At 42.7% G+C, this 144,179-nt stretch overlaps 2 protein-coding genes across 3 annotated transcripts; one reads left to right on the plus strand and one right to left on the minus strand.

Annotated features, from left to right (window-relative positions):
* Positions 1–8,126: 8,126 nt before the first annotated feature.
* AP5M1 (adaptor related protein complex 5 subunit mu 1) lies at positions 8,127–17,929 on the minus strand. The gene is made up of 8 exons (XM_075427034.1): positions 17,844–17,929; positions 13,419–14,064; positions 11,602–11,829; positions 11,025–11,164; positions 10,190–10,275; positions 9,972–10,087; positions 9,606–9,702; positions 8,127–8,308 (listed from the first exon to the last, which is right to left on the minus strand). The coding sequence occupies exons 1-8, from the start codon at positions 17,909–17,911 to the stop codon at positions 8,226–8,228; spliced, it is 1,464 nt and encodes a 487-aa protein (XP_075283149.1). The 5' UTR covers positions 17,912–17,929; the 3' UTR covers positions 8,127–8,225.
* Positions 17,930–17,995: 66 nt separating this feature from the next.
* On the plus strand, positions 17,996–48,655 carry EXOC5 (exocyst complex component 5). Of its 2 annotated transcripts, XM_075427040.1 has the most exons (19): positions 17,996–18,133; positions 23,015–23,106; positions 26,733–26,880; positions 27,264–27,458; positions 31,698–31,762; positions 32,207–32,235; positions 32,388–32,497; positions 32,973–33,017; positions 33,117–33,257; positions 34,358–34,440; positions 34,897–35,106; positions 35,375–35,410; positions 36,305–36,452; positions 38,642–38,750; positions 39,451–39,571; positions 40,312–40,398; positions 44,461–44,569; positions 45,603–45,818; positions 46,259–48,655. In XM_075427040.1, exons 1-19 carry the CDS (start codon positions 18,107–18,109, stop codon positions 46,445–46,447), a joined length of 2,160 nt encoding a protein of 719 aa, XP_075283155.1. In that variant the 5' UTR covers positions 17,996–18,106; the 3' UTR covers positions 46,448–48,655. The 2 variants fall into 2 exon arrangements, with proteins under 2 accessions (XP_075283155.1, XP_075283156.1); XM_075427041.1 differs by lacking the exon at positions 35,375–35,410.
* The last annotated feature ends 95,524 nt before the right edge of the window (positions 48,656–144,179 follow it).

A 144,179-nucleotide genomic window follows, 5' to 3' on the forward strand; every position in this document is an offset into this window, starting at 1 on the left:
GTCTGTACTCACTGGAGAAGCAGAACAGGGATTTTTGGCAAATAAGCAAGGTGAATCCCAATATTGAACAGGTTAAAACTGGAAAATGCCGTGCCTTATCTGCTTTTTCAAAAGGAGAGGTCTTTTACACGCGCCGTGCCCTAATCTGAAATCAAGCGGCAGCTTTGTAAGAGTGAGGAAAAACCTGGCTCGAAAGAAGGTCTGGGTTAGGTCATAGCAAAAATCACAGTTAGTGGGAATATCTTGGGTTTGAAGGCGAGGTCTCAGCCGTTTGTCCAGTTCTGTCAGGACCGAACACCATTTGGTATTCAATTGACTTTCTAACTTAGGAGACAGGACTTTCCATCTTCAAATACTGAAAATAGATTGCATTCTTGGCCCTTCGCTTTGAACGGTTGGGGAGAATAAACGCACACCCTGGTCGTGTTCTAGTGATCTCCCTAATCTCGGTTGCACTTTGTCAGGACGAGGTAACTGGTAGTTAAGTGAAATACCTTAGATCAAAGGGGGATTAATCGCCAACTGAATCCTTGCTGAATAAACCTGTCATTCAAGAAAATTATTTCCACTGAACTTAGCAGAGGATTGAAGGTATTTGCATAACAGGGACCAACGTACTCCAGCCAGGTTAAAAGGTTCAGAATTCAGGCAGTGTTTAGCTTTTTGGCTCCTTTTCCTTTCAGCGGCCCTGTACAATGGTTTTTAATCTGATAATACAGCTAACTATCTAAATGATGTCAGAACAGGAAAGTATTGCAAAGTTTGGCTGAGGGATGGATCAATTTCACTTTCAGTAACTCCTAAATCTGATTTGTCGGAATTTAAGATGTAATCCTTAAAAAAAAAAGTCCCTTTAAACCGAAGGGCTGTTTATTAACATCCTTTTTTTATTTGACCTTTGTCTTAGAAACACCGGGTCTTGCCTGCTGCCTTACGCGGGGCTCTTTGGGAGCGTTTCGGACAGGTTTGTACCCGCGGCGGCAAGCGGTGCCCGCAGATCTCCATGCCCATGCCCGCCGCGCGTGTGGAGCTGGGCAAACGCACACACGCACAGACAGATTTTCAAGCTTCTTTTATTTTCTTTTTGAGCCCGTCTTTCGGAGGTCACGCTGAATTCGAATGTGAGACGGAGATAATTAAATAACAGGACCCAACAGGCTGCCATCATTTTCTGGGATCAGCCCTCGGAAGAGATTTAAGCACTGCAGCCTTGTTCAGGGTTTGTTGTGCGGTTGTGGCAATGCTTTTAAACCGTATGAATTATCCTTGTTTCATGGCAGTTGCTTTTTGCTGTGACTTTTCATGGAGAATTCATTTCTCGAAGAGAGAAGAAGGGCTCTTCCAGGGCTGGAAGGCAACGGCTTTTTAACCTGTGATAGAAAAAATGGGAAAAACAGTTAAAAACTAATTTTTTTCAGATTTCTGAAGAATGCTTTCTTGCTGTCTCCCTCCCCAGCCTTCCTGGGGTTCATTTTGGAAGTGCTTCCACCTCTCCTACCTTTTGGGCATATGGAAGAATGGCAAGCTACATGGCAGACGTCAGGTTTCATAATCAGATTTTGACAATAAATGGAATTTAGCCACTTCTGCATCTCGCCTGCGCCTGACACCATTCATTCTTTCGGTGGGTGCCGTTCATATTCATTGCAGACTCAAAGCATCTTTCAAGCTAAAAAAATCGCAAAGAATGGTTATCAAAGAAAATGAATAAAATCCATATTGAGATAATTTTTTAGAAAATGATTGAAGTTTTAACCCAAGAAAGGACTCTTAGAGTTTCTTATAGCTTAGAATAAGAACATGTCAATCACGATTAAGCTTCTGGAATTGGAATCCCTTTGAAATGCAGCTGTTTCTTCTTTAATTGTGGCAGCGGACTCAAAAGAAAAGAAAGGTCCAGCCTTAAAGATGAGTAAGGAATACAAAATAGCTCAGGATTAGTTGTGGAGTTCAAAGGTCGCTAATTACACTAAGGAGTTCCCAGACACAGGGAAAACATTAAACAGGTCACCTACCAAATGGGAAACAGACTTTGACTTAAAAAAAAAAAGGAAAGAAATAAAAAGATCCTGAAGAGATAGGTTTCTAGAGAAAATCAAAAGCGAGCAGCTGATCTCATTGGGAAGAAAATGGGTTGGGTTGAGTTCTCTGCTGTTACATGTCGCTACAGATGGCAGGCATCAGGCTTTCAAAAAATTATCTAGAGCTCAACCAGGTTTCCAGGAGCCTCCATGAAAGCAAGAAGGGGAAAAGGGGGCAGGCCTTTGCCTTCAAATGTCTGATTTTCAGTTGCATTGTGGGTTGTGAGTCCCTGAAAAAAACTTCCATGAGGGTTGAGACCTCCCCATCAGCATCTGGCTTGATTTGTGGAGGATGAGCCATCTTGGTGAACGGGCGCATCTTGAGTAGGAAGCCATTTGGGAGAGCCTGCAGCCCCTTTGCGAGCAGTGAGGTGAGGTTTGGGGCACAGTGGGCCATCCCTTACCCGGGGAGAAGCACAGCTCCTCTGTTTTCCAGCTCCCCTCTGGCCCCATTGACCTGGGATGGACTGGCGGGACTGCTGTCCTTCCAGACATCCTGCACATGCAGCTGCTCCTTGTGGACCAGCACTCCAAGTTCCAAGGGTACCGGTTTCTCCTGGATGGCCCCTGGGGACACGCTGCTACTTGTCCTGTCTCCTAGAAGGGCTGCAGTAAGCCATGAACCTCTGGTCCTTTGGATCTGGGTGTGGGTGGAGAGTGCCTGTGGCTTTGTTGCCAGTCTGCTCATAAGAGAGATCATTTTTAGGATAAAATTTTTAGGAGAACAGAGCCTGTTTTCTCTCAGATCCTGCTCCCCTGCATGAATCATCGTCTTATTCCTGAAAAATCATATTCCTGCAAAAAATGGCAGATTGGTGCATCAAAGGGAAAAATGAGATTTGTGGAAATAATGAAGGAAAATTTTAGATAATTGAGGAGATGCACCTATCCAAGTGGCCTATGCTGGGCCCGTACAGGGTCTGACTTGTGCCCAAGTAATTTTTAGTGTTGGTATCAACGGGAGTCAGACTGAGAGTTAAAACTCTATTCTGTTCCACACACCTGAATAACTTGGGGTGGCATGAAGGGAAGGGAGTGTACGAACAACTCCAGGGTGTCCCTGTGGGCTTCCCACTGACATCCGTACAGTGCCATGGCAGCTCTTCCAAGCAAGCTTGCACTTCCCAAAGTGGGATCCACAAACCTCTCGTCTAACGGCTCCTTTGGGATTGAGGGCTGCAGGGATTTCCTGCCATGGTGCTCTCAGGATGGACACAGCTTTGGGTGGGCTTGGTTTTCTCCACCCTAGAAGGTGCTGTTGGTAATACCTTGTATTTTGTCCACGCTGCCTACAGATACAACATGGTCCAGGTTCAGATCCCAGCCTGAGGACTGAGGAGCTAACGGACAATGGGACAGTGGGAGGCAATGTGGGCGATGGTGACAGTAAAATAAAGCTTGGAGAACTCCAGCCATGGGAAAGAGGGGGAATAGGACCAAATTTCAGTGTGGTCAGAAAGCTGGTAAGTGGGTGCCTATAGGCAATAAGTCAAAGAGAAAAGTCTGCCCGGGAGAGCAGGTATTCTCTGAACTGTGGCCATCCTCTACAGGATGAGAGAACAAGGTGGTGGTTATGGAGGCAGCAAAAATAGTGAAGGAGAAACATGGGCTTACTCACAAGCTCTGTTACGGCTTAAAACTCAGCAGGGCTTGCACAAATAGGGCAAAATATGACAAATTCCTAGGATAGCATGAATAAATAGAGAACAACTGCTGTTAAATGTTTAATGCCTCCTTGTTTCAATGTTTACTTGTTAACAAATGGCCAAAGTATTGGATACTGGTAAAAACAGGATAAAAATGCAGAGATGGGAAGCACTAAATTATGTAGGAAAGTAGCTGCTTACAAGTTATCAGAAGTAATAGGATTTACCCCAAAGTACTTGAGGAACTGGCATATACCATCTTGGAGCTGTCACCAAATACCTTGGGAGCCTGGTGGGAGGAAAGATCTTGCAGAAAACTAGAAAAGCACTAAAATACTGAGTAGTGATAAGTAACAGCCGGCATGGATTTGATGACATTGAACCATGGTAGGTGGACTAATTCCCTTCTGCGATGAGAGGAACAGGCCCTGGGAATGTTGGGGGGACACTCGCTGTCTCACAGTTGGACCCTGTTGATGCTTTTGACTCTGTCTCCCAATATGACTGGCAAGCTCAGGAGATGTGGTCGAGGTGGCTGTGGTGGGAGGGTGTTCCCCGGGGGGGCTGGGAAGCTGTTCTCCAGCAGTGGTTACCAGACAAGGGAACGTGGGCTTCCTGGTACTGTCTTGCTTCTGGTACAATTCAAGACTTGGAGTGTGAGGAATGAACATAAGACATACGAAGCAATCCCTCTCCTCACCATGGCACCTCGGTTACAACCCTTTGAACACACCACTTTGAGGGAGAGGCAGGCTACACCACAAGTAGCAAGGGGGCAGGGGTGAAGAACAAGGGAGATTTTGGTGTGAAGCTCAGGAGCTCTCAGAATCTTCAGAGTCGGGACATTTTTCTAGAAAAGGGCACCATGTGGGTTGGTGAGAATCACACCAGTGCCAGGTACTCCTGCATTTTTGCTCCTTGTGCATCCAGTGATTGCACTGGTTCTTCTGGCCCCAGCAACGCACACCTAAGCCGCAGACTAGGTCTTTTTGACACTCTTTGGCCCCCTTTTTCCTCTCACCCTATATTGATGGCATCTGTTCTCAGATCCACACCTTCGCACCTGCTTGTGCTGGAACATCTGCTTTTATTTTTCTCCCCTTGAGACATCCAGACCACCAGGGTTTGAACAAGAGCTTCAGCACCTGCAGTAACCGCTGCTTCTCGGCCATCGCACCCTCTGGGAACTTCATCAATGCAAATTCCCAGTTTCCTTCCGCACGGCGTTAAATAACCCAGGCGGGCTCCAAAACATGTTGGATGACGGCTCCCCATTGCCACTGCATTTGGAAATGTCAGTCAGCTTTTACTGTTTAGTGGGTTATACATGGATTTTTGCACTATTTTAATTTCTTAGCGGTCTGTTACATCAGTTCTCTTTGCCAACTAAATGTGCAGTCTCATCCAAGAAGTTTGACAGTGTGTATCTGCTTTAAATTCAGGCTAATTGGCATTACATTACCCCAAAATTTTAATGAAATGAAACAAATTCATTTTATTAATGAAGTGAGCTCTATATTAACTTCTTACTTATTTATATCCCTTATGTTGTTTGGGAAAAACGTCAGGCTGACAAGTCAATATTTATTTAAGTCCTTATGTTTATTCTTTTCAATTATTTGCATGTTAGTTTTCTTCTAGCCATCTGAAATGCAATAGTAAGCCTGGAGAACCCTTTGGCCACCTCTTTTGAAAGTCTTTGTGCAAAGCTATCTGCATACACCTCATACGGTCTATACCTGTGTTGAAATTATGAATATAAGCACTTCAAGCGGCAAGCACTCTTGTAGAAGAAACAGCTCTCTGTACCAAAAGAGAATTCTTTTTTCCCTTTAACACAGAGTATTTTTAAAGAAACTGTTGCATTAAATGCTTGCTGATTATTTTAAAGGGCTAAAGGAATATCGCTGACACAGGGCCTAATCACCTTTAGAGCCCACCAGAACTACTGTTAGATACCACCTCTGCCGCCGAGTCCTCAGGCTCACGTGAGCTGTCAATCGTATCTTCCTGATTTAGGTTTTTGAAGTGTTTTTTCTCCCTCTTAACACAGGAAAGATGGTCAGAGCACGTAGAGAAACAGTGAAATTGGCTGGGGAACTACCAGGGAACACACCGAGGTGCACTGAAAGGTTTAGTCATTTGTAACTCCTTGAATTTTGGCTTCCAGCGTCCTCCCCCCAGTGTCCCTCTGTGCTGCCCAGCCCTGGAGGCACCCGAAACCTCTACGCACATCACTCGTTTCTCTCCACGCCTTCTGTGCTGCAGGTCACGCCCAAAGGTACCTCAGTTGTGATGGACCCGAGTTGCTAGCCGTCTAGTTTACTAAGCTTAGTAAGTTTACTACTAACCTGACTTTATACTAGTTTAGCTTACGAAGATTTATGAAGCACCCATGAGAACGAGCCCTTCCCAAAGGCCAAGTGGAGCCATCATGCCAGGAGCAAGGCTTCATCTGACTCTCTCCGCCAGCACGGGGGTGTCTCCGTTATTGCACAAGACCGGTGGGTTAAGGTGTGTGCCAGTTTAACCTGATCCGCTTTGCTGGCTCTTTCATGGGTGCTTTCTGACTCCAGCCTGCCAGAGAGACCTCGGCCACGCTTTTAGAAAAAAGCAGACACAGCCTCCTTTCCCCACTTCTCTTCCTATAGAGCTGGCCCGCTGCAGCAAGGGCGTGCTAGGGTTATAATGCAGAGGTTTATAGCGAACCCTTATAATCAAACCAGGTGACAGCTTGCATGAAGTTGTAGAAAACTGCTCAGGGCTAGAAGAGAAACATCACCCACCGCCTCCCTCCCTCCGAACCTGCGCTGATACGTGTGCACAACGTCATCCACAGCACCATCCCTCTCCCATTCCCGAGTACTGCAGCTCTCCTAACCTTAGAGACACAGACAAAAGGGAAACAAAAAGAAACACGATTTGGGAAGGACACCCTGCTACTAAGTGCAAGGGGATTCTCTTCTAACATGCTGCGAATTTTGACAGTCCGACTGTTTCACAGCATTTCTTGGGGAAATGCTGTGAAGAAGAGCAGCCATTCCCCCACAGTGCTGCTGTGCAGAACAGACAGCTCCCATCCATCGCGTGGGCAGGCAGAAAGCAGGCGCCGCACATCGATCCCCTGCAGCAGGTGCCCAACATACAGAACATGATCTAAACCCTTCCAACAGAGAGCCCCTCTGCCCCCTCACAGCGTGGTGTCCAGGCTTGCGGACGACTTTTAACAGGTAGGGGCTGGATTCTGAGCAAAATCATTAATTCACCTTTTGCCTGCTCATCACAACGGACCTGTCTGAAACGGGTCGTGGCACAGCTGTTTTACAAGTTTGCATAGCAGTTTCAGTGGAATGGCATGTTTCCCATGAATTAATCCACCCTGTAGAACATTTAACCAACCAATTAGATTACTATCTCAATCTAAGCATTTTTTAAATTATAGCTTAAAACTTTTCTCCTTACGTAATCACTAATCTTATTTATCACACAGAGTACAGTTAAACAAGAGGTACGGCGGGAGCAGCCGGCATGCTCGGTTATTAGATGGCATTCTTCTCTTCTTTTGTGCTGCTCTCTGGGTTCTCTGTTTTTCACCAGCCTTGCAGAATTTGCTTATTTCCTGATAACTCTCTTAAAATCCATTTCCTGTGTTCCTGCAGATACCAATTTTCTCCTCAAAATTAGAGGTCCGCCTCTGTAAACTCAGTCCTTTTCTTTTCCGCCTGTTTTTCCAGGGAAAACAGCTCAGTGATGCTTTTTGGAACCTCCAGCAAACTTAGCTGGCTCTGCCTGCTCAGTACTAGTCTTGTGATTTGAACAACCAGGTTCACGCATCTGGATCCTCCCTAACATGAGCTTTCAGAGCAGTGCAGTCCACAGGTACGTACGAAAGGGAACTCACCACTTCTGCTGACAGAGGCAGTAAAGACTCCTGGACCGTCTCCACTTTCAGAAGCGCCGATCATGCCATACTCCCTCTCTTAAAATTCTTGTGAATTACTGAGTCGTACGTATTCTGTACGTATCTCGTGAAAATAACAGAACTCTTGCTTTTAATTGTCCTGTTAATCTGGGATCTAATCAGGTTCTTGTGACTTCAGGACAGCAATATGACACTGAAAGCTTTCATGTCCCATGAGCTCTCTGGTTTACAAAACCAGTGGAGTAACTGGGAGTTCTCCCAGCAGACTCGCCCAATCATACCAGCCTGTATCTGTATCACTGGGTACCTACTTTGTACCAGTTAATGTTTGAAGGGCAAGTAAAAATGGCCACGGCAACTACATTTCAAGTTGTCTTCTCTAAGCTGTGACCCAGGACTACACAATTTAAAACCAACTTCACTTTTTAAGAGAAGTGGCCTCTTTTGGTTCTCCTCAACAGAAATTTTTAAGCAAACATACAAAGTACAAGTGCTGGAGAATATTTATTTTCACTGTATCATGACATTACTCTCATCAGCTGTTTTGTTTAAATACAAAAATGATTCACAGGCAAATTAGTCAAATAAGGTTTTGTACACCATAGGTGCTGGTGCTTTGGAATTCCAGATGAAGTAATCAGAAGAAATCAGTTCCCGGGCTGAAAAAAAAAGAAAACAATCAAAAAACAGGCAAGAAAAATAAGCATTTCAGGGTGCCTTACAATCAGACATTCCTTCGTCCAAGTTAAGAGACTACTAATCCATCCTTACTAGTTTACAGAAAAGGTGTAATGGCCTCTTTAAACTGTAAGACTTATTATTATGTGAAAATCGTTTCTGATAATATGACATTTAAAGTCTCAGCTTCAATTACTTTTACTAATGTATCAGACATGAGCTTAAAATTCAAACAGAAGTTAAGTCAAAAGCAAGTGGATGGCTTGGATTTTGCTCAATGAATATAAATTGCATACTCGATATAAAACATGCAGTATGAAAATGTTGCTTTTTTGTGTTACAATTTAGGACTGAATGTGACCTGTTACAAAATTAACAGTGTAAATCACAGTTTTCAAAAGGCATTTAAAGACTTCTGCTAACATGACTGACACATAGACAACTACAAACAAAAATGCTTTCATTAGACAGGACTGCTCAGATTTAACGAGTGTCTGCTGTGTTCCAAATTAGTGTAGTTTTGGTGCAGGCCAGCACCTCAGTGTCTCTCTTCATAGAATCATCGAATGGTTTGGGTTGGAAGGAACCTTAAAGCTCATCCAGTTCCACCCCCCTGCCATGGGCAGGGACCCCTTCTACCAGAGCAGGGTGCTCAAAGCCCCGTCCAACCTGGCCTTGAGCACTGCCAGGGAGGGGGCAGCCACAGCTTCTCTGGACAACCTGGGCCAGGGCCTCTCCACTCTCACAGTGAAGAATTTCTTATAGCAGATTTGGTTTCTGCTCCACAGATTCAGTGTAGTACCAGATCCACCCAGGGACGCTGGTGTGACGACACTGCCAGCAACAGTTTCACCGTGCAGGCAGGAGCTGAGTTCTGTACCTGGGCATTGCCAATCCACATATCACGTCTCTGACCAACTGTCCTAAACAGGGGGCCAGACTACAGAGAGGTGTTCTCTGCCCTCCCAGTAAAAGTTCTGCCATTATGCAGAGCATAGTAAAACATCACAGGGCAAAGGGGAGAGAGCCCAAGAGACTTGGTAACTGAGTAATAAGAGCTTTCATCAGAAAGGGTGATGCCAGTCTCAGGGATGCTTTAAGCATCACAAAAAAACAAACAAACAAAAAACCCAAACAAAGTAGAGAACAAAATTTCTGGGATGTCCCAAGCAAGCCAAGAAAAAGCTTTGTCCAACTTCAGCTACATAATTTTAGTCATTGATACTTAGTTCATAACTTCAATACACAGTTACATAAGTGGCATTTTTAGCAACTCACATGCTGTAATTTTGGGTTTTCCTGGTACAAAGATCTGAATACAATGCTGGTCTACATAACATCCAGTAAGTGTAACATCTGGGATCCTAAAATACAGCTAGAGAAAGAGAGGGAAAACATGATCAGATGCATGTTGTCACGCTTGCTGCGCAAATACTGGCAATCTGTGTTACACGCTCTCGGTGTGCAAGCGTACTCTAAAATGACAGGATGTCAAATGCTGTAAGCAAGGAAACAGAAAACTCCACGCTGAGAACAAAGAGGCTAATAGTTATGTCTGATTTAAAATGACTGTATCTTCATAGCCAATTTAAGATTATCAAAAAATTACTATTAAGGCCTCTTTTCACAGCGCCTGCGACTTACTTTTACATAAGCAGTGTTCCCAGTGCAAACAGAATCAGTTGGGTGCTCTTTGCCAGCAGTGCCAAAAGATACAGTTCCAGACAGAGAAACTTCCAAAGATTTAGGGAACTTCTGTCCTAAAGCCAGAAACAGCATCTGTAAGAAACTATACAGCTGTTCCTACACTGCACAAAACTGACTGGGGAGGACACAAGAGTGCCCAGGGGTGTTCTGCTTACCGATGACCCAAACCAGGAGGCTCTTCTCTCGTGACAAATCCAGCTGGCCATAACTAACTTTGTACTCCAATTGAGCGATTGGGCCCCTACAGTACGACAGAGAAGAAATAAAGCCATTGGAATTCGTATCATTCAGTATTTGTTAACACCCGTTTCATTAAAGAAGGGAACAAAATGCTGAAAGGCATTATTTATCTGCACACCGACAAATCACACCTATCTGAGCACACCGCTAATTTATGTGAAGAAATTACAGAGCAGGAGAAAATCTCTGTGGTCTCAACCTAGTAATCACAGAAGAGCTGTTGATATTTTACTGTCTTTAGTTCACTGATAGCATTTTACTAATGCTATCATCAGCATCAGCAACTTCGTATCGTTTCATCTTTACATTTTCATGATAATTACGTGACAGCATAGTCACGGCAGTTGTCAGAGAGGCTTAAATGAAAACTATCGTTTTAATTTTAAATAACTGTATTTTGGATAAGCTGATCTGTGGCTAGGATTAGGAGTCTTAAGAAACAGGTAACCCTGGGCTGGAAGTGATCTCGAGACTTAATCCACCTGAAGGACTGTGGCAGTGTTTCATGTGAAAAAACACCACCAGGAAACTGGATGTGCAACAGTCTTCAGAACATTACCAATATTCTGGTGCAATTCTGTATTCTGCAAATTACACGAATTCCAAGGGGGCTTCCTGACTTTTGCAAGGTTGGTGTCCGCTGGTAGCACTTTGATGGAGCATAATCTGTTCTATTGACTCTTGACAGGTTAATTTCACAAAGAGCACAGAGAAATGGAAGAAATTTATTTAGGATTTTTTTACTCCTACCTGTTGAAAAAAGGTATACGAGCTTCACAGTACTCAAAAGAGTTCTTTATGCTTTCATGAAGCTTTAAATTAACTGTTATTTTTAACTGTGATCCCTCCTCAATGAGTTGATAACATCCCAAAATTGGTGGAACAGGAACCTGGAAAAAACTGTATTCATTCTCAAGATAAATTACCACCATCATCAGCTATACACTGCTGTAATTGCTAAAGTACTTTAAAAAATAACAAACATGTATTAATCGCTGACTGCGCCAAACTCTTCAGGCTGCCTGTGATGCACAGATTTGTGGTACGCCCACTCGATGTCTCAGCCTGGATTCATTTTGTCTAATTCAGGCCTCTAAGTGGTTCACTTAAAGCAAGCGCAGCCATGCCAAGCAGTCACAGGTACTGGCACCTCCTGAACGTCACTCAGATGACTCAAGTCCTGAAGTGCCTTCCAAGCAGTTTATTGTATAAAAAACATTTTACCCACCTGTATCAGACTGAAACTTATTCAGACACATTCAACAACACAGGTATTTCTATTCTCATTTAAAGACTGGAAAATAACGAGGGTCAGGGATGCTATTACCTGGGAAGTGTAGTAACACAAGTCGAATGAATCTGAAGGAGGAATGAAAGGAAATGTGTAAGGTCCATTATACACAGAATCATCCAGTGGCTCGGCACTGCTGGACATCAGCATGGCAGGGTCAACAGAAGTCACACAATGATGGACCACGATGTCTTGAAGTGGAGGACCATTAATCGGGAGATTCAAACTGAGGGTTACGTTTGGTGCAGATCCCTCTATGTCACACTGGAAAAAATCAAGTCAAGCAGTTATTCTAAAATATCTCCCTCATGTCAGAATTAGATGTTCAAAAATCAAATACAAGCATTTAAAAGAAAAAAAAAAAAAATCACACTAAAATTTTTCAGCTGGCTTCAAACATTAGCACTGACAAATATTTTCAAGACAAAGTCCCATTCCCATCTCTAGCCATTCCCACAGGGATGCTAGTGATCAGTCTTAGCTAGTAGGGCTAACGATGCAGTCTTAGCTAAATGCCTCTTAACTGACAAGTACTCTTTAACAAGAAAACAGCAGATAAGCAAGCCAAGGACTTACTGTACAGCTACATCATTATGAATGTTACATAAACACACTTGGTGATAGTCTAATTAATTCAGTTACTTTTACAACATCCGCTTAATGGATTCAAGCCTGCTATTAATGGCCACTGCGGTCCCATGTCAGCTTCCCCACGGCAACCACGTGCAGCGCATCCATTGTCTCATGCCTCCGTGTGCCAGCTCAGCAGGGCACGATTACACCAGGGCTTTCTTCTTACATCAGGCCATCCACTCTGCAAGACGAGCTAGAAACTTGTCCCTCGGAGAGCAGGAAGCTGTTCACCCACATAATCCCTGCCAGCATGGCTGGTGGGAAAGAACACGGTCTTCAGAAGTGCAGTGCTCAGGTTGGCTTCCTTCGGAGGTGAGCATCCCACCTCCTGCAAATAATTAAATTACCATGATCCACTTTATTAGAAGGTCTTTCTCCTCTTAAAACAAAGCTACAAAAACTTTGCATGCAACAGTATAACAAACAGTTACAGTGTCTTGTGATAATATAGTGTCTGTCCTAAGCATAATTCAGGACAAAGAATGTTAAATACATCAACTATAGAAAACATAAATTTTAATGTATTTCATAATTATTATTCATCTATGTAGTTAATATTCCCCACTTCTTGATATTAAACAATGAAAACCACTGTCATGTACAAAAACATTCAAAACAATTATACAACCAGTTTCTTTCTCCAGATTCTGTGTCAACTGTTCTTGTGTCAACCAAACAAACAGCATTTATGGATCCAAAATGTTTTTGTAATAGAATAAAGTAGGATAGAACACGAAACTTTTGTTTGGTAGGAAAATGAATTAAAAAAGCTCACATAAAGACACTTGTAGAAGACTCATTCAGAAATCCTGTTTCTAATCATTATTTAACACATTCCTTATTAGATAGCTAAAATGAACTTGGTGTTAGCGCTACCATTTCTTAGTCTCTATACACAAAGACTGTACGAAATGACTTCTCCCTACTTCATTTACAGTAAGAAAAATTTGGGAAAATACATGCAATGTAGTTACCGCTGGAAATTTAAGTCCCTTAAATAGTTACTGAAAAAATGAGTGAAGCACGCGGGAAAAACCCCAGTAAAGATCAAAATAAAAAAATGCACCAGTCTAATGTGCAATAGTTTGTTACACTTTGAAATATTACAGTATTAGAAATTCAATGATTACATACCAAACTAAAACGGCATGAGTATTTACTTTCCCAGCGTGCTTGCATGAAAAATACTTCGGTCAGATGTGCACATAAAATGCTCTCACCTTGCATTTGACAGCTCCATAAACTTGCCACGTGCCCACATCTCCTCTTATGTCGTGCTGCATACACTTGACTTTTTCAGTGATACAGACATTGACCTGAGGTTTGCCTTTGTATGTGTTGGATCTCCAGGCCGGCTGATTCTCATCTGCAGGCATTTCCTGAATGTCATCAAACGAGCTGTTTAAGCTGCGTATGTTTGTGTTTAAGGGGGTGCCAAGCGGACAGGCCTGTATAAGCAACATTCGAAGCTGGCCTATTTTCGCACTCATCTCAGCTTCATTTTTCCGACTTGGAGAGATGTAGTCCACAATGCCTAACAGAAGAGCCAGTCCTTGCGAGAGCCCGGTAACGGTGAGGAGGGGTGGCCGTGGCTCCAAGGTCTCCTCCACCAGTGGAAGGCACGCGTATATCAGACCGCTCTTCTGAAACGCAAGCACAGGCCAGAGCTCCCCTCCGTCGGTGCGAACTGAATATACCAATGAATGACTGATTTGAGTACAGGTACCTCCATGCTCCACAAAAACGTGGTCATCTTTGAGCCCCAGTTCATAAAGCAAGGCTTTAAGAAAAGCGCTGTCAGATGGCACAGGCACGTGTGTTGACCCGTTGAAGGTCTCGGCGCGTATTTCAACGGTAGGGTAACGTCTGCGACATGGAAGTAAGAGTGTCTTAGTGCTACTCATCTTTTCCCACACAAAATATCACACCGACAGAGTTCCTAGAAGCAGAACCACACAATTCCTTTTCTGGCTGTCAGAGAACGCAAAAGCACCATAAAAATCTTTGCAATATTGACATAATCAAGGACAGGTTTCTCTTAGGTATTCAAATAACTCCCAAAGGCCCCCCTGGTCCTAAAAGTAACCTTGTGCAAGTGGAAACCAGCACACATGGAAAGAGTAACAGGATCAGCATCTAAATCATTGTCAATAAACTATTTCACATGTATTGAGGATTAACATTCTAGCAGGTGGATTTTTACTGGGAATTTTGAGCAAATACATTCACTCATTTTTTTAATAAAATGTGAATCTGTCTGTCTACCCTTCCTGCTGCACAGAGGTACAGGATGTTTAAATGACACTAATGAACCCAAGCATGACTCACACCACTGCTGCAAAACTTTGACAGCGAAAAATTTCCAAGAGAAGCGATCACACTGAAGACAAGTTTTCAAACATTTAAGAAAATGGATGTCCCACATAATTAAATTCAACTACAACAACTTTTTGCCCAGATATAGTATGCTACTGCTACAGCTTTGCTACTCTACTAAGTACTATAATTACAAGACAGGATAATTGAAGTTACTTATACACAGGTTCTTCACTGCTGTTCTAAGCTTGCACAACGGGTCTACAGCAGTTGCTTTAATTGATTAACAAGATTAACTAGAATTCTTTACAATATTATAAATACAAAAAGATTTCTCTGTACATAAGCCCACAAATCCATTTTTTCCAGCAAGAGCTGCATGGTTTTTTTTGGGGGGAGCGAAATGGATCCCACACTGCAAATGCAATATCTGTGACTTAAAGCTGTTATGACTGCTTCATAACTTCATTTTTTTTACTTTTATTTAAAATGTAATCATGTTACAGAGGCACAAGGTTTCGTATATTTCAAAACTGCTATGTTGCATCAACATACAATCTTTCATGTCAAATTTCCTAGAGATAATGTTTGAGAAAAATCATACTAGCTGTTTAATGCTATGTCTGCGACTTTTTTTCTTCTGAAGCAGTATTTTTTTTTTAAAGGAGAGAGCGATGAATTTCAATTCAAGGTAACTTAAATCTATCAAGATGAACTGAAGAGTTGTCTTCTAATAAATAGCCAGGAAAAGAAAAATTATTACTTCCATTAATGCATTGGTTTTCATACTGTTTTGGAACTACAGACTCCCCTGAGTCTCCCTTACATTAAGTTTGATAACAGGCTAGCTTTTCTACATTCTCATTTGTGGATTCCCTTAGTAGTTATCCACGGACCCTCAAATTGCGTATCACAGGTTACATGCCAGGCAACTAGTTAAATCATTTTTTGAATCACCTGTAGCAGATCTGCTCTCAGGCTGCATGTTTGTTTGCACTAAGAGGCATGTTTACACGCAAACATGGGAGGAAAAAACCCACAGATACATAAATGCCTTAATTTATTCCCCTTTTTATACTATCTTTTTAAGGACACATTGACAGTCTGTTTCTTAAATTGCCATAGAACTTGTAATCCCAGCAATGTGGTACTTTGTTTTATCTATGACCTCCATATGCAGCGCTCCCCTTCTGCTCCTGAACACTTGCATGGTTCTTATCCTGCTGCCTCGTAAGTCCCACCTACACCATCTTTTCTTAACTGAGTAGCAGAGGCTCTTGCTGGAGGCAGCTACACTTCCTCGGGCTTATTTTCAGTGACTGTTCTTTTTGTTTGATTCTTAATCAGGCATCTACAGCTTCTATTTTTTTTTTTTTATTTTAGTAAGGAAAAAGCAAGCATAAGCAGAGAAGCCAGAGCTACGAGATCCGTAAACAGGATACAGATGACAGTAAAACACTTCCCTGCAGTCTCATGTCTATTTTGAAGAGAAAAGAACAGAGCAGTTCTGCAGCTTGAAAATTTATGAGGACTTCCAGAGCAAGGTTGTTGATAAGAGGCTACATGTAACCTTGGTGAGCATCTCTTATTTTCGGTCAATGTTTCCAAAACACAGGAAGAGGTGATATTTCAGTCTAGTTTTGTCTTACTTCTGTCCCAATCTGTCGGCTCCATTTGCTGAAGCTGCCCCCACACCACAGCAATCTTATCCTCCTCCCACTGAATCTTCCCAGCTTTAGCTGAGTCATTAGATTAGTTAGCCCTTCAGATCTCAGTTTTTCAGTATTCCCTTCTAGAAAGTGATGAAAACTTAAAAAGATGAAAGTTTCCAGGGATGAATGAGTTTTGGCGATTCAAGAGAGAGACCAGACTTGTTGCCCGAATTAAGTTATGATCAGCTCAGAAAAAGTGGAATGCTTTGATGTCCCAGATGTCTTCTCTGAGGTTAAAGATCAGGGCTCACGTATCTCCAGCTGAGTGCATAAGTCCCGAAACCAACAGTTTCCATGTGAGCCGGCATTCTTTATATTGTCTGTGTGCTTTGTTGAATTTAAGGTCAGTTAGGAGGATAAACTTGGGGTTTCCACAGCCCTATTATTCCCTCTGGGAACTTGAAAGATCTAAGTCTGGAAATCACGTGAAGTATCAAGTATAGTTTGCCCTTTTCAAAGCAGCGCTATTCCTTGTCTCTGCCGCTTACTGTGTGACAAGTCACTTCACATATCCCTGTCACTGGGCCCCCCCTTCCCCTTGGTGATTACACTCTCAGGTTTTTTGGGACAAGGCTTTCTCTTTCTCTGTGTTTGTAGAGGGGAGGCCTCATCTCTACTCTTCTAGGTAATACAAGGACCATAATACTAATCCTAAAACAATCAGAGGAGTGTCCAGTGTAGAGATCTGTCTGCACCTGAAGATGGAAGATAGCCTACTTGCTCTTTTCTTTCTTTTCTCCTCCTTCTAGGTTGTCTGATCAGTTTTCCTGAATTCAGACCGGGGCTGTAGGTCACGTCTCTTTCTCCAGGTCTCAGTCTTTTTCTTTTCCCTAGCCCCCAGTTATTTTTCCTCTCATTCTTTGGAACTGACTCCTCTGAAATCCCAGAGTGTGATGGAAATGGCAAAAAAAGTTTTGCCAGACCACCAAAAGCAGCCTGCCTAGCCCAAAATCTTACTCAAAACTCTGTAAGAGTTCTGAATAAAAAGTCCTTCTTTGGTTCGCTAACTTAAAAAAACCCGTCTTTGTGTGCAGAAAGGAAAATAAAACGGCAAGTTACATTTCTGCCTGAAAATACTGTGCTTTTCGTACAGCTACAGATCAACATGAAGAGAATATGAGCAAAATGCATGCTTTCTACTTGGCCCATTTTGTTCATCTGGCCGAATTTCACGATCACTGCCTTGCCATGTTGGGACAGGGAAGAGCTAGGTAAGATCTTCCCAGTAATTAACAGAAACAGGAACGGAGAATTATAAAAACCAGTCACGTGCAAAATGCAGAAGTTGTAAAAACCCCAGATTCAGGCTGTGGAGAAAAGCACCTTATCCGGACCTAGGCGTGCTCGAACTGGGGCTCGGAAGGCGCAGGGGCCGGCGAGGGGCTCTACGCGGCGCCGGGCTATTCCGGCACCTCTGCCCTCGGCTGGGGACCCCGAGGCAGCCCCGGCTGCCCCGAAGACCCCGGCGCCCTCCGCTGCGAATCTGCGGGCCCTCCCTCCCTCCGTCCCTCCTTCGCCCCTCACTGCGGCCCGCGGAGGGGCGGCCGCCACACCGCCCCCGCCGAGCCCCGTCCCCCCCGTCCCCCGCACGCCCCGGGCCCGCCGCGCCGCCGTTACCTGGCGAAGAGGACGTCGCCGCCAGCCCCGGGGCGGTGCCTGAGGAGCCAGAGGGCGCGCAGGGCCATGGCGGCGGCGCTGAGGGAGGCCGCGGCCCGGGGAGGAGCCGGCAGCTGCGCGCGGCCCGGCGCAGGCCCATTTCCGGCGGGCGGAGGCGGTGCCGCGGCGGCTGCTGCTGCTGCTGGGGGCGGCGGGACACAATGGGCGGCAGCGGCCGGGCGGCGGAGGGCAGCTGAGGGAGCCCCGCCGCCCTCCCCGCGGCCATGGCTACCACGGCCGAGCTCTTCGAGGTGGGTGCGGGCAGGCGCCGGGGCTCCCTGCGGGGTTCCCCCGGGTGGAGGGGGCCGCGCTGGGCCCGGGGGCGGTGGCGGGGCCGGCCGGCGCTCTGAGGGGATGCGGCTCCCCCACCCCCCTGTTCCCCGGCTGAGCTCCTGGGCCGCGGGGCGGGGAACGGGCCCTCCCGGCCAGGGCGGGGACGTGTGCGGAGGGCGAGCGGCGCGGTGCCGTGCCGGGGCCTGAGGAACGCGGGTGTCGGTGTGGGGGGGGCGAGGGGGGACGCAGCCCCTCGGCGTCCCTCAGGCCGGGGCCTGGCCGTGCCCCGGCCGCCCGGGCTGCCTCGCCGCGGGGCTCCCGGGTGGTGGCGGCAGGCGGGGTGCGGCTTGCAGCAGGGTGACAGACCCCGCCAGGCCCCGCCGTCCAGCACAGAGCCGGGCTTTTCTCCTCAGTCGACCCCAGCGCCGCGGTATCTCGGCGCGGCTTCTGCTTTTCTGAAATAAGGAAATAACTTTGCCCTCCCTTTAGCCCCCGTGGAACTGAAGCACAGGAAGGCGAGCGGCTTGCCCAAGGCTGTGAGTGAGCAGGGCAGGAACATGGCAGGAGTCTGGCAAATTGTTCTCTCCTGGCCTGGACCGCAGGCTGTCGTGGTGTGAGCTGTGGTTGACAGAAAGTGTTTGTCCCCGCTTGCTGGTGTGTGGGGATGTGGTGGTGTTGCCAGGTACCCTGTATCTGCGCTCCGAGTCACTCAGGAGCCGGTTGTTCGCTCGGTGTGTTAGCACTGGGACCTGCTTTGCCCACCCTTCAGGAAAGGTGTTCCTATTTCTCTGGAAGATCATTTATCTGTGGTTTATATAAATGCATTGTGTGCACTTGGATTTGTGAATCACTGTTATGGCACGAGTGTTATGACTCACATCTTTTGGCTTGCATGGTTTAAAAAAATAACAAGACCTTAGCAATATCATGTTCTCCATAGCTAGGTGCTAGGCTTTATACCCTCTGTACACCTCTCTGGCTGTCCTAGGAGTCCATTGATTTCTCAACGTGATGACAATGCGGCTCTGTTCTTTGTGGGATGTTGAATGTGAGACAACTTGGATGTGGAAAGAAAACTGTGTGTTTTGGCTGCTTTGGATCATGCAACAATTTGTTCCCTTCTGCAGTAGCAATAAAGATGAAATTACAAAGTAGGTGAGATCTTTGCCTAGAGATAGGGTTTGAAATTATGTTTTCTGGTATGGAAACCAGTATTTCTTCCTCACCTGCTCTCACTTCTCTTTCAGTCCGAAGGCAAGAGAGGTTTTATTGACATTCACTAAATTAGTGTTGTCTTCTGTGTTAGTTTGGAGTCACTGCTGTACAGGTTAGAGCACGAAAATGTGCTTATTGTGGGAGTAACCCTTAGCTGCATACTGAGGGTGGTAACTGCTTGCCATGTTTTCGTGAGTGTGGGTTCAAAAGTCAGTTTTGGTATAGGTATGTGACACTGTGCAGAAGGATTTGTGCTGAAAATGGACACAACATGGACTCAGTTCTCCCTCGTGTAACTCAGGGCGTAATTTAACAAAGATGAGTTCTAAACTGGTTTTTAATGTGTCTAGGTCCAGTTTAGTTTCATTTATACAGACCAGATCAAACCGGGTTATCATCCGCTTCAGGCATATCTTGTATTAAATCAGTAATATTGGCTGAATGGATAGGATCACGTTAATTCATCTAGAGCTAGGGGGAAGTTCAAAGCTGTGAAGAAATTGACCGTTGGAGCTCATCTGATAACAGGCAAAGGACTTGCAAATGACATTTGTCATAGCTGATTTTCAGCAGTTTCTGCAGAACTGGGTGGGAGACTTAAAACAGGAATTATGCTGTCGGATAGGTAACCCTATTATCAGGATAGCATTAAAAAGAGCAAATGTATATGGAAGATACAATATACGAATGAAACTAAAAAGTTTTGGATTTACAGTGGAACCTGTGAAATCATGTCTTAAAATGACACTGTTGAACTTCGTTTATTCTTTATACATCAAATATATTATTTTTAGCACACCCTTTGTGAAAATTTTGAAGAAAAAGCTCATTTTATTTCTCTGTTGGTCAGTCTTATGCACATAATAATATCCCCTATGGTTACTGTTGCTTAAGTAATACAGAGAAGGGTTTATATGATAAAACACTGAAGGACAAGTCTCCTACGTAAGTATTCTTGAAAAACAGATATTTTCCAGGTTATGACCCTTTAAAATGTTACTACACCTGCATATAGCAGTGATTCTGCCATCATTTAGGTCTAGATAAACTAATTAACGCTCTTTGCTCATGTGTCAAATTGTTAAGACGAGATGCAGGTTTATAATTTTTGCAGAGTCGCAGATGCTGCAGGAGGAGAGAGGCAGACGGTGTGATCACTGTGGCAGAGGGGACACGTGTGAGTGCCTGCGCTGTGGGAAGGGCAGCAGAGGGGACTGGGCTGCGGCTGGGCTGGTTTGGCCTCGTGGTTGGTTGGGTGGCCCTGATTTTGGGGTCAACCAGAGCATTTGTTGCCGTGTGCCCAGCTTGTTTTTGGGATGGAGGGCAGGGAGCTGCAGGTACTCTGTGTACACATGCACTCAAGGGAGCTTTAGGGGAGTATAGAGGCATAACGGATAGAGCAAGATTGGCATTGTAGTTGTTTTTTTTTGTTTAGGGTCTAGGGCATGTTTATCAGGTTGTCTTAGGAGAGGAGGCTTTGACAGGCTCGCAGAAAAACTCTGTAAATGTTGTTTTTTAAAAAAAAAATTCAAGGTCACTATGTATGTATGTGTGAGTTATCTTTTAGTACAAACATCTGAAGGAAGGGAGAAATGTAGAAAATGTTATGTACATACACAGAGCATCAGTAAACAGTGGATGCTTGATATAGGGTTCTTCCATAGCGCTCTACTAAGCATTGGTATCCTTGCAACTAGAGTGGTACTCCAGCTGAATTACGAGATCTTCAGAGGAATGATGGTGGTTGTGATTTTCATATAAAGGAGAAGTGCTGAGAAGAGCCATAAGGTAATTAGGAAGCTGGAGGACTCCCCTGAAGGGAATATTACTGTATTGAATGGCTCATTTCACCTATAACTAAAATTGCAAAAATGTTCCCAAACATTTAGATGTAAAAATGACATAAGGGGAGAATTTACACTTGGTATGAAAACTGCATTGTTACTTTTGATTAAAAAGATCTGCGTAAAGGAAACTTGATGCTATGTATCAGGAAGAACTGGGTTAAAGAAATGAGTGACTTGCAGAGAAATGGTTAGTATGTAGTATCATCCAGTTATTTTTGAAGCTTAACCAAGGAGGCTGAGCAAAATACAGTTACTCTAGTCAGTCTTGGAGTGAGGAGTTACTGGGTGATCTGTTGAAAGGGTGAAACTTCTGTCTAGCAGGATTCAGCATGTTGCAAAGTATATTTAAAAAAAAAAATTCTGTTTAATAGCTGGGCCTGGCTGGATAGGGCATAATATGTTTTTGAGGAATGGCAAACCTTGAACTGGCAATATTTGATTTCCAACCCTTGTTTTTAGTTATTAAGATAATACTATAGTGCTGTTTTTTACCTCCCCATTACATCTGACAAGGTTTTGGACTTGTTGGTACAAGAACCAATTTGATACCAGTGGAGATCTGTTTATTTTTTATTATTTTTATATTTTTAAACCAAGCTTTATCATAGGTGGTGGTGGCATGTTCACGTGTTCCACTCTCAGAAGTGAGTTGTGGCAAGTGCCACTGTTAACCAGAGCGACTCCTGGCTCTGTGTTGGCTTGTGTTTCGCAGTTTTACAACCATTGCTGTGTGTGATTTAAAAACTTTCCATGAAATCCTGGTGGTAGTGAGAATACTGTGCTTACTGATCTTAGATGTGCTGGTGTTAGCACCTAAGCAATGCTGCTAGATTGCCAGTGAAACTGAAGTGATAAATACTAGTTTTTTTAAAGGATATGTGTTGGACTATTTTTTGGGTATTTAGTATTAACTATGTGAAGCAATGTTTGAGCTGGTTTGAGTATTAGGCCAACTAAAATAGGAGCTCTGGTATATAATGAGGTCTCTGCATTCAGAACATATTGTTGGGTGGAAAAATAATCTTAGCTTTTCACCACTGTCGTGGTATTTTTATGGAAAATCCAGCAAATATTATGGAAGAAACTTGAGTAACCGTGTGTTTTTAGCATCACTGACATCCTGTTTTCCCTTCTTGGGAAAGTCAAGTCCATCACTTGTTTTTATGTTTCCCTTCTCCCCCCGCCCCCCCCCCCCCCCCCCCCCCCCCCCCGTTTTTATCTGCTTTGTTTTTGCATCTGCAGTTTGATATTGCAATGTCCAGTGGCAGACTTGCACTGTTTTTGCCCCGGGGCAGTTCCTTGGTCAGTTCTGGTTGTGATGCCATGTTGTGAACTGCATCAGAATTGAGCAACTGCAAAGAAAACTTACTTTGCCACGTAATTTTTTAGGTAGATCAATCCTCCTGTCTGATTTGCTGCACAGCTGATGGCTGGGTCTCATCACATGGTATCTCAAATCAGTGTAGCTGCTGCATGGTTCAGACACTTAGTAGTGACAAGCCGTAAGCTCACCTGGAAATAAGGACAGGTGATGTAAAGCCAACTCTTCACAGACCTGCAGCAAGTTCTTTGCTAGTAGCCTGGCAATCTCTAGACTAGATGTTCAAACCCACCGTATTAAGAACAGTGTTCTCTGTATTAAATATGTAAACGTACAGGGTGACGGGGTAATTGTCAACAGTGTACTTGCTCTTGATTGTAGTAAAGCTTCCAAACCCTTTCAAAATGATGTGTAAGCAGCTGCTTAAGGAACAACCTGCTGTGGCACATTGTAAGGAGTTTTTATTCTGTGGCTAGGAGCCTTTTGTGGCAGATGAATACATTGAACGCCTGGCATGGAGAACACCTGGAGGAGGTTCCAGAGGTGGAGAAGCTTTTGATCCGAAAAGGTAAAATAAAATTGCGTAATGGTCCAAGTGAACGTATCTCTAATTGTACTGTTTTATTACACAAATAACAAAAAGCCTGTATGCAGTGTTGGTGTGTGTCCAAGGAGGTTTTCATCTGGGAGAATTGCTAGAATCTGTGACTGTGAGCCAATTATTCAGAACCAATTATTCAGTAACAAGAGTCGGGAAAGTTACTTTCTGGTTTAGACCTTTTGAATGAAGGAGAATTGATGTTTGTCCTTGTCAGACATGAATGTTCCAAAGCGCTAGAGCTGCCGGATTAAAGCATAACATGAGGCTTCACTGCTACGATAGTTAAGTCAATTTAATGAGTTCCTTGCGAGTTTAGCTCCCTGAGCTGGCCAGTTGTAAGACCCAGTAGTTTACAGTCCTGGTGCAGATAAAAGGCACAAACAGGTAGGATGGAAAGAAAGGCAGGAACATGGCAGTGTTGACTTAGATTGTTTTAAACTGAATTTGTGTGGTGTAGTCTGAATCGAGTAAACAGCTTGCTGCTGCTGAATGGAGATGGGCTTGTGCCCTCTTCCCTTGCTCTTAGCTGGACACTGCGATGGCTCATCTTGAGCTAGCTCTAGGCATGTGATCTCATGATAAGGTAATCTAACTCACTAAAATGTCAGAAAACTAACCTAACAAGAAGAAAAAAAAGCTAACTTTTTTCTAGTGGGGTTAACAATTTGGGGGACTGGAAAAGCCTGGAAGCCGATGCAAAGGGAGGAGGTTGTGTGTGTGCGAGCTGGTGGTGGGAGGGAATGTGGAGGTGGAAAGGAGCAAGGCTAGGGTAGGAGAGGCAGGGAAGGAGAAGGTCATGCAGGACGACCTCTTGTTTGTGGTGAGCTGGCTTGGCTCTGTTGAGAAACCTCACCCTAAGAAGCCAGCTCTCTGGTTCCTGGGCCAGCATTGGGTGGTGCACTGGTAACTCGAATGCACAATTTTATACAGCAGTGTTCAACATCTGGACTTCTGTACTCCAAACCTCTGGATCTTCTTTTGCTTTGAAAAGAGTGACTGTTTCAAATATGCTACTTCTTAGCTTTTGTAGTAGTATTGGTATTTTTCCTGGAGATGTAATTAACTTAAATGTGTTGATTTTTCACGCGATGAAAGCTTGCGAGTTGAGCTTGACCTTCTTCCCATTATGGTTGTCAGAATGCTGTTGAGCTAGCAGGCTCAGCAAAAAGTTTAGCTACCAGAATGCTAATTTAGATTATGGTGATATGAATTCAGAAGTGCAGTAGCTGTTCCTTAATGACTTCTTGCCTACAGGATCTTATTCCAGATTGAAACTGTTTGTAGTAACCTGAACTAGAACTCTTAAATTTAGGAATTAGTAACTTCATAGACAAGCTGTTGTTATTCAGAAGCAGATACAAAAACCTTCATTAGCGTGATCAAAGGACATCCCTTCGGATCAGTCTGTCTTGTTGGAGGCTATGAGCAGAGGAAGGATATTGTTGGGAGTTCTAGAAAGATGCTTGAACCCTTGACGTTTAATCTGTGGCGTGTATCTGATGCAGAGCTTTACATATGAATTGAGAAGGAAGATGCCTGGAAATACACGACACTAATTCCAGTAGCTCTTTCCTCACAGTTGTAAGTAGTATATACTTTAGGGTAGTTAATGATTTGTACCATTACCAACTCAGTTTAACCCGTCTTCTATATTTCTGCTAGTTTGCTTGTGTTAACTTATGTGAAGCGCTTTCATTTTTTTCAGGACGAGTGGGAGAATCCTGCAACAACAGGTGTTTTCCTTGCAGGATCTAATAGTATTGGGCAGGGAGCCAAAATTAATATCAAAAAGAAACAGACCTTTTAGTGTATGTTTTTTCTTTTCTGTTTTTAGAGGATGATGCTTTTGTTTGGTAGAAAGATTGTTGAATTCTTTGTTTCTGTTCTGGGAAACCTGACCAGCAGCTAGCATTCTTTCCTCTCTCACTATATGGAATACTTTTGCTGAATAAATGCTGAGTTGGCACAGTACCTGTTTAAAAAACAACCCCCAAACTGAATGGAATCAGCTTGTTAAAATGAATAGAAACTGCACTTCTCTAGGCTTTTGTTTGAAAGTATGCTTTGTGTCACTTACTATAGTTTAAATTTTATTTTAAAAATACTTCTATAAACTGAAGTCTGTTCCTTGTGGTTTTCTGTGGAATCTAATGCAACATGCTTACTCTTGGGCTTCTGGCAAGCAGAACCTGGAGGAAAGAAGTCGTAAGCATCTGTCCCAATCCAGTTTTCTGTAATAAGTTGTGCCTGTAAGTCACTTACTGCCATAAAGATGTCACTTGAAATAGGTTTTAGACCAATACAATGAGCAAAAAGGCAGTTCACGTGCTCCAAGCAGCAAGGTAAAAGCCAGTCATTTTAGCAGCAGAAGCTAAAACTGAAAATGCAGGGACCCTCCATACAACTGAAGGAAATCACATTAATGTCGTCTGGGTGTTGCTCGGAGAAAGCAGTTGATGTTGGCTGAGAGAAGTGCTGTGGTCATTACTGGGAAGGAGTTGTGTGAGGGTAGAATAATGCGTTCTAGTTCTCCTTCTGGTCGCTGAGAGTCTCTAGCCTGTGCATGGGGAGCTGGAAGAGGAACAGCGTGCTTATTCTGCCTGTTCAGCAGCACTGCAGGTTGGAAGGGCTTCACATTCACAGTACACCTGCTGAACAGAGTATATGTGAAAATGCAGATTCCTGAGTAGTCTAGAAATAGCTCCCTGGAAGGGATTGTTGCTTGCTTTCCTCTTCTGCTTTGTCATTAAACCTGGGCAGCAGAGTTATCAAATCTTTCATATGTTTTCAGTTACTAGCATGAGTTTTATGGCTGTGGGGGGTCTGAGAACAATCCTTTCCCTGAGCATCAGTGACTGGGGTGTTTAGAAAATTATAAGCTGAAAACATGCCAGGAATGGGACAGAATGGACAAAAACTGGAATGAGAAAAAGAGACATTGAGAATGGAATGAAAAAGAAGAGAGGAAATTCAAGAATGCATTCGGATGTGCTGTGTTTTGGAAGAGTAAAATGCGAGTCTGAAAGAAAAATCAAAATGATGGGAAAGGGCAGAAAAAACCCCTTAAAATGGCTTATGTTATAGAAAGAAAAGAAGTGAAGTCAGGAAGCAACATGATTATAACCAAAATAACATTATGAGACTACAAGATTGTATTCATTGCCTATTAATAGGATGCTGATTTACAGGTTAACAGTAACATCTACAGTACAGTAGAAAATATTTTCCTGTTACAGCCCTTACTTTGTAGGGGTGCAGTGGCCGAAGCTCTCTTTGCCCTGATGAGACTTCTTTAGGGAAGATGAGGATGTGAGGATTTTTGTAGCCGTGGCAGAACCACGTTCTTGAGCCACTGGTGTTTAGGTATTCCACTCTCCCCCAGCCTACCATTTACATGATCACGTAGCCTTTACGTCGGCACAGAGTTCTACACAACCAGGGTGGTATAGTTTAAAACAAAATAGCATTTGTAAGTTAGACGTGATTATATCAGCCTCATGGGCAGGTTCTTTTTTTGAGTTTTTTTAAGCTCTCTGCAGAAAACAATGTCTTTTAAACTAAAGTCTGCTTTACTATATTTTATTTTAAATCAGATTATTGGAAGAATTTGTAAATCATATCCAAGAATTACAGGTAATGGACGAAAGGATTCAGAGAAAGGTGGAGAAACTAGAACAGCAGTGCCAGAAGGAAGCAAAAGAATTTGCCAAGAAAGTACAAGAGCTGCAGAAAAGCAACCAGGTAAAATCTGAAGAGTATAGTCAGCGCTAAGCTGTGCAAGTTTTAAAAGCATCACATGCTCTGTTAATGTTCTTTGGTACAGCGTGCTACTGTTTGAGATAAAAATAAAGAGGGTTTGATGGAAAACAGTTTCCCCTGTCAAAAGGGGCTTATCTGCATGTTCCGTTAATGAGCTATTCTGAAAGTATCGAGTCTTCACAATAGTTTAAAGGAAGACGCTGAACTTTAAGCAGTTGTGTGTACTTAATTAGCGGCTCTGAGATCCAGCACCTGGAAGGCTGATGCCTACATTCACTGTGCTGCTTATTGCAGTAAATCCAGTGTTTCCTAAAGTACAGTAAATGGCAATCATGAGTTGTGTGTCCGTGTCTATGTTCTGCCAGGTTGCCTTCCAACATTTCCAAGAACTAGATGAGCACATCAGCTATGTAGCAACTAAGGTCTGTCACCTTGGCGACCAACTGGAGGGGGTAAACACGCCACGGCAACGGGCTGTGGAGGCTCAGAAGCTGATGAAATACTTTAATGAGTTTCTGGATGGAGAGCTGAAGTCTGATGTTTTTACAAACTCTGAAAAGGTAAGAGCTGTCAGCGGGATGAAAGCAGTTCAAAGCAATAAGCAGTACTGCCCTAATTACAAGCTGCTACCATGACTTACCATGGTCAGACTTCAAACCAGTGAGTGACTGACTTGTTAAAGTTTCATTGTTCTGAAATGTAAATGAACAACACTAGGCTGCAGATTGCTGATAAAGCACTTTATTCAGTGATGCTTAATGTGGCAGTGTTGGCATTTTTCACTTTATGAAATTATCAGAGATTTGAGAAATGCTGGGAGGGCAACTTTAGAGTGCGTACAATATCTGCCTTTTTCCTTTGAACCCCTTGCCTCAGATCCACCCTGTAATGCAGAACGTTTCTGAATACAACCTCTTTGTGAAACTTTACTCTGTTGGGTCAGTCCACTGGCCTTGGATACCTTTTTGTCACAGCATGCCTTTGGGCTTTCTATAGTCCTGTGGTTATGTCTCCACCCTCTGAATTTAGAGGAACCAGGCAGGAAAACTTCAAAGAAATGTTAAAGCATTTTGTTTTTCTTAGGCGTCAAGAGTATGTTCGTGAAGCAAATAGAATCTGAATGGTGTGGCTAATAGAAATAAACTGAAGGAAAAGTGTCCAGCTGTCAGCAAAAGGGCATGTATTAGATTTCACTATGGAGTTTGAGAGATAAGTAAAGTTGTTAGCTTGGGGTTTTTTTCGAGGTGTGTCCTGAAGAATCTTCCCACTCTCCTTAAATTCCGTGCAGTGCTAGGATTGTAGTCAGGAAAAAAATTACAATATGTGGGAACAGCAAAACTTGGTTTCCGCATTCAGCATAAAATATGTGCTTGAAATGCAGCTCATAAAGGACCTGAGAATAGGTTAGTAGTCATCCCCTCTCTACTGAGCTGAATGTATCTCTCAGGGAAATGAGAAACTAATCATTTCATATAGTTGTATTCCCAAGAAGTCAGTTGCATAGGAACCTTTGATTCATGGTCTGTGGATATATGGTGGTTGTCAGTTGATAGTTTGTCCTAATCAAAGAGGGAGCACGTAAAAATTTCTCTGACTTCCAAGGAAAACAGCGAGGTTTCAACGTAACAGAAGTTCTTCTGTGGACAGCCTTTTCCAGATGTGCATAAGTTGTTGGGGATTTGATTTTTTTTTTGGTGGTGTTCCTTAGTAGAAATAAAACGTGCATTTTAAAAATACTTGATGGCAACAAGCAATAACAAAATGTAAGTTAAAGAAAATTATGTGTTGTCTGCTGAAGAGTCTCATATAGAATTCAACTTTCATTTTACCTCCAAGTTTTGTGATACTTTCTGTTGGGGGATCTGGAAAAAAATGGTAGATTGTTAGGTTAAACCTGGAAATTGGTAGACAAATTAATCTTTATATACCCTAAAGAATAATAAGATACTGAGCAAATCTGGAGGAAGACAAGTGTAGTAAAGGGTGGAAGTCTTGTCCCAGTCTGAAGAGGAAGTGTGTGGGAACATAACCAAGATTTTCTGAATACAGGTTCTCTTACGGAGATGAATTTCAGTCAAGGTGGGTTGGTACTGTTCTGTAACTTTTTGCCTTCTAGTTTAAACAGTGAGTAGAAGTAGTGTTTATAAAAAAACCGTGCCTAGACATGTGCTATCACATCTTAATGCATCTTTGAACTAAAAATAGTGCTGGAGTATGAGATAGTAACAAATACTCTTAAATGCAAAACCTTAATGCTTTGTCAGTGTCTTCTGATCTGCAAGCTGATGTGGGTTTTAGATAGTGGTTTGGAGAATGTTATGATTTTTTTTGTGCTATGTCAGAAAGCCTCACAAGTGTGGGTTCTTCTTTGAGACATTGAGGGCAGGGGATACTGTGAAAGCAGAGGCAAGGAAGGAGTTATAATGCACTTATTGCCTGGGGAGTTCATATTTTTCTCAGTAGTGTTGTGTTTTTTTTTTTGCCCCTACACTCAGGTTGTTGCTTTCCACATTGCTTTCTCCTAGCCGTACTGAGCAATTTCTAACTTACCGTCTCTGAAGGTTTTTTCTCGCTGTCTCATTCCATGCTATGTGTTTTGTGTCTTCATCCTCTGACTCTTTATATTTTCCCTTGCGCTGCTGGCTAACCAGTCGCTCTTCTGTACTGAAGAGTCTTGAAGTGAGCAAATCACTCGAGTTGAAACAATTAAGCTCAAAATGATCTAGCAGCTCGCTTAGCATCCAATTGCTTTGTCCTGTGTTTAATGTGTTTACTATTATTCTTACATGCTTTTCTCCAGTTCTGTTCTGTGCTCAACATAATTCCATTATGCCTTTTAACTTGTTTATAAAAATATTTTGTTAAAATTGCCATTATTTGGCCATGATTTAGCTGATTTTTTGCAGATATCTTGTAGCCTTTAAGTTATATTTTACAGTCTATATTTATTTTAATTTAATAGTTTACAGAAACTTGATTCAATTAAAAATGAAATATGTCCAGATTTAAGGAGAAACCATGGAGAATTGATTTGTCATGGCTTCTGTTGTGCAGAAGAAAAGGCCCTGAATTCAGTAAAATCTAAGTTAGTTAACAGCTATTGTGTGAAGAGGAGACAAAGAAAATGTTGCATTAGTTGGGTTTTGGTTTTTTTCTCCCCCCCTTCAATCAGTGAATAACTGCTAATATATAGACTATTGTAATGACATCAGTATTGATCATGATTGTTAGTTAGGTATTAAGGTTGCTGTAAGCTAACAGAAATAACTACTGTTTCATTGGATTTATTTGAGGAGCGTAGCTGCTTTCGACTTAAGAGGCTATTGTAAGTTGACAGTTCAAAACATAAGCTGCTCTTAATAAGCAGAATGGATATACTTTGAGAGCCCCTGTTTTTGCTGAAGAGCCAACCTAGCGCAATGCCTGTGCTCTGTATTCTTACCGTGTGTCTTGTTCTGTTCTTCAAAAGTTTTAATCCCAACCTGCTCTAAGTGATGGGAGAATAGGATTTCATTACTTCCTTTCCTCTCACTCCAGTTCCCTGGAACGTGACTGAACAGGAAGAACAAGATAAACTCCATGTTCTCCATGTTTTCCGTTGTGTCAACTTATAAAGGTTTTGCTTGGATGTAGTAGTTGGAGCTTTCATCGCCCTGTTCGAGGTGACTTCCAGTCACCAAGACTGCATAATAAAGCCTGTAAAACCATCCCAGAGCTGTGTCTGGTTTGGGCCCGTCAGCACGGTGTGCTTAAATCCACTGAACTGCAGCTGCAACCCGCTGTGTTCCTCAAATTTGCAAATTGACGTTTTCTATAGTTTTAGTCGGCCTATGAAACAGTCGCTAAGTGCTGCTTGGGTGCACCTCCCGTGCTGATTGATTGTGGGAGAATAAGTGAGAAAAGGTTTTGCTGTCCAGGACAGAGTGGAAATTTGCATGCTGCGTTAATTTTATTTGTTAGCTTCTGTATTCATGTGACTATTAATATTTTGTAGATGCATAATTAACTGACTTTCGTATTGATCTTCGCTTTGTACCTCAGAGTTTATAATATCTAATACAGCTTCCATTTCTCCTTCCTTGGGAGAATGCGAGGTACTCCAACTATGCTCTGCGCTGATCCTCTTTTTCCCTCTCCTCCCTTCTCCATGCTGAGCATTGTCATGGATTCCTTGGATAGAGCTATACTGCTAGTTTCATCGGTTGTAAAGAATTCCCCAGTGCTTCTCCTGACTTGTCTGAAAGGGTTGCTAGCCATTGCACTTCTGAAGTTCAACAGAGGTATCTTCTGTTTGGGTGTGAGTCAGTAAGACTTTTATCCTAATGCCTTGTAAAGTATGATGTTGCAGTTCAGCCAGCTCTGTGTAACAGTTAGAAATTTTATTCCCAAATGGAAGAGTGCAAATTTTCACAAGATTGCTCTAGCCCCGTTCTGATCTACTCAACCCTGAGGAATCTTTGGTCTGTGAACTGTACAGCTCTGTTGGTGTAGTGCAGTGACGAGCTATTTGTCCAGGTAACGTAGACACCTGCACAGACAAGCCCAATGTGAACATAGAATGAAAGACTTTTTATCAGGTTTTGACCTATATAATTTTATATTAAAATAAAAAAAACCTTAAGCATCATAAAAGTACATACAGGAAGTTTAAGGTGTTGATCTCTTCCTTGGGTGTGTCAACTCAGCCAGGTTTAGAAATGGGAACTACATGTATGAACATTGGACAGTGGAAGGGGAGGAAAGGAATAGCCCACAGTCAGACTCTCTTTAGTAATTCTGTCGTGTTTTACTCTTAACAGATTAAAGAGGCAGCTGATATTATTCAGAAACTGCATTTGATTGCACAGGAGCTGCCTTTTGACAGGTAAAAGTCTATCTGAACATCTTTTTAAAAAAAAAAGAAATCTTCACGTAGCTATAATTTTCTGATGCTTCCCGTGTCTACTTTTTTGGTGGCTTTACTTTAGTGATTTATGTAGCTTTTGAGATGGATTGTGTGCTTACTTCTCACTCCTCTATTCTTGAATTTTCGTGTTCACACACTCATGTTGTAGGATCATCTTTACATACACATCCTAAACTGCTTAACAGACTTTTAATGGGATAATTTTGGTGTGCTGACTTAATGCTAGATTTGAATTAGATGCTTGTAGGTTTTTATGGATATAAAGCGTGTAACTTTTCTGTCATCTTTGTGTTACATGTTTTCATTTTTAAGTAGAGTGTCTGTTACTCATGATCTAGGATGCCTGTGATTTCTTCGGTGATGTGGATTTGAATTTAATCATGGCATTTTTGTTGTTAACAGGTTTTCGGAAGTAAAATCAAAGATAGCAAGTAAGTTATCTATCCAGTTCAATCCATATTCCTATATTTGAAATGTTAAAGATGATTAAAGAAGTATGCAATACTGTCAGTATCACAGTTTTTGTCAGTGCTTGTATTACATAGGCTGATGGGTTTTTGTTGTTATCCCTATTCCTCTGCAGGTAAGTATCATGATTTAGAGTGCCAGCTAATTCAAGAGTTTACCAGTGCACAGCGGAGAGGTGAAATCTCCAGAATGAGAGAAGTAGCAGCAGTTTTGCTTCATTTTAAGGTAAAAACTGAGCGTTTTAATTTAAATACATAAATAAAACAACTCATGATACAATAAGTGCCTCTTTTAACTGAATATACTTGCATGGGTGCAACCACAATATCAGGTAATACATATAACTTGAAAAATACTGAGATGTTCCTCCCAAAACAAGTTCAGGGGAATAAGAGGCAGATGATGGGGGTCTGGAGGCAGTGTGAGTAGAGACCTTTCTGAGATGGTATTTTCATGTGTGCGTGTGAACTGACTTTCGTGCTTGAGAGAGTGTTGAAACACGTGGTGTTTATCCATGTAGAGTGGTGATAAGTGATGGTACCTTAGGTTTGTGACAAAAATGTGTTTGAAAGAATCTGTGCTTTTGATGAATCTGTTTTCACAATAAATTTGTCACAGGGGTTGTGTTTTCTTGATTTCATTCTGTATTGAAAGCCTGGAGAACCCGTTTTAACATTGAGTTATTTTGCTCCTTCCGTAGGGCTATTCCCATTGTGTTGATGTGTACATAAAACAGTGTCAAGAGGTAATGCATTTTGTTTTACATGTATCTCTTTGCGTGTTGATTTATCTAGTCATATAGGTGGTTGTAAATATATTGTGAAATGTGCTTCTAAAACCCTAGGGTGCATTCCTGAGGAATGATGTCTTTGAAGATGCAGCCATTCTCTGCCAGCGAGTGAATAAGCAAGTTGGAGAAGTCTTCAGCAATCCAGAGACTGTGCTAGCCAAACTCATTCAAAATATTTTCGAAGTTAAACTCCAGGTACTTCAAATTCTAACATGCTGAAGTTCATTGAGGAAACTTTTCATCCAAAAATACTGTAGCTAGTAATAACATTAATGAGAATTTACAATATTTGTAATCTTGTGTAAGGATGTAGAATCACAGCTGATTGTTCTTAAACAGTTCAGAGAGATAATCAAGCCTATATCAAATAAACCTGCTTGTACTCTGAATGCAGTGGAACTGAAAATACTCAAATGCAATATGTAACGTTATAAGGGAATCAGTGTGTTCATCAGCTAGTTTACAAGATTATGCTCACACATTTAATCTCTTCTGTATGCCCCCTACCAAGAATATGTCAGGAAAAGAAGTTTCACATTTAATAAGTATCTTTAATATGTTCATTCTTGGAATTGGGTTTCATATGTGACATTAAAATAAGCAAAAAGAACTTGTTGTGAATACTGTCTAGCAGCTAGTGCAGTAGTTATATGAACGTCTGGAAAAGTTGAAAATACCAAGTTTTCCATCCTGCGAGTACACTCACTTCAGTGTGTAGAGTCAACAACATGATTATTCGCTGCAAAAAGAAATTTCACTGTAGATGTTACTCTCCTCAGAGTTTAGAGATTGAGCTTGTGTTTCAGCCCCAAATTTGTGTGTCAGTTTTGACTTAGTATTTTATGGTAGATAATACTTTTTGTCCAAATACTAAATGACAAGAGGGCTCTAAGCTTGTATCTGCTTTGTGTATGTATTATGATAAACAAATACGTAAGCATCTCCTTTGCTTACTGTCAACTGCAGAAATGCCCCTAGGCCTCCGGTGCTTTTAATTCTTAAAAAGAGGGGATTTTGTGTTTGTTGATCAAGCATATTTTCAAAGCAGTCTGTCTTTTGTATTTGCTTCACACACTACTGCTTTGTATTATTAAATAATTTTCTTCTAAAAGATGCGTTTAACTCTATCTGTAGATAATGTGGGATCTGCAAATTAGAGATTTAAAAACAAAGAATGTATGAATTACCTTAAGTAAGTTATACACTTTGCAATGAACTACATATAATCTAGCAAGTAGTGAGTATGACCTGTGGTTGCTATTTAATCCTCTAACGGATGTACCCAAATTTTACAGAGTTATGTGAAGGACCAGCTAGAAGAACACAGGAAATCAGATGCAGAACAATATCTTAAGAATCTCTATGATCTATATACAAGGTATTTATATATCAATGGTGAAATTTTTGTTGTAGATATTCTCTTGTAATGGGTTGATTTATTATCACAATGTAGGAAGAGAAGCCAAAAATGTGAACTTCTCATAAAAATTGAGACATTTTTATGGCCATTAACCTTTACAATGATTGCTTTCCTAAAGAAAATTTAAAATGACCATTGTTACTTTTAATGGGAAGTATTTAGCATAGAGATCTTTGAGAGTAATTTTAAAAAGCCAGTCCTCTACGTCTCACTGGCAACTTATTTGATTGCAATTGTACTGTATGTAATTAAACATGAATTATGCAAAATTCTTGACTTAAATGTAAAGCTGCTAGAAGTCTTAATCACAATCAGGATTCCGTTGTGCTATGTACTTTACAAACATGTAGTGCTGTAATTCATACAAATTCAACCTTTTCCTCCTCTCCCCTTCTTTGTTTCTTTTGCATAAAGAACTACTAATCTGTCAAGCAAATTGATGGAATTTAACTTGGGTACTGATAAGCAGACTTTCTTGTCTAAGCTTATCAAATCCATTTTCATTTCCTACTTGGAGAATTACATTGAGGTGGAAATTGGTTATTTGAAAAGTAGAAGTGCTATGATTTTGCAACGTTATTATGATTCCAAAAACCACCAGAAGAGGTCCATTGGCACCGGAGGGTAAGTTTCTTCTGTGAATTTTTGTAGTTTTAAAATGGAAGGGAGGTGGTAAGGGGAGAAACACAGTATTTGCCATGTTGTATGTACAGTGATGAACTGCAAAAGAGCAGGCTTCTAAAATGACCTACAGCTTTTTATAAGTTGCTATCACTTTATGTTAACTTCTGCTAAAAAGTGTATTGCTCTCAGTACATGTGAAAGGTGATGCATGGTATTTATATGCTTATGGGAAATGAAAAATACCAGTTAAACCTATGTTTCAACTTAGGATCCAGATCCACAAAAGGACTGAAGCAAAATTAAGGTACCTGAAGCATGTATATGTGTGTATCTAAAAGCGTACATTTTTTTTCACCTGCCCAGGTCTTGTGGTCCCCTCCCAAGACCTAGGAAGGGGAAAAGACCATAGCAATGTCAGTGAGAAAGCTCTTAGTGAGCCCAGAAGATGCAATGGACTTAGAGAAAGGTAAAACAAGACTTCATTATCCTCAGGGTAGAGAAACTCTAATAAAGGAGTAGTGAGAAGTGGGAAAGGAAGAATTAAAACTTGAGTGAAGCAGAGGTGATAAGACTGCACCTTTCAAAGAGCTACTGGGTTCAGCGTGTCAGGAATGACAAGTGATTTGGAAACAGCAGCAGCAGCAAAGTAATTAAATGAATTAAAAAAAACAACAATGAAAATTTAATTTTCTTGGGGAAAATTAAATTGATTGTAGCGACTGACTTTATGGGTTGTTTTGTGCATGGAAATGTGTTGGAGCATGCTTCACGAAATCAGGACTGCTGAGGTGGTGGATGAGGATGAGAGGATTTGTGGGCGTGGATGAGATAGAAAGCTCTCATTAGTGTTTGGAAAGTACAGTGTGTGACAGAATGTTTGGAGGCTACGCTTTGTCTACAGAGCAGAAGTGCCATACGATTCAAATGAAAGTACTCTTATTCCACAGTGGGGAATAGCTGCTCCCGTGGTGTGAACATGCCATGGTAGAACACAGTTGACCATGGGATCAGAGATGGTAGTTTTGCATTTACTGGCATTTTTTGAAGCTTGCAAGACTGTCTTAATGCTTGCATATCCTAAACTCTGTCTTGGGTTCTGTTTTATAAGTTAACAACTAAAATACCCTAAATCATTTTTGAATTTGAGCATTAAAATTTCCATCCAGTGAATTCTTCTCTTGATCTATCTTTGTTCTAGTATTCAAGACCTCAAAGAGAGAATAAGGCAACGTACAAACTTACCTTTGGGGCCAAGTATTGACACGCACGGAGAAACTTTTCTGTCACAAGAAGTGGTGGTTAACCTTTTGCAAGAAACTAAACAAGCTTTTGAAAGATGTCACAGGGTAAGCTTGCTTCCTCTGATCTCCATTAGTGATGTAATTTTGTGCGTGAAATTAGATCTTGAGGTTCAATTTTCAGTTGAAGTGTGATAGGAAGAAAGGAAGGACATTATTAAACAAATTAATTCTCTTTTGTGTTTTCACTGCATCAGGGTCATGGTGGAGGCTAAGGGTTTGCTTTTTAAATGTGAATCTAGTTGTATTTTGTGGGTTTTAGTACTGTCTTTTTGGAAGGAGTGGCGAGGGTTAAACCTATTGTCTACATTGCTTTTCGTACTAAATTAGACTCAAGACTTGAAGCCTTTAGTGTAATTTTTTTTTCCTGCTTTAAAAATATAGAAAATAGTTCAGTAGTTGTTTACCTGTGGCAAGTGCCATTTCTTCTAGCATTAGAGAGTTTTACCAATAAAATGCTGAGAGGAATAATTTTTAATATGGTTTACCTTGGTAGTCCTCTGCTGGTCTTTAAATGCTTTAGTCTAACAAAGAAAAGTGTTTTCATTCTGAGTAAATGGCTATTTTTACTGCCTGTCAGTTACTGTTTGTCTGATACTTCAGTGTAAATGAAAACCAGTGAAATTTAATTGCAAGCTTAAATGCTGGGGATTTTTTTTATCAGCTAGCTACATTGATTTCTAACAATTTTTAAAGCCTCTAACATTCTGAATCGGCTTAGTGCAGATAAACTTAGCATTTTAGATGTTTAGAAGGGCCAAAGATGTAACAAAATACAGATGCAGCACTGTTCCCTGTCCACACTGGGATGACACCTTCCTAGTGGTGGAAGTCAAGCACTGCAAGATGAGCAGGTAGATTATTAGTATTTTCCTCAATATGGCAGTTGCTAGAAATGGTTGAAATTAATGAGATAAACTTTTTTCTGTTTGTGTACAACTTCTATTTTTTAATTTTATTTTACTTTCCTGTGGGGATCAGAATTTTTCGTACTTGGTCTGAAAACGATTGTATGTACTGGGGTGGAAACCAATGCTAAATGGATCTTGGCATACAAGGAGATTTTTAGAATTACAGGTATATAACGTCTCCGTTACCATACATGCTGCTAGGGTTTTGTTTGTGGTCAGGGCAACTCGCTAAGCAGAAGAGAGGTTAAATGTGTACCTGGCTAACTAATTGTAATATTTATATCGCATGACAGATACGCGCGAGAGCACTGTCTGTCCAAACTGTGACTGCTTTAAAAAAAAAATAAGTTGGTAATTCTGAATGTAACTGTGTACTGGAACATTTCAGTGTTTGGAAATCTCCGTAATGGTGTTTGGGTTTTGTTTTTTGGTGTTTTTTTGTTTTTTGGTTTTTGGTTTTTTTGTTTTTTTTTTAGACTATAGAAGAAATGTTTGGGAGTGTTATTACATAAATTAACTTGAATTGCAATAGTAATCTTTCTTACTCCTAGCTTCATAAAGTCTTCGCGTAATTCCTTAAAAACAAAGCCATATTTCTTATGTGCAAAAGCCCTGTCACGTTTTTCTTCAGAAAAGGGATTTACTGACAGGTTGCTGTCCAAAGTCCCATGTTGCTTACAGCTCATGACGGTACAGATGCTGTGTGTGTATGCAGGCATTACTTCACTTAATAAAAATTTTCATGCTCTGTTGACTCCAGCTGAACTGTGATGAACGTGGCTGAGGTTCAGTCTGTATTATTTTTTTCTGCACTACGGTGGCAGTGCTAAGAGAGCCGCTGCACTGGGTGAAGCTGAAGGTCCGTCTGACCCAGTGTCCTGTCTCTGGCGGTGGCCAGTGGCAGAAGTGTAGTAAGAGAGGAAAAAGGCAGGGCATGGGTAGAGTCATCTTCTCTGTGTACCTTTTCCCAGCATCCAGTGGTATCCAGTTTAGGTAATTCCTGAGAGTATGTCTGGACAATAGTTTTAAGGACTATTGATGAATAGCTTCCTTTAGTATTACTATTGAAATTGTTTATACTTTTGCTTCTTTTAGCATCCTATGGCATGTTAGCTTCAGTTTACTTGCTGATGCTGAAGGGTTTATTGACACTAAAGGCTGTTCCTGAATAGTTCTCTGTATGGGTACTTTTCGTTTAGAATAAAATTCCAGTTATTCTGGAATACTTGTTACATTTTAAGCTTATCCCCTATGCAATATCGGATAAACTTTCAAATGTAAGTAGAACTGACCTTTAGGATAAAATTTTTTTCTTTTTCTTTAAAGCTCTCTGATCCATCTGACTTACCGAAGAATGCTTTCAGGATTTTTTCTATGCTTGTAGAGTTCTTATGTACTGAACACATCGATTATGCATTAGAAACAGGCCTTGCTGGTGAGTATAATATTTTCTGAGCGTTTCATCTCATTGGCCTTCTTGTGCAGATGATCTTTGCAGGTCCTTGCTGTGTGTTCAGAATGTGTTGGTTAAATTATATTTGTTTTGTGTATTTGGGAGTCAGCATTTAATGTCTTCTGAAGTGTAACTTCCATTTGGGGAACTGATGCCCAGATGGAAATATGCTCCTGTCTTCAGAAACATTTGTATCACAGAAACTGGGACATCAGTACTCCCTACCTCATTAATTGTTCTCTGTGCCATAGCAGGAGAATGTTTTTATAATAAGGCTTAGTGTCTTACATTTTGTAGGACTTCCGTGGTTGTTTGTATACCTGTGCATTTTAAAGAGTGACAGTGAGTAAGAACATTGCTTGTGTTAAAGAAGTTAAAATCTTGACAGTCAGAACCTGTATTTCCAACATCAAAGCATAAATCTCTTCTTCTGAAGAAATATTTAAATTGGTTGTTCTGTTTTTGCTTTTAGAAATTTCTAAAGCAAGCTATTTCTGTGCTTACGGTTAGTACCTGATGCAGCTATGAGACATGTTCTGTATATGGCACCGTGGTAAATTTTCAAAACTCTAAGCCTGTGATTTCAGCATTCATGGAAAAATTCTGCATATTTAAAAAATCATCATGCTCATTATAAGAACTGCGTGTCGTTACAATCCTAATGAAACCTTCTTTGCTTTAGGCATTCCCTCTTCTGATTCAAAGAATGCAAATCTTTATTTCTTGGATGTTGTCCACCAGGCCAATACTATTTTCCATTTGTTTGACAAGCAGTTCAATGATCACCTGATGCCATTGATCAGGTACCTTATTTTGATTAACATTTCCTTTTTTTATGGTCATTTTTGGTGAAGAAAGCAATTTTTTCATTCTTCTCTGTTGAGAGGAGTTTATTGCTGGAGTGGTTCAGCTTGTTGTGGGAAGATAAAATGCTGTAATGAGAGGGGGAAGAAGGGAAGTTAAACAGATAAATGAGAACTAATGGGAGAGAGGGAGCTCAAGAGGTATTGATAGGAAGGAGAGAAAAGTTTCTCCTTGGAGACCTCCCTGCTACATCACAGGCCGGGACTAGGGGCAGTTTTGTGGCTGCGCCTGGGGTTGAGCTGGCAGTATCAGGGCTGCTGAGATTCCTGGGGATACCTCGCAGGCTTTGCAGAGGGAGCAGCCGGCCAGACCTTGGGAGCCACGTGTGAACTGTGCGAAAGCTGCGTGGTGTTGGGAGCCACGGGCTGGACACGCTGGAGGCAGAGCACACTGGTGTGCTGTGAACTGGTGTGCGTGAGGAGCTGGGCGCGCTCGCCAGCCTGCTGCCTGGGGTGTGGGACAGTGCTGCCCATTGGCACTCAGCAAATCCTGCACGGGGTCAGGTGGCCCTTCAGGCTGCGGATTTGTTGTTTTGAAGCTGGCTAACTCCATCTAAACTAGTCCTTTCTGATGGGACGGAAAATCTTCACAAAATCCTGTTAGAAGTAGCATACCCAACGGATAAATTTGTTCTGGTGTTTTAACGCTGTCACACGCCCAACCCTTTATGCCGTTGCAGTTCTTCTCCGAAATTATCTGAATGCCTTCAGAAGAAAAAGGATATCATAGAGCAAATGGAAGTGAAGCTGGATATGGGCATTGATAGGCAAGTAGAGATTTAAGGTTTCTGTTAATCATGAATTCCTGTAAAACTCCTTTGTGATGTATGTTAGCTTTCCTTTTAAGGATGAGTTATTTCTGAACACAAAATTGATATTTTTTTTTAAATATTTTTTTTAATCCATAAGCGTTCATTATTGTGTATAGGAAACTTAGATTTTGTTTGTTTAGAGGGTCATGTTTTCCAGGGCAGATTTCTGACCCATAAATACTTCTGTAAGGACATGAAAGGATTTTTGTTACGTTGAGAGAGAGCAGTAATTCAGTTTTACCTTACTGTCTCAAACTACTTTTTTCTACTTTAAAGGAGGGAGGAATGATGATTGAAATAGGTTAAAGACTTGCAGAATTTCCATTAGGAGCAAAATTTGACAAAAATAGGTTAGATGATTTGCTTGAATCTGTGCAGTGCTATGGATTAGACCTAGTCATAGAAGTCTGTAGACCCGGAATAATTTTGATTCTGACATTGACTTGCTTTGAGGCTGTGACTCACTCATTTAATCTTTTTTTTATTTAATTTCTCCAAATAAAAATGAGAGGATAGCTATAAAAATTGTAAATTAAAATTATAGCTGTTTTGCAACAGAGGAAAATAACAAACTAACAAGCTTAATGTTAGGAAGTGGAGCTGTTGTGCGATGCCCCACTTTGGTCTGGGAAGCAAATAGTGTTCCCATGTTTCAAGGTGGCATTACTCAAACTAGAACATGTTACCTAAGCTTTCTGTGCCTGTTTTCTCTCTGCAGTGATGGAAATAAGCCATCACAAGAGTAACAAGGGCTACTTCGGAAATTACTATTGAGGCTGTTGTAAGGATCGGACTGTACTGCAGAGGGATGAGAATAGCACTGTATACGGAAAAAGAGGCATTGCATTTGTGTCCTACTGGGTGCTTTCTTAAGTATTTTCATAGAATTATAGGTTGGAAAAGACCTCGAAGATCAAATCCAACCATCCACCCAACACCACCATTCCTACTGAACTATATCCTGAAGTGCCACATCTACAAGTTTTTTCAACACTTCCAGGGATGTGAACTCCACCACTGCCCTAGGCAGCCTGGTCCAATGCCTGACCACTCTTTCAGTAAAGAAATTGTTCCTAATATCCGATCTGAACCTCCCCTGACGCAACTTGAGGCCATTGCCTCTCGTCCTATCACTAGTTACCTGGGAGAAGAGACCAACACCCACCTCACTACAGCCTCCTTTCAAGTAGTTGTAGAGAGCAATAACGTCCCCCCTCAGCCTCCTCTTCTCCAGACTAAACAGCCCCAGCTCCCTCAGCCGCTCCTCATCAGACTTGTTCTCCAGACCCCTCACCAGCCCTGTTGCCCTTCTCTGGACACGCTCCAGCCCCTCAATGTCCTTCTTGGAGTGAGGGGCCCAACGCTGAACACAGCACTCCAGGTGTGGCCTCACCAGTGCTGAGTCCAGGGGCACGATCCCCTCCCTACTCCTGCTGGCCACACCATTCCTGATCCAAGCCAGGATGCCTTTGGCCTTCTTGGCCACCTGGGCACACTGCTGGCTCATGTTCAGCCGGCTGTCGACCAACGCCCTTTCTGCAGAGATGAGGAAGAGATTTGATGTGTTACATGCACTTACGTCTTCTGCAGGTGCAAAAAGGAAGATGGAGGTAGAGGATGTGTAAGTGGCAGTTGAGATTTTAGCTGCTCCTGCTGGAAGTGACCATAGAGGTTTAAACACAAAGTTTGAAATACTTGAACCATTAAGGCCGTAAGCTTAGATGTAGACAGATATATGTCAGCATTAGAGTGGTTTGTAACTGTTCATGTAAAATAATTAATCTCTTAAGAGTGGTAGTAAGACTAAGGAGAGCAGGTACCTGTCAGAAAACGGTACGTTCAAAGGTTTGTGGATGGAGACTTCAAAAACATTTGTGCTTTGGCACATATAAAAGAGGGATTAGTTTTGAGATGAATGTTACATGCAAAATGTGTTTGTGTGCCTGCTTACATGTTGCTTTGTGGTGCACTGATACTGCAGATACACAAAATTAGTTCAATTGGTTTTCTTTCAGTTTGTATTCTGTAAACAACCTTGTGGGAATATTTATTGAAAATGGAAGTTGAGGAGAATATAAGATATAATTTCTTGAAATTTCTACTGGTACATGGATTGTTGAATGAAGTGCACCTGAAATGCAAGTCTGAGCTATATGCATAGAAAAGAAGTTTATTCCCTCTTTGGATACATGCATTCTTCTGCCCTTCACCCCAGCTTGAATCCTTCAAGGCCTGTAATGGCCTTGACTGTGTTTTCTTTGGGGAGATTGGAGGGGTGAGGGGGGTGAAGAAAATGGGTATCGGGGGGGAACAGGCCGGGAGAGGTTCTTGGCAGAGGTAGCCACTGAGAGAGGTTTGCAGCCTCTCTTGGCTGCTTGGCTGTCTGACCTTTGGTTTGGACTTCAAGTAAACCAGGGCCTTGACCTTAGATAATGTTCTGAAAAGATAAATCCTGCAAGGGCGAAATGGAGGAGTGGTAGACACACCGGAAGGCTGTGCTGCCATTCAGTGTGACCTGGACAGGCTGGAGAGTTGGGCAGAGAGGAACCTGATGAGGTTCAACAAGGGCAAGTGCAGGGTCCTGCACTTGGGGAGGAACAACCCCAGGCACCAGTACAGGCTTGGGGTGGACCTGCTGGAGAGCAGCTCTGTGGAGAGGGACCTGGGTGTCCTGGTGGACAACAGGTTGACCATGAGCCAGCAGTGTGCCCTGGCTGCCAAGAAGGCCAATGGGATCCTGGGGTGCATCAAGAAGAGTGTGGCCAGCAGGACGAGGGAGGTTCTCCTTCCCCTCTACACTGCCCTGATGAGGCCTCATCTGGAGTACTGTGTCCAGTTCTGGGCTCCCCAGTTCAAGAAAGATGAGGAGCTACTGGAGAGAGTCCAGCGGAGGGCTACAAGGATGGTGAGGGGACTGGAGCATCTCTGCTACGAGGGGAGGCTGAGGGAGCTGGGCTTGTTCAGCCTGAAGAGGAGAAAGCTGCGAGGGGACCTAATAAATGCTTATAAATATCTGCAGGGTGGGTGTCAGGAGGATGGGGCCAAGCTCTTTTCAGTGGTGCCCAGTGACAGGACAAGGGGCAATGGGCGCAAACTGAGGCACAGGAAGTTCCGTCTGAACATGAGGAAGAACTTCTTCCCTCTGAGGGTGACGGAGCACTGGAACAGGCTGCCCGGGGAGGTTGTGGAGTGTTCTTCTCTGGAGATATTCAAGACCCGCCTGGACAAGGTCCTGTGCAGCCTGCTGTAGGTGACCCTGCTTCGGCAGGGGGGTTGGACTAGATGACCCACAGAGGTCCCTTCCAACCCCTACCATTCTGTGATTCTGTGAAATGACACTGTAAAACTCTGTTAGATTTCTGAGAACAAAAGAAATACCAAACTCTGGCAAAGGAAGAGATTTCCCCCCCTGCATTTTCCAAGTGCTTTCTGATGCTTGCTTCCGAGTAATACGCAATGGGATCTAATTCTACTAAACTCTTTGGAATGCTTGCTTTGGCTTTCAGATTCCCTCTGTATTGAAGTATGCTATCCAGTTTCTCTGCAGAGCTGGATTTGAATGGGTTTCCTTACAGTTAATGTGTTCCCTTTAAAACCAGCTGCCCAGCATGCTGTGTGCTGTGCTCCAAGATACTGAACTTGGAGGGAAGAGTATTTTTAGGGTTGTTGAGTGTGGGGGTGTTGGCCGATTCTCTTTTTTATAACTGCTTACATAAAATCAAGCTTATCTTCTCTAGACAATTGTATGGCAACCTCAGAAGAGTGTGTATGTATGTGTGCATGTCTGTTAAATGAAGTATTTCCTTTGGTATGTCCTAGCACCACTTGCTTCTTACACTCAAAGCCAACATTTATTATATCTTCTATAGATTACTCAAATGTTAGATAGTAGGGTTTTTTCCTCATTGCTTTATGCTGCTGACTATTGTATAGAATCATATTAGTGTACATAAATATAAAAATCAAGGAAACTAAAATGTTCCCGTCAAAACCTGATCTGTATTTGTAACTTTAAAGGACACTGAACTGTATGATTGGACAGATGAAGCACATCTTGGCTGCAGAGCAAAGGAAGACAGATTTTAAACCAGAAGATGAGAACAATGTTTTGATTCAATATACTAATGTAAGTAAACGAAGTCTCAGCTCATCAGTATAGCTTCAAATGCTTGTGAGTGTTAGCAGCTACAAGCTGTTCCTTAGCAAACACACATGAGGCAACATGTGCATTTGGTCAATTTGCTTAGCTATTCTATTTTGAACTAAGCACCTCCAAACTCTGTTGTGGGCTGTTTTCTCAAGCTGAAAAGGCACATTAGCAGTTTTATATCTAGAGATAAAGATACAAATCAGTAGGTACTGGACAAATTGTCATATTCTTTCCTCTCCCAAGAGGCCCAGATTCGAACAAGGTTTTTAGCTGATAATTAGCTTACGCTATCAGTTTTGGAAAATCAGTTATCAGGTACTGTCTAGTGGCTGGGCACTTTTCCTGCTTAGAATGGCAGGAGCATGACAAAGCGTCATGGGTACGGCGAGAACATTCTTTGCTGAAGAACGTTGTTTCTGCCACCGAATCTGTCTGAATCCCAGCCTGCGGGCTGCTGAGAAGCCGTAGTGCAGAGTCACATTAGGCTCTTGTTAGGGAGCAATGCAGAGAGGAGTACAGAACAAACTGCGGTCAATGGGAAGAAGCGAGAGCATTGCCTGAAGGCCTGCAGCCAGGTGGGGATGGGAGAAGTGGAGCAGGAGGACGTAGGGTCTGGTACTATGTGGGAAGGGCGAAGATGCCTGCATGGCTGTTAGTTTGGGTTTATAATTGCAGCTGGCGACGTTTTTAATCACTTCCTCCCCCACCCATCCATTTAATTTGGGCTTCTAATTCAAACAAGGATCAAACTGAACTGATATGAACTAGAACTGAATTGAATATTGTCTTGCATCCATCCTTCTACTTGAATTTTTGCATCTTTATATGGCAAATAAAAAAAGGTTGGAAAATTATTAATTGGAAAATTACTAATTTCAATGATGTGTTGTGGGAATTTTAAAGACTTAGTGACTGACGTTCAGCTTATGATGTGGAAGCCACTTTGAGAAGAATGAATTTCTAGAAAGTAACTTACCTAATTATTTTTTTTTATTATTTTTTTCTTTAGGCTTGTGTTAAAGTCTGTGGCTATGTTAGAAAGCAGGTAGAAAAGATTAGAAATTCTATGGATGGTAAGAATGTGGACACCGTTTTGATGGAGTTTGGAGTTCGTTTTCATCGGCTTATCTATGAACACCTACAGCAATATTCCTACAGTTGCATGGGAGGCATGTTGGCTATTTGTGATGTGGCTGAATATAGGAAGTGTGCCAAAGACTTCAAGGTAAGCATGTACAGGTTGGTGACGTACAGCCATGTCAAAATTTTAAGGACTCTATTTTTAATCAGACCTTTTTTTTTTTTTGATAAAAATAGTTTGCTTCAGTTTGAACATCACCGTTTTGTATATTGGTGTTATATGTTCTGTTGCTATACCAGCAGTTCTTTATCATGTCCGAAAGAGCAGTTTCCTGATACCACTTATTGCTTGCAGGCTGTGTGTGTATATTGAAGAAGTGTTGAGTTTGCATTATTATGTGTTCTATGTGTAACTTGGCATGCATGCATGTGGCCATATATATATTTATGCACACATGAAGAGGGAATGATGGATGTAAATCATCTGTAGGGAGGAAGTATTTTGAGAATCTGGGTGGACATTGTGTCATAAGAGTTCAAGCAACTCTTAATATCTGTCTTTCTCTGTTTTTCTCTTAACCACAGATCGCTCTGGTGTTACAACTCTTTGATACCTTGCATGCACTTTGCAATCTTCTGGTTGTAGCCCCGGATAATTTAAAGCAAGTTTGCTCAGGAGAACAACTTGCTAATCTGGACAAGAACATCCTTCACTCCTTTGTTCAGCTGCGTGTTGATTATAGGTCTGCTCGTCTTGCTCGTCACTTCAGCTGAGAGCATGGAAAGAAATATTGTACCTTTGGCCAGGCCTCAGTTGTAGAAAGCACAGGGAATGATGTCTTATGAAACCACGGTTGTAACTTTTGTGGGATAATGACTGTTCAGAATGAAGCAGCAGCCATACTTAAACATGACTATGTAGAGGGTGAGCAGGTAAAAATCTGAATGAGATTTCATGTAAGCTAAAGTTCCCCCAGTGAAGAATTTTGCAACTCTACATGCTACTGACTTTTTTTTTTTGTTGGAAACATGTCGGTATAGGAAAGCAAGTGGTGCATTGAAAGTATTTTAGTCTTCAATATTGAATTATCAGATACCATTTGTTAGACTTGAACTACACAGCATAGCGTAGGTAATGGATTACATAGACTAGACCACTGTAAAAATGTTCTTCATCAATTTTAATGGCTTAGACTTCAGCACAGCTAATCATAATCAAATTATCTTTGATTGGTGTTTCTAAGTAATTTCTTTCATTTAAAATGTTATCCCGCACAATGTAATTTCTTGCTCTAATTAATTAGCTTGGAGTTTCTTTGAGATGTAGGAGTAAAAGCAACGCTATCCGAGAAGGATGTAATTTATTCATTGTGTAGCATTCTGAACAGAACTGAAGTGGTGAAAAGTTTTGGGGGTTTTTTTTGGTTCTTTGGCTTTGTTTTTTTGCACCTAGTAGTCGAGGGCCCACTGGAATGTATTGGCATTGTATGATCTGACATTCTTGTCTCTGTTTGATACTGGCACACTGAATTTTATATATGCTCCTAAAGTAAATGCAGCTGCCTCGTCTAAGGCATTCTTATTATGAGGTGAAGGTGCCCATTGCTGAGTTAATATAAGAAAACTTTCTCCTGTCTGTTTTTTTGTATGTAAATAAATTCAGATTGTAACGAAGTTAAAGGACAAAATGTGGGCCAGTTGTTCATATGTGGGAAGAATGGACAGCAGCTCTTGCAAAAAACAAGAGTTGAAAATTCCTGTGCTGAAGATAATTGATCCTCAGTGCCTGAGCAATATGAAATGTTGAAGTGTGCAGAAGCTTCTCCTCCACTGATCATAATTTTATTATTGGAGACAGGCTACTTTTGTGTCCATTATGCTCCAGCATTTATTCAAGGTGTTTCTGAGATGGACCCATAGTGTGCATATAGTGAATTGAAGCAACACTGGTGTTTGAAACATCTGGGGTAGATTTTCCACAAGCAGTTGAAAATTGTTGTAAATAGACCTTTGTTCAGAGCGAGCTCTTGTGGAAAACAGATTGGAACTGCTGTGGCCTGTGTCTTCGATCTGACTCACATAGTCTCTGAACAAATCATCTGTAACACTTTATTTCTACAGTGGACTCAGCGTAAGTTATGGAAACTTCTTTCCCCTCTTCAGAGCAGCATTTCGATGCATTTACTTTGAGTCGGACAAATGAAATTATTTTCCTCTTTTGTTAATGACTTCCCAGGTGTAGTCAGTATTGACAGGCTTGTGTGGACATTCTCTTGGTTAGTTGAGGTTCTTCTGCTTCATTTTGTATTTGCAGAGCATTAAATCAGTAAACAAGAGAATGGATGCCAGACTGTCTCAAAGTATTCGCCGAGACTGGCTGCTTTGCTGAGCTGCATAGCTCTGTTCCTTGGCCATGGCAAAGCCACAAAGAGCTTTGGACACTGGAGGAGGCACATGCTTGTACTGCTGCCATTTTTTTTTTTTTTTTTTTTTTTTTTTCAAAAGCTCTGATGTGAATTCAGATGATACCTCTGTTACCTCCGTAACTGAAAGCCAACAATTTTAAGGCTGTGGTTTTATTAACCAATACAAAACCTTTCTACAAAAAAGTGTCAATTTGTTAACACTTCAGAACAGTGAACATCGTCTGATGATTGCAGATCACAGAAGTGCTTCAGAATTTGTTGTATGATTGAATTATTTTAAGGTTGTATGAAATGTATTTACCATATTTCTTGCTTTATTAGCTGTGTTTTCCGTGCATATGCTCAGTGCAATATTTTCATTATGCCTGTTAACAGAAGGCAGCAAAAAGTAGGTGAATACTTAAAATTAGATATGTAAACTCTTACTCCATTAAAAAATTCCCTCCAGACACTTCTTTCATTTCATTTCCATGTTCTTCAAATATCTTTATACTCAATTGTATAAGCCCTTCTATTTAAAAAAAAAAATAAAATAAAAGCAGTTTTACTGACCAAATTTATCACTGGTGTGATCATTCCCTTTTCCTTTCCTTTAAAAAATCTCCCCATGCACACACTGAAAGAGTTTCTATTCCTAGAGAAGACTACGTTGTTGGTAAGTTTACAGTATGAATCGGATTGGGATGGGGCGGGGAACTATAATTTTCACACATTTTTAAGTTTGGAGCTCTTACAGCATGTAACTTGGGAAAATATTTCCAGTGGCTTCTGAGTACAAGAAAGTAGTATCCAAAATACAAATACACCTTCTAACGTTCATGTAATGAGTTAAAGTATTGCCTTTCTGATGCTCACTCCTAGAACGCAGGCATTTAACAGGCTGGCAGCCAAATGAGTGCCTGAGAGGAGGTGTGTATATCTGCGTGTAATTATGCTGTCTACGACTGGTGAAAATGGCTTTACAGTAAACTGTTGTAGGCTGGAAAATCAGCTGTGTTTTTCCAAGTCCTATAATTTATTAACATGATTTGGTATTGTATTGTGTTTGCGTATGCACAGAGGGCGGGAGGGAGTTCGTGTTCTGTAAGAACACTTCTCAACACCAAAATATAAAAAATTGGGAAATGGAAGTGCTTGGAAGAAGATCTAGATATTTAGAAATAGAGGGTAAGATGTGAAGGAGATATGAACCAGAAGGATGTGGAGAACAAGCAGTTTTAAATGAAGCAGCATAGCAGGTGGAAGGAGGAGGTTAGAATGTGATTAACAGAAACCTGGCATACACATCAACCTAGGAGAATAAGCAGGACTGGAATTAAAATCTCTTCACAGCTACGTCCCACCCTGAAATGAAGTGAGCCTCTAGAGGAGGGGGCTGGCTAAAATACTTTGCCTTGGAGCTGTTCGTTGACCTTGAGACCACTGGATTCAGCAGGACGAGGCCATCCGTATGCGAGTGTGGATCGGCTGTGAAGGATGGGTGGTGACGCTGTGGATGTGAGCTGTGCTTACTTCCACTGTGAGGAGTGGAGATGGATCAGCAATATGCAGTCTGACTGAAGGGGAAGGAGAACGGCATGAGCTGAGCTTCCAGTTTTCCTGTGAAGACTACAGTGATCTGGATGGCAAGTGACTGCTCGATTTGAGAATGGCATGGTACTGACAGGTGGCAGATTTGGTTGATCTTGTAATCAGGAAGAACTCGCCCCCACCTCCTTTTATTTTTCACAAAGGTATTTTAAATCATTGGTTGCTTAGGTGTTTAGCTACCACAGATAAATCACAATTTTGGTTGCCGAAGGAGCAATCCTCTGCCATATAGCTGGGGTGTTGTGAACGAGTGTTGTCTGAACTGATTACTCCATTTCTGTAGGAAATGTTGCAAATACGTGGCAAAAATGGTGCATCTTAGGAAGTGCCCTGAAGAGGGCAAGGCTCGTAGGATTCTTTGAGGGGTTGGGTACACGCTAGCCTGTTCTTCAGAAGCCCATAGCTCAAGGTTTCTCAGTCCTAATGTACTTGGTTTTAGGTGTCACGACAAATTCCAAAACAAAGGGTGCTCTTTGGATTAAGTGTCCATGGCAGTAACTCTTTTATTTTGGATTAGCACTTGAGTTGAACCGGTCGTGGATAGGGAAACCAGGCTGAAGTGATTTTTTTTCCTATACAAAGGAAACAGATAGCTTAATCGTTGTTCATCTAATTTTAGGTGCAGGTAGCAGTTCTTCTCATTTGCATTCCTTACCCCAGAAGCAGTAGGGAGGATAAGCCAGCTGTCAGCACCAAAAGCTACTCTGCTAGAGGGCAACAGAAAGGTAGGAGCACCTTTCCTGTCCTTATGTTCTGCTGGATATTGTCTTCTAGGAATTCTTTCCACCACCACCTCTGTGCTAGTTGCAAGTGGAGATAGATTTCTGTTTTGCTATCTAGACGGGAGTATTTTCTCTCTGGACATCAAGGCTGGCACGTTGTCTGCTTTTCCTTTCCCAGTGTTTCTGCACCTGTTTTAAGGAAGGGAGGGAGCCAGATCTCCTGCCCAGTCATGTTCACTGCTTTGCTTGTCTTTTTTTCTCTGTTCTATTTTCTTTCGGTGGTAGGAGGTTTCTATGCTGTGTCTTCTGCTTATCTTAGAGTGGGGAAGCAGCTGTGTTTGCCCGTCGTCTTTTTCTCTTGTATGGGCCACTGCTTACTCTGTGTCAATACAGCGCTTAGTTTACGTGGAAACTTTGGCTTCTACTTTTATTCTGTTAGCCTTATGTCCTTGTGCCCTGTTTTCCTTTCCAGATCTCGAGATTGTACTATCCCTTCCCCTCTGTTACCACACTACGAGAGAGAGAAACCTTTAACTTTGCAGCATGGCTTCTAGGAGACTTTTACTTACTATATAGTGGTTCTTCATCCACATGTAGCCTGGTAGGAGGAGGAGTTAAGCTCCCTTCCACTTTATTCCTCTATCCTCCCCATATTCCGTCATCTCTGCAGGTCTCTGTTTCCTCATGCTCTCTCCTGACCTGGCTGTGCAGTGCATTATATTGAAACTTCATGTAAGGGACAAGCCATGGGGGTAAAAGTGTCAGGTACCTCAGTTTCAGCGTCCATTAGGTAACGTGCCAGGAAAGTAACATGAAATGTGAAGTTGAGCTATCTCTGAATAATAGCTTTGAGAACAGCTTAATAAACCAAAGTGAATTGGTTTGATACTTGAGGGTCAAGATATCTTCAAAGTTTATTTGTGATTTATTGATTTGTATTTGAAGTTCATCCTGATATGGGATGAAAATAAATTTGAGACTTCCTTATAGCAGTCCCAAATCCTGCTCATCTGCACTGCTGCTTCCCCTCTGTGAAAAAAGCAGACCTTGGAGCTGATGCTCTGACGCTGGCTGAGCCGCGGGCTGTGGCCGTTCCTACCCTTGCCGTGATGAAGCCTGTCCTGGTCCCAGATGGGCTGTCAGGGGTCAGCACGCACATTCTCTGCCTGCCCTTGCCCTTCCCTGGTTGAATAGTTTCAGCATTGAGTAGCATGAGGCTTTTGTGTCACCTTTGTGCTACAGAAGAGATCTTTGCTTGTTCTGCGTAGGGTGCCCGAAAGGGTCCAGTAGCTCCAAACTAGTTTGTCATCCTCGGAGGGTCGGAATTGTCCCACCCCAGTCATGTAATGTTGGAGCAGAGCCTGTGTGACTGTCTCATGAGACACTTAGCTCTAAGTGCTGCCTTGTTCAGTTAATATTCCAATATACAATATTGTTTGAAAGTGAGCGTTTTTAAATTTTTCTTGCAGTGTTAAAGTTTCTCTCTCCTCTTTCACTAAAACCCAAAATTGTCCATAAGGCTGCTGGAGCCATAGCATAGAGAAACAAATGCTGGTTTAGGAAACGAACATCACAGCAGCAGTGGCTGTTGCTGAAAAGCTTCCTTGTGGTGTGTTTTGTTTATCTCACACCTGGATTTAGCAAGGGTAAAGGAGAGAATGGACTAAGAGGTGTCGGTCCTTTTCATTCCTTCCCTTTGTGTGTACAATGTGGGTCTGTAAGTTTTTGGGGCTGTCTCTGCTCCCCACCTCTTGGTCGGCTGGCTGTTTGCACCACAGTCTTTCTTTGCAACGTATTCACCTTAACCTCACCTCATCTGTTCCCCGGGCTGCCCTTGTGCTTCTCAGCCCTGTCCCAGCTTCACTTCTAGCCAAGGATACGTCCTGGCACAAACGAGCCCTTACAGCATCTTGGTTGTATGTCTGCTTTTCCCATTTTGATCATCAGTCTGATGACGACAGGAGCTGTTGTTCTACCAAGTGTCCGGCCTCAACAAGGCCACCTCTTTGCTTGAAGAGAGAGGTGAGACTGTGGAGAGAACGTGTCCCCAGACTTGAGCCACAGGTAGATAAACTGCACGGTGTCAGGGTAAATAGCTCCTGCTGACAGACTTGGTTAAGGTTCAGCTCAGTTGATGCTGCCAGTTGAAGATGGTCATTTTGAACTCTACACTGTTCTGACCCGTGGTGTTTGAGTGTTGTGGAGAGCCAGCTAATGTGAGCTTGTCTTTGAAACATTTTTATAAGATTCATTTTACTGTAAACAATTCATTAAAATTACTTGCTAAGTCTTAGACAAGTGGATTTTTGAAGGTTGCTCATTTTGCTTATCCACCCAAAGTCAATTTGAGTATGAATATATAACATTTTACTCATAATGGTAAATAACTTCAGAGAAGAGACATTTATTCTGGAGGCAGAGATTCAAACTAGACAGCAATGATGCATTACAAATATATAATTATTTGCACTAATATTTGAGCAGGTGGAATGGATTAGTACATGGTCAACATTGCACTGCTGATAACATGTATTTTTCTATATTAATATGTACTGTGCAACATGTATTAAAATTGTCAATAATTCATTTTAACAGAGATAGCAGTATTTATATTGCTGTGTTCTACAGACAGCAGAGTGAATTGTTAAAATGTGCAAAGCTGGGCTAGATTTAACTTAACTTTGTTTCCCAGTGTGCATGTTTTTAATTTCTCATAAAAAAAAAAGAACAACACCCTTCAACCTAGAAAGACTTTTTCTTTTCCGTGGAATTTCTAATCCAAATCACTTTCACTCCTGCTCTCACTAGCTGGTCGGGAAACATCTTGAAATGAGACTTCCAAGACACTCAGCCCAGCCCCTTGTATTAATACTGAGATACAACCTCGGTTTAAATGCTTAAGAGGTAGATTCCCTCTGTGGATTTTCTTGAATTAACTGAAGATCACTGATATATCTTTTTATTTTTAAGATGTTTTGTCTTCTGCTGTTAGTTGTTGTTTTTCCCTCTTAATGCATTTTTCTGGAAGGCTCTGAGGATGAAGTTAGTTGGTTTAACCAGTGAATGTATCTCCTTTCATAAAGGAGGATCGAGAGGAGAGATTCCTCTCTGCTCTTTGTTGTCACTGGAAAATCCCATGTTAAGCAGAAAGTGCAACATGGGGTGAGCCACTAAGTTTTAGAGGGGCATCTTGAATCATGTTGTCTGCAAGTGTTTCTTGACAGCTGTTTTGTTCTGAGATGCAGATATGGGGTTGTATTCAGGAGGAAAAAAAAGGGGTTTTCTTGCTTTTCCCTCCCAGGGATGTCTGTCTGCAGGCAGGCAACTGAGTTGCATGCAGCAGCAGAGTTCAAAGCAGCCAGAATCCATATATCCATCTGTAGACTTTAAACTGACTTCCCTGTCCAGCCAGACACAAGTTCAACTGGACTAGTGAATCTCTCCATTTTTGTGTCTTTTTTTAGTACTTGCTGATATATATTAATCTCAGAAGTGGCTGTGAGGATGGATTGCTCCTTTCCCTTTTCTAGGTAACTTCTTTATTCTGCAGTAGTGTATTACATTTGAAAAGCTTCTTTAAAAGTGTAATGGCATCCTTCTGTGGTGTCTGAGCAGCTGCTGTAAATGCCTGCATGAACAGAGCCCCCAGTTGAGATTAAAGAAAAGAAAGTCTTGCTTAGCTGTTGAGAATCAACTTGCTATTTTTTAATTTACGTTTTTCTTCCTGCAACAGCGAGAGCCTTAAACAGTAATTTTGAGGCAGGACTTGAAGCCCAGGTCTTCTGAAAGAGGCCAGAAATAGCCAACTTACGTTTGCTCAACGTATAGGGCACTGTGCCAAATTCACTGCTGGTGTGAGCAGCTGTAACTTTGCCAGCTTCAATGAAAATATGAATTTTTAAAAGTCCATAAGCACGTTAGACACATACCTTTGTCTTTCCACAATTAGTTTTGTTGCTTACATAGCATGAGGCTTTCTGTAGTACATAATCCAATGCCTAAATATAGTAATTCCAATGCACTTGAGATCAATTAGATTTGTACTTTTAAACTCAGTTTTGTCTATAAAGATAATGTTATAGTGCTGAAGGGATTTGATATTTAAAGTGTCTGAACAAGTCTAAGTGGCTCTTGGGCATTATAATTTTGATTTAGCTGCTTTTAGCCCAATCGCTAATCAAATTAAAACCTACCATGACTGGTGTATAACTCAGAGCAGACGGTGGAGCGTGTGTAGCTGATAGCACTTAATTTGTTGGCAAGTTGGGAGCTAAGGTGGTGCTTTTGTTAGCAACAAAGAATGCCTCTTTTCTGAAAATTGAGAAGTCGGTTAAGGTGGCTTTTGGGGAACAAAATGACCTATGTCCCAGGTGCCAGTAGGTGGTGGTAGCCGCTACGGAGATGGGCAAAGATCACTCTGAAGTCTTTATACTACAGAGGCACGTTGCTTTACAGGAAATTACTTTATTTGGTCTTGATAAATAACAATCCTGTAAGAATAATGCTGCCGGTTGTGCGTAGGGAGGAGGGGAAGGGTGTGAAAGAGCTGTCAGCTTCCCTCTGGGAAATTATTCCAGAACGTGCCCTCAGTTCAGACCACCAAAGGGAGAATGCCTCATGCGGCAGCGATATGATCCAAAACGTAGTTTGTTTCCCATTTAAGACACTGCGCACATTGAGAAAACCCAGGCTATTCTTTGTACAATTCGTAATTCTCTCCATGTTGGTGTTTTCAATTCAGACCCACTGTAAGAAGTAATGAACAGGAAGGTGGGCAGTTTTTCTGTTTTGTTTCATGTGAAAATGGTACATTTAGCAATGTTAGGGGCCTAGCTTAAAAAGAGAAGGCAAAGAATAATGATTCAACAGGAGTGCTTAGTGCTCAGCTGTTCAGTCACATTGCGAGGGCAGAAATCAACAGCAATACCAGCTAAAGAAGAGAGTTCATCTGGGTTCTTTATTTCCAGGGCTGAATAAGGTCCTAATCAGGCTCAGGAAATGTCTGCCCTTTGCTCTTAGAAACTCAGAAGAGTCTGTCAACTTGGTTGAAAGAATTGCGTGAGTTAGAGTGTGCTGTCAGATACACTCTTACACTTGTCTCAAACTTTGAATTGAAGTGTACTTTTCTTTAAGTACCAGCAAATTGCTTCATGCCATAAAAGATGAGCAATGGCTCTCATTCCTGAGCAGAACTTGCTCTGTATAAAATAGGCATAGAAAGAACTAGATGCGCTGAGGAAGCTAGAGGACAGTAACATAATATTTTTTAATTTTCTGTTTTGATTTAGTGGCATGTTATTTTTGGATGTCAGGCTATGTGGATTCCAAAGGGAAAATGAAACCAAGCTAACTCTGCGATGAAAGAAGAATGTAGAAGACAACACAGCTAGTCTGCACTGCCATGCAAGACATAATTGGAACCAAAAGAGGCAAAAGTGGAGCAGTTCTTAAGGCGTGGTAACATCATGGGGGACTGATACCATCAAATTCCCATTCTGTGAATTTAAATGTGTATTGTGCTAATTGCATAGGCTCCCTATAGCATGGACTAAGAGAGATGGGAGCTATTCCAAAGCCTGATTCACCCTGACATAGAACTAAAGCAGGACAGATGATTTGCTTCCTAGAAAAGTCTTAGTTGCTTCATCAGTCATGAAGGGACTCAAGCCACTTGTTTAGACCAGCTAAAATGAGATGCCTAAAGAGTAAGATGTCCTCACCTACTTGCAGAGGCCAGGGAAGCCCACTGATGTTATTTTGACCCCTGAAGACTCTGTGTAATGAATTCAGCTCTTTCAGCTTGCTTGGCTCATTAGATTTCATTTTCCGTGGCAAATGGAAGAATCTAGAGCTGATTTTGTTTCATTTGGAAGTCTAGTGGTAGACTTCAGAACGGAGAATTTGGTAGCCAGCAAATCTGCCTTTCAGTGGGTAGTAGTTGTCTTTACGAAGGCTGCACAGTAACTCTGGCTGCTATGGCACAGCACTGCTTATGGATTTGTCTCCAGTGACAGTGCTGTGTGAAGAAACCCGTTAGCGTACATGGTGATGCAGGCATGAAAACTGTGCTTCCTAAATTGCTTTGATCTTGGTCTCTTTGGTGATCTCAAAGCCAAGGGATGAGTCTTTTCTGGAGGAGACATTCTGTTGTGACTGATGAAGAAAACAAGCAAATGGAGGAACAAGAGAAAAGAGGTTAAACTGGACAAAAGGCTTGGACTCAAATCTGAAGAATGCTTCCTTTATTTCTCTTTGCTTTACTCTAAACAAGTCTTTGATTTCTTTAATCTGACACTGGCTAACTTCAAACAAAATGAGTTTTCTTCTAGCTTGGTTCCCTTCTGCTTGGCATCTCTCTCCTTCCACACCTGCTGGTCCTTGGCAGAGAAGAACAGGCCCTCTCATTTTGCTCCCCCTTGGATCCCAGCTCTGCCTGCATGAGTGACAGCTGCTGTCTGACCGTTTGGTCGACTGATGATTGTGCATTTGTTGAAGACTGCACAATGAGGTACAACACAAGTTAGACAATCTACAGATGCCATCCATCTGTTCCATCACTGCCTTCTTGTAGAAATGGATTTTCGTCTGTTGTCCTTGAAAGTTTCTTTTCTGGATCTCTTCTTCCACACTGAACATAGTGAACTTCCCTTCACAGGTAGAGTTCTGAAGTGCTGGCCATCATCTGAGGGGCTTCTCGGGCTTTTTGATATTTCAGAGCTGCTCTGGCTGTCTGCTGGGGTACACCTCCTGTCTCTCTGCTTCCATCAGAGCTCTGGTTGAGCTGCCCTTATATGTCCTCACTACTTTCACCCTCTTGTTTTCCAGATTCTGTCTTCTAGCTAATGCTGGTCAGGTTGTAACAGAAGTAATCTCTGCTGTCCTTCCCAGGGGAACTGCAGAATTGGAGAATTTTTTTTTTCCCTGTGCAACAATGAATGGTATTATTAGCCATTGTATTTGCCCATCTCTGTCTTATGAACTGTGAACCACAAAACATCTTTTTGTCAAAGGACCACTTGGGCTTCCTGATCCATTTTTTTTTTTTTTTAAACCAGTTCCCTCAGGTTAGAACTTTGAGAGTCCTTAAAGCTGAAGGCTACCACCACCATCAAGGAGAAATTATTTATCTCCTTCTGAAGAAAATCCTGGATTTGGCTGGACATCCTCTCACATGTCCAGTCTCTCCTAGGGTGCTTCCATCTGACCTGCCATTCTCCTTCCAGTCTGCCTTGGGCCTACCTTACCTGGAGGCAGTTTTGATCCTCAGCACTCCCTCCCCTCTCTTCATCCCTCCTCCCAAGCCACCACACACTCTTCAGCCAAGGCGTACTTGGCAGGATAGGCAGGAACTATTCCAAGAATAGGATCTTTACCAGTCAAGCAGTTGCTTGTCATCTTGTCCCCTCCTGATTCACAGGTGTCTTTGAGCTTCCCCGTCTGGCAACACAGGAGGCAACTGCTAACAGAGCCTAGTTGATTCAACTCAATAAAACAGAAGAATTTGGAATGACAGGATGAAAGATCACCTTTTTGCACTGTGGTACCCTGAAGGCAGGCTACCTATTCTGCAGAATCTTGAAAAATGGGGTTCACTTTGGCCTTGATGGAATGAAATATGGATCCTGTCCAGCCCAAGGTTGCCTTGTTGTCTTTAATGTTATATTAGCTGGTTCATGGTATTGCTGTCTGTCTCCTGTACCTATTGAGCAGTACGCCATAGACTGTGCCAGTTTATCATATGTGAGCTTAATTTTTGTTGACTTGGATTTTTCTGTAGGCTAAGCTTTGCAGTTGGCCAATTCAACTATGACTGTACTTAGCTGCGTGGCAAGTATAGGTCTTACTCCTTGTATTCCTAGGTATATGATAGACACAGAATAATTCAGGTTGAAAGGAACCTCAAAGTCATGTGGTCCACCCCCCCTACTTTTAACGTAGGGTCAGCGTTGAACTCAGGCCATAAAGAACAATGGGTTTAGCAGCGCTGAAAAGAAGGTGCAGAGACTGATTTGCTGATTGTGTATAACTGAGTCCTATATTGTTATGGGGGTGTTAACTGCTTTTTTGTGTAAGGGTCCCTCTTTGAACAATGGAGTAAACCAAGTCAGGTTTCCTGGGGAATGATGTCCAACAGGTTCCTCCCCCTGAAGACTCCTAACACTCCCTTAAATTGCTCTGGAGTACCCTCTGTGCTATTCTGTGCTCCCCAGCTTCTGAGTGGATGAGTGGCCATCTGTGTTGTGGATCCTTGTGAAATATACATTAACATCTCACATATCTCTCATATTAACATACATGCTAACTGGAAACCAGTTCACACATTTCAGCTGGTCAACAGATGGGGTAAAGACCAAACTACTGTTGGGCTTGCTCTGTAGCCTTTGTTTTAGGTGAGGCACTGTATTTCTGAACTTTGCATAAATATTTTGCACAAAATTTATTGGGGCATATTTTTTTTTAATCTTCCATGCCGCTGCTGCATTTGATTGAAATGGACTAATGGGTTAAAAAAACCCAACCCCTAGAAATTCAGAGAGAAGGATCAGTTTGAATATATCCATGGAGAGACCCTGAGATTACATGCTGGTTTCAGTTTAGGGAGAAGTTTTATGTATAGTCCCTAACATAGGAAATTGTGAAGTCTGTAATGGAGGTGACATGCAAGGTGTTGCAAGATCTGTTAAAGAAGCAGCTAGTCCTTTACCAGGTAACTGCTGAAAAGTGCCTTAGCTGTTGCCTCTAACTGATCTCCTAGGAAAAGCAGTCTGTAGGGCTATCGGATTATGAACTCGAATAAATCACAGATCCTCGGGTAACAACCCATCTCCAGTTCTCACTAGGTTTTCCACCTGCCAGCTAGCATCGCCTCAGTCGCACCTAGTTTAAAGCTTAGCTGGTCAACTCCACTTGCAAGTGAGGTTCAGTCAGACACTGGCTCAGAGAATTGGGGTTTGCTTGGCCAGATCAAACTGAGACCCTGAACTCCCCATGGAAAGTGATACAGAGTTATTTCTGTGCAGCAGTCCAAAGGCATAAATGTGAAGTAACTGGTTTCCAGACTTGAGGGCTTAATCTTTATTGCAGTGTTCTGCAGCAGCACGGAACTCAGGGTGGATTTGTTAAGCAGATGTTTGCCTGAAGTTCTTCATGGGTAGAATACTTCCCAAAAGGCAGAGGACACTGGGTTGGATACTGCGAATGAGGGGTTTGTTTGGTGAACAGGCTCATGTGACAGTGAAAAACGTGTTTTGGGGCCACATCACGCGGAAGGGGAAGTGTTGTTAAGCTGCAGAGTAGGAGGTGTGCCCTCTAGAGAGGTTCCTGTGGAAGTGGGGCCCTGATGGGAATGTCTCTTCCCTCCTTCTCCTTGCCCAAGTGCGATCCAGTGCTGTGCTTTCTGTCCGGATGGTGGGTGAGTGAGGGAGGCTCTCTTAGTCTGTGTTTCTGATATTCAGGCTAGCTCGGGTACTGCTTGTATGAAGGGCAGTCCCCTTTTTATATAAGAACAGAAAAACAACTTTAAAGCATATTTAGAGTAGTAACTTCTTGATTCAAGATGGACACTAGCCATCTTTTGAAGTTCCTGGGCAAGGAAGGAAAATATGAAACGCTTCCCCAAGCATTTTAGTCACTGAAGTTCCTGATTCTCTAAGGACAGCTTTCCCTCCTCCTCCCTCCCCCCAATCCCTCTGAAATTTGGTGGGGTTTTTTTTTTACAATGTGACTGTCATCTGAGGTTGGAGGAGTATGGCTGCTGACCTCTCTGTCCAATACACAAGGGAGGGAAGGTGCCTCACTCATAAACCAAGCAGAGAAACAGTTAAGCATCTTAAGCTGTGTAAGCAAAAAAGAGAAGAAAGTTGCCAACATAGTTTTGACAAAAGACAGGAAAATGACAGGCTGTTTGGGGTATGCAAAAAATTTTTCCTTTCATACATATTGACAGCCAGAGGGGGGTTATTATTGAGAATATGGGTAAAGTTACTGCCAGTTTCTGCTGGTACTCATGTTTAAAAAGAAACTATGGAAACCAGGAGTAGGAATATTAATTAAGTTCAAATTTGGAATGCCTTTGCCAGGAGTGGCTGCATGAATTCAATGAAGCAGCCTGTTGGGTTGCAATTCACTATGTTGTTTGCAATGTAATAGAATGCTGAACTTTTCATAAATTAACATGTTGTTTCAATAATCTGATTAAAAGGTTATATGTTGATAAGATTAGCCTTAGCTGAGTTTTTTCCCCTTCTTACTTAAAGAACCAGTGTATATTTTCTTTAATCAGTATGCAGCCATAAACTGTACCTTGGGGGCAAAAGCAATGACTCATTTAGATTGTGGAAGTGGAGATGAAGTTGTTGCAGCTGTAACAGTTTACACCAGTATATGACCCTGGTCCCCAGATTCTGGTGAACGTCTGAGTTATAAAGATACTCAAAAAATATTGATTTTTGAAACTGATTTTCATTAGCTGTGGAAGTTGATTTAATCCTATTTTTGTAGACTAGGATAACAGTGATGATACTTTATTATCTTCTAGTTTGTCTTTTTCTTCCTTATAACTTGACTATATTACATGCCATCTGTTGAAAAATGTTCTAAATGTACATGTGTCTCAAAATATACATATATACAGAGAGAGAAGGGGAAATACACTCCTAAACAGATGTAGGAAGAAACCTTTACTCGTAGAGGATCATCTCCTAGGACTTTTGAGGTATCTGCAATGGAAAGCTGAGTAGACTCAACACTGCAGCATCCAGTTTAGAAACTCAGACCCACAGAAGTGTCAGGGTGTCTAAATCCCATTGTTTTAATTGAAGAGTCTTTACATGCCTGAATAACTTTAATGGATCTGTGCCGTAATGTGGCATCCCTTAGTGCTCTGCAAGCATTAGCTGAGTCCACGAGGATGGATGTGATGATGAGCTGTATATTGCTGTCTCTGGTAGTAGCCAGAGAAATGGAAGCACTGAACCACAGATGGAAATGCCTTCAAACAGAGCGGACAGGTCCTTGTTCGTGTAGAGAGCTACCCTCTCTACCTAATTCCCTGTGTACCTTCTCTTCTACATGGATTTAACCACGCTGGAGTCCCACAAATGTTCATGTGTCCAGCTCTCCATATAACTTACATGTGCAGGTACCTCAGTTGGCATGAGAGTTTTTGAGCAGAAATAACCAAAAGCGCAAGAAAGACCTGAATTTTACATCAAATAAGGAAAACCACATACCTGTTTACCTGGAAAATCAGGTACTAAGTGAGAAGTTAAGAGCCAAACAGAGCAGCCGGGTCAGTTAACTGTTCCTGTAAATTATTCCCAGTTTATCACCCAATTCTGGCCTGAGTTCACCGAACTGTCGTGCATATTCAACATTAAAATTTGTTGACCAATCGCCCTCTGCCATGACGTTTTCCAACAGCGAAGGAGAGACTTTCGAAGTGGCAACTGTAGCTTTTCAGAAGTGTCTTGTAGCTCAACCAGGGGAACCCAGGAGAAGTGGTGGAGGGAGAGGACAGAGCAGGAAGGTGGAGTGTTGGCTGTCTTGCGTGCACGAGGACAGGTGGAGTTATCCATGAGATGCTGCTCTGTTTTGAGGAGTACAAGAAAATACATTCCAAGTCATTCTCTCAAAAGCCTTCATGTGAAAGGCAGTGCTTCAGGAAGGCTGCCAGCTCTGTGTAAGAATAGAGTAGCTGCTCTGGTTTTTAACTGCCTTACATCTTTGTGAGGAGAATGGTGACTGTGTTCAGAAAGCACTTATTAAGCCAAAAATAACCCCCCATTTTTCTGTGAAAAGCGAGTTATAAATATAATCACAGTCAGCAGTAGATCTCGAATCTAAATTGTATGCTTTGCTGAGACTTTTTTCTTCCCCAAACAGAGGTTAGCGGATGGCAAAGATGCACTTCCCCGAGATGGTGGAAGGGAGGCAGCCTTGTTTCAAGTAATGCTGCTTCTGGGCGGTAATCCAAAATGCACAGTAGGCAGAAGTTAAAAGGAAGTGCTTGCTTTTAGGTTTTTAAACTATATCCCTTAATCCTGGGTGATGATTGACAATCATGATTTAGAGTACGAGGTGCCCCTTTCTAATCTGGCAAGTTTGATGTTATTTGCGTATCTAGTATGGCTTTATTCAACTAAAACTAAATGGGAGCCTGTGCAATTGATGCCACGTTTCAGAGAGGAGTCCTGGACTGGGAGTCTGTTTACAGATTAGTGGATACACAGTATCCGTAGTACTGGCCTTTTTTAATGTGCATGTGTGTGTAATTTAAAGACTGCAAAAGACAAATTTACAATTAAAATGTTTCTTGCTGGGTAAGAATAATAGCGGGAGACATTTAACATAATTTAACTCACCATGAAGAGAAGCCATATACAAGATTATATTAATCTTAGTTTGATAATTATTGTAAAATAAGAATACATGTTTGTATTTCAGAATGATATAGAAACTATCATTTATTGGCTTTGTGGTTTTTATTGTAACATATGTGCTTGATCTTAGTTTCAACAGAAATGCTTCTCTTCTTGATGAAGTTTGCAGTAAGTGAATGTGAAATGAAGAGGATGAAACAGTTAAGGAGTATTTGCCCATGTTTGGTTATTTGTAAAGGTGAGGTGACACTTCTTATCTTCTGTGATCAGTAGCTTTTAAATCAATTTTGCAAGAAGAAAAGAAGTAATAGATCATGATACATTAGAAATGGCAAACAGAGGAAGTGTTTGAAAAAAAGCTGGATATGACTGAAGCATGTAAAGCTTTGCAGCATCTTCTGCATTTTATGGGGTTTACTGTTGATTTACCAAACACAGGCTAGCTAAGACGCACAGTCTTGCTGACTGAAGCTTGGCATGTATATTTAGCATTAATCACAAGCAGCTGTGGTGGAGGGAAACCTTCCTTCTAGCCAGCCAGATTATATTAGATTAAAATCATCCATATGTAAGGTGTTGCAAAACCTACTACTGGGGCGGGAGGGAAATCACATTATACTTGCAACTAGATTAACACAGGGATTGAGCTGACAAATAATTCTCTCCTGCTTTTTATTTTGTCGGGTGGGAGAAATAAAATGTTGCTATGCCAGTGAACAGCCTCGACGAGGCATGCTGCTGTAATTGCTTTGGACACACACGCCGGCTCCTCGAGTGGACGGAGGATCCCGGCAGAGCCTGGTGCCATAGGATATATGTGTGTTTAAACCCCAGTTACACAACCCCATCTGCAGGGAACGCAGCTGCCTGTGAGCCAGGACAGGCAATTAGTGGATGATGGTGGGTGCATCGTTTTGCACCTTGGATGCTGGAGAAGCTGACTGTCAGCTGGCTGAGGGGGGAGCCCACTGTTGGGACAGTGCCTAGGGTAACATCAGCTGGGGGAATCGGCTGCACTCGACAATAATCCGGTGTACCATGCGTCGTGAGAGCGCGCTGCCGTGAATGGGGCGTAAGCACGTGCTGTGCGCTTGCAAAACTCATCTGGGAGGGCAGGAATATTTTCCTTCGTGGCTTGAGACTGTCAGCGGAGGACAATACGTGATGTTTTTGGTACTGTCCTAGAGAAACAATAGCTCAGTAAAATATTGCATAGAGCTAAGGAGCGGAGGGCAGGGGGGCTGAGCTGGATTTGCATAAAGCCAGTGTTGGAATTTGGTTGCCGGTGGGGCAGAGGGAAGCAGGGGGCTATAGAATTCACTCTCTTGATCGTGAATAGCACCGGGGGCTCCACGTTGAACTACTGGGATGGAGTCGTGGTGGGCCTGGGCATGCTTCCAGCACACTCTGTCACAGAGGAAATTCCTCTCTTCAGTAGTTTTGTTTGAGCAAAGAAGACAGGGCCGGGATCCTGATTATCTGGGGCTCTTGGGGAACCCATCTTTATTGTCATCTTGTTACAGGTGTTACTGATTTTCCCCGCATCCCACTCCATAACCTCTAACAACATCAGATTTTGGGACACCATTGGACCCTCTCTGAACCAGGTCTAAGGCTGTATTCTGGCATCTGTTCATTCCTATGCTAAGAGCATGTCCTTAGCACTTTTCCAGTCTCATGCATTGAATGTGAAGCTCAGAGGTGGCTCCTGCTCGCTGAAATCGAAAGCCAGCCTCCCATACGCTTGCAGTGCATTGCTGCTGCCCCATGCTGCTCTCCTATCTTGTGAGCCAGCTGTAGCTGTTGTGAGAAGGGTCTTGGGCTGTGAGAAGGACCACAGTGCTGTACTCCAGCTTGGGTACTGTGTCCCTGCAGCATCTTGTGCTCTCCCTGAGGGAGGCATGTTGCTGGGTTGCAGCTGAACACTCAGCCCTTCCTGGTCCTCTGACTCGCACGATGAGAAATGTCACGTGTTGGGAAAGAAAAATCTTGAGAAGGTCTGGTCTGTTACTTAGGAAATAAGGTCCAAGTGGTGAGTGCCTGTGGAATAACTGTTTACCATCCACACCGAGGTGCTGGGTAACAGCAGGGTGGCCAAAGGAGCAAGGGGACTTTGTCAGAGCATACCCAGCTGCAGTTTTGACATGTTTGTTATTAGACCTTGATCCCTATGTGCAGGGTAGAATGACTAGGATACATGGTTACCCCGGCCCTCTCCAGGCTCGAGAGGAGAGTGTGTTTGGGCCACAGTCGAGGGTTTCTGTCTTGGGCACTGTCTCCATGCTGCTGCTAACAGACTTTCTCTTCTGCTCCTTTTCTCTTCTACTGGTTGGCCAAAAGATGACCGCTTCACCCACCAACAACATGCTTTCCTTTCTCTGCTTTTTGTTTGTACTGTGCCCCCTTCTCGCATTGTCAATCCACTTCCTTCTTCAGTCTGCTTCTCAGCTAATTTTTATTTTCCACCTGGCTTACATTACCTAAGATCTAGTGGCATAAGAAGTTGGAGTCCTATCGCGCTCAAAGAGCTCTATCTGCAGACTTACTGTTGTACTTTTTCTAACATAAGGTCTGTATTATGTATTTGAAGAACATGGTAGGGTCTGAGAGTTGTCTTTATGCTTGCAGAGCTGATATGGTCTCCAACTAAGTCCTATGGGTGATAACGCTCAGCTAGCAATTTATTTTCTCTTTAGTATTCTATACATACATGGCAGTTATGTACCACTAGTGTGTGTAACTGAAGTAACAAAGCTGTCTGGGTAGGGAGTTTTAAAACATGAGGCTCGCAGAGGAGGACTCGCTTGGAAGCCAGTCAACGTGTACTACAATTTTTCTCAGAAAGATTCTGGCCATCTTCCTACCCAGTGCTGTTAAATCTGACACCATGGGACCGTGTTTGATCCTTCAGGCCATTTACATGGGAAAACTGCAGGGAATACTTTGGTTTGTACTGGGATTTGGATGTCTGTCATTTTTTCAGTCACTGACTCCATTTTAGATAGGATCTCAGGCTGCATCTGCAGGCTATTTCTGCACTATCACTGTTCAATAATAGTGCTGTAGCTGGAGACAGACCAGGGCAGGAGCTTCAAAGCACCTTCAGTAAGTCAAGAATGGAAAGATCTGAAAGGCAACAGGGTTTGGGCTCCTGATTCCACTCAGGAATCCTTGAAAATTAAATCTGTCGAGCTCGATTAAACCCTTTCCTGTTTAATGAATACTCTGGGTACCTGAAACACGTGCCAGTAAACCTTACCACCACATTCCACTGCTTATGGCTTCTTACTAGCTTTCCTTGTATTTCAAACTATACCAGCGGGCTATCGTAAGAAGGATCAGCTGAACAACTTTATGGTAGCATCATTATTTAGGTGTGAAATCTGAAAGGCCGTTCAAACGGTGCCTGTGAAACCTCTGTCTCTTCAGTTTCAGACATGTGTTTCTCCAACAGAACTGGTGTGAATGAACTTCCATATTCCTATTTTCGTCTGGGCTTGTTTTAGGTATGTGTCTACCTGTAAAGCCACAAGTCCTTGAGCCATAGGTGCAATGCAAGGGCATCTTCAAGAGGATGGAGATGATAACTACAAGTGCCTAGAGCAACTTTTACAGGGTATAATGTTACATATTCAGAGATCTGATCTCTCATAGCCTGGGACATGGCCCCTGCTTATAAGCTTTGGTAATGTGTTGAGAAAGGCAAACTTATGATGATGAACTGCTGTTTTCTCCTTATGTAGGTCATAACTTGAACAGGGCTTGTCACTGCTCTAAGATTAAATGTTGTTACCGGTCTTCTAGGGAAACTGTTTTGCACCCATTTGAAAACCATCTGTTTCTTGTGAATTTGTATTTAAACAGTGGTTGTTTGGACAATAGATGTCTTTAAAAGATGTCTTGTTCTGTGCAGCTCAATGAGACTTAAAAAATCAATCAAAGTCTGCAAACTATATACTCTCCACAACCCTAATGAATGCATGTGTCTCTGAGAAATTGCAGCTTGCATTATATTTTGAATTAATTGGCAAACAGTTACATAAAGAGATCATATTAAGGTCTCTGAAGAAGGAAGCTGGGTTAAGAATGAGCTTTCATCTTTAAATCTGCTTTTTCTGACATTTTAAAAGCTTGATTTGTCAAGACGTAGTTGACTTCTGTTTCGTGTATAGATTTTCTATCTTTGTTTTTCTTTTAAACAAAGCATGGGGGGGAAACGAATATAACATCAAAGCATTAAAATAAAGAGCTTTAAGGGAAGGAAAAGAGATGTGAAGATTAGGTGGAGGAGAGAAGGCAAAGGTGTGGAGGTGATATAATCAAGTAAATAAAGACATGGCAGTGAACTGCTCTAATAAGACACAAGGCTAATTAAAGAAAAGGAACAGATTTAATTATTCTTAGATATTTTACAGGGCAAGAGTGAGGCTAGCTGAAATCTCAGTCCTGCTGCAACACCAGGTTCCTATTTTTCTGTTTTTTGATCTTCCCCTGTGAAGGCACAGAAAACCACCCCGAGACCTGGCCTTGTGAATCGAGTGCTGGTTTCCTTCTGGTGACACTGTTGCAAGAGCTGTAGGGTGTGTGTTGTTTTATGGAACGCTGAATAAAGGTGACAGAGTTACCGTTTCAAGCACAAGCTGCAAAAGACTGGCCAGCGAAATTCAGAGGTCCCCAGCTCTCCCCATCCGTTGATAAAGCAGCCTAGGTCTGCACCACAGAGCTGCAGGGTCTCTTGGGACCGAGCGCCTGGATGTTAGGTGTTGCAACCACAGCTCATCAGTGCCGAAATGTGTCATTGGGTCAAATATGTGAGTGTAAAAATGTGTGAGGGCTTAATATGCCTCACCTGAACAGCAAGCAATTTGTAAAGATGAAAATCAGGCACATTCAAACTCAAGGCTGGGGTGTGGGGAGGTTGTGCTTGGCACAGCGACTGAAGCTGCCTCTGTAGAAGTTAAAGGCAAACCTTCTGTTGCCTTCCATGGTCCAGATCATTGCTGACCTGTTCTGTTATCATCAAAAAAGGAAGAACTCTATGACAACTTCAGCTTTCAGACAACAAGCCTTTTCCTCCCCACCCCTCCTTCTTTCATTCCCCTCATCCTCCGAAGAAAATTTGTGTGCGCTCGCCTCTTTTGCCGCCTTGGCACTGTATTAGAATACTTGCAGAAAAAGGAAAGAAAGGAAAAATCCTGAAAGCCATGCTTTTCCCTGTGGGTTGGCACCATCGCTTCAGCTTTCATCAGCGGGAGCAGCGTGCCAATCTCACGCCGGCACAAACAGATGTGACTCTAGAGCTTTGAGTGTCCAATGAAAGAGGCATTACTCACTGAACTACGCTCTGAAAGCGGCCAAATGCACCAGCCTTCGGATTTTCCATTGAGACGGACGGTTTTTCAGAGCAGTGCTTCAAGGTGCCTGGATTTTGGTTTTCTTTCTTTATTTATTTTCCCTTCCTTTGTGCGCTGACATTATTCCAAAGTTCAGCATATGATTTCTGTTTCATAAGAATGTTATCAGACCAGGGTAAGTGCATGGGCAGGCTGTTCGCTGCTCTCTGAAAATGACTATATACGTAATGCAGGACTGTATATACAGATGGGATATATGTATTCCACATGCACTGGGAGCTCACGTGTATTGAAAATTTGTGCAACAGATAAACTGTATTTTAATTTCCACAAAACCAGCCAGTTTTCATGCTATTTGAAATATATAAAGCAGTAAATACGTACGATTCAGGACTCTCCGCTGAATCAGAAAAAGGAGGTGCTTAGTTGGCAAAACCACTTAATCCAGACATCTACAAGGGAAATCATGTAAGTCCAATGATGCTTAGTGGCAATGAGTGCCACTTAATAGGGATTGTAGTTCTGCTTAACTGGGACACCTCCAGGTGATTTAGTAGGCTTAGTGGAACGGGGTGAACAATTTGCAGGCTGTATTCTTCCAAACACATCCCTTTTTCTGATATGCAAAAGAAAAAAAATCACCGAATGGCCTGCAATGCTTGGGATGATCTTTGCTCCTCAGAACTTTGTAGAGGCTTCCCTATGACTACTCCTTGCACGGCCTGCGTGTTGATACAGTAAGAAATCACTGCTGGGTCATGAGCCCGAGCTGGCAGTTTGTCACAGTGGATTAGTCCATTTTTTGTAGACTAGCAGGATCTACTACGATCATCTGGCCTATATTAGCCAGAGAATTTCATCCTGAAGTCAATCCATCAGGCCCATCAATCTGAGGTTGAAATACAGTTTAGTTTTTATCGGGGAAGGAGTAGAGCTCGTGAAGTAGACTTCCTTCTTCAGTGATATCTTTGTACAATAGATAGGAATTTAGAGATTAAATCCTTTCGGACCCAGGAGCCTCATACCTGCCCGAGAAAAGAAAGAGTTGGCGAACTGTATGGAGAAGCAATGATGTAGCTGAACCATGGTCTCCAAGGCGGGATCAATTTTGTTTTATACTTTCTGGGTAGGTTTTTGTCCAACCTGGCTTTAAAAGCTGCATATGCCATTATACCCTTCGGCATTATTGCACAAGCTTTTGCTAATATTGCTACGTTGCTTAAGCACTCCAATGGCATTGGATATCCTGCTCCACAAAGCGAAAGGTAAATATATGGTAAGACACTTTTTCCTAAGCAATTTAGGATCTGGAGAGACTGAACAGACTACGAAAAGCAAGTGGTATTATCCCCATTCTACAGATGGAAAGCTGCATCTTGGAGGGATTAAACAAGTTCTTCAAAACTCGAAAGCAGGACTGGAACTTGAACTCTGGCGACTTTGCAGCCTAGTCCTGTCTTAACTGCAAGACTAGCTTCCTCCTGAGATAAGGAATGCTCAAGGTAAGATTAGATTCAGAGACTGGAAAGCAAATTGAATGCTGAGCCATATGACAAGATGTTCTTGTGAATTTTTAATCGTTGGCTGGGTGGACATGTGTGTAAGACAATAACCTGAGGAAGTCTGTCCTACATTTTGGAAACTATTGTAGTTTTGCAGCTCTTGGAATGAGTCTCAAGTGCAAAATCTGTTCCATTGCACATTCCCTGTCATGTTCCCTCTAGATAAAGCTTTAAATCTGTCAACTTAGTGGCTGTTATTCCAGGAATTTATCCTTGGAACCAACTGACAATATCCCTAATATTTGGCTAGAAAGAAATCTCTTCTGGTAAAGACTAAGATGGTGCAAGCTGATCACAAATTGATTGTTCTGTGTTTCCTTGTTAGAAAAATTCAGTGCTCTGTTTTTTCTACCAGAAAAAAAAAAATCAATATTTAGCTAGTCCCTTACCAAATAACTTTGAATCTTTTAACAGCTTGAAGATAAAATTTTCTTTTCTTTTACCTGGTTCATGCCTGTGGTTTCTTCTTGTAACTACCAGTGTGAGTTTAATTCCAGGAAACTAAAACTATGTTAACTTGTTTTAAAAAATAAATAAAACCAGAGTTGTACTGCTGTGGTTCCCTACTCCATGGAACCTCGCTGAAGGGTAGGCTGGGACATCCATTCTGTGGAAAGCAGGACTTTCAGGGATGCTCTAGAGATTGGATACAGCAGTAGAGATGAGAGTACCTTAATTTTAAGCACACAAATGGCTTCAGCTCCAGTGGCAATATTCAGGCACCCTTAGTTAACAGTGCTTCCAATGCAATATTGCTCATAAATTTCTAAGTTTCTGCTTCGCTGCCACCAACCTGTGAAGTCTTGCAGTCCCTGTCAGTGCAAAGTCAAGCAGTGGAGTTGACATCATCAGCACAGGAGCTGAGGAGCATCCTGAGAACTGTTCCTTCAGCCTGAGCTCCTGCTGCCCTGGCAGTGGAAGGGGTTCACATCCTCTCCCCTCACAGCCCCACAAAAGGCTGGCTCTCCTCTTACCTTGCGCTTCCTGAAGATCTTCAAACACCAGACTATGGGTGCGTTGAGGGTTAACTGTGCAGATGATTACCGAGTTAAGGATCAGGCTCAACCTTAACTAGCTGTGTAGACACACTCTAAGTCACTGGGCAGATTTAGAAAATCTCACCTTAAAGGTGAGCACAGCTGCCATTGAACTCTAAGGACTGACTTCAGTGGAAACTGGATTGGACCTTTAGCAAGGAATTCTATGCATGTCTGATAGATTTTACAGTTTTTGTTTTGAAAATCACTTTTAAACAGTCATAGTGTGCTGAAACGCTATGTCTGTGTGTTTGGAATGATTAAGTGGGAGCAAATGGAGAGCCTTCCTTTCTCCTAACGAAGGGTGGGACAGGGGGGAAAACCTGCAGTTAAAACTAATTCACGTTTTTCCTATGAATTTGGTCTAGATCCACATTGTATAATATTTCTTCCTGTTCTTTTGTTCATCTCAGGTTTGAAATGTTTCTAAAAGTCTGCCTGGTGTGAGGTGAAGTCTGTCCTTCTAGTGAAGGATTTTTACGTTGGTGTGTCTTAAGGGCTCTGCTGCTAAAATAGAAGGAAATGTCAAATTTTGTCTGTCTGTAAGTCTGTGTTGGCTGTCTTCACACCTGGCACATACAAAATGGATGTCTGGCGGTTTCTGAGATTTCACTTTGCCCCTTGGGACGAGTCAGGAGCTGGACCTAGCTATCAGATCCTTTAAAACTGTGTCCAGTTGTGCTATCTGGATGAGAAATAACTTAAAAAATATAGCAGCTGGTGTGTTGAAAGTCAGCTACAAATTAATTTTTTGGACAGTGATACGGGTCTTAAGATTGGTTATGGATATCCTATAAAAAGATTGCTTGTATTTGGCCCTTACCTACCTGTAACATCTTATAGAGGGCCCATATCTAGCCATTACTTCTGTGCGTGGTTATCTGCCCATTCCTTTTCAAGTCTGTAATTTGCTCATTCTGAGCTGTAAGTGTTTGCTTGTATATATCTGCATGTATCGGGTGTAGGTTCACTCGGAGCTTAGAAATGATTAAACAACCATTATTAGCAAGTGCGCAGTACAGCGCGTGTTCCTACGCTGTAGGGCAGCTCTGCATTGCTCCACGTTCCCCTGTCATAACTAGAACAGGGCTGCACCTTTGCGTCCATGCAATATCCAAATGCAGCAGCGCTGCTGGTAAGGAGGTGCAAAAGAACCTGTTTGCTCATGAATTCACGTTAAAAAAGGAACAGAATTTTCCTTTGAATGTATTAAGCTGTTAACTATGTTGATGTAACCCCCTCTTTTGGAATGGTATGAATGATTTTATCTACCACTCATTGATTAAGATATGAGACACAGCAACTATTCAAGGTTGGACCAGAATAATAAATCAATGAAGATTAATAGCACAGAATGATTTTCATGCGCAGACTGTCTGTTTGGCAGGGAGGAAACCTGACTCGGATGTCAATTCACCAGCAGGACGTGGAGACACCCCTTATGGGACTGTAGCCATTGCATTAGTACTGCCTGATGAACCAGAGGGAAGTAGTCTCAGAGCTTTATGCTTGCCTCTATTTCCATCGTTTTCGGGACAGGACCAGTCTAAGCAAAGTTAGTCAACACCTGGAATGGGAACATAGCCCAGCTGACGGCAATAGCAAAATTCCTATGGGCTTAGAAAGGCAGAAATGTTCTGCATGCGATGGACCACTGATATGATGCCGATGGTGATGTGATCCATGGTAAGGTGGTGGTAACGTGATGGTAATATGATCCCAAAGTGTAATGCAAGGAAGGGAGGTGTTCGTGGGTAGCTCAGTTCTCATCTGAAAACTGCAAATTTTCTTACCCTTCAGTGGAATTAGACCCGACTTCCCCAGTTCAGTGAGAGAGAGATGCATGTGCGTGTGTAAGACTACGTGCATATGTTTCAGTCCATATGCAGTATCTGTGAAAACCTGTCTTTGCAGTCCGCATGATATAATGTAACGTGCAGTTGGTATTTGGTTTGATAATGAAAACAGTGTTTTATGCCGTGATGGTCCCGGTTCCATCCCTGATTGCATGGTTATTTAACAAATCTTGCACAAGCAGGAGACTTTTTTAATACAGCTGGCTGTTTTCCCTCCATTTTGCTGTTGCTTTAATATGCTGATGGGACAAGCTGAGCAGTTGAAACATGTGAACTTTAAATTACTTAAAAGTCAGTATATTTGAAAGTCAACTGCTTTATAAGCCGTGTTGATGAAAGGTCTCCCATTTAGTCCAGAGAAGTTTTTTTTTGCTGTCATTTCTGTCCTGTTAATTTGAGCAGAAACTGTAATTAGATGTAAGTGGTCTTGTTCCCACAGAAATGAATGGCAGCATCTGGAGAGAGACAACCGTTCCAAATGCTTTTGGCTACCGACACTCCACGAGTTAGCAGTATGGAGCAAGGGCCTGAATCCAGACTTCTGTCGGCCTAATTTTATATCTGTGGAAGCACAACACTAAATCCAATATTCAAATGCTGTGCCGTGATGGGTGTAGGACAGAGTACATTCCAGACTTTTATGTTGCCTGCTCCTTTTGGGAGGCCAGTCCTCACTGCATCTCCGGGTGGGATTAGATGCGTTTCTCCAAATGACCAGGGCTAGGAAAAGGAGGGATGCTGCGGCACAGGGGATTTTTTTTTTTTTCTTTTCTCCCTTTTCCTTTTCCATTTCATTATCCAGTCTGACAGTATCTGGGCTCTGCTTCCCCAGACAGGAGCATGGCTGTGTTTGTAAACAGTAGTTGAGTTAAAAGATGTTTTGTGTCAGAGCTGAGCTCATTTCTTTATTTGCTTTCTCTGCAGAAGGGCTGCTCCTGTACGGAGGTGCGGCCGCCGCTGCCGCAAGTGTCTGCCTCGGAGCACTGGGTCTTCACAAGGTCACGCAGCTCCTTATCACCACCAAAATATGTCCTCAATGAGCATTTATCGTAATCAGCACCAGGGTGTTGCATTTTTATCAAACTTTCTGTCCCCTAGAGGAGAATCAGACTTGAGGCTGATAGTGTTATTTGGGAGTAAATATTACCATTCAGCCTTCCCAGTTAATTGAAAACGGATGAATTTCCTTCCTTTCTTCAGCTTTTTAAACTTATCTTTCTTGTTGTGTTCAGTAGTAACTTGCAATCTTCCAGAAGCATTTTCATCTCTGTCCAACCACTAGATGCAACCAACTTCACCGTGTACCACGTGGCATTGCAACATCACTTGCTTGATACCGTGTGACAGCTAAATGTGCGGGACAAGTGTGATGGCACTTCTAAGTGCCTTTTATTAAGCTTGCCTACCATGCAAAGCCAATTCTCTTGTTTTACCTTGCTACCACTGATGATAAGGTAGTCCCCTCTCTGCTTGCTGCTGTTCTCCAGGGCTGTGTCTAGTTTCTTTAAAATATGCAAAGGGAGGGGGAAGGAATTTAGACTGAGATTTTTTAGAGCTGCCTGAAAGATTTACAGGAATGGTTCCCATGCTTCTGATGGGACTTGTGTATCTAAACCCTTTCAGAATTCTCAAATCTCTGACTTCTGCTGTTATGGAGGCATCAGTGATGGCCCAATAAATGAGGGGAATTGAGATTTACAGTTGAAGGGTTGTCTCAGACTTACTGTTGTGTATAAAAGAGAATACAGTGTTTCTTCCTCAAAGCCAGGGTGCTTACCCTGAGTGCAGAATGAACGTCTGAGCATTTACGAGTAAATCTGTTATTCAGTGTGGGGAATTAAATTAAATTATTCATCCTTTAAGAAATTTAGGAGCTTCAGACTCTTCTTTCCTTGATAATTTCAGTAATGCAGTGGTAAAGTCACTTCAAACCTGTCATGTGGCTAAGGTTCAGTGACATCTTTCCTCTAGGCGTTTGACACTGTTGACTGTGTACATAAAATTATTATGCAGTCACAAGTAGGTATATTCTGTGGACAGTCGTGCATACAGTTACATGTAAAGAATAACCTTTCTATCACAAAAAATTAATATTTTTACTGCTGCTTTGCAGACACTAGAAATCTTTGCTGTTAAATGTTGCCCTCTTTTCTCTCTGTCAAGGACATGCTGGTAGTTGTCCGTAAAAATTCACGAACCTCTGAGTTTTTTGGAAATGCTCAACTTTACTTCCTTGTCTTCTGGTTATTCACTAGGATAAATGCCTGTAGTGTGACCTTCCCATACTTAGTTTTTCAATCACACTCAGCATTTGCATTCTATTGCTACAATTTGGATTTCATTATGCTCACTGTATTTGACTGTTCCTATATTTTCCATACTTTCCTATTAGATTTTCTACAGGCACAAGGTCTGAACTTGGGATTCCTATCAATGCTATGTTTTGAAAGGAAGGGGTTTTTTGCTTAGTATACATCTAGATAACACCATCCATATAAGAGCAAGAAGCCCTGCTGTGTTCCAGTTCGGTCTTTTTCTAACATTGGTGATGGTAGTCTGAGGATGCCTGGTCTTGACTGGCATTTGCAAGGGCTCCTTAATGATCCATGAGAATCCATGACCACAAACAGGAGGAAGAGTAGTTAGGTGTTTTTTTTCTCTTGTTTGTTAGGAGATGAACAGTGCTGTTTAAATTATTCCCTTGTACAAGTAATATTGCACAGGGATGTAAGCTGCCTGAATTATTACCTTTGGTTAGTGTGAGCTAGCTAAGCTTACCCAAACCCTGACCTGTCTCTTGCCATTTTTTCAGACACTGTCATATTCTGGTGGAGGCTGGTTGTGAAGGACAGGAGAAGACTTTTGGTGATGGTAATGTAGACTATAAGAACAGAGAGATGGTCTAGGTGACTAGACTCTTAATTATGGTTTTAATGATATGGTGTGAATTTCTTTGAATGGGGTTTCCCTTCATTACTAGGGTAGCAATTTAGTTGACTGTCTTTCCAATAGCCTGCCCGACAAGGTGGAGCACCAGGATGAGGCACGTCAGGGATCCCTCGTGCCATTGCTGTGGAGGACAGCAGCTGTAAGAGCCCTGGCCATCCATGCTGTCAGAGCAGATGTGCTGCCAGATACCAGAGATGTGGGAACCCAGATGCTTCTGCTGCAGGGGAGCTTCGCCAGACTCCAGCGCAGCCTTGCACAAGGAAAGCAGAAGGTAGCGTGAAGCCCTCTGAAGGCCCTGTGTGCTCAGGCTTGGTCGTACCATGGCATCCCACCTGCTATAGGCAAATAAGGGAGAGGAAGGAGTGTGGAGAGCACCTAAACCATCGTCTGCAAGAGCCTCAGAGGCTTTGCAAGGGAAGCGATCTGAAATTACTTCTGCAAACAAACTTGCCTCTGTTAAAGAATTTCCTGGGATACCGCGAGTAACATCTTCAGCAGCTATTAGCGTTGTGTGATGTATCACTTTCAGTCCTATGTCTAGACCAAGTATTAATGACTGGAGATAAATACAGTTCACGGTGATTTCATCTATGGTGCTGTAAAACCTGCCCAGTTCAGGATGTGTCTTAGTCCTTTCTGGCTATTCCCTCATGTTGCGAATGTGATGGAGCAAGCGTAGCGGAGGCGGGAGAATGCCAGGAGGCAGAAATATGTCCAGTTTTTCTCAGCTGTGGACTGTACTCCATACAAAATCCTTTGCCTTAGTGTGTAGTAGAGGTGAGTAGTAGCTCAGATGCTGCTGATAACTGAAGAATAGTGGAGACCTCCTGGGTCATAGAGTTAGGTCACCTGCTGGCCCATACAGTGCCATTCATAAATAGATCAAGCTCCATCTTAATCCTAACTGGGGTTTGTTTTCTTGGGTGGAGACAAAGAGCTGTCCTGCTAGTCTGCTTAGCCAGGAAACTCCATACCCTTTCTGATCTTACACTTTGAAACCTTCCTCTAATTTCCAATCTAAATAAAATCGAGGTTCTCTCATGCTCTTGTGCATTAATGTCCTTTAACTTCAGTAGTTTCTCCTTCTGGGCATTAAATCTACAGATTTATTTACAGAAGATCTATCCCCTCCCAGCCGTGTTTTGCTAAGGCTGAAGCATTATTGTTTATGTGCTGTCTTGCCCCATCAATCCCTGTGACAAAGCACGATCCCACTTCTCAAAGTGTTAGTGGGTATCTGAAGCTGCTTTAATAAGAAGTCACTTAGCTTTTCTCTCCACCAGCTCTTTCATTATTCCCTGAACAAAGCCACTTTGGTCTGTGGAAAGTCTAGAGTTCGGCTCAATGTCAGAGTGACATCCAGTGGAAGAGCGGCAGAGCATCTCTATAGCACACCCACCTGGCAAAATCTCTGTTGTCATTGCTTGAAATTTATTTTATTCTTGCTCCACTGAGCAGGGCAAAAACTTGCCAAAGTCAACATGTGATGAATGAAATGGCTTTCGTTGTGAGACCTGTCAATACACTTCAGCTTCCTTACAATGAAAGGGCGACTCCTTTGACGTCTGGGACTTGCACCTGTCCTCCTGCTGAAAGCAATACGTTCTCGATATGCTGAAATGCCACTCTTAGGAAATCAACAGAGTTAATCTATTGGGAAAACTAAGGTCTCGGGGCCAGCTGTTCAGCTTTTCCTCGTATCATAGCTCCATTGATCTAAAGCAGCTCTGAAGATACACACTGACTGCTCATACCAGATAAAATCCCTTTTTTAGTTATTTTATGCAAGAAGAATAGTGATTAAGGCTGATCTGGGAACAAAACAAAATGGATTAGCATAGTCAGTAATAACTGGGAAAGGGGGGGTCCCAAGTTTGGCCATTTAATGTCTAACTTTAAGTGGCAAGGGGTGGGGGGAACCAAGAGGTGCTCTGGGTTTTTTCTGCCCGTATGAAGTGGGTGTTGGGCAAAATGAACCTTTATTTCTCATTTGCATGTTGTTCTCACATGGCCTTTTTTTCCTGTGAGCCACCACCATCAACATCTGCAAGTCAATACCCTTCCCTTCTCCTACTCGCAGGGTTTGGTCACCAGGATATTTCATCCAATGGGTTGTAAGGACTGTCGTGGACAGGCAGCAGTTGCTGCTTCAACCCCATGGCAAGCAGATGGAGAAATGTCGGTTATTGACCCGTTTATTGCGATGAATTTTTATCATCTTTTTAATTCTCCATAGAAGATGTTTAGCTTGTGGTTCCTGGAGAACTTGTGGGATGCTGGGAGAACCTTTGACTGGGAAGACTTCCCCACCTTTTCCAAATGTCTTAGAGGCAAATAAGAGAAGAGCTTTACTCACTTGAAGAAGCACCAAGAGTTAAAGGTAATTTGAAATCCTTTATCTGTCAGTATTCTTGACAGCAATCAAGCACAATAGAAAATAAATAAATAAATTAAAATCCTGTAGCCATGGAAGCACACTTTAGATCAGATTTCTATTTGCATGCTTCATACATATACATAAAACATATTTCATGTACCAAGTTAAATAATGCACAATTCTTAAACTATTCTTACTTTTTATCCTTTGGTTATTGTAATTACAAGTAATTTTGTGAAGGATTTTCTATTTTTAAGAAATCACACTTTTGTACTTGATCCAGCTAACAGGATTTTCTTACATTACTTCATAAAGAGACCATCTTTAAACTTCTAATGTTATTTCTTATTCATTAGTACATATGCCTGTAGGGTATGTTCATAAATGGGTTAAAGTTACAAAGTTATGCTTATAAAAGCTCATGGTAATTTGGAGTATCAGGAGGATTTATTAATTTTGAAATCTTAAAAGAGCAAAAGCTAAAATGAGATTGGATTAAGTATATTCTTGCATGCAGTTATTCTAAACACCCTAAAGGACCGCAGACTAACTTACAGAGGACATTATGCAAATATGAATATATCTCTCAGTGCCTCATAGGCTTGCTGATGTAATATTTTACATGGTTAGTTAAGTACATCAAGTAAAAGGTTTGACCTTGATATACTGTAAAAGGTACTTATCCCACAACACCCGATTGTTTTCAGTGCCATTGTGAAATATATCACTCAAACGTGCAAACAATTTTGTGCGTAAATCTCATTAAATGTCGCTCCAGCAGCCAAACAGCTGTCCATAATTCCCAGTCTCTTTAGAAGACCAAAGAACTGTTTTATAATTATCTTTATCAAAATGCTGTTTATACTTATCATCAGTACCATGCTGTACTTCTGTAGTGAGATGACAATTTCTTATGAGGACAAATAGAGTTTCTAGGCTTTATTACTGGCACCTGTTCCCATTACACAGTTCAGTTTCTTTTTGAGGACATATAGAAGGTGGAAGAATACAATGCCCTAAAGTCAAACAATGTTTTGGGGAAGGAAAACAAGTTCCAGTTTTGATCTCAGCTCGGAATTCCTGCAAATTCTTGGATTTACTTTCCTCTTTGATTATGCAGCAATAAGCTTGACTATAGGGACTGAAATATTACATTTTCCTGTATCTTCACTCCTCCTGCCCCCACTCCATTCCATATATGTATATGAGTGTGTGTATTCATATTTTTTTTTCCATTGAGGTGGTATTGAAACAGAATAGAAAAATGGATCGCTAAATATTGCATGTTATCTTTTCTGTACGTGTATCTCTAGGGAAGATTGGCTGATGTGGCACCTGCAGATTACTTTAGGGTAAATCCTTGTTTGTTCTGTTTAGCATTTTTGTGGTTATCAGTAACTGAACTGGAGTGAGAGACTCTGTAGATGGATGGGGTAGGCATGGGTTCCTTATATTAATCAGATGGAATAAACAGATATTCAGTCTTGCACACCAAGACATCAGCCCCCTTCTAAAGTCTGTATCATATCAAGCAGTTCCTGTGGGGTTCAAGCAGTAAAGAGTATAATCTGTCTCAAGTCCCTCCAAAGTGACCAAAGTGCTCCAAAAATATTTATGGCATATTTTGCTGGACTGTAAATACCCAACTGGGCTCGCCTTTCTCGTTTGGTGGTTTGACAGTGATCAGATAGTTGGGGGCATAACAAAAAAATAATCAAATAATTCATTTTCATGGGGGTGATGTTGATAGTGTGGGATATCTCACTCCAAGTAGTGTTTTTTCATTAGGTCTGTCTTAGGAAAATGATGAATTGGCTGTGAAGTACTACTGAGAATATTTCATTAGCATTTGCCAGCTACCTGTGAGAACTTCAACTGCTGGATGTGGCACAGACTGAAATATTATGCCACAAAAAAAAAAAAAAAAGAATATAGCCTCATGTGAGTAAGAGCTATTTCTGTGAGTGTCTGTCATGCTGCGGTTTTGCTCAGTGGAAAAACCCAATAGTGTTTATATCAGATGAATGGCTCTTAGCTCTTCTGTATAGTAGGATGTTAGTTTTGAAACTGGGATTGCATTTTGTGGTGAAACATTAGCTCTGGGGTCCATTCGGTTTGAGGCTGTCCTATTTTGAAGGTTATGTCCCCTGAGAGGAGAAGAGTTCAGAGGCAAGATGAGGTTTGAGAAATTATGTTTCTCCTTGAGACTTATTTGTAAGAAAGCCTGTAAAGGATGTGTATCATCAAATGTATTGCTCTCATTTGGCTGGCATTTGAAATGAACCCTTTCTTTGCCACAAAGACACAGCCAAGAGCGCATGTTCTGCAGAGAATAAATGGAATAGAGTAACTGTGTGTAAGTGCTCTTTTCCTTGTCTCTGTCCCTTCTTCAGACCAATATTTCTGTGTTCATACGGGCAATTCTGGATATTCCTTTCTTCTGTTTGCTACGTCTAACCAGAGTAAGCCTGCTTGCTAAAGGATAACGAAAGAAACAATGTTTTGAGAGGGTTACTGATTTCTTTTGCTTTCACTTGGAAAACGTAATTACTACAAAGGGTGACTTTACTAAATGCAGAAGTTACCACTGGGATCTGTGAGGACGCGGTGCCTCTGAACAGAATCTTCCATCTCTGCAGGAGTAGACGTTAATAAGAAACGGGACTGATCGTTAACAAAGCCTAGTACTTGAAGTAATATGCCACACAAGTTGTAATTTAGGACCTGATCAACAGAAGTGTGGTATTTGGATAAGCGGTTGGGTGCCTCGTGAATTTACAAACACAATTAAACAGATTAGGTTAGGTTGGTAACTCACTGGAAATTTTTTGTCGGTTCCCTTTGGCCTCTGTCTGCAACTTTGGTCTCCGAGAAACCTGCCTGACTGTGTCTTAATTCTGCATGGTGTTTGAAAAAAGATCTTTTCTTAAGGGGAGTTAATTAAGTAGGTTCTTAGCTATGCATTTTTTTTAATCCTGCTGTACTGCTGTGTACAGTGTGAGCACACTACACTTATCCTTTTTATCTACTAAAACTCATAAACAACAACAAAAAGCCATCATTAATACACTCATAATGCACACATGTACACAAAACCTGTGCAGGAGCACATGCAGCGTGGTATGTATGCACATAAAGCAGCAAGTGGTATTCCTTCATCCAGATCCGACTCATTTGAAATTCAGATAGGGGAAAAAATATCACTGGAAAGATAACTTATCGCGCTACTGAAGATGGTTTTCTTTTTTCTTTTTTTTTTTCTTTTTTCTTCCCACAGTGCTGAGTGTGTGCACACATGAGCTGTAAAAATCAAACCGAAGCAAAATATTGATCTCTTAACACGAGAAGTAGTGCAGTGCAGTTCTCTTGGGTCCTATAGATTTTTATGAAGGTTTTCCATGTACTTTCACTTTTCTCACTTTCAAGATGATTGGAGAGGGAAAGATCGTTGTTTTGAACCAAAATAGAAAACTGCAGGGTGAAAGAATGAAGTTCTGCCTACGCCAGAGAGGCAACACAGGGTGCATGACACTAATATATCAGCTTATGGCTGTGATTCCGAGGAAACTGATGATAAATATTACTAATAATTGGGATTTGGGCGCGAGGGGTGTCAGTGATGGTAACTGAAAATTGGGAAAAGTGCTTTTGGTCATATAAGTTTTTTGAAAAATTTCAATATTCCAACAAGCAGAAAAAAAAAAATCTTTTTAGGTGGAATTAAAGGTCTTTGAGCCCTTACCGACATATCTCATTGTGGTTGGAAGGACTTTTGTGGGGTTTTTTTTAATTCTTACAGTTCAAGTTTCTAGAATAAAACAGAAGTGTATTTTGAAACAGAAATATTGGTTTCAAGCTGGGGGACAAAAACACTTCATTTCAAAAATATTTTTCATCAAAAAAAAATTGTGGTAGTTGCATTAGCTTCCTATTCAACTTGGCTGACCACAGTTTGTCTTTCATGAAAGAAGTGTTGTGCACAAACGTCCGCTGGCTCTGCTCATTTGACAGGACACTGTCAATGTCTGCAGATATCCCTCCTTTTTCTGTCTCTTTTGTCCATTTTCCATTCTCAAATGCTCTTTTGCCAACAAAAACCACAAAAAACTTCAGGCTTTTGTCTCTTCAGTTTTGTTTGGGTTTTTTTTTAACTTCCAGCTTCCTTATATCTTCTGTCTTTCATGAAGCACAGCTAGTGCTGGGCACGACATACTGCTCTGCAGCCAGATCCTTTCCCTATCACTTTTGGACCTCACTTTCCACCACATCTCTCTTCCAGCATGTATCCTTTTACATTCCTTGTCCACACTTCTTTTCAAAGGCCTGTGCCTTCCCTCCGGGCCTCTGTCCATGGCCATAACCCTTGCAGCCTCCCCCTCTCTTAGGACACCCAACTGCCCTTTGGTTTGCCTCATGTTTGGAGTCCTGGCTTACCGTTTCCAAGACACACTTTTACCTGCCTGTATTGCAGCATTTTTATGGAGCAGAGATTTCACAGGTTGGAGAGAAGTGCAAGAAAGTGTGGCCACGCGGATCACACCAATGACTGCTCTCCAACGTAGTTGGACACAAGCTAGATCCAGTTTGGAAGCTGCATAGACAGATTAGCATGGGAGTGTGTGCAAGTTAATAAACTCTAATAAGCTGATATGTCTTCATGTCTTCTGGATCAAACCTGGCTTACGCTGTGTCGAGCTTAGATCCATCTGTACCAGCCTATATGTAATGATAATATACTTTTATTTTATTGAATCTGCCTAAAAAATTCTTCATGTCTCCTGCCCATGCTGTTGGGAGCTTTCCTGGTGGGTTCTGCTGCAATGGGCAATATGTTGTGTGCAGGAGTGCAGTTGTTGCCTGTATCTTGGATAAGAGTAAGAAGGAAAAAAACCAGTGGTTGCACAACAGCTCATCTCTGACGTTGATGAGTATTGCAAATGCGCTTGTGGGCTGGAGCCCTGGGTGCAGGACGCCACTAGCTGGTCAAAAGAATTGGCAGGTGTAGGAGTGACGTGGAGGTGCAGCTGAAATTTAATTTCCTCCAGAACCATTCTCCACAAGCTGTGCAAACTTTCTTTCGCTAAATCAATACACTCAAAGACAAAGATTTCCCATTTTCCTAGAAATACTCATGGTAACAATCGCCTGTGCTTTCACTCCTGGAGCCTTAACAAACAGTCTGCACATTTGCATTTTCTCTAATAGTCTCAGCAGTAAACTTGCTTCCAAAAAGAGGGGAAAAAAAAGGAAATCTTGTGTTCCCTGAATGCAGAAAGAAATTACACATTCTGTCTCTGTCTCTCATACATACAGATACACAATTTAGTACTTTACATCTTCAAAGCACTGCTCAAATAGGGACTAAATTGTGTTTGTAAACTCTCGCTTTGGGAGACAAGTTCAAATGGGGCTTAATTCCCAAATGGAATGTTGATGGTCTCAGTCAAGCTCCTAGTGGACATTTGCCACAAAAGCACAGCACTGTTTGCTTGTATTGATAGCAATTAGTAGTATTGCTCTGTGTTACAGCACAGCCCTGATCAAAGACACATTGTACGATGCACTGGGCCTAAGCAGAATAAAAGTTTGGCCCTGCCTCAAAATGTGAACAGGAAAAAAAAATTAGGGTGATGATCTCTTCTTTCTGTTTTGCGGAGGAGGAACCAGGGACTGCAGGCCACAAATACAGTTAAACTGATGCATGCTACCATCCCAGTTTATTACCTATTTTGCTAAATCCAAGGTAAAATTATGAAGTGATGTGACCATGGTCACAGGGGGAGTCTATGTCAAAGCCAGGAACAGAACCTAGCTCTCCTGAGCCCATAGAAATTGTGTTAACTGGAAGGTTACCCTTCCTCTCCAAATGGCGTTTAATGAATATAACACCCTTCAATAGGTGTATTCATAAGAAGTTACCCATTATGGATGTAATGCATGAGTTTTTCTCTCTTGGAAATAGGTTACTCTTACTGGCCATTTCCTGGTCAGGTTTTGATGAGTCCCTTTCAGGCACAGTTCCCATTGAAATGGGTTTGCCTGAATGAGGACTTAAAGAACAACTGAATAAAGACCTCTATAATTGCTCTATAATGATTAAATGGTTCCCATGAGCAAGGCAGTTCAGAAAGACGTGCTTTCACTTAGCAACATCCGTGCTGCCAGAATGAAATAGCCACATCTACTGCAGGCAGAACTTAATTCATTTTCATTGCTGCTGCTGTTGTGGCAGACTACAGACTGGGTAGGAGCAGGTCAGGAGAGTGGTAGACCCTGTACAAGCACACTGTGCATGGCACTCTGAGTCCACGCAGTCTTGGGACTCTTGGTCTGCTCCCCTGTGTGCTGATGATGTGCCCATTTGGAATGGTTTCTTTCCTTTAACTTATTTTTGCCCTATTTGTTCTGCTTTTGAAATTGTATTTGTGTACAGAGGTTAGTGATGCAGTTTAAAAGCAATGTTTCTTCAGAAGGATTGGGCTGGAGAGAAGACAGATATACAGACTTTATTTTGGGGTGATATGCAAACCATTTTTTCAGGAGTGACCTGTTCTTCAGGTTCCATAAGCTTAGCCAAAAAAAAAGGGTATTTTCCCCATTCTCTCAGGGGTCTTTTTTCCATTTAAAAAAAAAATCTACTTACTGTGGCCTAAGAGAAAGGACAAGAGTTGTACTGAACTCTTTAGTAACGAAAAGGGAGGAGGAGGATAGCCTAAGCGGTTGATCAAAAACCTACCAGAGAAAGTCTCGCCCTTTGGACCTGTGGATGCTGGATCTTGTCTTAAGACCACTATAGAATGGTAGAAGGTGGCAGGAGGTGGTGGGCAATGAACTGCTACAAAGCAGCAAGTGGAGGCCACAGGAACGGAGCAACCTGCTCGGGGTTTCCGAGAGCATCCTCTCATTGTGTGTGCATCTTCCCCAAGACTTCTGAGGCTGTTTGTTGGAAGGCTGGAGGCTTCCCCAGCTGGTTTTGAAATGCTCAGCCTGCCTTTGGGCACACAGGCCACAGTTCAGTTTCACCCAGAAAATTCTTGCACCCCAAAGGTAGAAATGGCAGTGTTTAAAGTTGAACCATCTTTGGAGATTTCCCTTGAAAATGTGACTGCCAAACAATGGAGTTGAATCTCTTGAAAATGAGGAGCTCATAAAAATAAGCTGTGCATTGTCAGCTCTAAAGAGAGAAGAGCATTTTGTTCCTCAGGGCCATATTCTAATCTCAGATGCACAGTGTGCATTACCATATAGCTTAAAAAAGCAGATATTTCTAAGATGGTGTTGTGTGCAAACCTCTCTGAGAAGCCAGTATCCTTCAGGAGATTTTCATGCACTCAAACATACCCAGCAGTGACATCAGCCCCTGATAGACCATCTTTGGTTAAGAGGTAAAAGAGAGGATGGGAAGGCCAAAGACAAGTGTAGGTGAAGAAGCTGACTACGCCAGAGTTGGAGCTGGAAGTTGGTGAGCAGCCTTTCACTTCTGAGGGGGACATGTGGCTGCAGCACGGTAGGTTGTCTACCTCATGGTAATATAATACTAAAGACACCACTGGAACATGAGGTTAGAGAGTGTATGGAGTCTTACAGTGGAACTGAGACAGTAAGGGAAGCTAATACCTTTTAAGAGGTTGTGGGTTTTGTTTATTTGTTTTGGGTTTTTTTTTGTTGTTGTTGTTGTGCTTGTTGGTCGTCTTAGCTTGCAACAGGAACAGATCAATCAGGCCATTCGAGGCAGAACTAATCGGTGTCAGCAAGTGACTGGTATCTGCCCTCAGTCTAGCTGCTGGGAAACAGTGGCCAGCATCACAAAACCATCCTGACAGCAGGCATTGGATAGTAATCGCAGAAATATGGGGCCAGAAGGAATCTTTGGAGATTGTACGATCAATGAATAGGTGTCTCTTCTGTCTCTATGGGCTGAATATTAAAGTCTTCATATGTAAAGAGTCCCAACAGTCATATCTCGTGCCTTTGGGAGCTTGGAGGGTGGGATTTTTGAAAGTGATAGGTGGCAATGACTCCCCATAGTGTCTTGCTGCAAGATGGGACTGGGCTAGGCAGGGTTGGGGTGCGATGGTGCTTGGCAACATGGTCAGCACTCCATACTAACTTCTGTCCAGAAACCACAGAGTGGGATTGCTGAGCAGCTGTGGGGCTGGCACAGGTCTGGCTGGCAGCCCTGAGATGCCATCTTCCAGGGGAGCTGCACTTGAACCAGGTGAGTGCCAAATGGCCGCCCCTAGAAACTGAAACATGTTCTGCTAACAGTTAGGCTTGCAATAATTCATAGGTGTCCAGCTTAACTGAGGGTGCTTGTGGTCAGATGGTAGTGTTCCTTGTCTAGGCAAGCATTTGCAAAACATTGTATGGAACTTTATAAAGGCTATATAAGGACATCCCACCCAGCAGGATGGTTAAAGCTTAAGCCAGGGTGCAGCACCCTAGTTTCTGCGTGCCTGGGTGGTCAGATGTGGCTTTGTGCACCTGAGATCTCCTTGCTTCAGTTTCACACTGCATCGTGGGTTACAGGGCTCGGGTCCGAGATGGGAATGGCCCAGTGAGTGCTTTGCAGGTGAGCACCTGATCTGAAAGGGTGCAGAGACCTCATGCAGCAGCAGAATGTTCTCCCATTTCTATGGTAACACACATCAGTTTCCCTTTCATTTTGGTGATCACCCTTAGATAGAACAGGAACCAGAGGCAGATACAGCACAGTGGTGGCAGCTCCAAGTTAGTATCTGAAAGGAAGTTTGCATTTCTTGGGTAACAAAAGCAGGGGGAAAATCCTGTATTCCATATTGCACAGAAGCTGTAATACAGCGCTGTCGCCCTAATGGCATGTTGAAGTGGTTGAGATTTTGGGGTATTTCCTCTGCACATTTCCCTTATCCCCAGCATCAGTTCCCATGACCATGTGTTGGGCCATAGCCAGCTTCTTTGTCTTTCATCTAGGAGCTTTTCGTTTACAGGCATCGGGACAGCTGGGGGAGAGAAGACAATTCTGGCTGTGATAGGGAAGTGTCACAGTTTGGCAGGCACCAAAGTCAAATAACATCTCTGAGCCTTGCTCCTGGAGTTCTTGCACAACCTGGTATTAGAAAGAAGACACAAGTTCGCCTTATGCATCCTTGAAGAGACAGAACAGATGCTAGTTATGACCCTCCGGGATCTATCTGAGAGGAAGAAGCAAAGCCAACTTTATGACTCTGTTTATCTCCGCCAGGCCTGTAAGATGAATTCAGTCATGCCAGTGTCAAAAATTGCTGTGAGGTCTAGGAGACGAGTACGGATATCTATCATCTCCAGAGCTAGAAGCTCTACTTGCCTGAGCAGCATCATTGCTCTGCCAGTCAATGATCCAGTGCAGTGTACCTGATCTTTGGGAAGGGGATGTTGTCACAGATTTGTCTCCAGACACGACTCAAACTTTTTCCCTGCCTGCAAGATTAAACCAGCATAATCGTCAGTAAAATGGTTCACATGGTGGTGGCTTCTCAAACACTGGCTGAACTACTGCGTGGCTTGAGGAAACCTCTTTAATAATCTCTTAGAGAGATGTTGACCTGCACAGCCAACAGTGACCTTCTGTTGTGCTATTCTCCAGCCAAAAATTGGTGCAGTTTTGACCTTCCGATCCTTTCCCATCCTTTCTGAAGAAGTTCGAGGAAAAGGAGGAAGAAAACAAACGACAGACTAGATTTTGGTGGGAGCTAGGGTTCTGCTCTTCACTAAGGATTCAAGAGGCTCTCCAGAGTCTTAACTGTGCTTTTCTATGGCTAAACAAAGCTGTGACAATGAATTTACAACAGCTATACTCTGGCAGGCCCTGACCCAGCAGAATACTTAGACGAGTGTAACTTCAAGCCTATCAAGAGCAATGCAATAGCTCACACGCTTAGGCTTGAGCACATCTGTAACGCCCTGCTGGAGGTGGGCTGGTGCTCAGCACCGAGACTCCAAGGCAGGGATTGCTCAGTAAGGGGCTCAAATAATAGGAAAATAATGACCAAAAATCTGCCTGCGCATTGTAGCCTCTCTGGAAACACAAGAGGTGTGTTTGGGGAGCAAGGACAAAATGAAAGTGGCAGAACAATAAGCTATTTCAAGCACCTGAGAATATATTTCAAGTGAGAGAGGGGAAAAAAAAAAAAAAGACAGTGAAATTTCTGAAGCAGCACTTGAGTGCATTTTTTTTTTCTGCTGCTAGTTGATGTATCACCTATCTTATTGTTGGTTTGGTTTTTTTTGCACTGAAAATATACATTATCTTCTGATTCTTCTTCAGTGAAGTAAATCTAAAATGAAAACAAACCACACATTTGACCAACCCTGCCTTAAAAATTACACATCGAGAACATTTCCGGTGACAAATACTTTCAAGGCAAACAAACTGAAGAGAAATTAAAAAATCTCTGTGGGGCATAAATATGTAATTACACTCACACAGGGAGCATTTTATCAGGTAAACCATCCTACTTTGTTAATTGAAATGCTGCAGCACGAGGTTTTTTGACAAAGGGGCTGAATATGCATGCGTGTTTCTCACTGCTGCTGTTCCATTTCTCTCTTGCCTTTCCCTGTGTGCTCCAGCGATGGGGTAGTGATCACTCCTGTTTTCTTTGTTCAGATATCCTCGTTTCTACCACCTCCAGTTAATTTTGGCAGGGTAAGTTTTCCTTTCACTGGAGGCACAGGGTTGTGGGGTATTTTGTTGACTTGAAAAAGAACCCAAACCCCAGAAACCAGAAAATAAGTCTTTTTCTTAAATTAAATTCTTCAGAAACAATAAAACCTTGGGAATTAAAAAAGAAAGCAGAAAGAATAAAAAGAACCCCAGGAAGTAGGTGCAACTGTGTTGATCTAATCCCACTAAAACAATCTTACCAGGGTGAAGATGAGTTATGGGAGTTGATGGGAGCAAGGCTGGAGTGTGGGACTGGAAGAGATTTGAGGTCTGGACACCAAGCCTTTGTTATCGAAGCATTTGTCAGTGTTTAGTGGCCCTGGGCAGCACTCAGTGAAATATTTACGGCACGATCACTTCCAAGAAGCATGGCTGCTGGCAGGCTATTTAATTGTCTAAATGCAAGCTGCAGTGCCAGCTGTGGTTTTGCTCGTCCATCTGCAATGGCTCTGCCATGCCAGTTCTCCTGCCCTGAGAAGGAAGCAGGGCACGTCCTCCCTGGAAAGGAAGGATACCGGGTGGTCCCACACACAGACCAACTGCTAGCACTTGCTCAGCAGCGGTGACCAACTGTGACAGCAACTAGGCAGCGAGGAGATGTAGTGCCCAGCCTTCCTCTAGAGCAGAAAGGGGTGCTGGTATCTCTTCTCCCTAGAGGTGAATGGAGAATAATATGTTGTTCTTCTCTTTCATGACCTATTGCCTAGTTCGGTCTTTCTCTTGCATTTTCTCTCCCTCTGATATGCAGTGCAGAAGATGCTCCAGTTGCACAGCCTTTAGCCATCATCATATGTGGAAACTCAGGAAGGTTTCAATGCTTTTCTTAATGACTTTCGTATGTTCCATATTCCCTTTTTGCCTCATGCCCATCTCTGCTTTTCGGCATATATCGTTCTCTTTCACAGTCCTCTTTGTAATGTCCCACAAGTACAATCTTGACTCCATTTCTAGTTCTTTTTCCAGGTTCTGCTGTTTGTTGTGAACAAGAGAGGGCTGACCTGAGCAACAGAGGGGCTGATGTTTCCAGAAAAGGAGGGCTTTACCATACCACCTACCTCTCCAGGTAAGTCATGTCAAAAGCACGTAGACGTGTAACCTCCTGGAAATCATTCTAAAATGGCCAAAAGGAGTTTCAGTGATCTCTTTGTCTCTGCTTCCTTCGTCTGGCTTTATGACGTGTCAGTAACAGTATGTTCTCTCACAGGAGTGATGTGATTGAATAGCTAAGGAATGGGCATTATTTAGAAACTGAACCACTGTACTTAAAGACCAAGAAGTTGCCAGGACTCAAAAGACATGGTCTCCCTTTGATGTAACCTTGCCACGCAACAGAGCCCTTCCCCATGAATTAAGTGGATCTGAGGATAAGACGTGTCAGAAAAAGTGCTGAAGAATGAGCCAAGAGCTCTTTGTCTCACCAGACCTTTCTTCCGCGTCTCATGTGGATCATGACTAAGAAACCAGTCAGCCCCACAAATCCTATTCCCTGAATGGTTTTAACTGGGGAGTCAGCAAATGACGCACGTCCCTGCTTTGATTCTTTGCAAAGGAAATCAGGTTCGGGGAAGGAAGGTTTGAACCCAATTCACACACCAAAACGGAGTCAGGGATGCAGCTGGAGCCTTTGTCTGAACCTCAGAGCTGGAAACATCCCTAGGTTGCATGGTTTATCCATGGTGCAGTGCAGTCCTCCTAAGCTACAATGTTGGAAATAGGAAGGGACTCAAGCTGAGCTCTGCCTTTGTTACTCAAATACAATATTGCAGGCTCTCCAAATCAGAGGGTGCTATTGTGGAGGTACTGTATGCATACAGAACAAAAAGATTATGCCTGGCTCAAGGAGCTGGTAACGCTGGTACAGGAGGAGAGTGGAGGGCAGAGCACTGTAGAGAGGTGGAAAAAAGGAGGAGGCAGTGTTGGCTGACACGGTGGACATCAGTTACGCTGATCCAGCAGTCTGACAGCTGTCAAACCATTTGGGCTTACCAGAGCACAGAGGAGAGATTTGGGAAGGATGATGAGATACAGGATGCAGGTGAAGAGTGTCCTCACAGGCATGAGAGGCAGCTTGTAAGAAAGCATGTGTGGAACTGTAACAGGTAGGCAATAAGGCAGGAGGCTGGTCTGTCGAAGGGATGTTAATTATTGATAGCAACAGAGAGATGGTAGGTTGCGTTAGAAGGGGCTTGGAGGTACAAAGCCGTAGCTTGTTTCCAATGGCTAGGAAATGCTGAGGAGCAGTGATGGTGGCTCCCTCAATATCAGGTTCATGCAGGTGAACTCTCTTCTGGCACAAGGTACTGGGACAGGACAGCCTCTTCCTATGCAATGCACGGGAAGGTGACTGGGTGGATGTGGGAGCAGTTACCTGAGCTGTGAGAAGGACCAGGGCTTTGAACTCCTCCCTAACCCCTTTCTGGAAGGAAGCCCGGGCCGCTGGGCTGTGTTGAGTTTAGTTTTTCTCTGTCTTTGCGGCAGAAACTGTTCTGCTCTGCATAAATATTGAAATATTCCTTCAGATCTGGCAAATTAGTACCTTCAACATGCAGGCAAGAGCTGTTTTCTCTCTGAATCTCGAATAGTTTTACAGAAGGAGGATCAGGTTCAGTACAGAACAGGAGAGAAATATAGGATGGTGTAACAGAATGTTTTAACCACTAACATGTCCTTTTCCTTTTATTTTTCACTGAGTAGAGCCTCCCTGTTTCCTCTCTAGAACAATCCAGTGTGAGAATCCTGCCAGTGCTTTGCAGGACCTGGTGGGCAGGTGAGTGACCAGCAGCTGAAATTCAGCTACTACAAAGACTTTTCTGGTGGAAACAGGAACAGCCAGAGAATTTTGTTATCTTGAGAGTTAAGCACCACCTTGGCAGAGCTTTTAGTCTAGGCTTTTGAGTCCACTTGTGGTTCTAGGTTTTGGTACGCCAGCTATTTTATCCTTGGCCTGTTTCGTTAGACAAATGCTTCTGGCAACAGGATATTTGCCCTTGACTCTTCAATATCCTTGGCTGGTTTGTGTCCCTCCTGTGTCACATTCATGGGGATACTTGCCCATCTTTTTCTCTTCCCTTTCTTTGTCTTTTGAGCTGCATGGTGAATGTTTGCTGAATAATGTTTGAAGCCAGTCGTCTCCAGGTATCTGTGTTGACTGAAACCACTGTACTGTGGCAGAGAGTGCAAACAGAGCAGCTTAGTAGATACTGTTATGGTTCATGTGAAGCCCTCAAACACGGCTGATGAGGATTTCCTTAGCGACAAATCAGCAGATGCTTGAAGGAGTTTGACACTGCATGATTCTTCTGTTTTATTACCGTTATTTTCCTAAAATACAAGATAAGCTTACTGGAGTTTATACAAAATGCAAATAAGGCATCGTGCATCACTTTGGCGGAAAACTGGTTGTTCAGACATTCAACTCTAATTTTCCACCTGATATTTTCCCATTAACATCTTTCTTGGACATTTCAGTATCTTTCAGAAGATCTGCAAAACAGAGCAGCCCTTCAGACAGCCACAACACCCAGCACTGAATTATCAAGGATGGGAAAGCAGGGGCAAAGCCTTATGGAAGAGTGAGGGTATGATACTGTGGTTTTCTTTATCATTTAAAAATCAGCTTGGGATTGTGCTGAAAGTTGGAAGACTAATTTCAGCCTGTGGTCTTGCCATGACATCATCAGACAGGTTGGCCAGAAGTCTCCAAAGGTTTTGACTGATACCTTCTCCTTGCATTTTGGTAAAAATATTATGCTCTCGTATTTCCTGCTTGGGCTTTTTGTTATTTCTAATGGATGGATCTGTATCTGTCTCAGTGCCTGCCTTTTCTTCCTTGTAATGTTAATCAATAAATCCAGACTGGTTTTGCTGAGAGCTGCAACACTTGTTCGTGCTGATGGGTAAGCCATTCCATTAATCCAAACTGTGATGCCAACTAAAAGTCCACCTGCCTGTGGTCCTTTAATATACCTCAGTGATTTTGTAAACCAGATGATGAGACCAGGAAAGTGTTTGCCAAACTCAGATTTAGTCTGTGGTGCAGTTGTAGCTGCGTGAAGCGTTGAAGTACCAGCTGGACCATGTTATTTCCTGGTTAGACTGCCCTGTCCTTTCTCGAGAATTACAGGAATGACACAGAAAAAGGAAAACTAATTTCCCACCTTTTTTTGAAATACTGGAATTCTTCTGTAAGACATTGTCTTGCCATTTCAATGGTGATTTTAGCTTTTTTTCTTTTATTTCATTTGTATTTGTCACCAAAACACGGCACTCAATTATCTTCTGTTTTACTGCCTTGAGAACATGCTGCGATCCAGAAGTGGTTGAGGGCAGCAAGAGATGGGACGCTTACATGGAAAAACATGCTGCAGGGCAGAATTCTAATTATCTGGGCTCTATGGACAAAGTCAAAGGATGGGTGGTGGGCATAAAGAGGGAGTCCCGACCATGGAGTCATGGCATACAAACGTACGAGGAATAGCTACAGCTGCTGGAGAGCAGAAACCAAAAGAAATTTGTGTGAGTATCACACTGGACTAGTTGGATAAAAACCCCATTGCTTCTCCTTTCCAGATTCAGTACAGATATTTTTTGAGTAGAAGTCCAGAGAGAGCTGAGGAAATCTTCATTTTGCTGACCTGTATTGTCCAACACTTATTTTTAACCGAATCATTACATGTATCTCAAAACATTTCGCAGAGCTTTTCCTGAGTCTGAACTGCTTGGGAGTAAACAGTGGTGATTCTTCAAGTAATTGTCTATATTCGTTTTCTTTGAACCTGCTGGCCTCTATTTTGAATACATAAGCACTTGCAAAGCGTTGCTGGCGTAAATTATTTCTTGTTCAATAACTCATGAGCAAGTACTCATACAAATTCGTGGTGAAAAGCCAGGCAGCAGACTGCTTGTAGGAGTAACCTCTGAGACAGTGTTACTCTCAAATAAGGCTTTGACCGTTCCATCCGATGGACTTCATCTCTCATGGACCTCATCCATCCCATATGAACCCTGGCTGTCACCTGATGTTGTTTAAACGCACCTGGAGCAGAACAGAACACATGGCATGTGAATGAGCCTCGAGGATGCTGGAGGGCTCAGGTGCTCAGCTCTGTTGTATCTCAGCATGGGTTGTGTCTTCAACCTGGTGAGAAGAGCTGGTCAACCCAGCAGCACAGCACATGCTCCACACTTATCAAGCATGCTGTTATGCAGTGTCACTTTGCTTCCTGGCCTCGTAGACAAACTTTCTCCCTGAACAATGCAGATAGTAGCTTTGAAGGGAAAACTGACCCCTGGCCCACCGCATAAACAAATCCAGCTTCACTTTAATACCCATGCATTTTCTTGGCACTTCAGCATCTGTCAAAGAGCTGCTGAAGCACCTTAGCGCTTGGGAGCTGGAACTTAACTTCCACCCTGAAACTATTTGGCTTGTTCTGGTCTATTCTTGTGCTAATGCCAGTTTTCTGTCCAAGCAGGCTTCTTTGCTTTGCTCTGCTTACTTCCCTGACATATTTCTACAGGGAAAGCTGAATGCTTTTGCATATTCTCTTGGAAGACTGAAATTCGCATCTCCCTACTCACTCTTCTCTGTACTTCTTGACATGGGAGGATCTCTCCTGAATGAAGCACCCTGCTCTGCCAGTGTCTCTGGAGAGGGTCAGTGATGCTTCCCCAACTCCATTGGCTATATCTGGCTGGATACTCCCTAGGACTGCTCTTGGCTTTTCCACCACCACAGGATGCTGGGGTTCTGTAGGCACCCTAGTAATAGCGTATCCCAGTTTTATGTGTCTGGTTTCTGTCAGCTAAGGAGCTTTTCTGAAAGTGGACTTCCTTAAACTACTCTCACATCTGTGACTCCTGAGAACATGATTATGTTTCCACAGGCTTTCCACTTCTCTTAAATGCCTCTCAACCTCACGTCTTCAGCAAACTGAATTTGTATCTTCCCATAGTTCTCCCTCCTTAGAAGATATACCTTTCCAGTTCTCTTTACACTCAGATAAACATTTGGTGTTTCATTGCACTTGGACTTCTTTGCCTGGGCAAAATCTAGAGCCTCTCTGTGAGGCTGGCTAATGGGATGTGTCAGTGCAAAGAAGTGTCCTTGCCTGGCCATCTCTACAAGGACTTCCCTGAGCTCTGCAATTATATGATTTTAATTTGCTTTTAATTTGGGAAGATTGTATAATACACTTAAATGAAAACCACAGAGGTGTTGTTAATACGTGGGTTAGAAATTGCAAACAAAATGATAAGTGACTGAATTGCTTCTGAGCTCACACAGGCAAATTCACTTTTCCTTTCCCATGTACTTAATGTGAAATATACCAGAAAGTCCATAATTAGAAAATTATAAGGATTTAAAACCTATATTGCAAAAATACATTTCTGTGGCTCTGGAGGTTGCAAACATGCTTTCCATGTAGAGCTGTATGTTGCATTTATGCTGATTTAATCATTCATTAAACATTAGTAAGAGGCCAATTATGCTGTTCAAGAATAAGATGTTTTACGAGAAAATGACAAAAAGATACATGTAATCATTGAAATGCCAGTTTACAATCAGATAGGATGGGAAATAATCCCTTTAGCAAGCTTAAGCTTTTACATATTAATGGCAACGTTGGGGAGAGTGGAAAGAGGGCTTTAACAGCCTTGCGGCCTTCTGGCCCTAATCAGAAGGTGAGTGCTTACGATGCTCTGGACAAAGATTTAATGCACTGTTTTATTTTGTGGCAGAGACTCCACGCGACATGCTCTTTAATTGCCTTAGCTGTAGTGTAGCAAGTGTGTGTCTGCATATAGACATATAAACATAGACAAAATAGGGGCTAGAAATATTATTCTGACTCTTCAGAAAGATGAGAGGTTCTGGGGAGGGAAGAGAGTAAAGATCCACTGGGACACTTCCATACTTATATTTCTGAAGACCCGTGTCAATCACTTTGCGAAAAAGGGAGGAGGATGGAGGGAGGACATACTGGTAAAATCATAGCTGTGAAATTATGGCTGTTGTAGGAGCTGGAAGGGACAGAAAGTCATTTTTCCACCTCTCTTCTGATACAAAACTGAGAGACACTAGACAGAACTCTTGGGTAATAGACTCAAAATAAGCAGAAAGAAGTGGTTTTTCACACACGGTGTTGCGAAGTGGTGGAACTCCTTGCTGCAGGATCTGCTGGATGATCAAAGTTCGCATAGGTTCAAAAAGCAAGCACATAAATTCAAGGAAAGTTGTTTAGGATTTATTAAGCACCATCTTTCTCTTGCTCTGGAAGTTTATCAGCCACAAATTTTTGCACACTGGGAAAATACACTATGGAAACTTCAGTGTGGGCTGGTCTGGTTCATAAACCCTTCCTTACCCATTTGATTTCCATGGCTATTGGAGGCAGAATGATGAGTCAGACGGACCTTTCAGCTGAACCAACATGGTCGTTCTTGTTTTCATATGTGTGTGCACGTACACATACATCAGTAAAAGATTTTTTTTAAATACCAATCTCTTTTTGTGGCCTTGCACAGCCTTCTGTGAGAAAATCATTCAGTGTCATTTCTCCCACATACACCATGTACCAGAGCCCTAAAGAAGACAACGTTCAGCAAATCATGGACTGCATTGCTGAAAGAACTGAGGCTGCTTTGGTGCATATGAGGTCGGAAAACAGAAAAGGCTACACGAGGCAAAAAAACTACAGAGGTAAGCTTAAAAAGAAGAAAACAAGACAATTGTTAATTTTAATGTTCTCGTGAATTCTGCTTCAAAGTCACTCACCTTTTAATCTCTCTGGGTACTTTCTGTGTCTGAAAATCTTGCAGTTCACAAGTTTCCTCTTGGATCTGAGCTCTCCTGCCTTTTTCTCTAAGCACGTTTAGACTGAAAGCTGAGCAGGATTGAGAAAGGAGAATCCATCATGTTCTGAGCAAACACTCATTCCTTATGAATACTCAAGGACAAGAAGAAGCCCAGAGATATGGGGTTTGCAGTGGAGGACATGGACGTGGGACCAGGAGGTCCTGGGGCAAGAACAGAAAAAACAGGGAAGACCCAGATGAGTAGAAGAAGGGTTCCAGACAAACTTCGGCAAAGCATCACTCCAGCTTCCCAAGGCCATGCCAGGCCTTGATGTTCTCCAACTGCTTTACTGACTTGTACATCTGGCTGCCCAAACACTCAGCCCCCTTTTCCCAAATCCAGTTGGTCAGCTGTCCCCGTTGCCATGCCGGCCTCTGGGCAACGAACCCGAGCGATTCTGTTGAGAGGGAGAAAAATGTATTCCAGCGATAATATTGAAGGGTTACAGCTGCCAAACACACTGTGTCTGTGGAAACACCTGTTGAGTCGCTGTTGCAGTGGGAAGAGCAAGATGAAGAAAGACAGCTGTAAAAGTGCCAGCAGCAGTAGGAAGCTCTACCAAGACTGCTTTGTGCCAGTTATAGATGTGCCAAATTATTTGGCTGCATTTCAAATATCTGGGTGTCCACTACATTTGCCAGCTCACGCTCCCAGGGAATACTTCAGCATTAACACCACTACTGCCACTCTCCCGCTGCTCTTCCCCTTTAATTTCAGCCTTTACGTTTCTGTATTTCTTTTATTTCCAGTTCCTTCTAGTGCAGAGGAAAGCCCAGTATTGCAGTGCAGAGCACAAAATAAGGGCTGGGATCTGCAGCTGGTAGGAAGACAAAGCATCACTGTAAAGGTTTTTGGCAATTGGCTTGTGAGATCTGCTGGGTTATTATTTTGTGTCTCTCCTGTTGTTTTTGATGGTTTTTTTTCTAGAGAATAATATTTTTATCTTTTACAAACAGTTAGCTGACCTGCATACTTCTTCTGCCTGTCCATCTAGAAATCCTTGGAACAGCAGAGCTCAGCTTTGGGAAGTTTACAATGGGAACGGAGCTGCAATCTGAAAGTTTAGGTGGGCTAGACAGCTGGTAAGGTGGAAATACAATTGCAGAATGCTATAGGGAAATATTTCCAAATGCTTTGAATCTATTCTGGAGGGCTTATGTGTCATCCATAGCACTGGCAGTACGCAATAAGGAATGAGAGAGCTCACAGCTGGAAGGGGAATTTCTCTTCAAAGACAATCTTTCATGAATTAAAAGCACTTGCTACACAAACAAGGAATGGAGAGAATATGGAGTTGTAGAACAATGATAATCTTCCTCCTACAGTGCCCAAAGGATGTAGGTTCATCTCCTGGACCATACCCTCCCAGTTCTTCCAGACTTTCCTGTCAGCTTCACCAAAGCCCTGTAAAAAGGCCCCGGTGTAAATCGATCACTTGTCTACAAAAAGACCTAGAGATATGCCTAAAGTTAAGCTTCTCTTTTTAAGAATTTTGGAAGCTAAAATGAACAACTAAATCTCAAAGAATTAAACTGCTGATCAGATAGTTCCTGTAACTCTCCCAACCTCTCACCTTGCCCCCGTGAATACTACGCAGGCCAAGAGTCACCTGAATTGCAGCGCACTGCTGTGCCTATGCCGCTGCAGAAGTTTGATTGTTTTTCTGTTCGACACAGTTGGCTGTGGTCTTGGTTTTTTTAAAATTTCCAAGATCCTAAGAATGATCAAATGCTCCCCTGCATCAAGGAGCTAATATTTTTCTCAGGGAGCTTTTTTTCTTCCCAGAAAGGAGTTTCTGTTAAGTGTTTGTGGAAAAAATTCATCTCGTTCTGTCTATTTATGTGTATTTCCAAGATATCTTTATCCATGATGGTTGACTAGCCCTGGAGGTGGTATTTCTCTGCGAGGTAATGTTGCTTTGCTGGTTGTAGACAGGGATGCAAAGGTCTGAGCTCCCAACAAACAGAACCATGGTGTCCTACCCACTTTGTGTGCCTTCCGTCACCACGCGATAAGCCTTCTGGGGCAGAGATTCGCTCCTGTGGTTGATTTTTTTAGCAAAATATAGCTCATGTTTGAGCTGAGGTCTCTGGGCCTGACTATAACACAGATAACAATGGCTAAAACAAAAAGCTTTCACACGCTTTCCCTCACAGCAGGACCCTTCTTGATAACAAAGCTCATTTACTAAAGAAATACAAATCTATGCTTTTTTGAATGAGAGAGAGAAAATATCACACCATACAAACTGGCAGAAGCCCAAATATGTCCAAGATAATTAATTTTTTCCCTTTTGAACTAACTTTCTGAACACCCTTTGCTCTAGTTACTCTTTCTTTTTCCCAAACACCAGTCAACCTGTTCCTCTTCTGGATTATTTAGGCAGGATTAGCATCCGTATGCCTGATTTATTCACATTTTTACCTGCAGGTCAAAGAGCCAACATTTTTACTTCAATAGGGCTTGCAAGACTCCTTGGTTAATCTTTGCTCCAAGACGAAGGGATTGTTTTACAGAAATTCCTGCTGCTCCGTTCCTGTCTCTGTGCTAACCAGCGAGGGAAGGACAGAGCTACTTTTCCTTGAGATTTCAGATGTCCACTGGAACAAGAAAGCTGCAGCCTCTTGAAAACTCTCTGGCTAGACCTCATAAATAATGAGAAAAGTCTCCGGCTGTTGCCTTGCCCATGTCAAACTTCTCTTCAGACAACCAGAAAATTCATCTTCCCTATTAATCTTCCCGACTTTGATGCCAGATTCATGGGTTATGGTCTGTTCATCCTGAGAAAATGTTATCCAAGTCAATATTTGAACAGAATAAGCCTTAATCACAACATAGTTATGCTTCATTAAAGAGGTTTTCCATTTGCTTCATTCGGAAAATAATGCAGAATGTACCAGAAGCAAACAAATTGAGTAGATTTCCCATTCACGAAACCCTTTCTTTCTTCCATCGAAATAAAGGGCTGATTACTTGTTCAGAAACCTTTCATTTCTTCCTTCAGAGGAGGAATAGGGATAGATTTCCTCAACCTTGCTAGTGTAGATGCACTTGTTCTGTGGTGCCCAGCTCCTCATGTTGCTGATGAGTAGACGCAAAATGACACAGACTGTTGTCCTTTTAGTCCTTTCTTGCGTTACCACCCAAAAATGGTGTTCATCTATGATCCATCTCTGGCCATGGAGACCATTCTGAAAAACCTACTTTTAGAAGTGGTCCCAACCTTGCTGTACTCCCAGGTCTCCCAGGAGTGAAGCTCAGAATGTCTGTAGATCCCACCTCACCTTCAGGTGGGAAACATCCAAGGCAGAGTCCCTTGCCTGCCACCTCCCATGTCCCCAGGGCTCATACCCTGTCACTGGCCCCATGGCACAACCACAGGGACAGAGAAAGTCAGTGGAGGGGCTGCGACTGGAGCCTGAGTTTTCTCAGGAGCACAAATAGGTAGAGTAGTGCATAGGCATGGCAAGTATGGCCTCAGAGACCAGAGCCACAGCCACAGCCATGTGGCCCTATTACCATAGTAACTGTCCATTCAGCTGTCCTTAATTTATTTCTTTATCTTCACAACATCCTGGCAAGGTAAAAAAATGCTTTTTGTCTCCATGTTGCCCAGAGGAACCCGTGTGCAGTGGCTCACCCAAGGGCACGCAAGCAGGCTGTGGCAGAACAGTGCTGCCTTGCCTCCTGCAGCCTGGGGCAGCACAGAAATCACAGCATTTTTCTTCGTTCTTGCATTAAGGAAGGAGGTTGCAGCTCCTGCTTCGATTGCTGTTATCCTCCACCCACACGCACAGACCGGACTAACTGGGGGAGGCTGCAGAGAAGCTGGTGGTGGAGGGAGGCCAAGTGGCGTGTCGGAGTCCGTCCCTTTCTTCAGGGCATGGAAGAGCAGATGATTTTTTTGCCTGCAGTGCTCATAAAAAAAAATATTTCTTTCATCTCTTTCCTGAGCAAAGGCCAGTGCTGAGCCTAGCAGATTATTCAATAACATCCCATAAAAATATTAAACTTCTGTATCGGAACCAAATTAAAATTGTATTTCATGATGTGAACAAAGGTACCCAAGTCGATTTCGTGTCTCTCTCCCTCTTTTTTCAAATTTAATATCACACAGAAGAGAGAAATGAAATCTGTATTTAAATGGCTGTGGAACATTGTGCATTTAAAGTGCACAGCAAGTCACTCCCTAAAGCACTCCATATGATATGTAAATCTTTTGATCTTTCACAAAATGCATGAGTTCCATAAAGAATAATGAGTACTAGCTTGGGAAGTACAATATTGACTGTCACTGTAGTGCACTTAGCCACAATTATTATTTGCATGGCTTTTGCAACATAACTGGAGGGGAGAGTCCTGTGAATATTTTTAATGCATTCTAATAGCTACTAAAAGAGATTTTATTTTATAATAGGTGCAATCTTTCTTTTGGGTCTACAAGCATTTTTTTCAATTTATTCATTACATTTTTTGCTCTTTGTGAGAAAGCATCTGTGGCGAAAATCAGAAGAGCATACAAGTCCTGAAGAAAGAAACAATTGACATCCTTCCCTGCCATTAGCTGTAATAAAGCAGAGAAATGGACAATAACTTTTATTTATTCTTTAAGCCAATGAGTAAAGTTTAACTTGATAAATGATCTTGGGTATGATCTACCTGAGGGAGCTTGAATGGACAGTCCCCCTTCAAGGCATTTCCGAGAACCGACCAGATTCTCTGCAAGGTGTAAACGCACAGAGATCCCATAGGATCAGTTCGTCAGTGACCGCTGAGTTCGGTGGAGCCTTTGGCACCAATCCAGCATGTTGCCTCTGACTTTCATCATGGAAAGGATTTAAATGCACCGGCCTGGTGGCAGTTGGTGGTTATTTCTAATACTAGCGGTGGGGAGGGAGAAGCTGAGCCATGGCAGTCTGCATGCTGAGCCTTTCCCATCTTTCTTTCCAGCTCACCAGGGATGCATCAGCCCAGACCCCTCCTGGAGGTGGGGAGTTGAACCCTGTCTTACAGAAGAGATTTCTCCCATCTTTCTCATGGACACCAGCATCCTGTTTGTTCACCCAGGAGGTGAGAAGACCGCAAGCCCATGGCGCAGGAAATTGAGGTAGGAATAAAGGCTGTCACAAACACCACAATATATAAAGTCAAGAACGGACCACCTGTGCTTTCTGGTTTCCTTCCTGAATCTCTCAATATGTCTCTGAAGGTCAATTCCAAAAAGCCTGATGCATTTTTTACTTGCATTGCAACAAAGCCCAGAAACTAGAGAGCAACGTAAGAGTTGGTTGAGCTGGCAGGTGGATGGTCAGCGCTCCCAGGAACACAAAACAGCAAATGGGCATGGATGGCTCTGGTGTTCTTGGGTTGGGTAGGAAAAGGCAGATTATGGAAGAAGAACATTTCTTGCAATGCAGAAGTGGATGAGTGGTGCAATGAGGGACTCAATGAAGTCAAGTGCTATTTTACCATTGACTTCTCAGGGAGCAGCATAGCCGTACACATGCCAGGTCGTGCGTGTGATCAGGAACTGACGGCCTTAGACCTCTTTGGTGCACAGTTCACCCAGTCAGCAGGACTGATTTACAGCTGAAGAAACAACACACGCACCAAAATCAAACCCAAAGATCGGTCTGCATCTCTGGTGACCACTTGGTTCAGAGAACAGACCTTTCCTTGTATCAAGCAGCAATGGTTCTTAGTACTTTACATTGATCTAATCTCAGGGTACAGTCGGCAAGGAGAAAGTAATGTTTTACCTTTTCATGCCTCAGTTTCTCTGATCATAAAATAAGTATAGTGCCATTTTCTTTCTTTATAAAAGCACCTTGAGGGCCAGGGATGAAAATGTTGTAATTAATGGTATAGCTGAACAGCGACAGAGCATTGCAATAGAAAATTGGTCCTCTGATTTGAAGCAGGCTTCAGGAGGCTAAGATGGTAAAAGACACTTTCTGAGCTCACTGCAGAAACAAAGCCCATTTTCATCCAAACCAGGATTTGTGAAAAAATTTTCAACCTGTTCCAGCTTCATCCCAAACTAGAAAGGATGCAGGACTTGAAAAATTAGTTCTGTGTGTGGCAAAGAACTGTCCAAATCCCTTTTGCCTGTTTGACTGCTTGGTTTAAACTCTGACACATCACTGGGGCACACAGTTCCCATTTTTTCATTGGTCTTATCCTTGAAGATTTGACTCCTGCTCAGTGTTGATCGTTCAGTTGCTCTTTAAGAGACATGAGTGCAGAGGATGATTTAGATCTTGCGAAGTGAGTTAATTCTCTGGTTTATTTCCTGGTGCTGAATTGCCCTATATTTTCTGGTATACTTTTTCATTTCCCATCTCCATGCATCCCCTGTCTTTAATGATGAGAAAAAGACAAATTAATTTGGGTTGAATGACCATATTGTTGTCTGTAGAACAAGGACCAGAGTACTGATTTTACGTCTTGCTTTGTTAACCCTGGACCATCAGGATGACTTAAAAAAAAAAAAGGATTCCTCTGTGAAAACAGTTGTCAGAAACAAGCTGCATTAGTTCACGAAAATCTACTGACCTTGTTTACTTGGTAAGACTTGTGGTAATTTTCCATAACATATTGCCATTTATTATGCTCTGGAAAGGCACTATAGTGATTTCAAGAGGAGAAAACCAAGAAAGATTATTCATTTCACATCCTCATGCAATTCTTTTGTAGGTGGCTTTCAACAAAGGGTGATATTGGATTACATTCATTTTGGTTCTTAATAAACTAGTAAATCTCCCATTGTTCTATGTTGTCCAATTATAAAAGCAATGAATATGAGACTAAGCACTTCAAGATAACCATAGCTTTAAAGATAGACAAAAAGCTTTATAGATTAGGATCAGAATAAAACTGCCATTTTTGTTGCGTTTTGATGAATAATATTTTGTGAATTAAAGCATTCTCTTAGGAACGTCAATAAATTACTCTTTAAGTAGGAACCACTGCAAATCTCAGGAAGAGTTTCCACATATCTAGGGTACAGAAAAGGAAAGTAAGAAAATCCTTCCTAGAAGTTATTTCCTTGCTGTCTGAAGAGGTGATTTTGAAGGGTATTTCCCGAGGTGTGTTTGCCTGAAGGAGTCATCTGTTGGGATTTTCTTGAACCATTTCTGTTGCCTTCCCATTTAGGAAGTGGTGCCTTTTCAAACATGCTTCTTAGCTACACAGTGTTTCAAGAACTGATTCTTCAGTACTTTGTAAAGGCTTAATTGGCAATAAAGAATGGCATTCTGAAGTCAGGATTTGCTTATTTGCTTGGTCCAAAGCAAGGGTTTCCAAAGTGGTCCAAGAACTGCTTCTGGAAGGTCTGTGGATGTGAAGAAGAACAACAACATTGGCAACAGGTTTAAATACACTGGGCAGGGTCTGGAGCAATGCAATAATATTTTAAGCAGTGACTGTTGGGAAAAAGAGAATTGCAAAACACAGCTGTAAATACCATAGACCAGAGTGCTCTGTGGGCTTGTGAACTGGGGTCATTGCCTTACTCAGCTCAGTAAGAATTCACGAGCCATTTACAAAAATATCTATTAATCTATTAATTGCCAACAGATTCTTTGTCAGCAAATCCTTCATGGAAAATAGACCCCTCTACCCCTTTAATCCTCATAATCCTACCTCGCATGCAACTTCACAAAATTGTGATGTGGAAAGGCTTAATACTGTAAATTTGTCCGTTGACAGAGAAGCAGCAATGAACTATGGTTCACTCCAGTGGTGACACAGGATAGATGTCCCATCCAGCTCGTCCTAGATGTATGCTAAAGCACAATATAAAGCGAATGTACACCACAGATGTCAGTTTGGTAGAGAGGAAAATACGTAATAAAGAGGTGTAGAAAGAGGCACGTGGGTAGATGTGGCGGATGTCTAGATATCCGAGCCCAAGCACTAAGCCTTTGTCTGATCTACATGAAGGTCCACCACCCACCTTTTCCCTTGGCTTGGGCTAGGGTGAATTTTTACATCAGGAAACTGCTGCAGCCCCAGAGAAAGCCTGAATCCTCTCTTTGAAGGCAGCCTGGGAGGGACTCCATGCTTGCCAGATCTGGCAGCGACATTAGTGGCAGAGCTCAAAGCAGAAATGAAGGGTAGAAGAGAAGATGCTTCCCTGCAGTCAGTCCTCTCCTCACATCCTTACCCTCTCACTGCTTCCCAGGATTTCAAGCACCTTCATCTTTTCCCGAATGGCCCTTCCATTTGGGAGTCAGCTGCTGGGTAAAAATAATTGTTTTGCTTGGGATTGTCAGTCACATCATGGGACCATGCTTGAAACTGCAATCACACTTTTTGATCAGTTCTGCTGAAACAACCTGTTGTCTTTTATAATAACATTTCCATCGGGAATATTCAGATGCTGAGGCTGAAAAGAACCATTTCATAGCATACAGACAACTACACACGCAGTGACTTTGCATTTTTATCTTTTTGATTTTCCAGTGGGTGTATGTGCCTGGGTTTTTTTTTCAGACCATATCCATCTGCTTCATAGTTCTTACAAAAGCTAGTTTATATGCAATAATTGCCATTAAAAATGTGGAGAGAAAGCTCATTGCACAAATGCATTGTTTTGCTCCTTTTAAAGCACACAGAAGCTACAAAAGTACATGAAGCTGATTGATGGATGGGTTTATTTAATTATTACCTTCAGAAACATGTTCTCTGTCTTGCCCATAGCAGGTGCAGGCTGTGACGTGGCATTTGCTCTGGTAATTATGCCGTTTTTTGTAAATAGCAGAACAAGTCAGGATGAAAGAGAGCACTGCCCTCAGGTTGTGGGAAATTATTCAGCTTTCTCTTTACCAAATTTCAAATGATATGTTTAAAAGATAAGGTCGCTTTGATTCCTGTTGCACCTCCCACCTCCACTCCTTACTCCTCTGACATGAAGCTGAGAGGCAGAGAGAGAGGGAGTGGGACTGGGGGGTTAATACGCGGAAGGGGCAGTTTGTGTTGGATGTTGTTATTGCAGTGAGTTACTGCGGGAACTGAGTGAATGACAAAGCTGATTTGGCTACCTGCACTGCAGTATAGCATTAAAGCACACTGGGACGTAAGAATTCAAATGGTCCTTTGGTAAGGCTAGTGCTTTCCCAGGGGAGGCACGGCAGCTAGCCTTCCAGCCATGTGCCTGCAGCCTGTCTTGTTCAGGTCTCCTTTGATGTCCTCCATCCTGTGCTTCATCCTGCTCTTCTGTGTTTGAAGGAGTCTGTACTCAGAGTTCAGGCCATTCACCAGCATCCCCATTCTTCGTTTCTTTCCCTAAGCAAGGGATAAATAACAGGTGCTGTGCAGGCAGATGGGTGTACTTTTATTCTTCTCTAAGAGGAAGACAGCCAGCAAGGAACTCTAAGGCAAACATTCCCCAGTCACCAGGAAATCCTTCCACAGAGAAATGGGACCTCTAAAGAGCATTTGTTGTTTTCTGCCTGTAAACTGTTCCATGAACACCTTCTCCCCGCCTTGGGGTGCAAGAACACAGCGTATGGCTCGTGGCTGTCAGCTACATTCAGATTTGGAGGTGGGGCTCCAAAGGAGTAGCTGCCTCCTTTCACATTGATTTAAGATAACAGGAGCTCAACAACTAAAGCCAGTTCCTGTAATCTGCTCAGAGCAGGTCCACAAGCAGTTCTTTTGCAGTAGTCTTGAGCTTGCATGCCTCCCAATGGCTTGAGCAATGTGAGGATATATAAAATCTCCTGCCAGCATTTCCAGACTTGGGTGCCTAACAATTTCCATCAGGGCAACATTTCCAAAGCCAGCTAACAGTCTTGTTGACTTCTTTTGACTATTCAGTTTGGTCCCCTTGAAGTGGCTCAGCTGAGTTACCCAGGACCACTAGTCACCTTCGGTAGATCCTGGGTCCAAAGCCACATCTGGGAGTTTTGGTGTCTTCGCATCTCCATTCTTGTGGCCTCAAATTGCATTAGGGGAGGTTTAGATTGGATATTAGGAAAAATTTCTTTAAGGAAACAGTTGTAAAGCACTGGAACAGGCTGCCCAGGGAAGCGGTGAAGCCACCATCCCTGGAATTGTTAAAAAATGTGTAGATGTGGCACTTCAGGACATGGTTTAGCAGGCATGCTGGTGATGGGTTGACAGTTGGACTTGATGATCTTAGATGTCTTTTCCAACCTTAATGGTTCTATGATTCTTGGCTCACGCTGCTGTGAGCTCCCCAATGTTTTATTGGATGTACTGAAGTACCTGCACTTTGCATTGAAATCAATAGGAATTGATGATGTTTGGCACCTACTGAAGACACAGTCTTGCTTCCTGATGGCAGTGTGTAAATAGCAGGTTCTGAAATAGGCACCCTTTGGAAATGTTACCTTCTCTGCTCTCTATCAAGTGTGCAATGAAATGAGAATAAACCTGACAATGAAAATGTGTGTTCAGTTTATAGAAGAGCGTAGCTGAACAATATAATGCTTCAATGGAAGGTGCAGAGTACGTATATGAATGAAAATCAGTTGATTGTTACCATGTGTCTATCAAAATGAAAATAAGGTCATTCACAAATCTTAACATTTTTTGGAGGTGAAGAATGGTTTTTTTAATTAGGATTAAAAATATTATCTACTTAAAACGTGCCCAAGCATATAGTTCTGGCATAGCCTATGGCAACACCTGTAATTTTAAAATAAAACTGTTTTTTCCAAGAAGGAAGTAATTTTGAGTGATAACTAATTTAGATAGTGCTAATTATATTGGTTGGAACTTGCAAGGGAGTCAATGGATAAGAAGTTGATTAAAGCAAAGTTATAAAACAACAATAAAAAGCCCTAACTTGCTCTTGAAGATGTTCTCAACATTTTAATATTTATTCCTGCCTGCTCTTTTGGCTGGGCTGGAAAGTGAATATTTCCATACACCTGTTTGAAATTAAAGAAGACGTAAAAGTAGGGCCTTTTCGGTCAGTTTAAGATCAGTGGGTATATTTTACACGCTGAAGCACTGCTTAAGATGATGTAAGAAGTTACACAGCAGTGTAATTTACCCAATCCACTGGCTGTGATTTGAGCCAATGGTCTGTGTTATTGTGACTGAGGCAAGCGAGGAAGAGTAGCTGACAGGATGTGTGAACATTTCCATCTCTTGAAATAATGCAAGACATTGGGTTTCCTCTCTGTAGCTGCTTTCAAGCGCATCAAATGTCTTACAATGTGGTATAGATAGAGCTAGACAGTCCATTTATGTAATTTCTTCTGGAAGTGATTTTGCAGCTTGGATCCTATAGACCAAGAATGCCTCATGTCTACTTCCAGCTGTTTCACCTTGGGTTTCACATCTGCAGTGAACTCTGCAGCCTTGTTGGTTCATAGCTGGACGTGTCGTCTCTAATGTAGAATCAACAGATCCATTCATGGATTTGTGGCCATGAGCAGCACAGGCTTGACAGGCTTGTCCATGGTGGAGGCTGCTAGGGTTCCTCTGCCCTGGCCAAAACTCTGCCTTTCTCCGTCTTCAAGTTCTTCTGCTGGGACAGTGAGTTGGACTGACCCTAGCATAGAGTGACCAAAGCACAGACCTCCTTGAGAGGATGGGGAGAGACAAATGAAGAACAAGGTGTAGTTAATTCCAGCTGAATACTAATTCTGTTGCTCACCTCACTTTTTTTTCTCAAGCTGTGTGTTCCCTACCCTGCTAGCCTGAATATTTTACAGAAGAAGAGAGTAAAGTTAGTGAGTTTGACTGTGAAATCAGGAAGATCTGACTGGGCTAGAAAAGGAAGAAGCTGATGCTTTTATCCCAACTGTTGGATCTTGCCTGTGAGTGTCCAGGTTTCCCCCAGGTGAATGTGATATCTCTTCCCACCATGCTGTTGCTTGTGCTCAGAAGTTTCTATGGGAGCTATGCTTTTGTGCTCTGCTTTGCTCAAATTGTGCTATTTCTTGGAAATAAAAACAGCCCAAACCCTGGCATTGCATCACTTCATGCATAAAGGTGGACTGTTGCTGAATGTAGAGAAGTGGCCCTGGATCTCTGCTGCTGCTACACAGCAGAGCATCCCAGGACAGTGCATTGCTGTGAGGAGAGACAAACAGAAGGCAGGAGAAGTAGAAGGCAACATAAGCGCTCCTCATGCTTTACTCGTGCGCTGCTCCTCTTTACCACCCACACAAGGGTTCTGATTATGAAGTGATGAGGCAATTTTACCTTTTTGGTTCAAATTCAGCGTTATTATTATTGCTGTTTCTAGGTCTCATCTTTTATTTTATTTTAGCACATGTTTCCTTACTGTACAATCCATGGCACCGTATGAGCATTTGAGCATTTTGAAATTATCAAAAGAAGGGATAGATGTTAAAAGAAAGGCAAAAACAAATAAGAAATAAAGATATTTAATGTACATCAGCTAGACTGCTTGTAAGCAGCCTGGCATAAGTCATCCTTTAATAGAGCTGTAAGAATAATTAATTTTTCAGTTCAGTGGTCAAACTGAAAAACTGTGAGGGAGGAAGGAGAGGAGGTGAGTGGGGTGGGAAGAAACAAGGAGAAATGTTTGGGTCAACCTTAAGTAACAATTTTTCATTTTCTCTCACTGAAGCGAAACAAACACCTCTATTATCTGTTCCTTTGAAGAATAGTCCTAGCTAAGTTTCTAAACAAAATCTTCCTTCTAGAAGCAAGGCCTGAAGATCCTGCCTAGATGGTGGTCACACAGAACATCTTTACTTTTCTGAAATTTCTCCTTCACCTTTCCTTCCCTGGCCAAGCCCACTCAATAAATTTACCATTTGTGTGCAAATACCTTTATTAAACATATAATTTGTCATAACCTGGTGGCCAACTTCAATCTGATTCTACAGAAATTTTTCCAACAATTCTCAAACTGTGGACCCTGTAAGATGTTTTCTGCTGGAAAAAAAGACCCCTGCTTTTAAGTCTACTAACAATAGGTTTACTTTTCTTAATGAACTTTTCAAGGATGTCCTAAAAGGATGCTCCAAGCCTCCAGGAATACATTGCCCAGGGTAGGGGATGTACGATGGATAAGGCCATGGATGATCTTGAAAGACCTGGATTTTTCATCTTGCCTCTGCCATGAGTTGCAGTACAGGCTCTGTCCTATCATCCTCTTCTTTCCTCTTGTAGAAGCCACTTCTTTTCGCTGTATTACAAACAACAAACCAGACCCCCAAAAATATATATAGGTGCCTGGCTAGTAAACTCAATAGGGCAAATTTCTTTGTGGGTAATCAGCAGAGATCCTAAATACAGAGACTCTCTAAAAGCATGGAAGCAAAGGAGGTTGCTATACAAAAAATCTTTGAAGGGATATTATCCAATTAGTACTGACAGCTCTGTTAATATGGCAGCAATTAAAATGTTGCTTGTGAAATAAATAGGAGAAGACCTAAATATTCTTTGGACTTACATATGAATAATGCTCTAATATCTGGTGGAATAATTATAATGAAGCTGTAAGTATTCTCTCATCAGTTGTTTACTGAAATAGCAGTCTATTTAATCAGTAGCAATGCATTCAAGGTGACTAAATATTAAATATGATTGGCAGCTTACTGCTTGGACTAAAACGATTAAGTAACATGAGAAAGAAAGTGACAGGTGACTTCAGTCCCCTCGAGGAAACATGCCCCAGCCAGGAAATGGGTTGAGACTTCTAATAATATTGGGAACAAATAAGTGCTGAAATGTTTGCTTGCAGCAGTCAGTCTGGAAAGGAATGCAAATCCTGTTATACATCTTTTTCATCTTGGTGAGGTTGCAGTGGCAGCACTCGCCAGCTCTGAGGTACCGTGCATTTTAACTATCCTGCAGAGACACGCACTTGCCTGAGATGTGTCAGATTGCCATGCCAGCGAAGCCACTCGACTCCTCAGCACTGAAACAAATGCAACCAACCTGGTGCAGACTGGCCGAGCCGTCGTGGCCTTGTGCGCCATCAGTTGCACCATCTCCCTGCTCACCGTTTTTGGAGTCTTTCCTTGTTACGTGTCACGTTGCTTTGGATTCAGTTAGACAAATGGGGGTGAGGGATGAATTGCGATTTCAGGAGCCTCCGGAGTGAAAGCGTATTCCACTTTGGGTAAGTCAAAGTTTCTGGTTTTGGAGAACCAGGGCTCCTAAATCCTTGCACTAATGCAAGCTTCCACACCGTGTCATAGTTGCGTGTTAATTGTATCTGATGCTAACTCAAAGCTAAGGTAAGGACAAACATTTACGAGATGTCCACACCAGAATATGCAATAGTGTCACCTTCCCCTGGCCCACACCCTGATAACCTCACTGGAAGACTATTTTGCTCCCTGCCAGGCCCAGATCAAAGCACCACTTCTCTTTACAGAGCAAGAGAAATTCTCACCCTGCTGCTAGCAAGACCCAAATTAAAACTAAGAAATTGGGGCACAAGTTAGAGTAAGCAACTGGCCATATCTGTAGATATCCAGCAACTGGATATCTGTAACTGGACAAAAATCTAAGTCCAATTCTTCTGTCTCCCATCCCAAAGCTCTCTTTTCTAGCTGGTCCTTTCAGGTTCTCACAAGCGTGCTTTCTGGTTCTGTGGAATAGGTGTCAAACCTAAAATCTGCTCCATGGTGTGCTGTAGTCATTGCTGCTGCTGTTGTCCACTTCTCAGCTTCTCAGGAGCCCAGTAAAGGAGCTGAGGATCTTGGGGCAGTTACAAGGGCAGGAAGAGAGACTCATTTCTCTCTCCATGTCCCTAATGGGATCCTAAGTGTAGTATAGACATGAGTGTCAATGCCCTTTTACACAGAAAGTAGAGAATGAATTCCAAACAGTACTGGAGACAGCTGACCCTTTTAGCACAATGCTTAAATATTCTAGTGCCGTGCCAAGGCAGCATGTGCAGAGTAAATATTTTAATCCCTAATTAATCACTTTGGTTAGATTGGTAAAACAGAAGTCTAATGAAAATAATTTGAAATTTCCTTCATGAATAATTGCATTGTTCAGGGGATTCTGGGAAGAGTCAACTGGCTGACCTTCCATTCTTGGGCTGCTCTATTGCTATGAGACTTAATTTGTGTCCTTCAACCCTTCTCAGTCACCATCACGAGATTAGAAATACCTTTCATGCAGTTTAGCAGCAACTATGCAAAAGGACAGTGCAGTCAGCAGAGAGGTAAGAAATTAGCACATGCATCCCTGCAGTGAAACACATACAGTATGGCATACAGGACAGGGGCAAAGCTTCTTTTCCACTCCGTGTCCCTTTATTATGTCCTGAACATGATGGATTGCATTGTTTATTGAAGTATTCATGGCCATTTTTAATTAGAGATTTGAGGTCTGCGGGTGCCAGGGCTTTGGGTATTTGCAGGATTGGAAAAGAATTTGCTTGTTGATACGTCCTGGTGACTGGCACCATGGTGGGTCCCATGGCTCCAGGGGAATTTATTTCCTCCTGCAGATCCTGTCTTTCCGGTGGCCGAGTGTCAGGCTCCAGTAGGACCAGACCGAAGTGGTCCAATGAGAGCAGAATTACACCCTCCCTGCTCACTTCAGCTTGCATTTCTCTATAGACCAGCTACAGTTTGCTGTGGAGGGATGATTTAAGTGCAGCAAGGTCTGTGGTCCTTTCATAGACTATCCCCTTGCTAAAACACCCACAATATACTGTCACCTATCTCAATATACTATTTCTTGTGTGTGATGGCTGCAACAAAGTATTGCGCAGCTGGGAGTGTTTATGAGAGCAAGTTGTGTAGTGCAGGTAAGGATTTTAAAACATGTCTTAAATTCATAGACCCATGAGTATTCTTTCCAGGGGAGCTCTTTCCCCAAGCAGCTGCGGAGCAGACCTGCTGTGGGAAGATTTGTTTGCTGTAGAGCTGCAGCTAATGTGTCTACTAAAGGTGGAGTTTCTGTAGAGAGGGCAACACCATCAGATGCTGCAAAGCTGCTGGGTTTGTGTGTGGTTTTCACAGAGTTGTTTCTTGTCCAGGATGGTTTGTTCAGCCATTGAACTGGCCACCAAAGCATGTGGGATTCATGTGAGTGTGCAGGTCAGGGCTTTACGCTGCCTGCAGTGGTGCAGAAGGACAGGGAGAGAGAGGTGGGCCATGTTACGTGGCTGGTCCTCATCCACAGCAGCTGGTCTGGGCATCTTCTTGTAGTCATTTGTTCCCTACAAAGCAGCAACTCCAAACTCTGCTGTGTGCTCCCCAGAGCCTGCGGCTGAGACCCCAAGAGGAGCAAAGCGGGACTGAGGCGAAAAGTAGCAGCACAGATGCAAGTAGGACGGGCAGAAGCGTAATTAATAGGGATTCTGTCTTAGGGAGTTGAGGAGGATGGAGGGCGAGCAACTGTAGCTGCTCAGAGTTCAGAGACGGAGTGCAAAGGTTTTGCAAGTAAGCGGTCATGAAATATCTGGTAGGAGGATTGACAAGGGCAATGGGGCTTGGATGACAATTTGGGCATTGTTTGTCTAGAGGAGAGGAGTGGAGTTATGATTTTGGGCCAGAGCCTTGGGAAAGTGTTTTGGGACAGAGAAAGGTGTGTTAGAAACTGATTTCTTGGGCCAGGAAACAAGGTTGTCCTTGCCAGTGCCTCTAGCAAGTTGGGCACGTGTGTGAGCATGGCTGAGGACAGGGGCTGCCGAAAAACTCCACTTGAAAGTGTTTTCTCTCTATCAAGGGAATGATTTTTGAGTCCAACAAACAAATACAAAACTTTGATTTTCTTTTAGAGGACAAATAATTATCACTGTTCTTCTGCTAGTGGTTTTACCTGATGAAGCCAAATGTTTTGCAACGATTATCACTCCATAGCATCTTGCAGTCTCCGCTTTCATTTGTGGTTTATTTCTCCCACATTCACTATTTTACTTTTCTATTCGTCTGCACAGTTGTTGCTTATCAGCCATGGAAATTTACAGATATTAAATTAGCTACAGGAGGGCTCTGATATTGTTCCCTCAATGCTAGAGGAACCTATTGAGAACTAAAGGGAAAATTATTAATGAAAACTGAATGAGAAGGCTATAAAGTTCAAACAAAGTGTGTTCCCTACCTCACAAGATCTGGATGCATGCAAAATTTCATGAAAATTACTCATAAAATGGTATATTATGTTTTGCTTCTTCAGCCAAAAGCATTGTTGAAATATTTGCATTCAGTGCAAAATACATTGGATGATAACGATAATTAATGTAGTGAACCATTTAACAACAAGATATTGAAGGATATAAAGGGTTTATTATAAAAATTATGACCCTCACCACAGGACTTGAACTTGCTAGTTTTGACAATATAAAGCAAAGGCTCTACCCTTTAGGCGAGAAAATGTCTTCTGCCATTGAGACGAAGATCACAAAAGAACGTCATGAAAAAGAACCTTGGTTTTCTGTGTTGAAAAAAGAGTGTGGGGAAGGAGACTAAATATGTGAGTGTCTTCAGCAATGGGGTAAATATTCAATAATTTGGGGGTTTAGGGTGGTCATGTCTGGATGGAAAAGGAGGGTAAAGCTTAAGATCTTAGCTCTCTGCTACGATGCTGATGCTCAGCACAGTGCAGTCTTTCTATGTGATCATAAATCAAAGCTAAATTAAACCAAGTGCTACTTGTGAAGGAAAGAGTCCAGAGATTCCTTGCAAGCCAGTGGAGCGTTTGCCTGTGTGGAAGCTGCCTGCAGACTTCAACATGAATGGCAATAGGAACTTGAAGGACAGAAGTAGAGGTCCAGTCCCCAGTGTGCAGTAAATCAGCCTTTATTTTAAACCTGTGCCTGGTTTCAGTGTCATCTCATAATGAATTCTGCATATTGTCCCTAAAACAGGAGGTGGATAGTCTGGAAGTTCAAGGGGAAAGTAAGGGAAAACAAGGGGTAAATCCATGATGGCCCATCAGCAGAGCCAGTAGGGCCAACCAGGAAGGGTCAGAAGATCCTGAGTCTTTTGGACTTGCTGGGGGGGAATTGAGACTTGCTCAGTAACACCAAGAAACAAAAAAAAACCCATAAAATAAATTGAAAAACTTATAAAAACTCAGTTTCCTTTGCAATTCTCTCATACATTATTATTTTGATGCAAGTATGCAAGAGAGAACAGATGAAGTTTGCTTTTCAGCCTAGATTTCCTAGCTCATGCCTTTGCTGTATATTGAGGGAAACCAGCTAGAGCCATTACTGAATTTAACCAGAATACCTGAACAAAAATGATAATGAACCTAGGAGGCTGAAATCAACTTCCTCACCCCAAAACCCACCCTGTGTTATGAGCTGAGGATGGACAAGCCTGCACCCGTCCAGAAAGCAGAACTGAGCATCTACAGCCCTGCAGCGGTCCAGAATATTGACCCAGCGTTAATGTATGTGGACCTTCTTGATAGCAGTGACCTAAATACAAGGAGAACCAAGTGCCATCCTGAAAATCAGACCAAGTACCACTGCTAATACTGGAGCGGATGGAACTTGTCCAGAATATTGGACAGAGCACGGAGAGTGCTGAAACCCATCTGAAATCCTGGGTGAAATCCAGACAATATTTTTGCAAATTAAAAACTGGCATGGTAGAGAAATACAGGCAGAAACTACAAAGGCACGGGAAGTCTCATGCTCTGTGCAGCCTGCTGACTCAGACTTGCTGCTCTGGGTTCCTAGCGAGCCATTTTAATTGAAAGTGAGAGCGTCTGTTGCAAAAGGTTGGGAAGTCCTGCTCTAATTGACTCCTTCTGGGGTTAACTGTTGCAAAGAACGAGTCAGATCCCAGCTCCACCGTGAGCACCGGGAGTCAGTCCTCCCCCATCATTAATTACTTTGGTTACGTTTCTTAATCAGCACCGCTTGGATCCATCAGCGAGATCCCTGGCGCCACGCCAGCACCGCCACTCGGACTAGATAAAATACTCCGAGCACGTAAGGGGAGGAGGGCAAGCTTTGCTTGTTATTTCATCTCTCTTTGATGCTGAATTGGTTGGTTTTTCTGGCACAGACCTTGCTGTATGCCTTCTTTCTTTAACAGAGCCACAGGATTGTTGTCATTGTGGCTTTTGTTTGGTTGTTTCTTTAATCGACTTTCCTACATTTTGAAGGGTTGTCATCTAAACAAACTGATTCCCGCAAATGGCTGTGTTTGGGCGCTTTTTCCAAAAACATCAGCTAACCACGGATCTTGATGTACCTGTAAATTAAGGCAAAGGTGAGGACAAAGAGGCCCTTTAGACTTCTCCATGCCAAATCCCAGCTAAACCTCCCTATGATGCTTGCTGTGCAACAGCTGGTGGTGGGACTCCATCTGCACCTGCACATTTCATGGAAAATCGGGCCGTTCAGAGACGCACAAGTTTCAAACCTAGAAATGTGGGCTTGGGGACTTCAGGTCCCCATAGGACAGCAAGGACGGAGCAATGTGTGCCTTGGAGCGCAGAGCCATCTTGTCCTACCTTGCTCAGGGCTGCTGCCTGGGAGTTTTCTTTGGGTTCCTCGCCCTGTTTTCATCCCCTTGCCTCAGCACACTTTTCTCAGCTGAAGAGTTATGATTTTGTCCTCTCCACATTAAGCAGTGGGGCTGCCACCCAGCCCATGCAAGTCCTAGGGACTCCTCAGACATCTAGGGATTGGAGGGGATGAAGAAAAGGTGTTACATCTTCATGTTACACTTCTCTTGTAGGCAGAGGGCAAAGCCAAGACGTTTTCAGAAAGCTGACTCCTGGGAAGGGAGGTTTCCTGCAGGGAGACCTCTCTGTGTCCAGGAAAGGCGTTTATGTGAACTGGGTAGCCAGCAACCAAACGGAGGAAACTGCTACATCCAGAGATGAGCGTGGCCCCTTGCTTGGATAAAGCAGTCCAAGTCTTCTCCACTGCCACTTGCTTTGTTAGAGGGAGTAAGAAAAGCAAGCATGGCCAGTTTCAGCTTTGTGATCTCTCAGATTAGGTTGTCTCACCATGAGATCAGTCAAGGGGGAGCGGCAGGGTGAACCCAGAACAATCACAGCACATTTACTATAAGGGATTACATTTTTTTTCCTTGGAAATTTCACAACTGACTTAAATTGAGTTCTTCCAAAACCCGCAAATGCACAAGGCATTAGAGAGGGAAAGTAGACATATGTGCACGTGTGTTTGCTGGATCAGATTTTTGCAAGTTTTCCTTCACCTGATGAAAATTTGCTTGGCCGTCTCCACTGAAATAGGCTGTAGCCAAGCTCCAGGTGGGCTGATTCCCAGGCGCTTGTCCCTGGGACCATGGTGGTGATAGCTGCTGGGGGGTAGCCTTTCGCTGCTAATGACCCTATAGCATGTGCTAAATGTGTAAAAAGTTATAAAACTAGTGATGCATGTGTTGCTAAGACCTACAATGACATAGCTGTATTATTTCTTTAAATATACTCTTTGGGTCACTGGTGGCATCTCTTTTTATACAGCCCCAGGCACAGTGGGACCTACTTCACTGCCAAAACCCGTAAAGGTGCCGGTTTTGCTGTCACTTCTGATTGTAAAATGTGTTATCTGGAACCACCTCTTCCTCGGCAGGGCATTTTCTGAGCAGGTCACTCACTACCTCTGCAAAATTATGCATTTCATTTGTCTGCACGGGGGTGATTAATCAAGGATGTCAGGAGCTCTCAATGAAACAAAGTCTTTGGATGTGGGGACCCAGACAAATGGACACAGTGTACTCGCAAAATGTTCTTAGTAGCACATGTGAATTTCTTTGCACTCAAATTAAGCAGGATTAAAGCAGCTAAACTGTTGTTGCTCAGTTCTCTTGGATCATGTGACAAAGCCTGAATCGCTTTTAGTCACTGGTATAGGCCTAAGTCAGTCCCTTGATCTCCAAATTAATTTTTGAATTGAATGATTGTCTGGGGTTTTTTTGTCCTAATTGAGTCTTCAAGTGAAAAATGCTTAGCAAACAGATGGAAAACTGAGGACAAAAGGCTCTATTGTGTAATAAAAAAGGGAGAGTTCACTACAACAGTTTGAAATTAGTACTTGGAGGTTCTATTTATTTTTTTTCTTCATAAAATCCCAAACAGTAAGTGATATGCAGTGTGTTTTGCACAGCTTGGTGGAAAATCATGAAAAAGGAAGAAGGTGGAAATTTCATACTGGCAGCTCTCATAACAGTTAGTACAAAACATCTGAGTAATTTATTGATCCACTCCTCATTTTCCTTTTATTGATATGGCAGAAGAGCAGTTTTCCTGGGAGGAGAAACGTTTCAAGTGATAGCAACACAAAGCTTAAAATTAGTTCACGTATCTGTTCCTGAAAGCCCAAAAATTTCCCCTGGGAAATGCACAGGGTTGTTTCAAGTTCTGTGTGACCCTTGAGGCATCCCAGGGGTTTCTTGCCATTCTCTGGACACTGGGAAGTAACTCTCTACAAAAATCTGGCTATAAGCTAACGAGCTTCAAAATTGTACTGAGCAGGTCTATACAAGGTCAGGATCCTGCTGTGGGAGCCATTGCATATACATTGCATCCCAAAATTTGTATTTTCTGTAGCAAAATGAGGGATGGCTGAGGGTGAACACTCTGCAGGCAGCTGGACCGGTGAACAGGGATTGTGGCTCATGGATGGGGCAGACACAGGCACACAGCCCCCACCTCCTTTGGGACAGTAAATTAACTTGTAAGGAATTTCTTGTCTGCTTCATGCAGCCAGGAAATGTTAGGTCTTAATCTCATGTGTCTCTTGCTCTTGTTATTAGTCTGAGGGGAGTAGGGGCAGCTTTTTCTTTCACCCTTGAGATACTAAAACAAGGCACCTCAGACAACTGTATTGCCTCTTTAAGTCTCTTTATGGTGGGCTGCTTCCGCCTTCCAAAACATCCAGTTTGGCTTAATGGAAGAGTCAGTACTGGACCACATGAGACAACACTGGGCTGGAATGAGGGGGAAATAGATGGAGCTTCTTCAAGGGGGTCTCTTTCATCCCAATCAAAATGGGACTTCCAGTGAGGTCCAGTTAGAAATCCATGTTAAAATGGGTTGTCATTTAGCCAGTTGGCTCCTTCACATACAGCTAGTAGGTGTCATCGCTCTTCACCCGTGAAATCCCTGTTGTTGCTCACTGTAGTTTAGCACAAAACTCATTATGGTGGTTGTGCTTGTACCAAATGCTTTTCAACAGTTAGGGCACATATGTTTGCTAGCCCTTTACCTCCTGTGGTCCTCCTGGCAACTGAATATTTTTAAAGCTATCTCGAGTTACAATCATTGCCTAATATCACAAAACAGAAACCACCCAAACAATAATTATTTTTCATCCATCATTATGGGTAGACCATCAGCTCTCTTGAAGTGCAGAGGCAACCAACACCAACAAGAGAGCAAAGAGTTGCCTTTCTCAACCTTGGCATTTCCTTCTATGTGCTGCTGCCACATTTTGTGAGAGTTTCACAGTTTTGTGGTTGAATGGAGCTTGGACAGAAACCATCACTTGTGTTGGGCTCTTCACGGCCCTGAATAGTTTGGTCCACTACATATGATCTGTGGAGCTGCCGATTTCACCCGGGACATCATATTGCTCATAAATATTGTGCAATAGAGTTTGATTCTGCTTATTCAAAGTTGCCTCAAATTTCCTGATATAACTTGTTGGTGAATGGTAGAAAAGGTCTGGCTAAGTGTGTCTGTATATGCAAGAAAGGAATTTTTCCCCAGTGAAACATCTGGAACACGCTCGGGACTTACCGAGCTTCACAGAAACCTGCATGGTACCAAGGTCTTGTGCTGGTCCTCATGTCAATGCAGGCATTTATCTCTCATTGGGATCTTGTCCTGCTCCTCTTGGAGTAAAGGGATAGCTCCTGTGCATGGAAAGCGAGCAGGAGGGTCTGGGCTATGGACTCCGAAGGGGAAAAAAAACAGTAGAGAAGTAATTGCACAAAGAGCAAGTAACTGCAGCCTGTTTCCTGGGGTGAAGATGTGGTGCTGAGTTCAGTAAAAGCAAGACCTGGCTTTGTTCAGGAAATTATTGAAAATGGGATTTCAGCTGGATGGGAGACACTTGTTGGATCTAACTCTTCAGCGGAGTATTCCTGTGGAATCAGGGTTACACCAGTACTCATGGTTGCTCCGCACTGCTGCGCGTCCACAAGCCAGAAGGACCACCAGGATGGGATGCTTCCCACAGCGGCTGCCCGCGTCCCTGCAGGGCTGAGCTCACGGGAGGCCGGCGGGTTTGCAATGCCTGCGTTAGCAGCCAACACTCAGCGGAGCTGAACCACAAAACGTCTCTGCTCCCTCTCTGGGCTGCTGCCAGCGCACCCCACAGCTCTCCAAATCAGAATTAGTAAAACAACTTCTCTTTGTTTTCATAGTTTTCCTGAATGAGGACTTCGGGGAAGATTTATTCTCATTTTGCCTGAAATAAGAGCACGTGAACTGGTGAGGAACAGGTCTGGCCTTTCAGTAGAGTTCAGACTCTGCAACGTCAGCAGTTGTTTGTTGCCATCACAGTGTAAAACTCTTTTCCCTTTCACTTCACATTATTTCTTTCTGCAGAACGCTTTCAGTGCAGATAATGCACATGAAGGTACAATGCAGCCAGTTGTCTGAGAAAAGAAGCCCGTTTTCTTCTAGTGGGTGGTAGGTAAGAATTACTAATCCAATCTGCTTGAGTTAACGCAAAACAAGGATTAGGGTAAAGTTCCCGAATATGTTAATCTTCCTTTATAGAAGTAAACTTTGCACTGCTATCAACCCCGTGGTTTATAGTTCATGGGAACAATGAACCAATTAAACTTGAGCAGAATAAAATCTTGCACAAGTTTTCTGATTGTTACCTAATGCTTTGAATTCTTTTGATTCTTAATTATTTGCCACTGTGTCATAGACGAAGGATATAAAACATTGTTTATTATTCATTAGACTGTTTCTAAACATATCCATAATTAACTGCATCTTATTGTAGTCACTCTTTTCATCTCCCCCTCTACGAAAGTAGGTATTAAATGACACGTAAGGGCCTGGATAACTGATATAATGGTTGGCAGCGCAAGCTGACGGCTTACTGGAATGGTAGTGCCTATTCATAGTCATCTAGTTGTGAAAAAAACATAGCCCATGTGAAGAAAAGGAAAGGGTCATTCAGAAGCATTTCTTTTAGGTATCGGGAAAGAAAGATTACTATATTTCATTTTTATAAATGAACACTCAACGGCAAAATGTCCTCTGGCTTTACAAAAGCAGGGCCATTCAGAAAAGCCTGAAACACTGCTTTAGCCTTGTTGGTGTCCAAAATTGTCTTACTTGTTGCTGGATCATATTTGCTGCTCTTATTTACAGCAGTCCACAGAACTTGGAATATTTTACTATGTATTCTGGATTTTCTTCTGCGTTTCAGACTTCTGACTGGGGAACAAAGCAAAAGGAGGATAATTGGACTTACTGTATGAGATAGAAATGTCAGGGATTTGCTTTTAAATGCTAAAGGGCCCATTCTCCTGTCAATACCTGGATGTGGATCTTAGGCACATCAATTAGAGAAGTGTAGGCCAAAGCAAAGGTTGCACTATAGGATTTCACCAACTTCCATGCCGGTGGGTCAGAAAGGCCATCTTGATTTTAGAGCAATACTGTAGATGTTATACCTAACCAGTCTCTGACCCCCGCAATAAGTGAAAAATGCAGCAGACAGTCAGGGTCGTGTTTCCAATATCAGTATGTTCCTGTGCATGCTGTAGATGGAATACCATTGCAATCCATAGGAAACCCTATTTCTGGGAGGTTCTGATGGCACCACCACTTCTGAAGAACCTCAGTGGTTATCGAGGGTTTATTTGTACCTGAAAACAGAGGGAAGTAACTCTATACCACATACATTTTTTTCTACAATTTTGTAGCCAAATTTCCAACGTGATATGATTTATAAAAAAAGGCTTGGCAGGAAGCATGTTGGACACAAGACACAACGAAACTTTCAATATAAGCTACATTTCAGTTTGTTAAGTCACATTTACAATATTCTCAGTTAACAGAACTGCAGTTTAGGTAATTCAACAGGACACAACCAGTCACTGGGCAGAGTACAGTCATCTTATAGATGATTGTGGCAGGCTCGTCTTACGTAGTAAAAATTTAGTCAATCCCCTTGCTGTAAGGTGGGCTCTCATGTAAGGCACTGAACTGACTCCTTCGTGCTGAAGTTAAACTTGCCAGCAGGAAGCAAGGACCCCCCCCAAAGCAGTGACCTGGCATTTGGCTTTCAGTCATTTTGCTCAGTTTCCTGGAGTTCTGCCTTTCACCTGAGAGGAGCAGACAGCTCAGCCATCACCCTCCTCGCGAGTGGCTGCTCCATATCTTGACCCTCCGATCCATCTCTGTGCTCCCCTCCGCCACGCAAAACCCTATGGAAAAGCATGAGGGGGACTGGAGGAGCTTCTCAGACCAGCGTCAGTGGCATCAGCATGGCATAAGAAACTGTGGTGCTCAGTGCATCGTCACCACCCAGCAGAGATAATAAGGGACTCCCTCTCCAGATTTAACAAGAAATAAAGCATACATAAGTCTCAAATGCAGCTTGCAGTGCACTTGCTGTTTTCTGAGAGCTCAGAGAAGCACTTGGCTGCAGGGCAGCAGGTTAAGTGCAGCCTGTCTGCGGGCCAGAGACGCGGAGGTGTAAACTGGGAGCGCTCCCAATACGCCATGTTACATCTTCTGGAGAGCTGCCCCGCTCCGTCGGGCCCCGCCGCGCTGGGACCCCATCCCGTGAGCTCCGGAGCAGCCCCGCGGCTGCTCGGAGCCAGTGGGAACAGATGGCACTCAGCACTTGGCAGCATTAGACCCCAAACCCCAGGTCCTGGTTGTGGGTTTTTTTTTTGTCTAACCACCAAAAATCCCTTTCAGTTCCTGAATGGCGAGGCAGCAGCAAAGAACAAGGTGGAATGAGATGCACCGGGCAAACCCGGCTGCTTTAATAAATTTGTGAAAGTAGCAAGGCCCCTTTGCAGGTCCCCCGGTGCACAGCAGAAATAGTCCAAGTTTGAGGCTGGGGGACTTTTCAAGCTCGTATCCCTGCTGTGGCATATAACGATCAGACAAAAACCCCTTTCTGTAACCTCCGCTGGCTGCGACATTTGTTGGTGTCTGTGGATCTTATTCACAGCGCTTTGTGCAACACTAGTACTAATGTAACTGTATTGTGGCAGGAGACTGGAGAGGGCAGCGGATCACTCGCTTGAAAACATGACCTTTTAATTTAAACAAAAGACTTGAAAAAATGAAAGTGGGTCTTAAATGCAGTTTAATCAGTCAGGCGAAAGATGTCTAATGAAGCTGCCAGACAGATTTGTAGCCAGACTGTCACTTTACCCATCATGTTTGCAGCCTCCAGTGGTGAGATTAGGACTGGGTGAAGGCACAGTCTATCCAAATTTCCCTGGTCTGCTCCTTTACCTTGTCTGTTAAGTTTTGACAATTTGACAAATTATTTTGCAGTGTTGTCTCTAGACCTGCAGGAGCTGAGCGTGGTGCTCCCACCTTTGATCGCGGCTGAGCGTTGCCTGACGCAGGGACGAGAGACCCAAAGGGATGCTGTAATGCTACAAAATTGAGGTAAACCCTCTTTGACTTTCTGCTTTACACCCTTCTACTTCAGCGCTAAAACCCCAGTCTCTTGAATAAGGACAGCTGAAAAGTTTCAGAGCAATTTTTAAACATGTGGATTCCCTCTGCTGTTAATTGAATCAATGGGCTGGTTTTGCACCAGACTCTCAGTTTCTTCCAGAAAGCCACTGGGATGCTGCGGTTATGAATAGGGTGGTTTTGAAAGCCTCTAAGAAGCTGTTGCTACGTCAGAAGAGACCTACGCCAAGAAAGGACTGGCTCTAATGAGAAGCAAGTGGGTAACCTTCCCCAGGGTTAAAATTCCCACCTATGTGACCATGGAGGTGACAATCATGCATTTCTCACTGATAGGAAATTGGTTCTGCTTTATGTTTCTGGATCTACAATAGGTGTTTATTTTGCAGGGAATATTTGCTACCAAAGAAGTTTGACGTAGCTACCTGTTGTAGGAACTCACCTCTCTGCTTATCCACAGGCTCAGCAGGGCTCAGGCACACAGCGTCTGAGCTCCCCGCACAGCCATCTCGGTGAACATAGGCTGGAAGGGGAGGAATCGTCTCTCTGGGAGATGAGAGGGGATTCATTTTCCATGCTAGCTCTTTCCTGGGGGGGGCTTTGCCAAGACGAGAAAAACCACTTGCGGTTTTCTGTCTTTTCACCATTTTTTTTTTTAAAGAACATCAAAGTTATCATTCCTGCTTTCTCACCATAATCCTGCAAATCCTAATGTGTGGCTCCCAGTCCTTTCATGCTAAAAGCACAAGTGTGTGTGTTTTGCAGCTTTTAGGAGGTTGCGGACAGTTTTCACATTCGCATACACACTGTGTCACTGTAAGAGCCAAACCAGGAAAAGTAGCTCAAACTCAAACATTTTTTTTTTCTTCTTGGGTACTTTAAAGCCGATTATTATTTAAAAAGTCACTTACGTGATGTGATGTCTAATTCTGCTTCAGTGGAACAAGACAACTGGACAAAAATGACTTCTCTAGTGTTTTTTTTCTTTTTCCTCCCTTTTTCCCTGAACATTTTTTTCAAAGTTTCATGCTTAGCAAAAAAACCCTCTGTAATTGTCTTGTCATGATTATAGTTTTTCCCATTCACTGCTGCTATACATCGAAGCCCCAGGAAAAGAATTCTTAAAAATTAAATTTCATGCTTGCATGTGTTTCTGTGATCTGCAGTGTGTATGATCTCTGAGTGGAAAAACTTCTCTAAAAATAAATGGATTACCCTTGCTCCGACGCCGTCTGATGTCTCTTGAGCAGATACCGCTGCTCGCCTGTGATCTCTCGCCCACCGCAATCGGGGTGACAGGCGTTGAGGCGAGGGCCTGGCGGTGGCACCCTCCACCCTCGCCCCCCGTTTTGGCACGGGCTGGGGGAGCGGGGCAACCCCGCTTGGGGTCCGCATGCCAACCCGTCGCTTGCCAGCAGAGGACAAAGCTTTGACCCTTCACAAACAGCGCGGGAAACACCATTGTTGCTCGGTTCTTTGGGAGGACTGGCAGCTTTCCACCTCAAAGACTGTTTCGAGGCTTATTTTCATTGCAGCCCTTCTCCGTGCAGGTTTTTTTTCAAGGCAAAGTTTAGGTTGAGGGGACCCGGTTTGGACAATGCGTGCAGCGACGCAGCGTGGGGCACGCCTGCCTGACGGTGTGTGGAGAGCATCATCTGAGCCCTCCCTAGCAATCAGAAAGGCTCCCAGGCAGGCTGAGTGCCGGGACCTGTCCCCTTGGGTTTAAGACCTTCTTTTCTCTGCAGCACCCAGCCCGGACTGGGGCCTGCAGGTGGTATTGCAGTGCAAGAAATAAATGCTGACAGAATCCAGGGATCCATCCAATATACGTCTTTCAAGATTTTTTCTTCTTGTCTTACAGCCCCGTCTTACAAGCCGTCTTCCTAGGTGAACACACTCTTTTGGCCTTGTTAGGATGGGAACTGCAGAGGCAAAAAGAGTCACAGCAAGCAGCCTCCTCTTTCCCTGCTGCCCAGCGATTTTGTAACACGTTTTTCTGCCTTGAACTAGAAATGACTTTGCAAGTCCTTGCTCCTGCGATGCCACCCAGCAGTGGCACCTGCCAGCCGAGCCAGTGGTGCCCGAAGGACAAAACAGTGTGTCCCTCTTTGGCATGGCTGTTTCAAGCCCTGACCCACGTAAGTAACAGTCCCTGAAGGGCTACCTTGAAAAAGGATTAGGTAGAAATGGGTAGGAAAAAACACTGAGCAGATGATAGCAAGAACACATTAGCAGGAGCAGGAAGGCTGGTCCAGTGACTGAACACCAGACTTGGACTCAGGAGATCAAGGTTTAATCCTCCATTCTTCCACAGATGTTGGCAACTCACTTAATCTCTCTGTGCCTCAGTTCCCCATCTGGAAAAGCAAGATAATGGTAGTTCTTTTGTCTGCACTGTCTGTTTAGATATCTAAGTTCTCCATGGCCAAGGATGCTTCTTCAGGAGGGTATACACAGCACCTACCTCTGTAGGGGGAATCTCACTGCAGCCTTCCATGCTACAAATGATAATTAATAATAGCGATATCTCTCCTTTAATCATCAGGGAAGTCATGCTGTTTTGCAGTGAATTTTACAACTAATGTATGATCAGAGCTTTAACTGAAGTTGGATAAACGCTTCACGTGACATAATGGGAATTTCCAGAAAACTTCTTTGTGGAGTCTCGGGACAATCTATTTGTAAAATGTATCTTTAGATTACCACAACATTCATTCCTGTCCTGTAGTTCCTGAGAGCCATTTTCGACCTGAGTGGCAATGCAGAAGTAATAGTGAGGGGATTTCAACTGGTAAAAAAACGTTGACAACAGCTTTGCCATGGTCCTTCCCAACTCACCGCGGGTTCAGAAGAAACCAGATGAATTCCTACTGTGGGAATCTGTAGTTCCCCTACCTGGGAACACCCTGGTTTTCCATTGCCTGAAAAACATGGGCTGAATTGTGGTGGTGTTATCCTGTGGGTCCTATCGCAGCCAAAATCACACAGCCTATTTTTCAGGACAAAATTGCCCAAAGTAACTATTTCTAGAACTTTTCCTTTGCTGCCGTCCTCTGACATGAAAGAATAATATTTTGAAGACTCTTCGCTCTGCTTTCCAGTGGGAGAGAATTGGTATCTGTCCTGATTATACTTAGCATCTACTGGAGACTTCACTGAGGTTAAAAGGAAATTTCAGCAGGTAGGATTATCTCCAACAAGTATTATATCCTGCCAAATTGTGTTTGGATTTTGCTAGATTTATTTACTTGTTCACAAGACCCAGGGAAGCAGAGACTTTTCTCCTGTAAAGAATTTGGCTGTGTTTGAAGACATGGAAGCTGTGTTTTCGAGATGAATCAGACTCAGATTGACTTTGGGATTTGACATAATATTGATTTACTGACTAACCTCGCTGTTCTGCTGGACATGCTGTGGCTATTGTGAGCAACGCTGAGCTATTACAGGGCTGCAGGAATGATTTCTGGTGGCATGTTTGGTTTAGGACAGTTCAGATGAAGCTTTTGCGATTAACTAGTTTATGGCTGTGTCTAGGCTCCCACCTAGTCTCCGAAGCTGTGCGATGGGCTGAACTCCCCTCTGCCTTTCCTGCCTCTCTCCATCTAAGGTCTTATTCTGTCTTCTCCTCTGACTCTATCCAAGAGCAAGAACCTCAGTGAACATGCAGAGCGGATTGTGGTGCCTTATAGAATCGTAGAATCATAGATTTGGTTTGGAATGGACATTTAGAGGTCATCTAGCCCAACCCCCCTGCAGTGAACAGGGACATCTGTAACTAGATCGGGTTGCTCAGTGCCCCATTCAACCTGACCTTCAATGTTTCTATGGATTGGGTCTCCACTACCGTATAAACCCACTGAATTCAGCCCTATGGTGCTTCATCCATCTCTTGTTTTTGCCAGTGCAGTACTCTATGCTTCTGTCTCTTGTGCATGTCTCTGCCTTCCAACTCTTCCCACCTTGCTGATCAGTCCTGTACTCCGCTTTTATGAGTGGGGTGTAGGGATGCTAGTAAGGTCCAGGCCATTCAGTCCATTTTTCATTTGTCTCTGTGCCTGATGTAGATCTTCTGTGCTTGCTCTATGTATCAACAGTGGATGACTCCCTTATATCTTTGTTTTTAAGGGATGATCAGACTGAAGAGCTGAAGATAAGTGTCTACCCCAGCTGCATCTCATAGCTGCAAATCCACTTTCATCGAACAGGTAAGGGTCTCCAGGATTGCTACGGACACAGCATATTTCTAATGGAGAGGGAAAAGTGGGGTAAGTGGAGACATTGCCTTTGCAGTGGGTAATGTGTCACCACAATGGAGTAAATGCCCCGAAGTGAATACTCTGTGTGTGCACGATAAGCCTTAACTAGTCCGGATTATGTGCAGGCTGAAAGAGATGGCAAGAAAATTACAGATATTTTTCTCTTTATTTTTAAATTTCAAGTATTATTTTTTCCTGTGTGCAATTGCACTGAAAAGTGTGCGGAAAAGGGTCATGGTTTACCAGCTGGTTGCAAATTACGAAGAAATGAGAAAAGTTGTCTTTGTTCTCCATTTCTGGCGAAAATACTCTCTCATTTCTTTCAGCAAAACCTCTGTCATGCCCCCTGCCCACAGTAGTCTGTGTTCTTGGCATCCTCCTTGTCCCATGGGGTCTATTTTTGGCATGCTACAGCTCCCTCGTGGTACTATTTTCTTGCCTCTGATTCAAGAGAACTGGGGGGTTTTGGGGGTGCCGGGTGAAAAGAAATCCTGGAAACTTTTATACCTTTTCCACTGAAAATTTTCCTTGGAGGAGGGGGATTTCTAGACAGCTGCAATTTATAGTGCTTTACTGCACAAGCGGTTTTAAAACATCAGATCTGTTAGATCTGGTCAATATAGGCCAAGTCATTGTGAGAGATGAAAATTCTACCAAGGTCTTAAATATTTCCTGGTGGTGACAGATGCCAAAGCCTTTCTGGAAAAAAAAAAAATTGTTTTGTCAAAGCTCAATTCATAAATACCTTTTGCTGGAATGACGATGTTTTGTACAAAACACACTGCAGAAAACTGACAGTGAGGATGGAAAATGCTGACCTAGTTTTATCCAGAACAAAGTAGGATTTATTTTTTTTGTACAATTTTTCTCTTTTTTTTTCCTTCGAAGAAAAGAGAGTTCAGTAAATGCTAGTGCCTAGGGACTGCAGAAGTTTGTAGAGGGAAGAAAAGCCAAACACCTTCATGGTCAAATGTCCACAAGAAACCTTACTAATATATCTAGAGCTTTTGGGCAAACTAGTGGTGCCCTCGCTGAAGTGTCTGAGTCCTGGTGCTTTTAATTGTAATAACAGCCTCATCAGTCTTCAGCCCTGCAAAACACCTTCAGCTTCTGGTCTGAATTGCAGGCAGAGCTGGGTTTTTAGAAAAGGAGGATTAGAGGAGTATTAGTTGAGACATCCCCTTTAACTGAGGTGTGCACATGGGTCCTGATTTGACAAGTCCAGAATGTATTCATCTGTAGGTGCATGTGTATGTCCTCTAGACTGCTCTTCAATCAGAGCACAAGCTGGATGGGGACCCTGGCCACTAACCCAGGGATCTTTGCACCAGTTCAGCTGGAGGTCAGGTGGGCTCCTTCTGAGTCCTGACTTGAAAAGATTGTCATCTTCTTGTCTTTGGGTGAAAGACATTATCTTTCTCGAGACAGGTGGCTTAGTAGGTGCAAGAAACCATGTTCAAGTTGAACATCAGTCTATGAAGTTTATGAAGTTGACATTCAATCTATGAAGATTCTGATAAGGGATAAGGCGAATTCATGGGACAAAAGTCCAGTACGGCTGTGACCCTCCAAGGTACAACTTCTGGACATGCCAAGGGAAACACAGTGGTGTGCTTGTTCTCTTCCCCTTTTTCCATCAGGCATCTGGTACTGGCCACATGAGCAAGGGGATGCTGAGCTAGGTGTGCCTTGACCCGCCCTATTCGGTCACTCATTTACACATTAATGTGAAAGAGACCTCCGTGCTCTTCCAGGTAAAGGTGGTGTTTCAGCTGGTCGCCCCTCGCTGCAGCTTCTGCCTTGCCACCCAACCCCAAAATGCTCTTATACTTCAGTTGCACTTTGTGGAACTAAGGGACAGGATTTGAGGTCAGCACCCGCACTGCCAGTTTCGATAGTGGGCATGGGCAGTCTAAATGCACAAGGGGAACAGATATAGCTCCGATGGTGTCAAGGTGAGAGAGGGAGTTAGTTTGAGAGGATAACTAGGCAGAAGTCATCCTCCCAGATAAGTTCATAAGTGACAGAAAACAGATGGAAGATCAGCCACAGACTTCCATCTCAAATTTGGTAAAGACATATTTAAAATTACTGTATGCAACGAAGGAACAAATATAATATTACTTCATTTCTTCTTTTTTTTTTAGACCTTTAGAGTTTCATGAGCATTTGGACCCCATCGTGTTTGCATTCTTTGTTGTAATTTTTTGATGCTTGCACCACACGTATCTTCCAGAGCATTCCAGGTCATTAAAATTCACTCTCTCTCCTTTTTAATCTCTCGCCTAGTTGTCAGCCTCAAGTGTGAGTTCCTCCCTGGAATGCTGTTCCTTTATTGCTTATTGTCAAAAATGTTTTTGCCTGGAATTTTCCCGGCTGGTGACATAGTAGGCTATCGCTGTGGGTCAAAGTTTGCATATCAAGCCATCAGTTTTCATCATTGTGTTTGTCATGAGCTAAGGACATTTTTATTAGACAAAACAATAAGAGGGTAAAATGCATTAAAATTCAGGCTGCCTGTTGCAAGCTATAAATGAATCCAACTTTTAGAAAAACAGAACCATTTGAAGCATCCTGAAGGACAGACTACTGATATTTGCTACCACAGTTTTTCCTTTCTTTGTTGTTACATTGACTTGCATATGGAAGGAGAGGGGGTTTGTTAATAATGTTAAAGATGTTTATAATTTGCTAATACTTTTTTCCTGGTTCCAGACATCTCAAACTGTGAAGAGGCTCATAATGCATTGAGATCTATACAAATATAGCAAAAAAACTCTGATCAAGACAGTCTATAATTATTGCTAATTTCTCCAGAGTTTTTAATTGTTAGATATTTTTGATAAATTTATTTGCTTTCTCCAAGAATGCATGGAGCTGTATTTTTTAGAAAACTACATCCTTTGTGCTCTAGATTTTCAGCTACCAGAAGGTCTGGGGCAAACTGTCATTTGGAGATGTTTTCAGATTAAATGTTAGAGAGTTCTTAAGCAGTCAGTGCAAACAGCTGGGTTTTATTCAGCAAAATATTTATATTATTGTATAAGGAAACAATAAATCCAACCTCCAATCTATCGTGCTGAGCTAACTGTTCTTCAGACAAAAGTTGCCTTTTTTGTTCCTACCTTCAGGGGCTTTAATTGCAAATGCAAAGCCACTGAGAGGTGAAGAATGCTCATGAAGATGAGGTTAAATATGAAAAACCCCATGACAGATGCAATTTTGCCCCTTCTTGCTGACTCCTTGCCAGTACTGGCATGCCGAGCTGAGGTCTGCAGGGTGTGCACCATGGTGTGCCAGTCTGGTGGGAGACTGTGAGAGGTATCACACCCCAGGTGGGAATTGCTTGGGAATATCGTGTTGGGTTCCTGTGATGATGAGGAGGGGTATCCGTCGCCAGAGACAGCCCCTGCCTATGTGGACCCCCACATTAACACCCAGCCCGTGAAGGGCTGCCTTGTCTTCTGTGGGGTGCTTGAGCCGCTTTTTAGCAGCACCACAAAAAGACCCTGACAGTGGTGAGCAGCTTCTCGAGTCCCCTCCAGTAGAAGAGTTAGGAACATATTTAGCATTAAGTGATTAAATACCCCCAGGGGCTTCTGTTGCTCTGAATATCGAGCTGCTCTTGACTACTTGCTTCAGATATCTGGGGAATGAGACCAGCTTGCCACAGCAATTAGCCTTGAGAAAAGAAATGAAGTGCACTATTACAAACCATTTCAGGTGGTAAAGTTGTTCCTTTAAAAGGGAGATAAATCAGTCCAAGCAGTACACGAAAACCAAAGGCAGAAAGACAGGTCAGCAAGCTGTGGAGGAGACACAATCTTTAGTATCTCTAGCTCAGCCCCCATCATGGTCAATGCCTTATTAATCTTCCTGTGTGCTGAATAGGGAGATGGCAAAGTTGAATTTCAGACCATGGAAAGGAGAAAGGGCCATTTGCTCAACCTTCAGGGTGCTATGCAGAGGTGCTGGACACTGCATCAAGAGCACCAGGATGCTGAGAAAGCCTTGTGTGTCACTGTTTTGATATGTTGGTTTGCTTCACAGTGAGATCAAAATGGAAACACATCTGAAAAAGTAGATAGTCTAATGAGTAAGACATTTGGTAAATAAGACCAATTAAAAATCAAAAGCAGCACACATCTGAAAAGGCAGATAATATGGTGAGTAAGACATTTGGTAAATAAGAGCAAATAATGATGTTCTAAACCTCAACCTGACACACTCATGTCAATACTTTCTCACCCACAGCAGTGTTACACCATTTATAAAATACAGCTAGGTTTTTGTTCTATGCAAAAAGTGTTTTGTTGTCTTCTAATCAGGTATTTAACTTCACTTTGGGGATGCAGCAGGATCCAAACTGGAGAAAGTAGAGTCTTCCCCACTTTTTTTTTGCATTTAGAGCACATGAAAGAGAGAGCTGTGATGGAAATTCTTTTATGCGCTCATCTGTCGGGAGTGTTATTAGGAAAAACTTTGCAACAAGGAGGCAGGGGTCAGAGCACTGTTCCCCAGAGCTTGCAGCTCAAATAGACAAGTGGTTTGGGTTTTGGGGAGAGGGGAACAGAGTGGGAGATCCACCGTGCTTGGGACCCCATAATAGGTCCAGGGTGACTCAAGAAGGGAACCAACATATGCTGAATCCCATAGGGTTGAGTGGCAAAATGTTTAAACAAATGTATTCATGGGGCCCTCAGGACCTATAGAAAATGCTGAAGCACATCTTGCCTAATCTATCATCTGCCTTTCTGCTGTAGAAAATTTCCAAATAGTTTCAAATTCATCCAAGAACAAGACTACTCCCTGAATAATCTTTGGTCCAGGCTTTAGAACTCTGGGACAAACTGGTCCACCTTATGTGGCAGTCATGGTGCCCTGTGCCCCGCTCTGCTTTCACGGAGTCAGCATCTGAAGTCTGGGTGGTCCTTACACCTGACACACTGCACATCCCAGACCAGACCATTTTATTAATGTAGAATCGGTGTAACATTCAACATTTTGTGATGTTAAAATGTCCTGTCCCTTCTTGATTTGGAGAGTTCAAGAGCTAGATAGTTCCTCATTTTGCTGGATGTTTGTCACTAGAATTAATCACTTTCAGTATTATAAATGTTTACCTTATTTCTAGAATTTCTCTGGCTGAATTTACAAGGCATTGCTTCTTCATACATTTTTCTCTAGGAGTTAAAAATCACAGAATCACAGAATGTTCGGGGTTGGAAGGGACCTCTGTCATCTAGTCCAACTCCCCTGCCAAAGCAGGGTCACGTAGAGCAGGCTGCATGTTTCTATCAGGTATTTTCCCTAGATTAAAGTACCACCTAAAATCCTCTGTCTGGACAAGTGCTGTAGACCACAATTAGACTGGACAGAATCACTGCCTGACATTTTTCACACTGCAATTCAAACTAATCTGTGCAGGGGTCAGTGCACAATTCACGTGATACTCCATGCAAATTTTTCTGATGGAGAAGTGGCTGAAAAACATATCGAATTTTATTAAATTCAATTCCTCAAACTGCTTCTGGAGAATTCTTGGAAGGCTTTTTGTTTGTTTGTTTGTTTAATGCACAACTTGCTGCTAGGTACTGACTATTTCAGCTCAGCGGTGGCTGGTGACAGATGTCACCCAGCAGTGCTTCGCTGCCAGAAGTGGCTGAGTCCCACTCCCAAGGCCGAGTTTCTAGTTTCAGTACTTGAAAAAAAGCAAATGTGAATTCACTCACCGCAATGTTTCAAGAGGCTACATAGGAAATTTTTGTTCAGTTCAGTTTTGTTTGAGGAAAATGCAAATTCAGGCTGCTCCTTGGCAGTAAAAATGACAGTGGGATAGCTAGGAGGGTAATTCATTCAGAAAGAGGAATAAAAACAAAATATAGTACTCCACAGATTGTATTTTGTTTTCTGAAATACAGCATGTGTTGGCTTAATAGCAAATCTGAATACTGATAGTGCTTATTTCTAGTATAGTTCTCTTAATGAAGACGCTTTGGGGTTATTCTCATAAAGGCACATGTTACAGCTGGTAGGGGTGGGAGGTGTTGTGTAAGACATAGGGATATGCAGCTGGAAGAGTCTTTTGAATCCAGCTCCCTGGCATTTTCGGAAATTATAATAACTAACATTTTGCTGTATAGGCAGACCTTTTCCTACACTTATTTAGTTGTTGGGTCACAGCTCTTCATCTTCTTGGAGACAGTTTCCCCCCTAGATGACCTCTTCCGCTGGCAAGTAAATACCTGGGAAATTGCCCATATCAGCAAATCCACCTACAGGTCTTGATAAGAGAGGTATCTACTGCAAACTCAGCACTTCGGTAGTGATTAGGGATGGTTTTATTCCATTTTCAGGGTGTTGTACTCTGGTCTGCTATCCTGCAGTTCTTTTAGAAGGGAACCATCTGTTTTGCTGCTTGTTGCACAGTAAATCATGGAAAGTACCTGCTTGTTTAATTCATGTTATAGCATCTAATGGATACTTTTATTTTTGTTTGTGGGCCTCAGATGTTTTAAAGCAGGGGCAACAGTTGGGTGAGTCCTGCATGACATTGAATAGCACAGGACACAGCACTTCACCCTGGGATTCTTGCCTCAAAACCACAAGTGTTGGTGGACCTAAGCATATCTTAAAGGAAAATATGGACAACTACCCAGGTCTCCATAAATGTCCATATAGTACAAAAAAAATCATTTGCGGGCGCAAACTGCTGGCATAAATGTAGAGGACCTGTTAACCATGAGGCACTTTTGGATATCAGTCTGACTTTCTTAGTTACAAGAATTGAATTAAAAATCCTAGAATTATCTCAGAGTGCTTTGGAATACATTAAAAATTCAGAGAAAATGCAGCAGCTTGGGAAATTCTAGGGTTGTAGATGTGTTCGTGTATATGCATGTGGGGGAAAAATCTCTTCCAGCGCACATTTTTTGCTCCTACAAGATTGCCAGATTTTTGGCTGTCAGAGGGTTGTTTTTCTTGGGCAGATTACTGCATCTTTAGGGCCTTAGGTTGATAGTCTTCTGGGAGAAAGCTCAGAAAAATATTTATTGATGTGTGGATTCAATAAATGTCTGCCCCTTCTCCCCTTTGGAGAAATTGTGAGAGAGATGAATCAGCTGATGGGGATGACAAAAGAAACTGGAAATGGTTGAGCCTGTGGATCACCTAGGTTCCAGCTCTACATGGCTTTGAGCTGTGCCTCAGACCATCCTGACATGGCAAAGCCTCAGGACTTCTTCCTGGGTATCCGTGAAAAAATCTGATGAGTCCCTTGAAGGTGTGTGTTAATGATACACACCACAAAAGGCATTGCACAAGTTGATTTGAAAGAAATTTGCTTCTTTCTTTATATATTGACTGTGGCCACTTTTGTGTGAGTTTCAGCGTTTTGGCTCTTCCAAGTAGGTTTTTGTAAACGGCTGTATTTGGCACGCAAGGCAGGGGTCATCTCACCTGACTGCAGACACCTACCATGTGCACATTATCATCCGAGCCAGTTATTCCGGACTCCCTTTAGAGTCGCAGGGGATGAGCAGATAGTTTTAGGATATAATTCGTCTGATGTTGTGGGACTGAAGGAAATTGTGCCTGTCTTTCTTAACTGACTTATAACGCATTAAGGCAACTAGTTCTGATGGAGGTACCTGCACAGTGTATATGTGACCTGAAACAGATGACCAACTTCCAACCAAAGTATTGCTTGCCGTCCCCTATTAGACAAGCAAACGAGGCTTGAAGTAAACCTCAGCCATGTGAATCGGAACTAGAGTAACCATGAGACTTTGAAATGCACTGTCTGGTGGTGCAGTAATAACATCCAAAGGTTTGCAGAACTAGCGGAAAGAAATAATCCTAACAAGTACGTGAGCACTGAAAAATAAAATCATTAAAATTATAGTTTAACACTCACTGTTAAAATAATGGCTGCAGTTGCGAGTGTGCACTTGGAGACGGCGCTTACAAATGAATGAACAGGGAAGCTACTGTCGTGGTTCGAGGTAAGCACATACGCTGCACACAAATATAGGTACAATCTCAACAAATTCATTGTAAAAAGAATTAAATGCATCGTCAGTAATGCAAGGAAGAAAGGAAGATTGTGTGATAATGAAAGATATGACCTGATGCAGTTATCTTTGCTCCTATCATAAGCAGTACCGAAAAAAAAAAAGAGAATTTAAATCTCATCAATAAGAATGCTGTTGCACACCTGGGGTCTAAACATCTGGGAAGTGCTATATTAGTGAAACTATCTCCAGGCTTACAGGGTGGATGAAAACCGAAAGCGCCAGCCACCTGCAATTTTAAATCGCTAATTTGGAAAGATGTGTCTGTGTCATCCAATTTCAAAAGCACCGCACAAGCTGCATAGTCATTGTTATTACTGTGATCCTAACATATTCGCATCTCAGTGTACGGGGATTTAGATGCACACAGTGACTCAGTGTCTTAAGATGAGACTCTGCGCCCCTCGGAATGCTTTTAATTCCTAACCACTAGGGGTTATATTCCCTCTTGATATGCTAGGATTTGTATCCATAACTCCTGGTAATACTCATGGGAATTGCATGCATGAATCACCATTCAAGAAGATGAATCCTCACAACATTTACTTTCTGGAGTTTTCTCATGTTTCTTGTCCATCACGTTTCTTGTACTTATTAACAAGCCCACAGTCTGTTGATGAGAACTATTAAAAGCTGTCTATTCCCAGGTGAAATTCTATTATTCTTAAGGTAGGAAATGCTTTCAAAGCAGGCTGTATTTTGTGGTCATTGATAATGGCATGAAAAGGAGCACCTGAGTGGGGTGACACTTCCAAATAATCTGCAAAATTACATTCTCATCACCACCCAGACTTGCAGCTCTTACCGAGAGAAAAAGCAGGGCTAAAGCCTGGTGGGTGAATTTTCTACCCTGAGAAAGCATGGCCAGAATGTGTGTGCAAAATGGCTGTCAAAACGCTGAAGAAACCAGGCTCCATGCAGAAATGTTATAGTAGCCTTCATTCAAATTGCATTTCTTAGGCAGAGACGCCTTCGTATCTGTGGTTTTCTGAAACAAAATGGCTTGTACACACTAGTCAACAGCTTGCCTTCGCTCCCAGAGAGCAGTGCAGTTGCACCTGAGAAGTTCTGGATGGTGTAAAAAATGCCCCCTTCCTCCCTGTTCCCTAAAGTCTTGTTAATCTAGTCCATGCCATTTCCACCCCATGGATATGAAGGAAACCTCCCGCCCTGTAGTGTATCTGTTCCAGCTTACTGCCTCCCCCCAGCTGAGCTCCCGCTCCTGAGCAAGCTCTGTGAAGTTAGCCAAACACCAACTAACCACCTCATCAACTTGTTTTGATCCTGGAGACCATGCAGGTCTGCATTCTCATGGCAAACAGATGCCAGGACTGCAGGGTGAAATGCTAAAATGGACGAAATAAAGCTGCACCTCCAAGTCCTTTGTTCGTGGAGTCTCACAAAGATCAGCTCCTCTCTGGCCTTTTTTAACACCTCTGTGAAACCCAAAGATAAACTGATTAGGCAACATGGCTTTGAGTGCCAGCAGCACACAGATAACACGCAGTCTTTCCTATTTGCCATCATGCAGAGCTACATCCTTCACATCAGGATAGTCTCACGAAGGAAGAAGAGCTCATTGAAGCTGAATCTTAGTGAGGTAGAGGTAATGCTGTTGCTCAGAGGAAAGGATTTCGAAGAGGATATAGCTGTAGCAGCGCCTTTTTTGTTGTTGTTGAAGGTGCCCATTCAGCTCAGCTTTCCCTTACAGTAATCTCTTCCATAGCAGCGTGACAAGTAACACCCTCTGCTGTTTCCTTCCAGCTCAGAGACTCGGTCCTATCTTCTCTGGTGGTGACCTCACCTTGTTCCTGCAGTATTTTGTCATTTTGCAGGAAAAGTGTAGCAGTGCGGCAGAACTGTGCATAAAGCCACGAGAATTTGGAAAACTCTAGCTAGTAAGAAATGCCACCAGGTATCTCCTTAGTGGTACCAGCTACTCCACTGCATCGTACCTCCAGTCCTTCAAGTGGCTTTTCAGAGAATTTAAAATCCATTTCAGTGTCTATTCTTTTTTGACAAGGTCTAACAAGTCCTGGGAAAAGGCTACTGGAAAAAGCATCCAAAGACCCCTGAGGGCTATCCTCAAGAATTTTGTTCCTCTGAGTTGTGGAGCCCTGTATAAGAGGGTGAAGATCCTCTGGGTGAGAGCTCAACTTCCCTGAAAGCCACTACAAAGCTGGCTCCCAGAAAAAGAAACACTCATGACAAGCCTCACTCCTCTCTACGCCAAGCATATTCTTCCATCTCACTTTCTTTTGTACTTGAATTGCACAAGGTAGGAAATGTCTTTCTGAAGAAAACCCAACCAATGCAGCAAAATCCACTGAAAAAAAGAAAAGGTGCGAAGAGCAAACAGCTGTGCCCAATGACAGTGTAAGAACCAGCAGAAGACGGGGATAGTATACGAATGCAAATGGCCATGCTGTGCTCGGGGACTCAGTGCAAACGTTGCACCTAAAAGTAGATACACATGCACTACACTGTATTGAGATGCCATACTTGACGAGCTGAGTGCACGTTGCGTGTAAAGTAGCTGACTTGCACTAAAGGTCAGTTGTGTAACTCCAGTCATGCCAAGGGGTAGGTACCTACCCTAAGCAAGCTGTACATGATCTTCCTACAGTTAGGGAAGACTTTGCTGCCAGTTTGAAATGCAATATGGGGTAACACACAGCCGTGTGATACAGAGTATGTGTTGTGCAAATTCCCCTTCCCTCCAGCTTGAAGCACGAGAACTTCTTTACAAGGACAAGCCAAGGTCCGGATCTCCACTTGCAACCCCAGGGTTAGCATGTGGTAGGCCAATGCTGTGGTTTGGTCGAAGTGAATATAAGTAAAATAGACCACAGCAGCAGAGCTTTAGTCCAGGTGGGGAGCTCCTCTCGACTTTAGATGGCAAGTCCTACCTTCAAATAGGCTTTTACAGGCATAGAGTGTTGGTGCCCTCACTTGCGGGGAGTAACGATGGCAGAGTGCACCAAAGTGTAGGATATTTAGCAGAAATAGTCTTTCTCCCTGTATTTGCTAGGCATGGAGTTTAAATACTTGCTCCTGAACACAAAGAAACAAAAAGCTTTAAACAATCAAATAAGCTGAACTTTATTCTTTCAGTTGTCCTGCACCCACAGTCCAACTTTCAGAAGCAATGAGTCCCCTGCATACCAGACCAGGGCTGGATCTTCACCTCCAGACGAAATCACATTGCCTGCTACCTTTCAATGCAGAGCTAAAATTCTCCTTTGTCCACATAGGATTTTTCTAAGAGAAGTTTTCCTTTTAAAATTACCCAGCAAACCCAAGCCTGCCTCTCGTTAGTGACAAAGGATGAGATATTATTGTTACCCTGAAGCTTATCTGCCAGACAGCAGTCGTCCTGCATTTCTCTCCTTCTCCAAGTGAAGTTTTCTCAGAGTACCTGTGAGCAAAGATGACTCTGAAATTTGCTTGTACCTCAGATGAGGCTGCAAACAGAGATGAAGTGCTGTGACAAACGCATCCAGAGCAGGTTTTTGCCTCTCTCTGTGGCTTATTCATACTTTCGAACCTCCGGATTAAGTGACCTGTGTGTCAAGTCAGGAAAAAAAAATCAGATTTTATTCTGTCAAATGGAGAACCAGCAATAAGTAGGAGTTTAGAGAACTAACCAAAACATGTCTAATTATTTGGGCTTAGGATTTAACTTACTGGGTTTTTTTCTTTTTCCTTTCTTCTTCCAGCCTCTGCATGATACTTAAAGCACAAAACCCAGCAGGGAGAGAGGTAATGGAATTTGGAGGCAACTGGTGTTCAAAGACCTCGCTTGAAATGGGTCTATGCTAATGCCGAGGGCCTGTGCAAATTGGGTCAATGTCCCGCGTACTCCAAAAGGGGCAACTTCATCAGGGCAGGCTACGTGGTACAGGATTGTCTCTCTAAGTATTTCACAGGGCTGCACCTTTGAGCCAAAACCTCAAAGCATTTTAGGCTATAACTGACCCAGCCCTTGGCCAGGGCAGGGCACATTCATCCTCCAAGAATCATCTGGCGCGTGTGTGGTCTCTGGGCACGGGGAGGGCACGTTCATCGCAATGTAACTGAGTTTAATTGCTGCCTCCTGTCTCTTTTCATAAAAGAAATCTGTGCCTAAAGTCGCAGAGCCTTTTTCTTGGACTTTCTTATTCCAAACTGAGCTGACGTAACTCCCTTGTCCTTGAAAGAATTACATCAGTGAGTTGTTGGTCAGATGCAGATGTGAATCTGGCAATGAACCTTGTCATAGCCCCTTCTTTGCCTTCTCTATGCATCTTCAAGAAATACGAAAAATTGTTTTGCATGTTTGCACATGTGACTGCCATACAAAATGCTTGCACAAAGTGGATAATTAAAGGATTCACTATAAATTCAAAAATCAGTTTTGCACGAAATCACGAGAGTAGTGCTTTTTCTTTTTTTTGAAGGCAGAAAAAAGGTTTTTCAGAAACAGATCTTAAAAAGACATAGCACTGAGAGTGGTAAAATAAGAGCTATAATTCAAGCCCACAGGTCTTTCTGTTGAAAATATGGGTGCAGGGGTCATATTGGCACACATTTCTGAAACAAAAAATAGACATTGCTAAGCAAGTATTGACAGAACTGAAAGTTTGCTGACTTAGAAAAAAAGGTTGTCATATGTCCCTGGAGGAAACTGATGCTTGGTTACGCTGGATAAGAAAGCCGGTACCAAGCCATTAAAGAAACCTGTAGGTGCAATGCTGAGCACCTACAGCTGCAGACTCTGTTTGAATAAATAGAGGCATTAAATGCATCATATTCACAGTAAGCAATAAATGCAGGTAATTATGGAAATAAGAGGCAAGGACAAGGGGAAGGGGTGAAGTGCTTGTTCATATGCAGAGCAAGGCTGAAACAAAGCAGGCAATTCCTTTATGGAGTCACTATTTACTGGGTGCATGCGCCCTTTGGTTGAAAAGGAGGTTCTAATATTTCAGGGGGTCCAGACAGTTTGTCCCATCCCAGAGAGAGACGATACTGGAAAAACCAAACCTCAGAATCCCAGCTTTGCACTAAAAAAACAACAAAAATTTTTGTTGTTAAAAAGGTCTTTGTGCCCTGCAGTTTGTCCTTTTCCCAGCTATATCAGCTGATCTTCTTCCCTCTGCCTACAAACATTGCCTTTTTTTGCATTCTTGGATAATTATATCACTGTAGAAGAATAATTATCATTTTCACTTTCTGTAATAATGAGGTTCCACCACATCTTTTCTCCATGTAAATTCACTAGGTTGGCCTCCAAAGAGATATCCATGTATCTTGCTGTACCTTAGCACTTTCTCTCCACAATGCAGAACGAGAGCAGGCTGCTATTGCTTCTTGGGGCACAAATACGGATACTCCAGGTGAAACGGAAAAATAGCACTAACAGGCTTGGAAAAAGAGATACACACATTCAGGGGGAGACCCATCGTGGGTGTTGACAGTGTGCTGGGAGTTTGCAGGTTGGTGAGCAGTTTTGTGTGAAGCAGTTTGTCTGATTAGTGCCTATGAACTCAGTGCTGATTCCACCTAAATACTGTAAATGAACTTCAGGGAAAACAGTGTTTTTTTCTTTTTGATCAGCTGCATCTCTGGCAACATAATGAGCACAATTACCCTTGCTTGACTATACAACATTATTCTGTTTTGCCAGTTAATTGCTGATGGTGTTTTCAAGCTTATTAAAACCAGACAATGTATTCACATATGTTTAATCAAAAGTTTCTAATAACATTAATAATAATTTTTTAGGTCTTTTCTATCAATTGTCTTGTTTTCTTCATGTTTTTTGCAGACAGACATCAAAATCCAACAAAGTCTATCTAGTGTCCCCAAGTGTTCCGGCTTTGGTACATGAATGAATGCTTTATACTAGTGCTGTCAAATAACCATGTTTGCTATGTGACACCCAAATATCCAAACTCCTACATACCTAAGGATACTTTTGGAATTGGATCTCCATCAATATATCAACAAAGGGTCCCTTTTAACTACAGTACTAACTGCAGCAACCATAGGAGAAATATCACTGAATTACTACAACCTGCTTGTTGATTATTGTACCTTTAAATGCAAAACCCAAGAACTACTCATCCTCAAAGAATTTTCAGTCCAAGCAGAAATTTAGACCCACCAAATGGTTGAACAGAAGAAAATACTGAGACAATGCAGATCAATACGAGAGGTAATGGTCTCATCAAAGCTACTGCCAAATGCTTTGCCTTGAATATGTATGGGAGCTGCTGTCCTACAGTTCTGCAGTTCATTAGTGTTTGGGGCAAGAGGATCTGAAAACATCTTGCCTATCAGGACTTCAGGATATTCAGCTTTCCTTTGGTACACTGGGTGCCAGAATTGCCCATTCCCATTACCCATACAGGTATAAGATGCGTAGGTTGCAGAAAAAAACTCTTGAAACCCAGAATCGGGATTGTGTTTAGATCGCAAAGTCAATAAGACATGGTCAGTTCTTTGTTACAGGTTTGTTCCATGCATGAGGACCCAGGGTGACCCAAGAAACCTAGCTGGAATTAAGAGGTATGAAAAAAAAGAGGCTAAACAGAGTTATTTGAGTTCCTGAAGCAGTTACTTCAAAGGCACTCTGTTGTCATGTAGAACTGAAACGTGTCTGTGTTTCTGCAGCTTCCACCATCGTGCTGACACTAGCAAACCTCTATCATGTCACCCAGGTGTATCCTGGATACTTCACTGTGGTGGTGGTCAGCCATCGCTCCTTCCACATCCTGGGAACTCACTGGCCTCAAAGCTGCTCAGACTAACTGCTGCCAACAGCTCCCAACCTTTGATGCTGTGGTGGAACACTGGGACATCTCAGCCGCGCCCTCTCCTGACGCAGAAGAGTGACCAGGAACCAGCTTTGCAGCTCTGTGTTTTCAGGATGGGTGTCTCTGGCTGTGCTCACTCTGTGTTCAGTCTCTGTTTCTACTCTCTTTCCAGAGAAACAGTAGCAGACTATTCCTGACTCAAGGAGGGAGGTCTATTGGCTGTACCATGGAATTCAAGCTTTCACAAGATTCGTAATCTACCTTTAAATAGACAGTCGACAGCAGAAAATAATTTTACCGATGACTAAGACATCAATGTTCTAATTTCCAGGGGAGAAAGCAGAATTCTGGACTGATTCTCAACAGAGCATTGGCACGTATTTCTGTTTTGGTTCAAAAATCTTCCTGACGCTGCTTAGACAGGGGGAAATAGGCTGTGTGACACAAATACCAGGGGTAAGGAGAGTAATTTTAATTTAATCTGTTTTCTTCTGCCTTATCTTTACCATGTGAATCATTTCCAAGAGATTTTGGTTGATTTTTGATTCTGACACTGAACTGACCGCTCTGGTAACCCATGACTTTTGACCATTCCTCCCAGCAGAGCTGACCATTACTCTATCTTTGCCAAATGCGGTATCGTTTCCTATGTGGTTTGAGTCCTCCTGATCTGGAGAGATCTGTGGGATCCTGAGTACTTCCACATCCCATTGGACTTGGTGGAAGATGGAGGTGTTCATCTATCAGCAGCACAGAGCCTGTAAGCATGGACTTTATAGCGATAATCGTGAAATTGAGCACAGGCTTGATCGCGAGTGTTACGGGGAGCTAAACATAGTTTCCCCTAATCTCTTGGGATCTGGGCATTTATCTCTCTCCTTAATTGAATGAATGGGAAATTAGATAAAACTTTGCAGAGTAAATCTTTTAGCAAATGTGATACCCAAGTAAAAAATTTTCAGAGGACTCTACATTTTCACAGCTGCTCCTTTGTTTTGTGGAAGTGTATTTTGAATGTAAGTCCTGCTTACATTGCATCCCTATTAATTCTACTGTACATATTAAATGTCCTCTTTGTAGTGTGTAAAACCAGAAGGGAGACTAAAAACAAATAGCATGTGTTTAAAATGTTTTATGGAGGATGGCACCAATATTTTCTGAAAGCCTCCATGAGTCCAAGGCACTGCTCTCTGGTAACAGTGTTATTGTTCAAGGCAAAAACTGGAACCTAAAATTGAGTAGGAGATAATGGAAAAGAAAAGAGAGAATATGCTACTTAGCCTTGCAAGAGACAAAAAAACCCCACACAGACAAGGTAAAAATAAGTGTTGCTTGCTTCTCTACGAGCCTGCTTGCATCTGTGACAATTTAAGTCTCATTTTCTCTCAATAGCTAAGAAATAAAAGTTCTTTTCCTTTTATTTCAGCAAATCCTGTAAGTCATTAGGAGTGACCTCAGTGTCATACGGTGATACGTCTCACACAGACATTCTGTGTGAGGCACCAACAGGTACCTCTGCTCCCCTTTTGTAACACGGGACAGAGTCCTGGGCACTGGTCTGCAGATAGTTGTTCTTGCTCCATGGACTTTGGGAAACAGGTTTGCAGGAACCTCTGCATAGCAGCTACCTCAAGGTCTTCCTTATCAGGGGTCTTTCCACATGCAACTGGATGTGCTCCCATCCTATGAATAATCCACAGCTGGGGGAGGGATCATGAGCTGCTCTGTGGTGGGGTTGCTTTTGAGCATCTCATCAGCTGACCCCGGGCTGCTTTCACATCCTCTTTCATGACAGGACATGCATTTGCACTTTCAGTCCTGATACAGAGGAGGGACCATGACATGCGAACTGCAAGTTACTCTCTGAGTGGGATGGACCAGCCTCACCCGAAGACACCAACACAGTCGCGCTAAGCAAGGATGATACATCCAGCCATCCTAGAATCCATGTCTAGCTAGCACCTCTGGGAGAGGCCTGGCCAAGGGAAAGGAGACATGACTAAGTTGTCCCATGAGTTCTAGTCCTTGCCTGTCCC

Source organism: Opisthocomus hoazin, chromosome 7 (assembly GCF_030867145.1).
Source record: "Opisthocomus hoazin isolate bOpiHoa1 chromosome 7, bOpiHoa1.hap1, whole genome shotgun sequence".
Lineage (NCBI taxonomy): Eukaryota > Metazoa > Chordata > Aves > Opisthocomiformes > Opisthocomidae > Opisthocomus > Opisthocomus hoazin.

Coding starts and splice junctions, on each gene's coding strand:
- EXOC5 (XM_075427040.1), top strand. CDS start 18,107: ATGGCTACCACGGCCGAGCTCTTCGAG. Junction 32,236..32,387: donor AGTAAAATCAAAGATAGCAA/GTAAGTTATCTA, acceptor ATTCCTCTGCAG/GTAAGTATCATGATTTAGAG. Junction 36,453..38,641: donor CTTTTGAAAGATGTCACAGG/GTAAGCTTGCTT, acceptor TTTTCTTTAAAG/CTCTCTGATCCATCTGACTT.
- AP5M1 (XM_075427034.1), bottom strand. CDS start 17,911: ATGGCCCTGCGCGCCCTCTGGCTCCTCAGGCACCGCCCCGGGGCTGGC. Junction 14,065..17,843: donor GGCGACGTCCTCTTCGCCAG/GTAACGGCGGCG, acceptor TCCATGTCGCAG/ACGTTACCCTACCGTTGAAA. Junction 11,165..11,601: donor TGTGTTACTACACTTCCCAG/GTAATAGCATCC, acceptor AGTTTTTTCCAG/GTTCCTGTTCCACCAATTTT.